The 118,875-nt window shown below is 40.5% G+C and overlaps 1 protein-coding gene across 1 annotated transcript; it reads left to right on the forward strand.

The window, feature by feature from the left end:
* The first annotated feature begins 5,289 nt into the window (after positions 1-5,289).
* Positions 5,290-118,088, forward strand: LOC132832330 (acidic amino acid decarboxylase GADL1-like). The gene is made up of 15 exons (XM_060850252.1): positions 5,290-5,375; positions 33,191-33,357; positions 34,455-34,581; positions 53,242-53,332; positions 57,646-57,752; positions 61,358-61,473; positions 70,960-71,039; positions 76,057-76,111; positions 77,909-78,025; positions 78,715-78,779; positions 81,230-81,311; positions 95,592-95,791; positions 98,650-98,701; positions 103,245-103,334; positions 117,828-118,088. The coding sequence occupies exons 1-15, from the start codon at positions 5,312-5,314 to the stop codon at positions 117,999-118,001; spliced, it is 1,587 nt and encodes a 528-aa protein (XP_060706235.1). The 5' UTR covers positions 5,290-5,311; the 3' UTR covers positions 118,002-118,088.
* Positions 118,089-118,875: the final 787 nt, after the last annotated feature.

The raw sequence follows: 118,875 nt of genomic DNA on the forward strand, positions 1-118,875 counted from the left end.
TCAGGATTTTAAAGCACTCTTTGCGGTCACCCCTCTGTGATAGAGCTGGAGACCCAACCTGATAATTATTTTCTGACATGTATGTCCATCCATGTCTGGTATCATCCATTTCAATTTTTTTTGTATCATCTCCTGTGTCTCGATATCTTTTTTAATATGGCAGCAAGAACTCTGTGCAAACCTCTAAATGTAGTCTAAGTAAGGCTCAATTCAAGTTTAGTATAACTGCCACACTTTTCAATTCTGTCCCAGTAGAAATAAAGCTGAATACTTGGATTGCATTTTTTATGGCCGAATCTGTGGTGCAACTTTCAGAAATTGTTGTATTTGTATTGTATCCTTTTACTTCTCTACATTACAACACTAGCTTACGGTCCTTTTATGTATATAGACACAGCGTACTTATATAATTATTTTCTGTTAGGCTTTCCACTAACTCCGACATATACACAGTGTATGGTTGTATTTTTAAACTAGGTTTTCTATTTTTTCTCATATACAGTCAAAGTGTGTTTGTTTGTCAATAATTTTTAACTAGCTTTAGTTTTCTTGTCTTTATACACAATGTGTGTATTGGTACTTTTGTACTAGGTTTAAAGTTTACTGAGACACAGCATGTGCTTATGTCGAGTCTTTTCCACCAGATTCCTATCTTTTCCTACAGATACACAGTATATGTGTTTGTGTGTGTGTTCCAGTATCTTTTCACTGTGCTTCTGTGGTTTTATATTTATAATAGATGTGTACTTCAGCATATTTTCACTTGTTTCATTTTTTCTTGTATTGGTACATAGAGTATAGAGTCATAGAGATGTACAGCATGGAAACAGACCCTTTGGTCCAACCCGTCCATGCTGACCAGATATCTCAACCCAATCTAGTCCCAGCTGCCAGCACCCGGCCCATATCCTTCCAAACCCTTCCTATTCATATACCCATCCAAATGCCTCTTAAATGTTGCAATTGTACCAGCCTCCACCACATCCTCTGGCAGCTCATTCTGTACACGTACCACCCTCTGTGTGAAAATGTTGCCCCTTAGGTCTCTTTTATATCTTTACCCTCTCACCCTAAACCTATGCCCTCTAGTTCTGGACTCCCCGATCCCAGGGAAAATACTTTGTCTATTTATCCGATCCATGCCCCTCATAAGTTTGTAAACCTCTATAAGGTCACCTCTCAGCCTCTGACACTCCTGGGAAACAGCCCCAGCCTGTTCAGCCTCTCCCTGTAGCTCAGATCCTCCAACCCTGGTAACATCCTTGTAAATCTTTTCTGAACCCTTTCAAGTTTCACAACATCTTTCTGATAGGAAGACCAGAATTGCGCGCAATATTCCAACAGTGGCCTAACCAATGTCCTGTACAGCCGCAACATGACCTCCCAACTCCTGTACTCAATACTCTGACCAATAAAGGAAAGCATACCAAATGCCTTCTTCACTATCCTATCTACCTGTGACTCCACTTTCAAGGAGCTATGAACCTGCACTCGAAGGTCTCTTTGCTCAGCAACACTCCCTAGGACCTTACCATTAAGTGTATAAGTCCTGCTTGGGGAAGATTTGCTTTCCCAAAATGCAGCACCTCGCATTTATCTGAATTAAACTCTATCTGTCACTTCTCAGCCCATTAGCCCATCTGGTCCAGATCCTGTTGTAATCTGAGGTAACCCTCTTCACTGTCCACTATACCTCCAATTTTGATGTCATCTGCAAACTTACTAACTGTATCTCTTATGCTCGCATCCAAATCATTTATGTATATGATAAAAAGTAGAGGGCCCAGCACCGATCCTTGTGGCAGTCCACTGGTCACAGGCTTCCAGTCTGAAAAACAACCCTCCACCACCACCCTCTGTCTTCTACCTTTGAGCCAGTCTGTATCCAAATGGCTTTTTGCCTAACTCTTTGTAATCTCCCTTCAGAGTCTCAACCTTTTCCCTTCCAATGTCGTTGGTTCCAATGTGGACAATGACCTCTTGCTGACCCCTCTCCCCCATGAGAACATTCTGCACCCTCTCTGCGACATCCTTGATGCTGGCACCAGGGAAACAACACACCATTCTGTTTTTTCTCTGCTGGCCTCAGAAACGCCTGTCTGTACCTCTGACTACAGACTCCCCTGACACAATTGATCTCTTGGAAACCGACGTATCGCTCATTGCTTTAGAGCCAGTCTCAATACCGGAAACTTGGCTGTTTGTGCTACATTCCCCAGAGAATTCATCACTCCCTACATTTTCCAAAACAGCATATCTGTTTGAAATGGGTTTATCCACAAAAGACTCCTGCCCTAGTTGCCGACTTCTCTCACCTTTTCTGGAGTTAACCCATCCAAGTGACTGTATCTGAGATTTTCCCTCAAGTCCTACAACTGCCATCCATCACATACTGTTTCTGTTGCAAATTCCTCATTGCTTCTATCTGTCTCTCCAACCCATCCACTCAATCTGATGAGATTCGCATCCAACAGCATTTATGGCAGATATAATCCCAGTAACCCTTAAACTCTCTTTAAACTCCCACATCTGACAAGAAGTACATATCATTGCAAAGGCCATTTTTGCTACTTCACAATCTACAGACCCAGAAAATAACGCTGTCTTATTCCTCTACAAACACTGCCCCAGGTTAAATTAATAGCTATGGCTTATATTTTAAGTTTAATCAAGAGACTTATCTCCAAAAACATATAATCAAGAAAGAATCCACTTTACTCACTACTGCAGCCTTTCTGTTTGACAGGCTTAAAACAACAATTAACTTATCTGATTCTGTGCTGTGAACTTCGCCCAACAGTTCCTCCAAGATTAGTTGTGAATTTCATTGCCAGACACATTCCGATGTCCAGCGATACACGAATTCAAACAGCAAAGGCGGGGTGTCTGTCTGTCTGTCTCTCCCCATGTGCTTCCTTTGTCTGCTCTTCTCTACTGCTGTTGATTTGACTTTTTTTTTCCAAAGTTCCAAAACAATGCAACAGCATATAAAACAGTAATTGCTGCTCCTGGAATTCAAGGAAATCACCTCCAACACCCAAAATACCTCAAAAAAAGGAGCAGCTCTTACTGCCAGAAATTTTTCCCATCCTCCATCTTGGATTACCCAGAATCCTCTTGTGCTGTAGAATCATGTAAGTCAGAAAGAGCCCATAAGAGCCCACTGAGTCCTTCTTGTCCCCATCCTTCCCTAATGTTCCACTAATTCTCTATTAACAATTCTCTTCACAATTCTCCCTTCAACCATTCATCCAAATTCTTTTGAATCTGCTTCAAACATGCTTTCATCAGCATGGTCCGGATCGTAAAAACGCATTGGGCAAAAAAAAGTCTGTTATAAAGCAGACGTTGACATCCCCCACTTCCACGCACCCCCCCCCCCTCTCAGTTGAGAACTAAAACTGAAATTCCCAAGGAGCAACACCTCACCCTATAATCTATAAAAGGTGTGTGAAAAGTGGTGTAACCTGCTTTTCAGAAATTTCTAGTGTTAAATTAAGTAAATCCCTGACACTCACTCTAAAATCAAACAAGTAAAAATTTATGTATCTAACTCTGACAGTGAACAAATTAACTAAGCTATTAACAAACTGAATATGTTCCTTCTAACTACTAACTATTCTAATGGTATGCTGTTCCAATGAATACAAGTCCCACACATTAAATTTAGTCTCTTGAAATTACAGCCAGGTTATGCGTCTTCTGGAATGTTCTGTGCCTTCTCTGTCGATTCTTCTGTCGGGAATGCCTTCTCCATTATTGGTACCATTGCTATATAAGTGGTGCTTTGACTGTGAGACCCACTAATTCTCTTTCGAGAACTGAGGGCTGTTAGCTTTAGCAGATGGCAGTTAGCTCTGGGGTGTTTGTCTAAATGCCCCCTTTTATACCCTTGATGACAAATCAATATTTCCTACAATAGGTTTAGTCTGATATTGTCAAAACCATCAGATTTAAATTTAATAGGTTTTTGGTACCCAAGTGCCTGGTTCAAATTGATTTAAATACAGAAGTTTATGTTGTGTTACTGCTTCTTGGTCTGCTAACTGTATGGCCTTCAATACAAATGTTTCCGTTTGGGCTCTCTATGTACTTGCATTTTAAATCTCTACACACATAAAAACACCATCTTTTAAAGGGACCACACAATGTTTTCCCTCCTAGCATTTTACAATTTTACAAACACCAAATCGTAACTTCTTGTCTCCCAATCGACAATTAGTCTACACAACTTCACAACAGATTTCACGTCTCTTAAATGGGGCATCATATCCACAACACAAATGGAACTTCACAAAGACAACATTGCATAAAAGCTGAAAGGATTACAAATCCTTAAAGCTTATTGGGATATATAAAAAAAAGGCCAAGAACAGATCATTCTGTTCCTTGTACCTATTCCATATTCAATTTAACCTGAATAATTGTTGTTTCATGTCAGATCTTCTATAATCTTTGTTTCATATCCTGTGATACAAAACCTAACAATTGCAATCTTACAAATATAAATTGTTAAACTAATTTAATGCTTTTCTACTAGATTCTTTGTTTTTGCATGTAGATAAGTCTTAATACTTTTTTCAGAAGTTTAATGTGTTGATTTGTACAGTTATGATAGTTATGTGATTTCACGTATATATTTATTTTAGTAAGCCATAAGCATACTGTTTAGTTAATGCATATTCTTATGTACAGACACAGCTTGATCTCAGTACTGACTCACCTTTTATATATATTTGATTTGTGGATGATAAATATGGGTATGTTCCAGAACTGTGCAAGTAAACTTGTTCAGATTCATTTTTGTTTTATGTATATGTTTATATTTAGATATTTCTGTGCTAATCTTAGTTCTTTCCCATCAGCATTTAATATCCATTTATTTTATATGGTCAGAAGGTACCCAGTACTTTTCCACAGGGTTTATATATACTTATTCATACTTTATGTGCAACATATACGGATCAGTGTCTAGGCTTTGGTATTTTTCCACTGGGTTTATATATATATATTTGCATGTAATGTATACAGGCCTGTGTCTCGCATTCAGTATCTTTCCACTGGGTTTACATTGTGTTGTACACTCACATGTGCAGCTTTCAGTATTTTTCCACTGAGCTCCACAACTGCACTTCCCATTCTGACGTCAAGGGTGCTGTCAGCTTCCAGCCGGCAATTGAATTGTTTCCACGCCCATCTCCTGATGCTTTTCTATCTCGTCCCCCCCCCCCCCTCTCCCGATCAGTTATTTTGTTTTTGTATCTTGATCAAGTGACACGGACCAGGGGATCTCAACCTTCCAAAAGCAGCGATGGAAGAGACGAGCCGCAAAGCGGAGACAATGGACATCCTGGGACATAACGGTTCCAATGCGGGTAATGTTCATTTGTGATGCTGCAGCCTGTCTCTGTGTGTGTGTGTGTTACAGGTGTCAGTGCAACACCATGTGGGTTCAAAGGGGCTCCGTTCCTTTATTTTGCACCGTTTTGGGCGTTTTAATGCGCAACAGTGATTGTTTTGCACTGGCGATGAGCACTAACGGATATTTGGATAAAACACAAAAAAAGTGAGTTCCCATGAGAACTGCTTTGGAGTTCATTCCTAACGCAATTTTTCGTCCCGTTAACAAGTTTGGAATCAGCCCCAGAAAAATGAACAATAAATAATGCTCGCCTTTTGCGCGTGCAAAGAACAAGTGGTTTTTAAAGATGTGTTTGAATTTAGCCGCTCGAATTGGTTGGATCCCAGGATGAGTGATCCATTAGGGTCATCCCTGGCCAGAGGACTAGGAACTGCCCTCCTTAAGCCACAGCGCACCTTCTCCCCCCCTCCTGATCTCGGCTGATGCAGCACTGGAGGACACCTCCGGCCACTTGACCCACTCCCCTGGCCCTGTCTCCCACATTGCGGGCTTCTTCCTCCCACTTGTGCTGCTCTTTGACATCCGCTGTCATTTCCGTGTTGAGGGGAGAGGGAATGTGGCCAGGGGGTCCTGTTATACACACCACCTGAAAACGAGAGGATGCTGGAAACCTCTCCCTCCACCATACTCATGGTTCCCTCCTCCAGCCACCCCCACCCCCTACCTCCTCTAGCTGGTGGGAATCAGCCTAACTGGGCAAAATTTCCACTGCTACCACCAGAGAGCAATTTCGAATGACCAGAAGTGTCGCTGTCTCTATGGAAACCTGAGATGCAGGTGATGCAATGGGCCGGCAAGTTGCTGCAAATTGCTGCATGGAATTGTTATTGTTGTATTGCTGTGAATTAATCGGATTTATATCCAAGGCGTCTTCCTTTTTTTCAATATCAGAGAGAACACTAATCCTGAGCGGGCATCCTTAAGAGGATATGACATTTAATTCATTTTCGCAAAATCCTTAAAGAGACCCATAAGGAAAACGGCCTGTGTGTGTGTGTGTGTACATATTGGTTTGTGTTGTTTGCTTTCTCCTCTCTGAATTACTTTCCAGTCCATCTCGGATGTTCTCCAATTTCGCAGCAGGAGGCGTTTTCTTGCCTGTAAACCCCACCCCTCACTCCACACCACCTATCGTCAAAAAAAACAATTTGACTTTGCAGCTCCATTAGATTTGAGAATATTATTGCGGCACTATATCAAATTAAGTGACACAATGCAGCAAGGTCATCTCTGTGCTTTGAACTGTTGGATCTTAGGAAATTACAGAAAAATAGACATGGATCAAATTCGGAACGATAGTTTTTGGGTTCCTGTAGTTGTACATAATTAACTAATGTTGCTATCACTCATATTGCAAAGATTGGCTGTGCAGAATAGCCATCAGTTTGATCTAGAGTTGTTGTGCAAGGAGAGGATATAACTCGATTGAACACATATATCGAAAACATTAACATTGTTCAGAAGGACGCTGTCCTGCTGTGTAAAAGGAATCGGTGGACGTTTTCTGGGGAATACTGAAGAGCAGTGGTCGCACAAGCTGACAGGGCAGGAAGGGGGTATTCCGTCTGTTGTGTTTATGCGAAGGTATTTTGAGTTCATCCCACTTCCCCGATCTTTGCTCTGAGCCCTGCAGTTCTTGCCAATTTCAAGCTTTTGAAAACTGTGAGTGAACTTGCTTCCATCACCCTTTCAGCCAACAACATAACAATAGAAGCCCAGGATTCCAGGCTTTTTCACAAGCATCTGCTTGTAAATAAAAGAGAACTGTTTGTGGGGGAGATTGGGCTTTGAAAAATAATGTCCCAAAGATGGCAACTGTTGGAAGGGCATCACTGTGAGGCATTCATTCCAGTTGGGTCTTCTTGGGGCCACTGTAACCAAATGTCTGCACAATGGAGCATGCTGGTGGATTGACTTGATGGTAGCAGATTATTTTGGTGTCCCTACCAGGTTGCATTTCTGTTGTTAGTGTGTTGACCAAATGTGGACAGTAATGGTTGTTAAATGAAAAGCAAAACAAATGCTGCAAAAGCCAACTTAAGGAAAAGGTGCTTAAATGTTGGTAAAAATAGGGGAATGAAATTGAAGTGGTGGGAAACAATAATAACTAAAGCAAATTAAGATTAATGCAAATAAGTATAATGTGAGAAAATGTGAAGCCATTCATTTTGTAAGGGAGAACGAAAGGACAGTAGTATTTAAGTGGAGATAAACTGCATAAAACTGCAACATAAAAGGACTTGGGAATACGTCTGCAGCAGGTAATCAGGAAGGTGATGGAATATTGGCCCTTTTTTCAAGTAGGTTGAAATATGAGAGGAAGGAAATCAACTGCAACAATGAGACCATATCTGGAGTACTGTGAACAGTTCTCATCACCTTATTTAAGGAAAGATATTATTTCATTGGAGGCAATTCAGAGAAGGTTTACTAAGACGATCCCTGGTTTGGAAGGATTATCTTTTGAGCAAGGGATTATATTCCTTGCAATTTAGAAGAATGCAAAGTAATCTCCTTATGACATATAAGCTTCTGACGGGACAAGAGAGGATAAATGCTCAGAGGATGTTCCCCACATGAGAGAGGCTAGGCCAGATGGAATAATCTCAGAATAAAGGGGAGCCAATTTAAAACTAAATTGAGGATGATAGTCTGCTCTCAGAGTATTGAGAGTCTTTGGAACTCCTCGCCAGAGAGAGCTGTGGAAACAGAGTTGTTGTGTACATTTGAGGCTGAGATAGAGTTGTGATCAGTCGGGGGAATCAAGGATGATGGAGAAAATGCAGAAAAGTGGCTATGAGGAATGTGTTGGATCAGCCATGATCCTAATGAATGGGGATGCAAATTCGAGGGGCCAAACAGCCAACTTCTCTTCCAATTTCATGTGGACTTATGGTTTTAAAAGAATAATGCTATTTTTGTACCCTTCAACCTCTATGACTATCCCCTGACTCCTCAATTACCCCTTGATTATCCGACTATCTGTTGAACCCCATGACCAGACCCAACTAGCTCCAAACACCTGACCCCAACTATCCCCTAACTCCCTGATTATTCCCCACTAGCTGAATATCTCCTGCACCTCCCACTACCAGACTCGAAACAAATAACCTTCACCACCTGATTACCTCTTGACTCCCTCAACATACTGAATTCCCCAGACCTGACTATCTTGAACCTCTGATTATTCCCTGATACCCAACTACATCCCTGACACTCAATCACACCCACAACTTGCCTGACTACACCCCGGACCCCTGAATCTCTCTTGATTCATGGATTACCCTGACCCCTGACACCTTGACTTCTATCTGTCATCTAAACATCCTCCCCCCCCAGTAATTTCTTTACCTCCTTTGAACCTCCTGACTACCTAGCCCTAACCAGGGTTGACTCCCATCCCACCATCTGATACCCTCCCTCCAATCACCTCACTACTCACCATGCCAACCTGACCTGACTACACTCTACTACCAGACTAAAACTCCCACCTCCACCAGAGTTTGTTCCAGACCTAGCAAGGTAGGTCCAAGCCCCTCAGCTGCAATCCATTACAACTTGGCTGAATATTCAATCCCCTCACCTGCTTGCTAACTTAATGTCCTATCTATTGTGGTTCTTCGACAAAATGAGACTTCATCGTCACATCCTCCAGGAATATCTGACAAATCAGTCCCACCACCACCACCTCCCCACCTGTAATTGTATCACAAGGTATCAGTACTCTGGCTCTGGCATACAGTCATGGGGGAGTCATATAGCATGGAAACAGACTCTTCAGTTCAACCAGAACTCACCAAATATAATCCCTAACTAAACTAGTCCCACCTGGTTGCTCCTGTCCCATATCCTTCCAAATCTTCCCTGTTCATGTGCATCCTGCCATTCCTTGTCACCTCTCCTGACCCTTGCTTACTTTTTTGGCTACTGGCCCATCAAGTTCTGTTCTAAACATTTTTTATAACTATTAGCCTGTTTTAAATCCTGATTTAATTCAAGTGATTCTTCTTGATTCACTCCAACACTCTCAGGTTGTACTGCCCTCCTGAAGAGCTTCAGAAGTCTTTTGGTTCCCAGCCTTCTTGGTAATAGTGGCTGGCGTTCTAAAGCCTCTCCAGTCTCATTGGATTGTACCTTTCTATTTGGGGGAGATTGGGATTATACCTGTTGTTACAAGGCCCATGAAATGTTTGTGCAAGTTAACTTGGCATCTTTATACTCTTCCCCCGTGCTGTTTCATCTGCATGCTGGAATATAACTTATTTCTGGATGAAAAGCTTTTATTTTACCAATTAGCAAGGTTTATGAGCATTTGCTGTTTCAGGTAATGCTGGTTTTCACTCAAGATGCTTATAACAATGTTTATGATTCCTTTTGCTACAAACTCATGGTAGCTATTCTGGTCACAGTCATGTCTGAGCAGACACTAACTTCTAGACATTGGTTTTGCAGGTTGAGTATCTGTGCAACTTCAAAACCAGCAATTCTCCTTTACACGTCCTGTCTCCCAATACTAGAAGCACTTAGTTTCCCACTTGATTCGCATCTGGATTCCATCTTTTTGCAATTGTGGATGGTTTTACTTTCTCTGCCTGGTTTGGGATATTTACTACACCCATCTCTCTCTCCAGTCTCTGAGTTTCCTGACCCTGGCATCCCTGAAATCATAGGTCTTGGTTTTAACTTACGTTCATCAGCCAGAACGGCTGCCTGTCTGTCCCCTGCTACCCGGAGACCATTCCCTCCGTGACTCCCACATTAGGCCCACACCCCACACCAACCCACCCTCCAATCCTAGCACCTTCCTTGCCACGGCAAGAGATGTAAAACGTGCACCCACACCTCCTCCCACTTCACCTCCATCCCAAAGGATCCTTCCACATCCAGCAGAGATTTTCCTGCACGTCCAAATGCCTCATCTGCTGTGTCCGCTGCTCTCGATATGGTCTCCTCTACATTGGGGAGCTAGGATGCCAACTTGCAGAACATGTCAGAGAACATCTCCAGGACATGCACCAACTAACTCTACTGTCCTGTGGCCAACCAGTTCAACTCCACTTCCACTCTGCCAAGGACATGCAAGTCCTGGGCCTCTACCACCACCAAATCCAAGCTTGGAGGAAAAACACCCACCTTCCGCCTTGGGACCCTCCAACCACCTGGTATCAATGTCAACTTCACCAGTTTCTCCACCCCCACCTTATCCCAGATCCAACCCTCCAACTTGGCACTGCTCCTTTGAACTGCCCTGCCTGTCCATCATCCTTCCCACCTTTCCACTCCACCCTCCGCTCCAACCTATCACCATCAACACCCACCTTCATCTACCCATCACTTCCAAGCTACCTTAACCCCCCCAGCCCCACCCATCTCCAATTTATCTCCCAGCCCCCTTGCCTTCACCTCCTCTCCCCACGCTCCACTCCCATATTCCTGTTGAAGGGCTTATGCCCGAAACATCAACTCTCCTGCTACTTGGATGCTGCCTGATCTGCTGTGCTTTTCCAGCACTACACTTTTTGACTCTGATCTCCAGCATCTGCAGTCTTCACTTTCTCCCTGTGACGCTCTGTTCTTTTACATGCATTGAGTTGGAAATAGTATTGATTATATGAACTCCTTGAAAAGAATTACCTCACAAAGATTTATGTAGGTGGCCTTGATTTTCATACCTGCTGTCAAAAATGAGCTGCTTAAACCACTCAGATACTAACATGTCTAGTTTTATAACTCCAGCTGAAAGTAACACTGAACAAGTTAGTTTTTGATGAAATCTTTTTGATTTTGGTTATTGTGGTGCAAAATCACATGGGGCTGCCTGTATTCTTTAACATAAGCACACAAGTTTATTACAAAAAAGAAAAAAAGGAAACAAAGCTATATATTTATTAAAAAGTTTAGAAATATCTTAATATAAACTACATTACAAAGTTTCAGCCTGTTTCCCAACAATAACCTTGCAAGTTTTCAATCCCAGAGAAACATCACTCACATCTCAACTCCTTAATTTCTTACTTAATTGACTCTTTCCAGTTCTCTTTCTTGGACTATGGAGACTATTTTATGATTTTTTTCCCCATTCTGCTGGCCTAAAATCCCTTTCAGCTCTGGTCAAATGTCTTTTCAGTTTTGACAATTTGAATATTCTATACTAACTCTCAAAGGTTGGAGACATCTAAAACACTTGGGCTAGGGTGGCTGTTTTCCTAAACTGAAGTCAAACTAAACTATTGGCCATTAGTCTGTTTTCTCTGTCTGTCGTAAACTAAGCAGTTTAAACATTTCATCAATTAGCCACATGAGCATCATGTCAGGTACTTAATTGAAACATTTGCTTTCTTAGAAAATATGTATTTAGGTCACTTTTCCAAATTATTTTCTGATCTCTTAATAATAGTTACCTTCATTAAACTACACCCAAAATTCACTGTCTGTAGTTTAGAGATCCAAATTCCTGATTAATAATATTATATTATACTATTTTATTACACTGGTCAGGTAATTTCCTGAAGGTTGGGGGTTGTATTGTTGAACTTAAAGCTAAATCTGTTTAGTTAATGCCTCATATCCTTGGCAATGTCAACATTTGTAGAATCTCAAGTTCTTGGTGAATGGATGTTGATCTGAATCTCTCATGGGTGCTGGATTTCAGAATGTTGAGAAGAAAACAAGGAGGGAAAGAGAACGAGTCTTTCGGTCCCTGCTATTACAAACCCATGTTCTTTCTGTCTGCTAATCTGCCAAGTAACCTACTGCGGTATGGCTCATTTGTACATTCCCAAAATTGCACAATTCATTGCTTTTCCAAGTTGGATATTTGCAGGCAACTTTCATTTCTGATAAGTGCACCTTATGCACATGTAAATTAAAGCAGCCTTGCATGTCCTTAGATAATGTGCCAAGTTCGGTTAGGATGATTATGTTTATTCCACATTGGTTCCTGAACTTGCCTCAATCGGTAGTTAGGTAATCACTGCACCGTTTTAGGTTCTTTTTTTTCAAAACCCTTTTCATCCATGAAGGTCATGGGTATTAAAATCAGATAATGCAAATTGAAAATTGATCATCCATATTTTACCATTATTGTGTCAGGTTACAGCCATATTAAACATTAAAAATGTCACAAACAGGCATTGAAAACACTTGCTGAGACTTACGGAATGCTGGTCCTTACATTTAGCAGAATAGCATACAGGAGTGTAAAATACACATTAGACCATTCCTAGATTGGTGTGAGATGTTCTGGGCACCACATCCTGGGAAGAGTAGCAGACTTCTTCCACGAATATTGACTTGAGATATGTTTATTTCTTCTTTTCCATGAGGAGTTTATGTCTGTTTTTCAGATATATTTGAACAACTGATTTCTGTTTCATTATTGTAATGAAATGCCTCTTTCCTAAAGCATGGCATTCCTATACCATAAGCTACTGGTGCTTTTTAAACAACAGTAGTCAATCTTTGGATATTGATTTAGTGAGTGCTAATTTTAAAATCGGCTGTAACAGATGTGGAAATCTAACATTTCTTCCTTTCACTGGACAATTAGCTGGAGTACCTAATAAACTTTTAATGGTCGAATAAAAATGCCAAAACAGGATCAGAAAGAACATTAATTCTTCTGGCTTACAACATGGATACTTTAAATTATAGGTTGTTCTACATTTAAACTAAATACCAATTTTCAACACATTTTTAATGTAACAATTGGACAAGACATTAGCTATAACAATATCAACATCAACAGACAATAGACAGAAAATTGGAATGCAGATTTGATCCTCCGTACTCTATGGACTTCCTAATCCTAGCCTTGCTATTTGGGAAATAGACTGGCAATAGAATTTGCTCACTCTCTGTGTAATCTGACTCTTATATGAGGGGCCACTGAATAGCAGTTAGGAGCAGGCATCATACAATGATGTTGAATTTAACTGGTAATGTGCTCACCACAAGTTAATGTCAAGAAAGCAAATCCACAGAATAAAACTGGGGTGTTTCTGGTCTCTACTTCTACACCTCATGGTGGATTTCCCTACCAAGAATTTAGAAGTTTGCAGACAATACCGTGAGATTTATAGTGGTGCTATCAGACGGCTTCAATTTCCATGAATTTGCATAATGAGATAATGATTGAAACAAATAACTGAATTTAAAAATGACTCTTTTATAAATGCAACAAAAATGCAATTACTAGCAGTCTCGAAAAAAGATGAAAAATTCCAGAAATGCATAACAGATCAGTCAGCAACTGTAAACAAAACAAGATTGGTGTAGTATCAGAACTGCATTCAAAATGTTAAACCTACCTGTACTGTTTTGAGATGCCCACTGTCCTATTGTGCACTTTCTGTCTTGTTTGGTTCGCTTGTGTTTTTACACCTGGTTTGGGGTGTCAGATTGCTAGATAGTTTGCCCAGTCCTCCTTGATTTCATCAGCCATTTTTATTTTAGGTCTAATCTATATCTTCAATCCAAATCTATAGATGGTCAATAAACTGTGGCTTACTGTAGTATGATTCCATACTCTGAGAAAATCAATGAGCTAGTTATGCAGCATATTATTATTAATAAGAATATTACCATGAGTCAGTGCAAAACTTATTGCTTTGTCAGAATTAAAAGTTTCTGTATCAGGCTGTGCTGAGCACTACAGTCCAATGACTATTATTTGCACAGATCTGACCATTCACTGATTTCAATCGCTTCCTATTTCTCGCCATGGTGAACTGAAAAGCATTGGAATTGAAATAGTGTCTATACACTAGAGCCCTGTTGCAAAGCCAGTTACACTGCATTGGAATGAATAGGCAGAATATTTCCAGCAGATTAACGACATGGTGAATCAGTTGGGAAAACAGGCTGAGATTGGCAGAAATAGGATTCTTGAATCTGAGAATAAAAATATGGTTCATCAATCAATTTTTGAATGGCAAGGTGAGTATCTCAGTAGTGAGTGGCAAAAGACCTATTTGTATCCATTTCTATCCTATTTCTTATGCTAGGTTCATATTTCCATTCATTAGCATGCAATCATTACCTAATCTCACTTCACTGATGTGCAGTCTTCCATTCCCCCAGCTGATGGATAGAAACAAGATGATGACAATTCCCAACATGAACTCGGAGTAGATATCTGGTGAATCCAGCTTGCTGCTTGCTCCTCTGGACCTTCACCTTGGAAGCAGTCATCAGTATCTTAGAGTACACTCCATGGGCAGTGATCGTGCACACCCTCTGTCTATTGGCATCCTTTGGAGACACATGCCAACCCCAGTGCACATTCATGGCTTACCTCTGATCCACTGATAGTACTGGACTTCACTGCTACACTTTAGAGCACACTGACGCCTTTCATTGGAATGCTGTTACCCAGGGACAGGCACCAGTCTCATGCATTTGACCAGGGTGAGTCTCAGCCTCCTTGTTTGCTCTCTTTGTGCTCACTCACTTTGGATGCTCACAGGATCTCTGCCTTGCTTCACCTTTTTGTACTTTGCCCCTTTGGCCAGAGTTTAAATACTCAAAGTATTTCTGTCTTGCTTTGCTGTTTAGTGCGGACACAAAGACAAACATATGTTAAAAGTCAATGCATTACGTTATATGCTCAAGTCGTACTCCTTAATTACAATTTGGTGCAACAGTTTGGGAGCATTTAGCATGGACTTGTGGGTCAAGCAATTTTGGTGTATCCCATAAATTACCCAATAATGGCTCAGTTTGCTACTTTGCTGAGAATTGTACTGGTTTAAAATGTTTAATACATTAAAAATATTTATGAACACCTGTAATGAGTCTTTGCTTTCATGTTGGTCTGCCTGTTAGTTAATTCCATTCCCAATTTTGCACTGAAATTCATAATGAATCATAAAATAATATTTTACATTAAATAGGAAGCTCAAAAGAAACTTAAAAGGTAATTAAGACAGAACAGAAACTGTTTATTGAAAAGATCTCAACTTCCATACTTCAACGAAGAATGGGAAACTTGCCCTTTAATTTTCTTTACTATCTGCCCAGATCTCTTAATGCCAAGTCTGTATTGCAGACTATAATGGTTTGCTATGTGTATGTGGCATATCACCGAACAATTGTCCTCATTGCAAACAATGAAAGGGAGGAATTTAGATTCCAGTGGAGACAGTTGTTATGCCCCACTGCTGCTGACTGATACATCATTTGGCAGCCCACCCTCCGATACCTGGATGCTGAGCAGTGACATTGTACCAGGGGCTGTCTTAAATGATTCAGAGTGGGACATCTACTCAATCCAGGAGTTAATTTCATTTCCAGAAAGCTGCAGGTCAATCAATTTGGAATGGTCCCATCAATACCGAAATTGAGTAGTGGCTATGTACTGGATTGGAACTCATTTCCCTCTGGCATATATCTGGTGGAGAGTGTTTGTGAGGATAAAGGTGTTTTTCAACCTTGGAGAATTTTAAAATGACATGATCTGGATGAGAAATACATTGGATGTGTAGGACAGTCCAGCAGGAGAGGAAGACCATCATCATCCAAGGCAGGAGGAAGAAGATGAGGCATCCATCACCCCACAAGTCAGTTACAGGTGGTCTATTCTGGCAAAGGTTCACTCAGTGTGAAATGTTATACATAAAGCTCTGCAGGCTGCTCCACCCATCAGCCTGACCCACTGTGCCCCCTCATGTATTAAACACAACTTTTATCACACAGTTAATTATTGCACGATGACATTTTTTTTAAAGTTCCAAAGAAGAGTCATTGGTTTCTCAAAACATCAATTCTGTTTTGCTGTCCAGAAATGCTGCCAGATTTGCAGTGTTTCTCCCGTTCTGTCGGTTTTTAATTCGGATCTCCAGTATCTGCAATACTTTGTTCATTTAACTATTTTACATCTGCTCAAAGGGCTCTGTCAAAAATGCAGTGAAAACATAATCAGGATGATGATAATGAACAAGATGTGGAAGTGTTATTAATTATTACATTTTATGTAGCATTATTTTAAAAAAGGAATGCATTCTTTCAGTTTGTCACCTATTTTGAAAGGCACAAGATGCATCTTATTGTTAGTGCAACACAATCTCACCAAGGGTTCTGTCTTCTTTCTGTTAACACTTGAAATAAGTACCATCTTTTCTTAGGGAATTATTTGTGTTATAAAGTGGACATTGACCACTGCCCCCCCCCCCCCCCCCCCCACCCCCCCACCAGAGGCGGCATGGTGGCACAGTGGTTAGCACTGCTGCCTCACAGCGCCAGAGACCCGGGTTCAATTCCTGCCTCAGGCAACTGACTGTGTGGAGTTTGCACATTCTCCCCGTGTCTGCATGGGTTTCCTCCGGGTGCTCTGGCTTCCTCCCACAGTCCAAAGATGTGCAGTTTAGGTGAATTGGCCATGCTAAATTGCCTGTAGTGTTAGGTGAAGAGGTAAATGTAGGGGAGTTGGTATGGGTGGGTTGCGCTTCGGCAGGTCGGTGTGGACTTGTTGGGCCGAAGGGCCTGTTTCCACACTGTAAGTAATCTAATCTACCACTCTGAGAACTAAAACCGAAACACCCAAAGAGGAGTACCTCACCCTATAATCTGCAACTTCTAGTGGCTAAGTAAAATAAATTCCTGGTACTCACTATTTATTTATCTAACTCTAACAGTGAAAAAATTAACTAAACTATTAATAAACTGAATAAATCCATTCAAACTGCTAGGTATTCCTGAATAAAACAAGATTCTAATGGCATGCTGTTCCAATAAATATAAGTACTACTCATATACAAAAAAAAGAATTTAGTCTCTTCAAGCTGTAGGGAGAGGCTGAACAGGCTGGGGCTGTTTTCCTTAAGCGTCAGAGGCTGAGGGCTGACCTTATAGAGGTTTACAAAATTATGAGGGGCATGGATAGGATAAATAGACAAAATCTTTTCCTTGGGGTCGGGGAGTTCAGAACTAGAGGGCATTGGTTCAGAGTGACAGGGGAAAGATACAAAAGAGACCTAAGGGGCCACGTTTTCACACAGAAGGTCGTACGTGTATGGAATGAGCTGCCAGAGGAAGTGGTGGAGGCTGGTACAATTGCAACATTTCAAAGGCATTTGGATTGGTATATGAATAGGAAGGGTTTGGAGGGATATGGGCCGGGTGCTGGCAGGTCGGACGAGATTGGGTTGAGATATCTGGTCGGCATGGATGGATTGGACCGAAGGGTCTGTTTTCATGATGTACATCTCTATGACTCTAAGTTAAAGCCAGATTACATGTCTTCTGGAATGTTCTGTGACTTCTCCCATTGAGTCTTCTGTCGGGAATGCTTCTTCTAATTCCTCTGTCAGGAATGTCTTTTCCTCCAATTCTTTGTCATTGATACGATTATTATTAACATGATGCTTTCTCTAATATGTAGATGACTGTGAAAGCCAGTTTCTCTCTCGGGAGAGTTGGGGATTGTTAGCTTTGGTGGATGGCAGTTAGCTCTGGGGACTTTGTCCAACTGCCATCTTCTTTTATACCCTTGATTACATATCAATTTTTTTTTATATAGGATTGATCCTATGTTGTCAAAAGCATCAGATTTACATTTAATAGGTATTTGGTATCTAAGTTGAAAAATGTGTTGCTGGAAAAGCGCAGCAGGTCAGGCAGCATCAAAGGAGCAGGAGAATCGATGTTTCGGGCATAAGCCCTTGGGATCTAAGTGCCTAGTTCAAATTGATTGGTTAAATTCAAAACCTGTTGTCCATGTTAAAACTGTTGCTTGGCCTACTAACTGTACAACATTCAGTTCGGGCTGTCTCTGTGTACATACAAAGCCCCAGGCTGCTGCTCACAAACATACGTTTAAAATCTCTAAGCACTGAAAATACACCATCTTTTAAAGGGACCATGCAATGCTTTCCCCCAGCATTTAACGATTTTACAAACACCAAATTCTAATTTCCTGTTTCCTAATCTACAATTACTTCACCTAACTTTGCAACATTTGTTTGCAACGCAAGAAAACTTCCATTTCAATTGTATGAAAATTAAACTTAATTTATTTCTACTTCTATTCCACAAATCTTTCTTTGTGAATAAAGGAAGATAGAAATCTACTACAATGCCCTCTCTGTTTGAGCATTATTTTCATCTTGTATAGATGTCATCACTGACTAGTCAATTGTACTAAAAGGGGGCAAAGTGTTGGCTCAGTGGTTAGCATTGCTGCCTCATAGCACTAAAGACTTGGGTTTGATCCCATCCTTGGGTGACTGGCTGTGTGGAGTTTGTCCATTCTCCCTGTGACTGCGTGGGCTTCCTCTGGGTGCTCCAGTTTTCACCTACAGTCTAGTGATGTGCAGGTTAGGTGTATTGATGACGCTAAATTGCCCAAAGTGTCCATGGATGTGCAGGCTACGTGGATTACCCATAGGAAATGCAGGGTTACAGGGATGGGATGGGATGGGATGGGATGGGTCTGGGTAAGAAGCTGTTTGGAGGGTCAGCGTGAACTGCAACAGCCAAATGGCCTGCTGTAGAGATTCAATGAATATTTTCTTCCTGTAAAACTTAGGAGTTGCAATCTTGTACTTTTACCATGTCATTGTTTGTCCTTCTAAAAATATTTCTGCATATTATAGCATTTATCTTAGTGACCTTTCTCCCTTCTCCATGAAGAGTTTGTATATTCCATTACTGATTAGTTTGTTAATACATTAACCGTTATGCTTGGTTAATATAGGCTTGCTGATTCTTAGTATGTAATTTATGCTGCATGCTCAGCAATTTGCCTTGAAAGGTTATCCACTTGTCCTCTGTTGATCCTTAGTAGCTGAAAACTACTTTTCAATGAATTTATTTGCATCATTCCCTTCCTCCTTTGAACATGACATGCTGATTCCAGCCCTGACTTTTCAGAATGCCCAGTCCTATTTAAGCTAATGTCTATCATTGATTCTATAGTGAGTATTCTTCAAGGTCAACATGATCCTCATTTTCTGTGGGTGATATTCAATTTGGGTGAGGGTACAAAAATGGGTGATGGTGGATTAATTGCCCATTGAAGTCAATGGATAGGTAAATCAGGTGAGTGTACAATTGACAGCTAATCTGCTACCATCTTCCTTGTTCCTCCCTGCATCTGCTCTGGCTAGATCTGTTACAATTTTATACATTGCAAACAGGTCCCATCTCATTCTTCTGAACTCAAATGAATACAATCCCCCACAAACCAATTTCTTCTCAGAGTCCTGCATCCCTAGTACCAGCCCTAGTGAAACTCTGCTGCACGTCCTTGAAATTGAAATTTACCATCATGTTTTGATGTAACCAGCCTTTCCTATGTTTTATACTTTGAAAATAATACTATTTATTATGAAAACAGCCTTTATTATTTTAATGTTCAAACACAAAACTGGAATATTTGATATTTATAGCATTATAATGATTTGCAGGTTGATGGTTTCAGTTTTCTGAGAGCGAGACTTCATTGGGCTAAGCGCTGGGTCTGAATGTACCGAATTTCAAGTGTATTGGAACCTAGAGCCAAGTTAGATTATACAGTGCTTTGTGTTCAGATGTAACACAGTGATAGCAATATCCATGCAGTGGTGGACTGATGACTGTTAGGTCAACAATTACATAGGAAAATGGATGCTAGGAGCAGGACTACACCCTTGGCCTTTTGAGCCTGCTCTGCCACTTAATTTTATCATGGTTGATCCTCTATCCAAGTACCATATTCTTGCTTTCTCCCCATTACCTCTTGGTGCCTTTAAAATATAAAACATATTCAGTTAGTTGGCCTTTGTGGTGGAGAAATCTACAGGTTTAATAGCTTTTGAGTGAGGAAATGTGCCCCCAACTCAGTCCTAAATGGTCTATTCCATATCTTGAGACTATGTCCTCTGGTTCTAGACTCCCCGATCAGGGAAAACATTCTCCCCGCGTCTGGTCTGTTACAATTTTATACATTGCAAACAGATCCCATCTCATCCTTCTGAACTCTAGTGAATACAAGCCCTCTTGAATCAATCTATTCTCACAGGACAGTCCTGCATTCCCAGTACCAGCCTAGTGAAACTCTGCTGCACTCCCTTTGTAGAAAGTATATCCTTTCTTAGGTAAGGAGACCCAAACCTGCATACAGCACTCTAGGTGTGGTCTCCTATATAACTGCACTAAGACTTCCCAACTCTGAATATCAAATCCTCTTGCAATTAAGGCAATATACCATTTGTATAATTAATTGTTATTATTGACTTACAACATAATGTGGGGCTTGTTTTAGCTTGGAAGGAAGAAGAAAGATAAGAATGTTTTAACATAGCAAGTCGTTGCAACCTGAAATGCATTGCTTGAAGGATAATGGAACATGATTCAATAGTAACTTTCAAATGGAAACTGTGTATAGTTGTTGTGGAATTATTTTCAGGGTGCTTGCGAAAGAGCAAGGGTGTAAAACTAATTTGCATAGCTCTTTGAAGAGCTGACACAGGCAAGGCAAGTAGAATGGTTTCCTTCAAGGTTGTATCGTTGGTTGAAGAGTTCTACTGCAGAAAGGCTGCCATCATCATCAAAGACCCCTCTCACTCTACTGATACTCTCTTCCAACCTGTTCCATCAGGCAAAAGGTGCGGAAGCTGAAACGCACGTACCAACAGATTCAAGAACAGCTTCTTCTCTGCTGGTATTAGACTGTTCAATGGACCTCTCTAATTTCAAATCTAATGTTGATCTTGCTTTTATGCACCTCCTGTGCATTTATAACCTTGTATGTGTTGCTCTGTCTAAACACCCTGTACACTATGATCTGCCTGTACTGCACACAAGACAAAACTTTTCACTGTACTTATGTACAAATCAAATCAAAGACAGTTCTTTTGTTATCAACTTTATAAAGGAAGTTGCTAAGCCGCTGGTGAGGATACTTGCCCCCTCACTCTCCACGGGAGTTGCACCGGAGGATTGGAAGGAAGTGAATGTTGTTCCACTTTTCAAGAAGGGTAATAGGGAAATCCCTGGCAATTACAGACCAGTCAGTCTCACGTCTATGGTCAGCAAAGTTGTGGAAAGAATTCTGAGGGATAGGATTTATGACTATTTAGCAAAGCATAGTTTAATTAAAGGCAGTCAGCATGGCTTTGTGAGGGAAAGGTCATGCCTCACAAATCTTATTGAGTTCTTTGAGAAGGTGACAAGACAGGTCAATGATGGTCGAGCAGTGGATGTGGTGTGTATGGATTTCAGCAAGGCAATTGATAGGGTTCCCCATGGTAGGCTCATTCATAAAGTCAGGAAGTATGGGATACAGGGAGATTTGGCTGTCTGGATTCAGAATTGGCTGGCTGATAGAAGGCAGGGAGTGGTTGTAGATGGAAAGTATTCTGCCTGGAGGTCAGTGTTGAGTGGGGTCCTGCAGGGCTCTGTTCTTGGGTCTCTGCTCTTTGTAGTTTTTATAAATGACTTGGATGAACAGGTTGAGGGGTGGGTTAGTAAATTTGCAGATCACACAAAGGTTGGAGGTGTCATCGATAGTATAGAGGGCTACTGCAGGCTACAGCGCGACATAGACAGGATGCAGAGCTGGGCTGAGAAATGGCAGATGGAGTTCAACCTGGATAAAGTGATGCATTTTGGAAGGTCAAACTCGAATGCTGAATATAGGATTAAAGACAGGATTCTTGACAGTGTGGAGGAACAGTGGGATCTGGGTGTGCAAGTACATAGATCCCTCAAAGTTGGCACTCAACTGGATAGGGTTGTTAAGAAAACATATGGTGTTTTGGCTTTCATTAACAGGGGTATCGAGTTTAAGAGCTGTGAGGTTTTGCTGCAGTTCTACAAGTCCCTGGTGAGACCACACTTGGAATATTGTGTTCAGTTCTGGTTGCCCTACTATAGGAAAGATACAGAGGCTTTGGAGAGGGTGCAAAGGAGGTTTATTAGGATGCTGCCTGGACTGGAGGGCTTGCCTTATGAGGAAAGGTTGAATAAGCTCGGACTTTTCTCTCTGGAGAGAAGGAGGAAGAGAGGAGACCTGATCGAGGTGTACAAAATAATGAGAGGAATAGATAGAGTCAATAGCCAGAGACTTTTCCCAGAGTAGGATTGACTGGTGCGAGAAGTCATAGTTTGAAGATATTAGGAGGCAGGTATAAAGGAGACATCAGAGGTAGGTTCTTTACGTAGAGAGTTGTGAATGTATGGAATGCGTTGCCAGCGGTGGTGGTGGAAGCAGAGTCATTGGGGACATTTAAGTGACTGCTGCACATGCACATGGATAGCAGTGAGTTGAGGGGTGTGTAGGTTAAGTTACTATATTTTACATTAGGATTAAGTCTCGGCACAATATCATGGGCCTAAGGGCCTGTTCTGTGCTGTACTTCTCTATGTTCTATGTTCTATTAAGATTGCATGTGTTAGATTTTATCACATCTTGTCCATGAACAGGATTAAAGCAACGGTTAATGCAGAATTAGAGAATATTTGACTCACCCAAGGTGTCCTCCAAGGAGCAGGAGAATCAACGTTTTGGGCGTAAGCCCTTCTTCAGGAATGAGGCTGGTGTGCCAAGCGGGCTGAGATAAAAGGTAAAGGTGGGGGGAGTGGGGGTGGAATTTGGGGGAGGGGCGCTGGGAATACGACAGGTGGATAGGTATTCCCAGCACCCCTACCCAAATTCCCCCCCTCCCCTACCTTTTATCTCAGCCCACTTGGCACACCAGCCTCATTCCTGAAGAAGGGCTTGTGCCCAAAACGTCGATTCTCCTGCTCCTTGATGCTGTCTGGCCTGCTGTGTTTTTCCAGCAACATATTTTTCAGCTCTGATCTCCAGCATCTGCACTCCTCACTTTCTCCTCGCCCAAGGTATCCTACTGTTCCACTCAATGTAATCATCCAATTTCTTGCTGTGTGAATTCTGTCATTCTGATGACCACTTTTAGGAAGGAGAAAAATGGGGTGAGAGGGCATGCACAAAATTGCAGCAAGTGTAACCCTCGAGTATAAATACTTTACATATCACGTCAATCATCATTTGTCAACCCTTCTAAGAGTGAAATTTGTTTTCAAGCTTTGCTGAACAATGTAGAACTAGAATGTTGATAATTCTGGCTAAGAAAACTAAGTTAAAAACAGTGAAAATTATTAAAATCATTACCGACAGTAATGCTAAAATTAATCATCTTGCATAAGCGAAGCAGGTCATTGGTAAACTGAGGCTCACCCTACCGCTCCCTTTTAATGGTATTCTCAGGTTATTAGGATCAAAATGCCTTCATTTGTTGTTTGGGTAAATTTAATCTCCAAAGTATCATAACTAGAATTTTAAAAATCCTTTTTGAATCACAGCATTAGGCTCTTTACAATATAACTCATTTAATCTTATTTGTCAGGAATCATTATAGTACATAGGCTAAATCTGAATTAAAACTTCAAAGAGCTGGATGCACATTTAATTCAAGTCTCTCTCAAAAATGTGCTTAATTTACATTAGTGTTTAGTTTATTATCTTGCTCTTTTGATAATTTTAATGCCAATGCAACACATTTAATTCTGTTAGATACTTAATTGCATTTGTATTTGTGTGGCAGTCACTTGGTGACCTGACGTGGCAGTCTCCCAATCCTGCCCTGCCTTGCTCAGCCCAATGGTCACTCGGTAGCCTGGAATGGCAGTCTCCCGGTCCGGTGTGGCGGTCACACGGCGCCACCACCCAATGGTCTTTCAGCCTGGCATAGCCTCAGCATTGACCTGTCACCTCTAGATGAATTCATTATGGTCTCCCAGCCCTGGGGGCCTCAAGATGAAGCCTGGCATAATCTGGAGTCGACGCCTGTCACAGATTAGAGGCTAGATGCCAGTGTGGACTGGGTTAGAAGGACTGTTATTCTGAGCTTTTTACTTCTTTATTTTCTAATTTATTCCAATGATCTGTGTTATGGACTAGGCCAGACCACTCAACAGGCAGCCCCAGACCATAACTTTGCAATTTGTTTCAGTAAGTGTACAGTGAAAATGACTGAGTAAGTTAGCTAGGTTGACTACTAGATTTTAAGACAAACAAAACTTTATTCACAAAATTACACAACGAAACACAAAGAACAGAATAAAGAACCCTTATGGAACTCAGTCCATCCAAACTAGACTTAATTATGCTGTTCCGAATATACACAACAGTCCCAATAAGCAAACTCCCTTTAAACCCAGTATAAATGGTAGAAAGAGAGAGAGAGAGTTTTCACACAGCTCACTGTTGAACACCTTACCAGTTCAGGAGTGAACTAAACTGCTCAGCCAAGGAACAGCTTTTAGAAAAAAAGACACTAGCTTTGTGTTATCCCCCCCCCTTTTAAAAAAAGAGCCATCAATGCCATAAGATAGCTTCATGTTTAACCCATCAAAACCTGATTCGTAGTCTAAACACACATATATACTATATTAACTATAAAGATGCAAACATGCACAACCCCATGCAAATTCAGGCCGCGGTACACCCACCACCAAATGCCTCCGTGTCTCATTTGAGCCTTGATAATGCATCAGCAATCATGTTTTCACAACCTGCCAAATGCACAATTGTCAAATTGAATGGCTGCAACAATTGGCTGCATCTAAACAGTCTGGCATTTTTGTTCTTAAATTTTTTCACAAATGTCAATAGTTTGTAATCAGTGTATACGATTGTCTCAGATGCATTGCCATTAATATAAACGCTGAAATATTGTAATGTGAACACCAAGGTTAAGGTTTCTTTCTCCACCATTGACCATTTCTGTTGACGAATGTTTAACTTCCTGGAAAAATACCCCATGGGTCTTTCTATCCCTTCATCATCCTCCTTCAGGAGCACCACACCGACACCCACATCACTGGCATCGATAGCCACCTTGAAAGGCTTTGTGTAATCCGGTGTGGCTAACACTGGGGCAGTGGTTAACACAGTTTTCAGGCTGTCAAATGCCTTTTGACAGTCTGCTGTCCACTGAAACTTCTTGCCCTTTTTTAACAATTCAGTGAGTGGAACAGCCACGCTGCTAAAGTTCAGCATAAATGTTCGGTAAAATCTACACAATCCCAGGAACTGGAGAAATGCTTATTTCGTTGACGGTGAGGGCACTTCTTCAACCACTTTCGCTTTCACATCCCGTGGGGCCATTTGTCCAATAACATGACCCAGGAAGGTGACTTGGCCTTTGGCAAATTCACTTTTAGCTAGGTTTACCACCAAGCCTGCCTTCTGAAGTCGATCGAACAAGTCCGATAAATGCTGTAAATGTTCCTTCCATGAGTGACTAAAAATCACCAGGTCATCAATGTACACCACACAATTGGGTAATCCAGCAATGATCCTGTTAGTCAGTCTCTGAAATGTGGCTGGTATGACTTTGAACTGGTATAGTCCATTTGACATTATGAAAGCCGAAATTGCCTTTGCTCTCTCTGACAGAGGAACTTGCCAATAGCTTCTGAGCAAGTCCATCTTAGAAATGTAAGTTGCTTATCCCACTTTTTTGACACAGTCCTCCAATCATGGAATTGGATATGCATCAGTCTTTGTAACAGCGTTGACTTTGTGATAGTCCACCCATAACTGTTGGGTACCATCTGACTATGGGTGAGCTCCAGTCACTGTAACTCACTTCGATTATGCCATTTTGGAGCATGTGCTCTATCCCTTTCTCTGCCAACTTTAGAGGGTTGTGCCTGTAAGGATTTTGCTTAATTGGACCAGCATCTCCTTTATCTACATCATGCATAATTAGATTAGTACTTCCCAGTTTTTTTGTGCATATCTCCCCATGTGATAGTAATAACTCTTTCATTTTGATTTTCTTGTAGAAGGTAACTCAATAATTTATCCCAATTTTTGACAACTTCCTCATTGTCCAATTTGATTTGAGGAATGTCCATTTCAGAATTCTGTGAACTTGGCCCTTCCTTCTGTGCTGTAATCATTAACACCTCCTCCTCTTGCTTTCCTTCCCCGTCAAAATACCTTTTGAGCATATTCACATGACACACTCTGTGAGATTTCTTTCTGTCTGGAGTCCTTATCAAGTAGTTCACCTCACTCAATTTCTTTTCAATTTGGTAAGGTCCACTAAACCTTGCTTTTAAAGGCTCATCTGTTACTGGAAGTAACACCAATACCTTATCAGCAATCGCAAAATTGCAATTATGTGATTTCTTATTCTCTTCCTGTTTCATTGTGTGCTGTGATACTTTTAAGTGCTGTCTAGCCAACTCTCCGGCTCTATTTAATCATTCTCTAAAATTTGACACAGAGTCCAAATGGGTGGTCTCTAAATTCTGACTTATTAATTTCTCCTTGATCAATTTTACTGGTCCTCTTACTTCATGCCCAAAAGTTAATTCAAATGGAACGAATTTGGTTGATTCATTCGGTGCATCTCTGATTGCAAAAGTACAAACAAAACTCCCTTATCCCAATCATCTGGATAATCCTGACCATGAACCCTCAACATGGTCTTCAGTGTTTGATCCCATCTTTCTAGTGCTCTCTGCAATTCTGGATGGTATACAATAGATTTGAATGACTTTATTCCCGAGTTATCCATAACCTCCTTAAATAGTTTGGATGTGAAGCTTGATCCTTGATCTGACTGGATCTGTATTGGTCATTTGTATCTAGTAAAAGATTTAAATAATTCTTCTAGCTGTGATGTTGCATCATGGGATTGCCTCTGGAAATCTAGTTGACACAATCATGATTGTCAATAAATACTTATTCCCACTTTTTGTTTAAGGTAAGGGAGCTTTGCAATCAATCAAGACTCTTGTGAAAGGCTCCTCAAATGCTGGAATAGGTATTAAAAGTACAGGTTTTATTACTGCCTGTCGTTTTCCGATTAGCTGACATGTATGACTTATCTGACAAAATTCAACTACACCCTGTGTAGTCCAGGCCAGTAAAAATGTACTTTTACTATTTTAGCCTATGTTTTCCTCACCCCTAAATGACCTCCAAGTAGTAGCTCATGCACCATTTGCTGCACCTCCTTTCTATACCCTACTGGCAAAACAATCTGATGAATCTCTGCCCATTTCTCATCTACTTGAATGTATGATCATCTCCATTTCCTCATTAACATGTTATTTGTTAAGTAATAACACAGGAATGCATTCACTTTCTTTATCTGTAAATGCCTTTTGATATAACTGTTTTAAGTTCTCATCTTTCTGCTGTAGTTCAATCATCTTAGCAGACCTAAAGATACTGGCACGTTTATTTATTTGCTCCTTCTCTGTTCCACTTATCTAATCAAAAAAAGTCTTGGATAACACTATGTCAGTTTCCTTATTTGTGCCTATTGATCTCTCCTGCTTTAACTTGCGCCTCTGTGATCTTGTAATCACACAATCTGAGAAAATTCTTGAATAAACATTCTCCATTTCTTCAGTTGCCTGCGTTTCCACTGGCTTTTCAACTAGAGTAGGCAGCACTCCTACCAGTGAATCAGCGATATCATTTGCAAGGACAAATTGTATTCCTGGAGCTGAGAGTTTGTCCAGCGCACCGACAAATTCTCCACTCTTCTCTGGACTCTCTAGCCTCACTTTACATAGTTGAGCACTTTTTGTCTCACCATGACTACCTTTTCTGGCAGTAGTCCCTCAGGAATACATATCTCCTCATCCTTCAACATGACAGACTGAGAGGATCATGTGTCCCTTAATATTGTAACCTCCTTACCAATGACTTCTGGTCTATGTGAAGAAACTTTACCCTTGCATGTATATTTTTTAAGCACTTCCTCCTTAATCAGCTGATTATCTTGTACACTCTGAGGCAGTTGTCTAATTTCCCTTGTGCTATTTGTTACAAGTCCAACAAAACTTCCAGACTTGTCTGGTTTTCCTACATCTGCCTTTCTCCTAGCCCACCAACACTGTGATTTTGTGCGGCCCACTTTATTACAATGAAAACACTGGAGCTTTTTATGTTCTTTGTCCCCCTCAAGGGTTTATTTTTTGGTAAGTTCTCCTTATAATCTTCGCTGAGATCTACCATTCCCTTTCCACATGAGGATTTCCTTTTGCCCCAGTTTCTATCCCTCATGGACTGAAATTGATTCTGGAAGCCAAACTGTGTTTTATGGACCAGCTCATAATCATCAGCTACTTCAGCTGCTAACCTTGCTGTTTTAACTTTCTGCTCTTCCACATGAGTTTTGCACTACATCCTCACTGAGCCTACCCTCAACCTTTATCTCCAGCCTTTTAAGCTGACTTTACTTTTTAAGTGTCAGTTTTGAAGTTCAAAATCTCTGTCTTTTTCTTTCTCTGCTCTCTCTTTACCCTTCTCTTCTGCTTTTAATCGTAAATCAAACTGTTTTATTTCTGCTGCCCTTTCCTTCTCTCTTGCCTCTAACTCAAGCTGCCTCATTTGCAATTGAATTCTTGTCATCTCTATAGATTCTGATGGTTTCTCCAGCAAGTTTAAATGCTGAGCTACTGCTGTAATTATCTCTCCTTTCCTTTCAGAGACAGGCAGTTCCAATTCCAGCTTCTCTGCTAATTCCTGCACCTTGGTCTTATTCAGCTTTTGCAAAACTTCCAAAGTCACCACATCCACTTCCAGAAAAATTCTGGCGACTGAAGACCCATTATTATCCCAAGCTTGGTCTACCCAACCAAATCAACACTCGAAATAAAGACACTAGCACCTACCACTCGCTGTTTAAAATCCCGCAAAGAGCCCCCAGACTGTTATGGACTAGGCAAGACCACTCAAACTGTTCTTAAGCAGACAGCCCAGACCATAACTTTGCAATTTGTTTCATTAAGTATACAGTGAAAATTACCCAGAGTGAGGTAGCGAGTTGACTACTAGATTTTAAGACAGACAAAAAAGTATTCACAAAATTACACAATGAAACACAAAGAACAGAATAAAGAACCCCAACAGAACTCAGTCAATCCAAACTAGATTTAATTATGCTGTTCCGAATATACACCACAGTTCCAATAAGCCAACTTCCTTTAAAACCCAGCAAAAATGTATCATGTGTTTACAGGTTGAAGTTGAAGGGCAGGAAGAGAGAGAGAGAGTTTCTACATAGCTCACTGTTGACCTCCTTACCAGTTCAGGACTGAACTAAACTGCTCAGTTCAGCTAGAGAGCTGACCAGTCCACTTTCTTTATACAGGTCACTTCTAAAACATGACCTCTTTGGCCGGTAGTCTCATCAGTTTATATATAAACAAAACTCCTCTCAAAATCCTTTTCATCTCTGTACCAAGCCAGACTGATTGGAGCCTAGCCTGGTTTATTACCCCTCTAAAGAAAATCAAGGACAGAGAATCCTTGAGTCAAGGAACAGCTTTTAGAAAAAAAAAGGACTAGCTTTGTGACATCTGTAATGCTGGATTTTTAATTTTTTTTATTTTTCTCTTTTTTTACTTTAAGAATTTATACTGAAGAATCTGTACCTAGTTTCCCTTGTTTCTAAGGTGGTGTGTAAGTGGTGACTTGTAAACCTTTCACTGTACTCATCGGTATGTGTGACAGTAAAGTTGATTCAGTTCAATATTCAAGTACCGTGTACTTGAAAGAAAAACAACTTGTTTCAGGGAGTCTATTGTATCCTTCAATCCCTCCACAGCCTTATTCCTTTTCTCAAAACATATTCAAGTTTTTGTTTTATATGCTAGCTGGTAAGGTCTCAGCAAATTTAATCTTCACCTGGACAAAAGTTTATCCTTTTTCATCCCCAAAGATTCTTGTTATTTTCCTTAATTCTTCTTTTTTGAAGTTGTCTGTTTATTTGTCTTTCTCTTTTTTTTGTTTCTGCCCTTATTAAAACAGATGCTGTCAGGTTTCTTGATACAGATAACCTCACCTGTGAGGCATTTAGTACATTTAAGCCAAGTCTCCATTTTGAATTAGAGCACTACTTATTCCTGTATACAAAGCCATGCTAATAATCCTTTTGAAACAAATGATCTCATCCAGTGAGAGGCAACAATTACCTCTGTTTGAATTCACACTGCTTCACCTGGCGAGGCATTAAAGAAAAGGTATGAAATGCGATCTTTAAACCTCATTGCACAGGTGAAGATTTCTTTGTGTCACAGGCACATGTGAAAATTACAGCAATGATTTTTAAAGCCACTTGTGTCACTAGGTTTGTACAATATTTGTAACAAATATTCCAGCTCTCTTTCATTTGAACTCTATTCTCCTTTGCTTAGAGTTGGGTTACACACACACACACACACACACACACACACACACACACTAAAATACACACAGATTCAATTCAGAGAGTCCCTACAGTGCAGAAGCAGGCCATTTGGCCCATCGAGTTCACCCTGACCCTCCACAGAGTTATCCCACCCAGAGCCACCTCCCTACCCTATCCCTCTAACCCTTCAATGCCCATGACTAATCCACCGAGTCTGCATATTCCTGGATGATATGGATAATGATCTTGGCTAATCCACCTATCCTGCACATCTTTGGATTGTAGGAGGAAACCAGAGCACCTGGAGGGAACCCATGCAAACACAGGGAGAATATGCAAACTCCACACCGACAATGACCTGAGGCTGGAATCAAAGCCGAGTCCCTGGCTATTGTGCCACTGCGCCACCCCAATCATTTATCAAAATGTGATAGTCATATTATATTTGATATAGGTTATATTGAAGTAATGTAATATTTCTTACAAATCTTCTGGTGACATCTTTTCTACTTTTGCTATATTGTTGTGATGTGACAGATATTGGGAAAAATTTAGTTGAGAACCAATCAGATTTTAGACTTGTTAGGTTGGAATTTAAATTACCTGAGTCTCTGCTGGTGTGGAAGGTGCTGTAGGAGATACAGGTAAGAAGGTGGGAAATCTAAAAAAAACATTTCTGCCGTATGTTGTGAAATTATTAACTGTATAGCAAGCACAGTTTTCTACCCAATCCCTACTTTTTTTTAGAAATGCTTTCTTGTTAGATGCAGTTATCATCACATGTGCCCTCTGAGACAGTTACAAAACACAGAAACAGATTGTAATACTATGCCTGAGTTAAAGGGCTATGGCAAAGTTCTAATGATAATTAGGGTCTTACCCCACTTTTTTTCTGCTGGGAACAGTCTGTTAATGAAATCCCATCCATTATGTTCATGTGGGCTCTTACTAGCTAATTTCTTAGTAGTTTTCCTTATGTTTAGAATTGTTTCCCTCCACCATTCATAATAAAATCAATCATATAAGACACATTTTAGATCAAGTTCTCAGTTCAGAAGCATTATAAGTTCAGTCATTTAAACTCATTAACACATATAATTAGTACTTTCTGTATAAAATGTAGTCTAGAATTAAGGATGTGTATTTATTAGTCACCACATGATGAAATTTCTGAGAGGACAGAATAGAGGACATTTTTTTCCAGACAGAGAGGCAGGGCAAATAGTCACCTAACTCAGTCCCTCACACTATAGGGGTTCATTCTTGATTATAATTACATGAAAATGTGTAGTGATTGGAATGAGAATCAGGTGGATCTTATTGACCATGCGATCCTTGATTGGAGTTGTTAACCTGAGCAGTTAGGGAGCCCTGGCTGATAGATATAAACAGGAGATTCAGAGACCCTTCTCATTCTAGGGTCTGGCTCTAAGCTGGCTAATCAGAGTTTATGTACTGTGCACGTGTAAATAAAGCTTGACTTAGTAATGGGATACCAGCTTCTGTAAAGTTATTTCAACAGACTTGCATTGAACTATTCTATTGATTTACTCTATGCGGTATAGAGTCATAGAGATGTACTGCATGGAAACAGACCCTTCGGTCCAACCCGTCCATGCCGACCACATATCCCAACCCAATCCATTCCCATCTGCCAGCACCCGGCCCATATCCCTCCAAACCCTTCTTATTCATATACCCATCCAAATGCCTCTTAAATGTTGCAATTGTACTAGGCTCTACCACATCCTCTGGCAACTCATTCCATACACGTACCACCTTCTGCATGAAAAAGTTGCCCCTTAGGTCTCTTTTATATCTTTCCCCTCTCATCCTAAATCTATGCCCTCTAGTTCTGAACTCCCCAACCCCAGGGAAAAAAACTTTGTCTGTTTACCCTATCCATGCCCCTCATAATTTTGTAAACCTGTATAAGGTCAGCCCTCAGCCTCTGACGCTTCAGGGAAAGCAGCCCCAACCTATTCAGCCTCTCCCTATAGCTCAAATCCTCCAACACTGGCAACATCCTTGTAAATCTTTTCTGAACCCTTTCAAGTTTCATAGCATCTTTTTGATAGGAAAGAGACCAGAATTGCATGCAATATTCCAACAGTGGCCTAACCAATGTCCTGTACAGCAGCAACATGACCTCCCAACTCCTGTACTCAATACTCTGACCAATAAGCATACCAAACGCCTTCTTCACTATCCTGTCTACCTGCGACTCCACTTTCAAGTAGATTAGAATCTGGAGGCTGAAAGTAAGTCAGAAGGTAGAAAGAGGAAGATGAACAACAAGCTAGAATCATCGCAGTTTCAAAATGTATTAGGAAAGGTGTTCCAGCTTTAATTTCTTCCAATAAGATCATGAGAAAGTAAAATGTTTCTCTTGTCAAAAAGTGAGTTTTTTGGCATTACTCGTAGTATTAGCTACAATAGCTGGTATTTGTTCAATTTGGGGGGGGAGGAAATGTAGAACAGGAAGGTTCTATTGATAACACTTTTATATTTGAATGATATTCAGAGACTAAGTGGTCACTTGTATGATCCAATTGTCCTGCTGTCGTCTTGGGCACTAAAACTACCTTGTTATTTTTCAATGCAGATGAATTGACCAATGACCGCTATCCTAAAAAGGGGGCAATCCTGGTGGATGGTGTGGTCTTGAATGGGCCTCTTCTGGATGCAAAAGCAGGAGAGAAGTTTGTTGAGGAGGCATTCCCAATCATCATGGAAGATGCCATAAAGAAAGCAACTGATGTCAATGAAAAGGTACAAACTCAAAGTAATAATCAGTCATGCAGTATAACAACAATGTTAAAACACTTTGGCAAATGCGAATCTCTGACTGTTGAGCACCAGCTTTACAGGATTTTTCACAAAACCTGTCATTCTCTATTGACATTTGTACTCTGGTAATGATACCTACAAGCAATTTTTTTTATCTTAAACTAAAGTGATCTTGAAATAATTTGTGATGTATTGGATTTCTGATCTTGATCTTAATGTTGAATAACAACGTAGAATCACCTTTTAGATATCTGGCTGATACCACATCCTAATGGGAGAAGGATGCAAGACTTAGTTATTTTCTATAGTTATTTGTCAAATTATCTTAATCTTGAGAAGTGGATGAAAGGGGTTTCTCAACATCTTTCCTTCAATCAATTTTCTGCTTTTAATCATAGCTTGAGAAATTGTTGTTGAAGTTTATGATTAGTAGTTGTTGCATTGAATACATTATAAATAGGTGAAGAGGGCACTCAGTATGCCTTCCCCATAATGTTATAACTTATTACTGTAATGCAGCTCTTCCTTAAAGCTTTTACCTGCAGTATAACAACAAAGCTAAAAAAAAAAGTTTATTTTTAAATCAGGGTTTCTACTTCCGGAATTTTCAGGCCAATCCACATGCAACAACCTGCTCTGAAAACTCTGTCCAATTTCTGCAGCTGTGTCAAATTCCAACAGAACAGCTGAGAATCCACAGCATTCTGAAATAATCAACAACATTCCAATCAAAACAACCCATAGCATTCTAAAAACAAAATTAATTCGTACCATCAGATAACATTAAACCAACATTCTGAGCTTTGCATTTCCTAACTTCTCCAACTGTACAGTGAGAAGCTCTTGTTAAAATGAAAATGCCTATGGTTTCCTGTTTACCTGTAAATAATAATGCAACTATTATTTTAAAGAGATGGAATGATTTTAAATGGCATATTTCAGCAGTGTGTTCTGAAAGATTATTCATGCAGTAAGTTACTAGATTTTCATTTCATGCTTAAGTTGAAAAGAACTCTTTCAACTTGTCACTTGACATTTCCATGCGTTTACATTGTCCCTAATTTTGAATATACTTTAAGGTCTGTGAATGGCAGCCTCCAGAAGAGCTTATGAAACTTCTCGACCTGGAATTGAGGGATACAGGAGAACCTCATCATCAGCTGCTCCAATATTGTCGTGATGTTATCAAGTATAGTGTGAAAACAGGTAGGATCATGCTCAGTATGGCAACTTCATATTTAAAGCCCCATATTAGGCCAGAGAACTGTATACTTTCTCCGTCTAGATTGTGCTATCTAGATGAAGGGTAGGTCTTCGGCAGCCAGTCACTGACATTGTATTTGGGATTACAAATCTTCTAGTTTCCTTTACTGAAATTTAGCATTAATCTTCAGGTCCATATGAGATTTGTGTGACTGCCCTTTACACCAAGGCAACATTTAACCTCATGTAGTATCAAGAAGCACAATTAAAATTGAGTCAGTGGGATCCTGGGGAAAAAAATCTCCACTGTTTGGAGTTATACTCAGTACAATGGTAGATACGTATGGTTGAAGGCCAGTGATTTTAATCCTAGGGCATTGCTAGGGTAGTGCCCTAGTCCCCAGAAGCTTCATTAATGATCTTCTCTCCATCAAAAGACAGGAAGTAGGGAAGTTCATGGTCATTTGCACTGTGTTCAGCATCACACACAGGAATCAGGAAGGCCAAAAATTGAACAGAAGATAAAACAATAACAAAGAATCATTCAGAGGGATATAGGGCAAATGCATACAAATGGGCCTGGGTTATTTAGGATATCTGGTTGGCATGCACAAGTTGGATCGAAGGGTTTGTGTCCATGCTGTACTACAATGACTGACTTTTTCAGCAAAGTCAAGGCATCATTCAGGCTTGGGCTAATAAGTGGCAAGTAATATTGGCATCATACAAGTACCAGGTAGTGATCATTTCCAACAAGGAAGAAGCTAACCATCTCTTCTTGACATTCAATGGCATGACCATCAACATCCTTGGGCTTATTATTGACCAGTAACTTGACTCGACTAGCCATATAAATGCTTTAAATACAACAGGTTCAGCACAAGGAATTATGAGCCATATACCTCACTTCCTGACTCCCATAATCTATCCGCCATCTATATAATTTTGGAGTGTGATGGAACGCAATCCACATGCTTGGATATGTGCAATTGCAAACTCAAGATGTTTGAGTCCAGGAGGAGTAGCTGCTTGATTGGTACTTCAGCCTCCACCATAAACATTTACTGGCTCCAACATCACACAGTGACAACAATGTGTACCATCTGCAAAATGCACTGCAACAACTCGTCAAAGCTCCTTTGAAAGCACCTTCCAACATTGAGTATCTTGAGTCTGAAATGTACTACCTGGAGGTATAGTGGGGCAGAGGTAATTGAGGCACTTAGGAGGGCATTTGAAGATTGTTTCTGTTCAAACAATGAGGAAAGATTTGTTGCAAAGGTAAATGGCATGAAGTCATCATCCTCATTGGAGAGCTGATGCAGACATTATGGGCCAAATTGCCTCCTTCTGAGCTGTAACACTCTGTAATTCTATGAAGAATAAGGGCAGCAGGGACACTATCACTCTCCAAATCATGCCATTTTGACTTGGAGCTATATCACTATTGCTTCATTATTGCTTTGCGAAAACCTGAAAATCCCTTCCAAATAGCATCATGTATATATCTGCACAAAATAGACTACAGCTCAAGAAACCCACTCATCCCACAAAAAGAAATTGAGAAATCTGACAGAAAAACTACAAGTCATTAAAAATGGAGGTTTATAAAAGTTAATGTATTAATTAATAATAATAAAGAATTCATTTAATGTCTGACCAGAATTGGCAAGTCTAGATTAGTGCAGTCCATTCTTCACAGCAGACAATTCAAAGGGGCTTTAATAGCTTTGAAACCAGAAAATGCTTCTTGGAAGTCGTTGAAAAGCTCAAATCTTTGGTAACATCTTCCTCTTGCTGATTAGATCTATTATTAAATGCATTTCTCATTAATTTACAGGCATAATTTAGTCTTTGGTGCTGAGTTAACTGACTGCACTGGCATCAGGAAAGAACAAATTAGCCATGGGTGAGGTGGAACATAGAACATAGAACATAGAAAAAAACAGCACAGTACAGGCCCTTCGGCCCTCGATGTTGCGCTGATCCAAGCCCACCTAACCTACACTAGCCCACTTTCCTCCATATGCCTATCCAATGCCCGTTTAAATGCTCATAAAGAGGGAGAGTCCACCACTGTTACTGGCAGGGCAATCCATGAACTCACGACTCGCTGAGTAAAGAATCTACCCCTAACATCTGTCCTATACCTACCACCCCTTAATTTAAAGCTAGCCCCCTCGTAATATCTGACTTCATAAGTGGAAAAAGGTTCTCATGGTCAACCCTATCTAAACCCCTAATCATCTTGTACACCTCTATCAAGTCACCCCTAAACCTTCTTTTCTCCAATGAAAACAGCCCCAAGTGCCTCAGCCTTTCCTCATACGATCTTCCTACCATACCAGGCAACATCCTGGTAAACCTCCTCTGCACCCGTTCCAGTGCCTCCACATCCTTCCTATTGTATGGCGACCAAAACTGCACACAATACTCCAGATGCAGCTGCACCAGAGTCCTATACAACTGCAACATGACCTCAGGACTCCGGAACTCAATTCCTCTAGCAATAAAAGCCAGTACGCCATATGCCTTCTTCACAGCACTATTTACCTGGGTGGCAACTTTCAGAGATCTGTGTACATGGACACCAAGATCCCTCTGCTCATCCACACTACCAAGTATCCGACCATTAGCCCAGTACTCCACCTTCTTGTTACTCTTACCAAAGTGAATCACTTCACACTTAGCGACATTGAACTCCATTTGCCACCTTTCTGCCCAGCTCTGCAGCTTATCTATATCCCGCTGTAACCTGCCACATCCTTCCTCACTGTCAACAACTCCACCGACTTTCGTATCATCCGCAAACTTGCTCACCCAACCTTCTAGCCCCTCCTCCAGGTCATTTACAAAAATGACGAACAGCAATGGTCCCAAAACAGATCCTTGCGGAACACTGCTGGTAACTGCACTCCAAGATGAACCTTTACCATCAACTACTACCCTCTGTCTTCTTCCAGCCAGCCAGTTCCTAATCCAAACTTCCAACTCGCCCTCAATGCCATACCTCCGTATTTTTTGCAGTAGCCTACCATGGGGAACTTTATCAAACGCCTTACTAAAATCCATATACACCACATCTACCGCTTTACCCTCGTCCACCTCTTAGTCACCTTCTCAAAGAATTCAATAGGTTTGTGAGGCACGACCTGCCCTTCACAAAACAATGCTGACTATCCTTGATCACATTATTCCTATCCAGATGTTCATAAATCCTATCCCTTACAATTCTCTCTAAGACGTTGCCCACAACAGAGGTAAGATTCACTGGCCTTTAGTTACTAGGGTTATCCCTACTCCCCTTCTTGAGCAAGGGAACCACATTTGCTATCCTCCAGTCTTCTGGCACTATTCCTGTAGACAACGAGGACATAAAAATCAAGGCCAATGGCTCTGCAATCTCCTCCCTTGCTTCCCAGAGAATCCTAGGATAAATGCCCTCAGGCCCAGGGGACTTATCTACATTCACCCTTTCCAGAATTTCCAACACCTCTTCCCTACATATCTCAAAGCCATGAACAACACCTCATTTCTACCCAGACATTTTATAGTGTCTAGGACTCAAAATTGAGTTCCACAATTTCAAAGTTTGACCTTTGCACTTCATTTTTCTTCATCTTCCCCTGGCCTTGTTAAGTTTGTATCATGTTGACTTTTCTCTTAGCAGGGTGGACACATCTTTGCTTTTCCACAACTAACATTTGTATATGCATTGCTTCTTCATCACTGTTACCACTGCTTTTGTCTTTTGTTCTGGGCACTTCGTCAATCTATTCCACTTGAACCTCCTCCCCCTCAACAGTGTAAGATCAACATTTTCCAACACAGTTCTGAAGAAGAGCCACATTGTGGTTCTGAAGAAGAGCCACAAAGTGCTAACTATGTTTGACTCTCCATAGATGCTGCCAGATCTGCTGAGATTTTCTAGCATTTTCTGCTTTTATTTGGGATAAAATATGGTTGTCTGGTTACTGATGGTTTGACACTGTCTTTATTGAAAAAAATACTTCATGCTGCTAAAACCTGATAGAACAAAAATTCAAACATTAAGTGCAGAAAGTACATTCTGAAAATGAAAAATAAGTCACCTGTGAAGCTGCTGTTTCAATATTGATCTTCCAATGTTTCTCGAGCTGCTACTGAGTCACTTATTCACTGTAAGTATTACGAGGTTTGTTCAGTTGTGGATTTAGAAGAAAATGGTTAAAGACAAGTGACAAAATCCTGAAACACTAATGAGCCCCTAGGTGTCCTAATAACTCTAACTGAGAAACATCATCAGATGGTTGGTTCCCAAGTGTAGAAAGGTTAATTTAAACATTAATTTGGAGTTTTAAAAAATCTGGCTGCTTGATTCAAAGACATTCATGAAGTAATGCCAGTTTATATTTAGGAAAGGAATCTGGAAATTGTTGGAACCACAGAGGTTATAGGGTTTGTGGAACTACAGACATACAGTTGAGTAAAACTTGTTGAGATTGGCATAACCACACTGTAGTAATGTTAAAGCATTTTAATACATTACCCTAAAGGATAGAAGCTCTTCTGTACTCTCAATGCCCCCTCTTGCTGTTTTCATTGGTCAGGGAGAAACTGACAATATACTAAGTACAGCTGAAAAATATAATCTATTTGAGCATTAACTGCCTTAAGGGGTGGTGTGGCAGTTACGTGGTATAGTGGTAGTGCCCCTACCACTGGACTGGGAGGCTCGGGTTCAAGTTCCATTTCCACCTAGTCCAGAGTTGAGTAAGAACAAGTCTGAATAGGGTGATTAGAAACATAGTTTAAATAAAAAGAACTGCCTAAAAGTGGCCCTCTTGTGGCACAGTGGTAGTGTCTGTATCCCTGAGCTAGGAGACCCGAGTTCTAGTCTGACCTGCTCCGGAGATGTGTAATGAAAATAGATTAGAAAATAAAAGGAATTTTAAAATTATCTGCCTCTTAGGGGACCCTCTAGTTGCACAGTAGTAGTATCCCTACCCTTGCACAGATTGATTAAAAACAAACGAACTGCTTGTAAGGAGCTCTTGTGACACCGGGGTGGTATCCCATACCTGAAGGGTAGACCAGAAGGCCTGGGTTCAAGTGCCGCCTATTCCAGAGGTGTATAATGGTTAACATCTCTGAACAGATTGATTAGAAAATATCTCAACCTCCTGTAACAGATGACAAAGGGTGGTCAAGGTTGATATAGTGCAAGTGGGACATATTGAATACCTCTCCTCAATATATAGGGATATAATACGATGTTGCTGCATGCACATACCCTTAACAAACAAAAGTAAAGGGCAAGAATTTGTCACAATGTGACAAACAGTTTTCCCCTGATTGTAAAACTTGGGAATCTTCAGGTCAGTCTCTTCCATGCGTGACTAATCAACCAAAGATGTTATAGAGTCGTAGAGATATATTGGAGAAAGTGAGAACTGCAGATACTGGATATCAGGGTTGAGACTGTGGTGCTGGAAAAGCACAGCAGGTCAAACACCATCCAAGGAGCAGAAGAAGTCCTGATGAAGGGCTAATGCCCACAACATTGATTCTCTGTTCCTCAGATGCTGCCTGACCTGCTGTGCTTTTCCAGCATCACACTCTTGACTCACAGAGATATACATCATGGAAACAGACCCTTTGCTCCGTCTCGTCCATGCCGACCAGATAAATGAATCTAGTCCCATTTGCCAGCACTTGGGCCAAATCCCTCCAAACCCTTCCTATTCATATACCCATCCAAATGCCTTTCAAATGCTGCAATTGTACCAGCCTCCGCCACTTCCTCTGGCAGCCCATACACGTACTCTGTGTGAAAAAGTTGCCCCTTACGTCTCTTTTAAATCATTCCCCTTTCACCCTAAACCCATGCCCTCTAGTTCTCGACTCCCACACCTCAGGGAAAAGACTTTGTCCATTTATCCTATCCATGCCCCTTGTGATTTTATAAACCTCTATAAGGTCACCTCTCAGCCTCCAATACTCCAGGGAAAACAGCCTCAGACTATTCAGTCTCCCACTATAGCTCAAACCTTCCAACCCTGGCAACATACTTATAAATCTTTTCTGAACCCTTTCAAGTTTCATAACATCTTTATGATAGCACAGAGACCAGAATTGCCCACAACATTTCAAAAGTGGCCTAACCAAAGTCCTGTACAGCCACAACATAACTTCCCAACTCCTATACTCAATGCTCTGACCAATAAAAAAAAGAAAAACAAATGTCTTCTTCACTATCCTATCTACCTGTGACTCCACTTCCAAAAAACTATGAACCTGCACTCCAAGATCTCTTTGTTCAACAACATTCTCCAGGACCTTACCATTAAGTATATAAATCCTGCTCTGATTTCCCTTTCCAAAATGCAACACTTCACATTTATCTAAATTATACTTCATCTGCCACTTCTCAGCCCATTGGCCCATCTGATCCCATTGTAATCTGACATAATCTTCTTCGCTGTCCACTACACCTCCAATTTTGGTGTCATCTGCAAATGTACTAACTATACCTCTTATGCTCACATCCAAATCATTTGTATAAATGATGAAAAGTAGTGGATCCAGCACTGATCCTTGTGGCACTCCACTGGTCACAAGCCTCCAGTCTAAAAAACAACCCTCCATCATCACCCTCTGTCTTCTACCTTTGAGAAAGTTCTATATCCAAATGGCTAGTTCTCTCTGTATTCCATGAGATCTAACCTTGCTAGCCAGTCTCCCATGGGGAACCTTGTCGAATACCTTATTGAAGTCCATATAGATTACATTCACTGCTCTGCTCTTATCAATCCTCTTTGTTACTTCTTCAAAAAACTCAATCGCATTAGTGATTTCCTGTGCACAACACCATGTTGACTATCTCTAATCAGTCCTTGCCTATCCAAATACATGCAAATTCTGTCCATCAGGATTCCCTCCAATAACTTGCCCACCAACAATGTCAGGCTCACCGGTCTTTAAGTCTCTGGCTTTTTCTTAATACCTTTTTAAAGTAATGGCACCACATTAGCTAATCTCCAGTCTACCTGTGAGTATCGATGATACATATATCTCAGCAAAGGCTCAGCAATCACTTCCCTAGCTTCTCACAGCATTCTAGGGTACACCTGATCAGATCCTGGGAACGTATCCATCTTTATACGTTTCAAGACGTGCAGCACCACCACCTCTGTAATATGGACATTTTTCAAGATGTCACCATCTTTTCCCCACATTCTATATCTTCCATGTCCTTCTGCCCAGTAAACACTGATGCAAAATGCATGTTTAATATCCCCCCATCTCTTGTGGTTCTGCTCATTGGTTGACTTGCTGATCTTGAGGGATGCTATTCTCTTCCTAGTTACCATTTTGTCCTTAACCAATTTATAAAATCCCCCGGATTCTCCTTAACCATATTTGCCAAAACTATTTCCTGTCAATCTTCTTGCCCTCCTGATTGCCCTCATAAGTCTACCCCTAGTGCCTTTGTACTCTTCTAAGGATTCACTCAATTTCTGTTGTCTGTACCTGACATATGCTTACTTCTTTTTCTTGACCAAAACCTCAATTTCTCTAGTCATCCAGCATTCCCTACACCTACCAGCCTTGCCTTTCACCCTAACAGGAACATACTGTCTCTGGACTCTCATTAATTCAAATTTGAAGGCTTCCCATTTTTGAGCTGTCAGTTTATCTGCAAACATCTGCAACCATTCAACTTTTGAAAGTTCATGTCAAAATTGGCCTTCCTGCAATTTAACGTTTAGATCCTGTATGTCCTTTAGCATCACTACTTTAAAACTAATAGAATTATGGTCACTGGCCCCAAAGTGCTCCCCCACTGACATGTCAGTCACCTGTCCAGCCTTATTTCCCAAAGGTAGGTCAGGTTTGCACCTTCTCTAAAAGGTACATCCACTTACTGAATCAAAAAAAAATGTTCTTGTATGCACTTAACAAATTCCTCTCTATCTAAACCCTTAACATTATGGCAGTCCCAGTCTATGTTTGGGAAGTTAAAACCCCCTACCATAACTACCTATTATTCTTACAGATAACTGAGATCTCCTTATAAATTTGTTTCTCAATTTCCTGCTGACTACTGGGGAGTCTTTAGTGCAATTCCAATAAGTTAGTCATCCTTTTCTTATTTCTTGTTTGTGATGAAATGGGGTAAACCCCTCTGCTAATTTAAAACAGTAACACAGAAAAGATTCACCCGAGGATGTAATCTGTTAAAATTCGAGAGGCAAAGAACTATCCCAAAAGTCACTATTATAAGTAAAAATGAACAACTTTATTTTTTTAAAGTCTAACAGACAATAATCAACTATTTACAATTCCTTTCTCTAAACCTATCTTATACCTCCCCCTCTACAATACTGGTCTGATAAACCCCCCAATTAAGATTTACAAAAAAATCAAATTTTAAAACCATCCAGCTGTTGAATCTTCTCTTTGTATATTCCTCTGTAGATTTGCTCTCCATGTCAATGTTTTTATCTTTGCAAACTCCTTTTCCATCAGGTACCTCTCAGAGAGGTCTGACGAGCAGCCGATATCTGTTGTCTTTTGTCAGTTCTCTTTATTGTTCTTTGCCGCTCTGGTTAACTGTTCAAAATGTCTGATATTTACACCTAAAACATTGAATTGTTTCATTGGTTTTAATATTGTCAAAATACTAAATTCAACCTTGATTGGAGTCTGGCATCTTGGGACATAATTTAAACTGATTGGCCGAATTCAAATTTGTTTTTGCATCCGAGCAACCCAGCTAATCTAGCTGTTTGACCAAATGTTACATTGTTACCTTTTTCAGAACACTTTGTGCAGTGTCAGGTAGTTCTACTAGCTTTTTAACTCTCCTAAAGGTACTGTACCCTTACATCTTCATAACATCTCCACACTTAAGAAACAAAGAATGATCTTCATGAAAAACTGGCTCCTTTTTTTTCTATTCTTTACACATATTACCATAAAATACAGATAACTTTAATCTAAGTTCACCTTAACTTCTTCCCATATGTATAAACCCCTCTGCTAATTTAAACCAGCTTTAAAATCTGATTGAAGATTTGTAGCTCGGGTATCTGTTGTTGTGGTTCTGCTCGCCGAGCTGGAAGTTTTTGCTGCAAACGTTTCGTTCCCTGGCTAGGGAACATCATCAGTGCTGTTGGAGCCTCGTGTGAAGCGCTGCTTTGATGTTTCTTCCGGTATTTGTATTGGTTTGTTCTTGCCGCTTCCGGGTGTCAGTTTCAGCTGCAGTGATTTGTATGTGGGGTCCAGGTCGATGTGTCTGTTGATGGATGTTCTTGCCGTTTCCGGGTGTCAGTTTCAGCTGTAGTGGTTTGTATATGGTGTCCAGGTCAATGTGTCTGTTGATGGAGTTTGGGGATGAATGCCATGCTTCTAGGAATTCTCTGGCTGTTCTCTGTCTGGCTTGTCCTATGATGGTGGTGTTTTCCCAGTCAAATTCATGTTGCTGGTTGTCTGAGTGTATGGCTACTAGAGATAGCTGGTCGTGTCGTTTTGTGGCTAGCTGATGTTCATGGATGCGGATTGTTAGCTGTCTTCCTGTTTGTCCTATATAGTGTTTTGTGCAGTCCTTGCATGGTATTTTGTAAACTACGTTAGTTTGGCTCATGCTGGGTATTGGGTCCTTTGTTCTAGTGAGTTGTTGTCTGAGCGTGGATGTTGGCTTGTGTGCTGTTATGAGTCCTAAGGGTCGCAGTAGTCTGGCTGTCAGTTCTGAGACGCTCCTGACGTATGGTAGAGTGGCTAGTCCTTTTGGTTGTGGTATGTCCTCGTTCCTCGGTCTATCTCTTAGGCATCTGGTGATAAAGTTGCGTGGGTATCTGTTTTTGGCGAATACCTTGTATAGATGTTCCTCTTCCTCTTTTCGCAGTTCTGGTGTACTGCAGTGTGTTGTGGCCCTTTTGAATAGTGTCCTGATGCAGCTTCATTTGTGTGTGTTGGGGTGGTTACTTTCATAGTTTAAGACTTGGTCTGTGTGTGTTGGTTTCCTGTGTACCCTTGTGGTGAATTCTCCGTTGGGTGTTCTCTCTACTAACACGTCTAGGAATGGGAGTTGGCTATCCTTTTCCTCTTCTCGTGTGAATCGGATTCCTGTGAGTGTGGCATTGATGATTCGGTGTGTTTTTTCTATATCTGTGTTTTTGATGATTACAAAGGTGTCATCAACATATCTGATCCAGAGTTTGGGTTGGATTTGTGGTATGGCTGTATGTTCTAACCTTTGCATACCTGCCTCTGCTATGAGTCCCGAGATTGGTGATCCCATGGGTGTTCCGTTGATTTGTTCGTATATCTGATTGTTGAATGTAAAGTGTGTGGTGAGGCACAGGTCCAGTAGTTTAAGTATGCCGTCCTTGTTGATAGGTTCGGCCTCCTGTGTTCTGTTATGTATGTCCAGTAGGTTGGCTATTGTTTCTCTGGCTAGGGTTTTGTCAATTGAAGTGAACAGTGCCGTCACGTCGAATGATACCATGGTTTCTTCTTTGTCTATGTGTGTATTCCTGATGATGTCCAAGAATTCCTGTGTTGATTGTATGGAGTGTTTGGATCTGCTGACTAGGTGTTTCAGTTTTTGTTGTAGTTCTTTGGCCAGTTTGTATGCTGGTGTCCCTGGTAGTGATACTATGGGATACCATCAACAGACACATTGACCTGGACACCATATACAAACCACTACAGCTGAAACTGACACCCGGAAACGGCAAGAACATCCATCAACAGACACATCGACCTGGACCCCACATACAAATCACTGCAGCTGAAACTGACACCCGGAAGCGGCAAGAACAAACCAATACAAATACCGGAAGAAACATCAAAGCAGCGCTTCACACGAGGCTCCAACAGCACTGATGATGTTCCCTAGCCAGGGAACGAAACGTTTGCAGCAAAAACTTCCAGCTCGGCAAGCAGAACCACAACAATTTAAACCAGCAACACAGAAAAGATTCAGCCTGTGCTGTAATCTGTTAAAATTCGAGAGGCAAAGTACTATGATGAAAAACAAACATGATGAACACAGAAACATCTTTTATGTTGTGTCTGCTTCAGTTTTGCCATCATCAAATGTTGGCCTGCTGATACTGAAGACAATGTTAGACTTGGTTTTGATGCTAACTTTGAAGCACAAAACTGTAAAAATCTTTAAAATATGTGACAGAAATGCAATTATATTATTGTGCATGATGCTATTGTTCTGTGCCCAACCAATCAAGCAAAACGTCATTGAGTCATAGTACTGCTGAAAACCATTCAGCCCACTCTGCACATTCTGGCTGTTATGAACAAGTTTCTCATTGATCACATTTTTCGTTTGTCTCCTCATAAAACTTGACGTGTTGTTGTAGTCAGCATTCTGCTTTTACAAATCTTTCAGAGCTTGGTTATTATCAAGATTAAAAGTGCAAACAATGAGGAAGTTACTCATTAGGAAGCAAAATATACCCTTTTTGTACTGACCTGAATTTCAAAAATTAGTTTGATGTAGTATTAGTGTCTGCATAGGCTTCCTTTCATGTTCTATGTCTGGTAGGAGTTCGTTCTCATTCAGTTCAGTTGGTGATTATTTTTCCCTCAAGGTTACAAGGGAACATAGTTGCAGGCTATCAGTGATGTTGTTCAACATATACTACTGTCATATTGGAAGGACAAGTCTGTTTGCATATCTGAAAGAAAAGAAATGTGCTTTACACCAGCTTTATTAACCCTTTGGGATCTGTTCTCCTGCCAGATAATAAAAAGAAAAATCAGAGCAGTGTAGTGGTCTTGCTAGTTCATTGACCTTCACATCAGAGGGTTTTACTTGTTTCATCAACGGATAAGGCTACAAACTGAGAAGCTAGGATAAGGGTAGGAAAATCAGTGGGGTTGAATCACTTCTCTGGATAGAAATTATCCTACTGTTTACTTTTGGGATGTAGCTTACAGTACTTAAGGCTTTAGGAAAATCCCAAAGCCTTTTGCTTTAGCAAATAGGGTTAAGGAAAATCCCAAAGTCTTTTATTCGTATATAAGGAGCAAGAGGGTAAGTAGAGAAAGGGTTAGCCCACTAAAGGACAAAGGAGAAAAGTTATGTGTGTAGTTAGAGAAAATGAGTGAGATTCTTAATGCGTACTTTGCATTGGTATTCACTGAGGAGAGGGATATGATGGATGTTGAGGTTAGGGATGGATATTTGATTACTCTAGGTCAAGTCAGCGTATGGAGGGAGGAAGTGTTGGGTATTCTAAAAGGCATTAAGGTGGATAAGCCCCTAGGTTTGGATGGGATCTATTCAGGTTACTGAGGGAAGGGGGAGAGGAAATAGCTGGGACCTTAATAAATATCTTTGCAGCATCCTTGAACATGGGTGAGGTCCCGGAGGACTGGAAAATGTTGACCCTTTGTTTAAAAAGGGTAGCAGGGATGATCCAGGTAATTATAGACTGATGAGCCTGATGTCAGTGGTAGGGAATGTTATGACATGGGGTAAACCCTTCGGCTAATTTAAACTAGCAACACAGAAAAGATTCGCCCGGTGCTGTAATCTGTTAAAATGCGAGAGGCACAGAACTATTCCAAATGTCTCTATTTAATGTAAAAATTAACAACTTTATTCTTTTAGTCTCACAGAGAACATGAACTATCAACTATTTACAATTCCTTTCTCTTAAACCGATCTTTTACCTCCCACTCAATAATACTAGTCTGATAAAGAATCCTGATTATGATTTACGAAAAAATAATCACATTTCAAAACCAGTCTGCTCTGTAGGTTTTGCTCTGTAGATTCTCTCCAGGTTGGTTTTGATGTTTTGCTATGCAAACTCCTTCCCCAGACGGGTAACTCTCAGAGAGCTCTTAAACTAGCAGCCTACATCTGTTGGTCTTTTAGCAGTTCGCTCTCAACTGTTCAAAACTGTCTGGGTTTATACCCCAAAACATTGGATTGTTTCATTGGTTTTAATATTATCAAAATACTGAATTCAAATTTGATTGGATTTTGGTATTATGGGCCATAATTTAAACTGGCCGAATTTGAATTTGTTTTTTGTCTTATGGCAACCCAGCTATTCTAGTTGTGTCAACCATGTGTTACATTGTTACCTTGTTCAGAACACTTTGTGCTGTGTCAGGCAGTTTTGCTAGCTTTTCAACTCTCATAATGGTACAGTACCTCTACACCTTCATAACTGGAAGCTGCTTGAGAAGATACTGAGAGATAGGATCTATTTACATTTGGAAGAAAATGAGTTTATCAGTGATAGGCAATGTGGTTTTGTGCAGGGAAAGTCAAGTCTTACCAACTTAATGGAATTCTTTGTGGAAGTGACAAAGTTGATTGATGAGGGAAGGGCTGTAGATGTCATATACGTGGACTTCAGTAAGGCATTTGATAAGGTTCTGGGCTGATGGAGAAAGTGAAGTGGCATGGGGTCCAGGGTGTACTAGCTAGATGGATAGAGAACTGGCTGGGCAACAGGAGACAGAGAATATTAGTGGAAGGGAGTTTCTCAAAATGGAGACCTGTGACCAGTGGTGTTCCACAGGGATCCGTGTTGGGACCATTGTTATTTGTGATATACGTAAATGATTTGGAGGAAGGTATAGGTGGTCTGATTAGCAAGTTTGCAGATGACACTAATATTGGTGGAGTAGCAGATAGTGAAAGAGACTGTCAGAGAATGCAGCAGAATATAGATAGATTGGAGAGTTGAGCAGAGAAATGGCAGATGGAGTTCAATCCGAGCAAATGCGAGGTGATGCATTTTGGAAGATCTAATTCAACAGCAAATGGTATATAGTAAATGGAAACTCCCTGGGGAATATTGATGGACAGAGAGATCTGGGTGTTCACGTCCATTGTACCCTGAAGGTATGGGTATTTCCTTCATCGGACGGGGAATTGAGTACAAGAGCTAGTGGGTCATGTTACAGTTGTATAGGACTTTGCCTTCGCCCACATTTGGAATACTGCGTACACTTCTGGTCGCCACATTACCAAGGATGTGGATACTTTGGAGAAGGTGCAGAGGAGGTTCACCAGGATGTTGCCTGGTATGGAGGACCTTAGCTATGAAGAGAGGTTGAGTAGATTAGGATTATTTTTATTAGAAAGATGGAGGTTGAGGGAGGACCTGATTGAGGCCTACAAAATGATGAGAAGTATAGTTAGGGTCGATTGCAAGAGGCTTTTTCCCAGAATGGGGGGGGCTCAATTACTAGAGATCACGAGTTCAAGGTGAGAAGGGAAAGGCTCTTTACGCAGAGGGTGGTGGGTGCCTGGAATGCGTTACAGCAAAGCTGGTAGAGGAGGGCACTATAGCATCATCTAAGATGTATCTAGACAGATACATTAATGGGCAGGAAGCAGAGGGATACAATCCTGAGAAAATAGGCAACAGTTTTAGGTAGTGGATCTGGTTTGGGACAGGCTTGGAGGGACAAAGGGCCTGTTCCTGTGCTGTAATTTTCTTTGTTCTTTGTTCTTTGTACACTGAAGGCAGAGGCCCAAGAGGATTACACCTGTTTTCTTGGTTAGTTTATTTGCAGGTACCAAGATCTACAGACAAGGGTGAAAATAAAATACCTGACTGAAAGGTTAATGATGCCAATGAACTGTGGGCCTTGAAAGCAAGTTATGCCATGCCCTTTTGTAGCAATTTTAAACAACTGGGTTAGAAACTCTATCAGAACATTGGAGAGAAATCTCTCATGCAGAAACACTGAAATATTTATCACAGTGACAGAAATTTGCAGCAGTGCAAGTTATTTGACCTATGATGCATGCACCAAAAATAAGCTTAATCCCTCTTCCCTTCTCTTTTCTACCTTTGTATTTATATGCCACATTAAAGGCATATTGAAGTAATTTTTAAATGTATGAAGTTCTATTTATCATCCTTCCTTTCAGACAGGCGACTGCAGATCCCCATGAAGCTCTGAGTGAAAGCGCTGCCACATGAACCCTCTCTAACCCTTTTTTTAAAACACTAATCTGTGTCTCCTCTTATGAACTCCTCAACGAAATTGAACAGGGCCTGCCTATCCCCTCTCTTTATCTCTTATTAATGTCATGCACTTTAATTAGATATCCCCTCAAACTCCTCCATTCCAAAGAAAACAATGCATACTTATCCAATTTTTGGTCATAATTAAAACCCTCCAGTCCAAGAAATATCTTGGGGGAACACACACACTACTCTAGCTGTGACCTGACCAGTTTTTTGGACAATTCCAGCATAATCTCCCAACTCTTATAGTCAGTGCTTCAGCTAATACTGGCCCAGTTTCAAATTATTTGGGTAATAAATGCTTGTTTTACTGTGTGCTGATGATGTTTTGTATATTTACTCCTGTGAATTCTTTCCCCTAGTTTCTAGAATTATTACTTTTCCCTAAGATGCAGTTCCACAAAAAACAGTGTGATATTGAACACATGGTCATAAGGATGTACAACATGGAAACAGACCCTTCAGTCTAACAATGCTTGGAGGAAGAATGCCTCATTTTCCGCCTTGGGACCATCCAACTCCAGGGCATCAATGTGGATTTCACCAGTTTCCTCATTTCCCCTCCCCCGACCTGATCCCAGTTCCAACCTCATGAGCACAGCCCTCATGACCTGTCCTACTTGTCCTTCTTCCTTCCCACCCATCCGCTCCACCCTCCCATCTGACCTATCACCATAACCGCCACATCCATCCACTTATCGCACTCTCAGCCCATCCCCTCCCATTTATCCCTCCACCCACTACGCTGCCAACCTTATTCCCAATGAACGGCTTTTGCCCAAAACTTTGACTCTTCTACTCCTCGGACCTGCTGTGCTTTTCCAGCACCACACTCTCACCTCTAATCCCCAGCATCTGCAGTCCTCACTTTCGCCTTCACTCTAACTCATCCATGTCAGCCAGATATCCTAAATTAATCCTAAATTTGCCAGCATTTGGCCTATATCCCTCTAAACCCTTCCTGTTCATATACCCATCTAGATGTGTTTTAAAAGTTGTAATTGTACCAGCTTCCACCACTTCCTCTGACAGTTCGTTCCACACATGCACCACCCTGTACATGAAAAAGCTGCCCCTTAGGGCCCTTTTAAATCTTTCCCCTCTCACCTTAAACCTATATGCTCTAGTTTTTGACTCCCCAACTTTGAGGAAAAGACCTTGACTATCCATACCCCTCATGATGTTATAAACATCCGTAAGGTCACCCCTCAGCCCCTGAAGCTGTATTCAGCCTCTCCCTATAACTTAAACCCTCCAACCCTGGCTACATCTTTTCTGAACCCTTTCAAGTTTCATCACATCTTTCCTATAGCAGGGAAACCAGAATTGGACTCAGTATTCCAAAAATGGCCTAACTAATGTTCTGTACAGCCATGACATAACCTCCCAGCCCCAATACTCAATGCACTGATCAATAAAGCCAAGCAGCTTTCCAATTTTGAATTAACAAATTATCTTAAACTAATCCAGGCAATTTCCTGGAGCTAACCTGTTCACATTGCCAAGTGAATTTACTGCAATCCATCCATGTATTAATTTTTTATTAATACTGATTGTATGGTTGACAAAGGAAAGGAAATAGGACTATGTCTTTTCCCATGGCAAATTTTTCCAAAAATGTCTATTTGCACAACCTGTTTTAAAAACAAAAATTCCATTTAAGGATTGCCAATTGACTTGAGTGCTGTTGAGCAAGCACAAAATCCAATCCAAGATATCCAGAACTTGTTCAACATCCTTGAACTCTGTCGTGAGATGAAGACAGGCTTAGCTGATGTGATCCTATCGTGAAGTTGCTAGCTAGCACTTATGGGACTCGGCACATCAAGGAAAATGGCTTGGAAAACAATGGAGAGCTATCAGCCCATTTATTAGGAGCAGACCATGGAAAATTGGGAAATGGAAAGGGAAAGCCATGGAAGCACCTGTATCTGGACTGTGGACTGTTGCTGAGTACAGTCATGGAAAGCCAGCAGGTTTAGGAGTGCTTTACAGCAATTACCATCAATAATTCCCACATGTTCATGTACTCTTCTTACATTACGCATGAGATGTGACAGCAGCCATCTGTTGTCCTGGGAATGAGTGGCATGATGTTATCTTCTTACCAATGTTTACTGAAGAAAGGAAAAGACAAAAATAGACCCAGTCTTGCAGTCCATGCTCAACATTTGAATAATTTCTTATTTGCTGCGACTGAAATGTTAAGGGATTTTGTGTTAAGTGGCAGATTCTAGTTGATCAATTTTCCATTTAATATACATATTTCCTATTTGTACTCTTATCCCTTTTGCCTCATGGGAGTGGAACCCCACTACATGATAATAACAATGTCCCATCCATCATTCATTTACACGTCCAACTCCAGTTGTATTTAATTTGATTCTAGAGTTTGTTTCTGCTAATTTAGCATGTTTGTTCAGATTTTACTTGTTAAATTAAATTTACTTTTATTAATTTGAAACCATGACCTCTAGTTCTCAGAGTTTGGCTTAGTTCCTAGTTTCAGTTCTTTAGTATTGTCAGCAGTCACCAATCTTTCTAAACTGATAAACCCAAGTCTCTTAAATCATTTTTCATAGTTTAAGGCAGGATTATGTATGATAATTTAAGATGTATCGCCGCTGCCTTCTAAATAATCATTTGCGTTGGGCAATAAATGCTGGTTCTATCCGGCAATGTTCACATGACATTTTTAAAAATCCGACTTTTTCATGAATTCATGAAAAATATTAGACTTGTATTGGGTCTGGTTTTGTTTTGTTCTGTGTGCATGTTACAAGTTTGGGTTCATAAAACAGTGAAACAACATAACCATATTGTTAGGGAAGATAATACTTAGCAAATATCAAGCTGGAATGAAAACCACCAATTGTGAATTTCCAAAGAAGGTAAAAGTCAAAACTGGGCAACCTGTAACAGTTGCTTATTAAAGGAAAAATTAAGAGGAGCCAAAATACTCAATATTTGTAAAGTTTTTTGGACAACATTTTAAAAACTCACTGGCTGAAAATCAAAGCTCTGAAATTCAACTTTGTGATAGCGAAAATGTAAAAAATTACAAACTTTGCAAGAAAATGATCGAACCTACAGGCTATACAGTACCATTTGTAAACTGTCCTAAAACATTTTTTCATCAGAGAATTGTACCTCTCTGAGAAGTTTCAGACTTAAATTCATATTTTTCTGACAACTGCTCTGAGGTATTTAGTAATAAGAAGAGATCCTAGCACACTCTATAGACATTCAGATGCAAATCTACGCAAGTCAAAACTTTCAGTAAGTCCACATGTATGTCACTAAATAGCATTGGATTAAAATATCTGAAAATAATTCTTATAATATTTTGTGCTTCTTTAGGAATGCTAAGTGTCTATGTGTTCGTAATTCAGCTCCCTTTTTGCTCAATAACAATATTAGAGGCAATGTAATGAAAATAGCTTTTCTTTCTGTCTTTATGACATAGTGTGCTGTCAAGAGGATGCAATCTCAAGCAAGCTCAAAGCTGGTTCTTCTGTCTTTAGAGTAGTTAGAACGTCTGTATTTAAAGTAACCTGCTCTTCTTCTGATCATAATCAACAGCAAAAGGGAGAAAGAGCCATTAGATCTAAATCCTTGAGCAAAATTATTTGACTTGTTTTGTTTTTTGCAGGCCATCCAAGATTCTATAACCAGCTGTATGCTGGGATGGATCATTATTCTCTTGTAGCCCGTTTTATCACAGAAGCCCTCAATCCTAGCATGTAAGTAGTTTTCAGAATACTTCTCTTGCATAGTCAATTACAATGAATATGGTCCTTTTATAGTTCCAGTTTTATTTTGCCTTTTATTTTGGTTCCCCAAATTACGCAGTAACAACAAGGATGTTGAATATCAGGTTATCTTTGATTTCCACTTGACAGCTGGATTATGCTTAAGGATTTTGTGTTGAGCATTCTATTTATTTCTGTTTTCTTTGGTCCAGAGGTTGCTTGGACATCCAGATATCTTGTATCAAACATGCAATTTTCTTTTTGTTTTGCTATTTCTACATAATTTTAAATGTATGGATCCATTTTTAGGTAATATTAACCTACTGTGCAGGTTGAGAGACTTACCACATCCAGTAAATCATTGGTTTTATACCCTACCCTATATTTCATATTGACTACGATAGAAAGTAAAATTGGGCAGAGTGTAAAACCAACATTGCGGCCTTTCCTGTCAGTTTCTCAACAAATGAGATAGATTTAAATTGTGCCCATAATTTGTACCCACAGTTGAGGTAAAAATTGCCTCCAGCAAGTCAAAAAGAATAATGGATGCTGCTAGCTAATTAGAGAGGTTGCACAAAGTCCCAATATAAATCCCACCATTAGTACAAAATGAAATACTTGTCAATAAGTATCAAGTGTAATGTTCAGCCATTCAGTGGGAGCTATAACACTTCATACTTTGTGCATTATCAACAAAAAGTGTGACAGATGTGTAATTTTTGCATCAATAGTTAGAATTCCTTGAGCCAATGTTATAGACTGATGGTGCATACACAATATCCTCTGCTCAGATTAGTGCATATATATTTTTGTCTTCTGATTGGAATGCTTCCCAAAATATCAACAGTATTGCAGAGGTTTCCAGTTCCACTTGAATACATTAACCAGCATCTAATAATAGAAAGTTTGTCCTCTTGCACAGTCAGCATTTCAAATACACTTTTTTCATTCAACCCATTGAGCACTTGTTGAATGATAAACTAGCAGGGGAGATCTTTGGTACGATCCCTTGTTAAAATTTGTGGCTTCAGGAGTAGATCGGAGGCTGGGAATTCAGCAGTGAGTAATTTTCCCCCTAACTCCCTAGTGCCTCTCCACCAACTACAAGGCACATGTCAGGAATATGATGGTACATTTTCCACTTATTTGGGTGACTGTAGACCCAACAACACTCAAGAAGCTTGACATCATCTTGGACAGAGTAGCCCACTTGACTGGTACATGGTCTGCTGTGTTCACCATTCACACCCTCTGTGACCAATGCAAAGTTGCAGCAGTGGATACTGTCTACAGAATTAACTGCAGCAACTCACTAATGCTTCTTTAATTGCACTCTCTAGACCTGCAATCTCTACCATTTAGATGGATAAGCGGCAATGGATACATGGGAACATTGGCACCTACAAGTTCCTCTCCACTGTGTCTCTCTTCCTCTCTCTCGCTCGCTCTCTCTCTCTCTCTCTCTCTCTCTCTCTCCCTCTCCCTCTCCCCGTCTCTCTTTCTCTTCCCCACTCTCACCGTCTCTCTCTCTCTCTCTCTTCCCCCGCCCCCCACCTTCTCTCTCTCTCTCTCTGACACAAACCGTGTCCTTCTCTCTCTCTACCCCCCTCTCCCTCTCCCTCTCTCTCTCTCTCTCTCTCTCTGTGTCTCTCTCTCTCCCTCTCACTGTGTCTCTGACTTGGAGCTATATTGTTGTTCCTTCACTGTTACTGGGTCAAAATCCTGGAATTGCCTTTCTAACAACACTATGAGTGTCCTTACACCCCACGCAAGTAGGCACCAGCACCTTACTTGAGAGCAGGCAACAAATGCTGGCCTAGCCCAACTATGCCAGGATGCCCATATCCTGTTAATGAATATGAAAACTGAAATGCTGGGAGTGTTCAAAGACATAGGAATATATTTATTGTTCAAGAGTAGCATGTATCACAAAAGCAGTTGAGCTGGAAATTGAGGATGCATGGTTCTAGTGTGAAGTTGTAAAAGGTAGTGTGTGGCAAAACCATGATTCCCTAGTCTGCCTCATTAACAATCTTTAGCAATAATGAGTACCATTGAGGTTTTCTATGCTGATACCTCTGGTCTGACGATTGTTGCTTAACTTTCTGTGATCTGCATTGTGTACGAAGAAGCTTGAATGATGCAGATTGGTTCCAATCTTCTATCTCATATGACAAGCAGCCATTGCAAACAACATTATTAACCGTCTGTGGGTTTCCCAAATGTCCCAATTTGAGTAAATTCCATTGATACATGAATGTGTTTCATTGTTTAGAAAACAGTGAACAGTCCCACAGAGATGGCTACTATAATCATGTGTTTGGACTTAATCATAACATCCTCAAATCTTTGCTGAAGTCAGTGTCACACAGATAATCAACACTCAGCAACCTCCTGATGATCTGGAATGCTAAGTGCTGTATTACTATCTGCCAAAAAGAACATTATCTCCATGAAAAAGAACCCTTGGACAGTAGAATTGCCAATTACATCCTTTTGATAAGGTACATTGAGAGGAAAGTTTAGAGGGATATGAGCCAAATGCAAGTAAATGGCAGTAGTTCAGTTTCGATAACATGGTCGCTTGGATGGGTTGGCTGAAGGGCCTATTTCCATGCTCTAAGACTCTATATGTTAAGGATTTACTGCTTAACCCCATAGACAAGGCCCCAAAGGAATTCCAATTCGCTAGCTACAACTTTGGACTTTTGGACTCTAACTTGAAAGCAGGGACTGTATTATGTATTTAGGGGTTTAATAATTGAATAAATTGTCTACTTGTTTCAGTTCTGTATGTCCTTTGCCTGGAGATATCGTGCACTAATGTTGAGAAATTTCCCCCAGATCTAAGAGTGCAGGAAATATACCATATTTCTGGTTTAACTTTACTGTGGTGCTGTTATGTTTTCATGAGCAGGAAGTGTAGGGGAAATATATCCTCATTACGTTTTTTAAAAAAGGAGAAAAAACAATTTGCTTACAGACTTTTGAGGGAAAATCAGGAGAGTGATTAGCTTTAAAACCTGTAAGCTGTTTGTAACATCAGACTATTTGAGAGGGAGCAGTAAATGGAGGAAGACATTGAATCTGACTCTGTCCTAATGGATGTTTTGACTTAAATTGAACAGGGCTGGGAAACACTGGGCCCAGAATTTTCCACAACAAGCAAATACTATTATAACCCCCGGAGTTCAGATTAGATGAGATTCCCTACAGTATGGAAACAGGCCCTTCGGCCCAACCAGTCCACACCAACCCTCCAAAGAGTAACCCACCCAGACCCATTTCTCTCTGACTAATGCACCTAACACTAAAGGGCAATTTAGCATGGCCAATTCACCTGACATGCACATCTTTGGACTGTGGAAGGAAACCAGAGTACCCAGAGAAAACCCACACAGACATGGGGAGAAAGTGCAAACTCCACACAGACAGACACTGAGGCTGCAATTGAACCTGGGACCCTGGTGCTGTGAGGCAGCAGTGCTAACCACTGAGCCACTGCACCGTGTGTCCGCCAGCCCAATGCAATATGAGAGACAAACTCATTCCCTCCAAAACGCCTTTGGTAAATTTAGTTCAGTCAACAATCACTTTGTTATTGGTTAGTCCTCAGAGGGTGAGTTTATGTAAATATTGTTTTTAGGGCTCCTATTCTTTTTCCCGGCCTCAGCTTGTATGAAATAAATCCAGAAAGTACTGGAAATACTCAGCAGGTCAAACAGTATCTGCAGTCAGGGAAAAAAAAACAAGTTTAATATTTCAGGTCTATGACTTTTCATCAGACCTTGAGTTTGGTGAAAGATTCCCACATGGAGATGACTGTACTCCTGATCTTGGAAACTAAATCTTTTCTAGATCTCTTTCTATAGATTTATCCAATGTATGCATCGATATTAGAAGTCACTCTTTTTCCATTCATGTATCCATTTATCACAAGGACAGTAGCGAGGTAAAGACCAGATTTACATCTTTACAATTAACTGATCTTAATTTTTGGTTGTTACACCAATCAGTGACAGGAGCTGCAGAAATCAGTTGAAACCAATTCATCTGGGAATGTTGCTGTATTAGCAGTAGGTCCCATTGCAGGGGTTTATTTCTGACCTTGCTTCTTGCTTTTATATGTGAGTGGGATCCAGTGTGAGTCCATTGGTTTTAAATTTGCTGATGATGTAATGTCTGTATTTACAATGATTGGTTTTGATTGGCAACAAATTGTGAAAGATGCTGTAGAAATGAAAGCTTTTCCTTTCTTTTAAAGTTGTGTTTTCTCTCCCTATTTATTCTCTTCACTAAAGCTACACTTATGAGGTTGCACCAGTCTTTGTTCTCATGGAGGACGTAGTTTTAAAGAAGATGCGGGAGCTTATAGGCTGGACAGAAGGAGATGGTATCTTCAGTCCTGGTGAGAAACAAATCATTTCAGTATTTTAATTGACTGAAATAAGTTCCCTGCCATTAATCTTTCCACTACCTACAGTGATTGTTTGTTTTGATTTGCAGTCTTTAAAGTAGACAGCAATTTTACTTGTTGTGCATATTGTTTATTACACATGCAGAGAAGGCTGCTATTCAGCTTATTGTGACTGTGCTGGCTTTTTGCATGAGTTTATCTTTACAATAGTAAGATTTTACTCTGAAATTTCAAGCATCCAAATTGTTTTATTCATTCATGGAATGAGGGCATTGAGGGCAAGGACAATATTTATTGCTTATCCCAGAGGCAGTTTAAGAGTTCCATCACTATGGATCTGAAGTCACATATAAGCCAAACCAGGTAAGGATGGCTGTTTCCTTCTCTGAAGGTTTTTCCACTAATCCACAACCGTTTTATGTTCATCATGAGAATTTTATTTCCATATTTTTAAAAAAAATCATATTTCACCATCTGCCTTGGCAAGATTTGAACCATGGGTCCCTAGATTAATAGTCCAGAGATAATACTAGGAGGCCACCATTACTCCCTAATAGAGGTCATGTAATAGCTTTTAAAGCTGTTGAATAAGTTGAGCAGCCACAGGAGAGTTGGAAGAAAAAATTGGCTGAGTAGTTGAGAAGGCAATAATGCAATAAAATAATAAGTTATAATTATTTTAATCAATCTGTTTGGACATATTAAGACATGCCTCCAGGGCAGATGGGACTGAAACTCAGACTGTCTGGCCAGCAGGTAGGGACACTACCACTGTGCCATATGAGCCTTTACTAGGAACTTACATGATAGGATAGGAAGCCCTAAATCCAATGATACAGAACAGGCAGATCTGTAAGTTGAGTATATGGAACATAAAATTGTAAAGATATTCCTAATTAAGTGAATGGTCAGAGTTATGACAAATTGATTACAATGTAGGTAAATATGAAGCCATCTACTTTGGACCTAAACATGATAGAACAGGATAATCTCTAAATTATACAGTTATGGATGAATTATAAGAGTATGAAGAAAACAAATCTTAGCCAACATCTTGAATCAAATCATCCTCAATCAAAGAAGCTATTGATATTTTAATCAGTTGTGAATATAAAGATAAACAACAAATAGCAATTTAGCTTTAAATTGATGTCAGTTTGTGCCTGCTATCACCTGACAAATTTGTGGCTTTAGGAAACCAGGTTCAAGGCTAAATGCTCAATCTGTTTGTCAAATGTAGCACAGTTGATTAAAATCTCCTATTCCTAAAGGATTTCGATCAGCCCATGTATGAGAATTCGTTCCAAAACTTCAAACAAATCACTTTATTGACCATAATATATTGAGGAATCTGCCTTTATCTTCTGCCATGTTTCCAGTCTGCTTGCTCTGGTGTTGTGGTTAGCTATCTTCCTACTTCTGACTATTGCTTGGATTCTTGTCTGCAAATCAGGTGCATGAGGTCAAGATGATTCCTGGCTCCATGAGCTTGACTTTTAGATGGCTGTCTGGACATAAAATTTTTGGTTTATGAATGTTGTGCTCAAAGTCAGGGTGGGCAAACCTGGAAGTGGTGAGGTGAATGCCAGGTGTGGAGTTTGCTGGGAGGAAAGTCTGCCTCAGGTCTCCAGTCCTGTCCAAACTTTAAAAGAAAATGAAAAATAACAACACTCAAACCTCAAAACCACACACTGAACACATACTAGCCATGCCCAATCTATGCCAACTCATGACATTGCATACCCTAAATCTAACACATAATCCTTCATAGCCTCCATGCCAATCTATACCCCTGCACCCACCCCATTCCCTTCATTCTAACCTAAGTACTTATATTCAATCCCCCCAATGCCCCTCATATCCTTCATGCCGACCTATATCTTTGTACTCAATACCACGACCCTTTATAGTTCTTGTGCCAACAGTGTCAACTGGTTCTAACCCATACTGTCTACCATCCTTTGCTCTTACAACCATCATGCAAATTCACTCCATACCATGGAGCCAATTTGAATAAATAAAGCTTTTAGTATCTATTATGGAACCCAGTATATTTTTCTTAAAAATACTTTGCTATTGACAAAAACCCATTAATTATATGGAAATCCATGCAAATATCTCTTTTTATTCTTTATTCATTCATGGGATGTGGATTTTGCTGGCAACACTAGCATTTGTTGTTCAACTAAGTGGCTTATTAGACCATTTTAGTGAGTAGGTAAAAGGTAACCACAATTCTGTGGGTTTGGAGTATCGTTTAGGCTAGACCAGGTAAAAGTGGCAGATTAATTTCAGTGGGGAATTTATCTATTTCGACAGTTTCCTTGTTCCACGGATCTTATCTACATTTCACATAGGTGTATGTCCACTCTTAAATCATTATTGACATGTGACAGTGCAGAAACAGGCCATTCGACCATCAAGACTGCATGGACCCTTCAAAGAGCATTACACCCAGGCTCACTCTATCCCTTAAATCCCACATGGGTCTTTACCATGGTAACCCACCAAACATGCACATTCCTGGACACTACAGGGCAATTTTTAGTTTGGTAAGTCCACCTGACTTGCACATCTTTGGGAGGAAACCCACATAGACACTGGGACAACTGCAAATTCCACACAGACAGTTGACAAGGCAGGAAGTGAACCCAGGTCCTATAGAGATCTACAGCACAGAAAAGGGCTCTTTGACGCATTGAGTCTGCGTCAGTCAAAGGCAACTGTCTAACTATTCTAATCCTATTTTCTAGTACTTGGCCCATAGCCTTGTATGCTTTGGCATCATAAGAGTACATCGAAATACATCTTAATCATTATGACGGTTTCTGCCTCAATTATCTACCGTAAGGCAGCAGGCTAAGAAGAGAAGGATATAGTGATTTGGAATCTTAGAGTGAAAAGTTGGTGTTGATGCCAGAAAGATAAAGACCCAAAAGTGATTGTTTAAGCTGAGTACATTGAAGCTAAAGTGTATAGAAACTCTAGGAAGAAGCTAGTTCCACTATAACAACTGAATCCCAAGTGACTTGAACCTATCAAGGTGTTAGATACAGAGATGCCTGATGTGACTATTATACAAGTGGTGTTTTGTTTATTATATCTGAAGAGGTATTTTGAGAACTATATTATACAAAGCTTTTTTTGATTCTCTTCAATTTATAAGCAAATGTTTTAGGCCTGATGGGATTATACTTTCACTGTGTGAAACAGTGATTGACAAAGGTAGTTCAGCATCACCATCCTGAGGACAATGGGCAATTAATGCTAGTTTAACAATCAATTCTCAGTCCTATGAATGATTTATTTTTAAATGCTGCTATTTGTAAAGAGTGTCTCGTTTGAAATTTAGATTGTATAGTTACACAGCTGTTTTTGATATGAAGAACTGTAATAGTGGTTAGCAATGGTTAGTTCAGTTGGCTGCATAGCTGGACTGTATTGCTGAGTGATACTAATGGCTTGGGTTCAATGCCTATACCAGCCGTGATAGTATGCTGTATCCATGTCTTGCTACACTGTTAATGTAGAGTTATTTTTCCACTATATAATTTTCCAGTTAAATAATGATTTTTCTTCTATTTTATCCTAAACAGGGGGCTCTGTTTCTAATATGTATGCTGTCAATCTCGCTCGGTACAAGTGCTGTCCAGACTTAAAGGAGACTGGACTTTCAGGTTCACCTCCTTTGGCAATGTTTACATCTGAGGAGGTAGGTTGGACACATTCGAATCCCATTTAAGTTGCTTGTAGTTAGAGATTTTGATGGAATATGTTGGCCTCTGTATTCTAGGAAGATTGGAGGCACTTAACTGTAGTCTATTGAAAAAGAAGTGCATAAAGTATGAGTTCACATTCTTTGGTGGATGAAGGTTTAGAAGTCACAGAGTCATAGAGGTCTACAGCACAGAAAAGGGCTCTTTGACGCATTGAGTCCCTGTCAGTCAGAGGCAACAGTCTTACTTTTCTAATCCTATTTTCTAGCACTTGGTCCATAGCTTTTTACGCCTTGGCATCATAAGTGTACATCTAAATACATCTTAATCGTTATGAGGGTTTCTGCCTGCAGGCAGTGAGCTTCAGATTCTCACCACCTTCTGGGTGAAAAGATCTTCTCTCACATCTCCTCTAAACTTCCTGCCCTTTTCTTTAAATCTATGCTCCACGGTCATTGATCCCTCTGTCAAGGGAGAGTTTATTCCTGACTACCCAGTCTATGCATCTCAGTCATGTTCCCCTCAGTTTCTTGTCCTTTAAGGAAAACCACTCCAGTCTATCTATTGTCTGTCTTCATAACTAAAACACTCCAGCTTGGGCAACCTACTGGTAAATCTCCTCTGTGCCCTCTCCAATGCAATCATAACTGTCCTATAATGTGGATTCCAGAACTGTGCACAGTTAATTAACTGTGGCCTAACCAACCTTTTATACAGTTGAAGTGTGACCTCCCGGCTCTTAAATTCTATATCTCGGATAAAACAGACAAATAGCTTATATGCCATCTTAACCACTTTATCTATCTGTCCTGCAACCTTATGGACCCCGTAGAGATGCACATCTGTGTCCGTCTGATCCACAGGATCCTACCATTCATCTTGTATTCATATGCCTTCTTTGTCCTGCCCAAGTGCATCACTTCTCATTTTTTTGAATTGAATTCCATTTTCCCCATTTGATCAGCCTGCCTATATCCTCTTCTACTCTAAGACTATTCTCCTCAGTAATTACTATCTTATCAATTTCGTATCATCAGCAAACCTACAGATCAACTCTCCCCCATACAAGTCTAAATATATGTATATTTTATATATATATATCACAAACAGCTAGGCCCAGCACTGCACCCTGCAGGGCCCTACTGGACACAGCCTTTCAGTCACAAAAACACCCCTCAACATCTGCTCCTGAAACTTCTAGGTCCAACTTGCCAAATTTCTTTAGTGAAGGTAACACCCTATGGGATCTATCAGTTTCCCATGTAGGACCTTACCAAAAGCATTGCTAAAGTCCTAAGTAGACCACGTCAAATGCATTGCCCTCACCTACATACTTAGTAATCTCTTCAAAAAATTTGACCTCACCTTAAGAAAACCACATTGACATTTCTTGAATAATCCCCGCCTCTCCAAATGCAGATTTTTTGCTTTTAATAGTTTCTGTACCAGAGGTTTGAATGACAATCCGATAGTTTCCAGGTTTTTCCCTTCTTGGCTGTCCTCCAGTCCTCTGGAAAGTCTCCTTGGCCAGAGAGGAATTGAAAATTATTGCCCGCACTGGTGCTATTTCCTTCCTTGCCTCACTCATTATCTACTTTCAATCCTGCCAGACTGTTCAGAATCTCTCCTCTCTCTATGTTAATTTCTTTAAATATATCATCATCCTTCTCTGTACACCAACAGTATCCCAATTGTCAATCAACAGCAAAATAAGGTCTTTATTTAGAATCCGACCTACACATACAAATTACCATTGTGATTGTTAATGAGCCCTACTCTTTCCCTAATCGTCCCTCTTGTGTAGGGCTTCTTACAGACTGGCTTTAAAAAATCGCTTTTGGATACATTTTAAGAATTCTGCTTCCTCTAAATCTTTCACATTATGATTGACCCAATCCCAATTAATATTTGCGAAGTTGAAATTCCTTACTATATTATCTGCTGTTGTATTTAGAGTCATAGAGTCATAGAAACGTACAGCATGGAAACAGACCCTTTGGTCCAACCAATCCATGCTGACCAGATATCCCAACCCAATCTAGTCCCACCTGCCAGCACCCAGCCCATATCCCTCCAAACCCTACCTATTCCTATACCCATCCAAATGCCTTTTAAATGTTACAATTGTACCAGCCTCCACCATTTCCTCTGGTGGCTCATTCCATACAAGTACCACCCTCTGCGGGAAAAAGTTGTTCCTTAGGTCTCTTTTATATCTTGCCCATCTCACCTTAAACCTATGCCCTCTAGTTCTGGGCTCCCTGATCCTGGAGAAAAGACCTTGTCTATTTATCCTATCCATGCCCCTCATTATTTTGTAAACCTCTATAAGGTCACCCCTCAGCCTCCGACGCTCCAGGGAAAACAACCCCAGCCTGTTCAACCTCTCCCTATAGCTCAAATCCTCCAACCCTGGCAATATCCTTGTAAATCTTTTCTGAACCCTTTCAAGTTTCACAACATCTTTCCGATAGGAAGGAGACCAGAATTGCATACAATATTCCAACAGTGGCCTAACCAATCTCCTGTACAGACGCAACATGACCTCCCAACTCCTGTACTCAATACTCTGACCAATAAAGGAAAGCATACCAAATGCCTTCTTCACTATCCTATCTACCTGCGACTCCACTTTCAAGGATCTATGAACCTGCACTCCAAGGTCTTTTTGTTCAGCAACACTCCCTAGGACCTTACCATTAAGTGTATAAGTCTTGCTAAGATTTGCTTTCCCAAAATGCAGCACTTCGCATTTATTTGAATTAAACTCCACCTGCCACTTCTCAGCCCATTGGCCCATCTGATCAAGATCCTGTTGTAATCTGAGGTAACCCTCTTCGCTGTCCACTACACCTCCAATTTTGATGTCATCTGCAAACTCACTAACTATACCTCTTATGCTCGCATCCAAATCATTTATGTAAATGACAAAAAGTAAAGAACCCAGCACCGATCCTTGTGGCACTCCACTGGTCACATGCCTCCATTCTGAAAAACACCTCTCCAGCTCCATCCTCAGTCTTCTACCTTTGAGCCAGTTCTGTATCCAAATGGCTAGTTCTCCCTGTATTCCATGAAATCTAACCTTTCTAATCGGTCTCCCATGGGGAAACCTTGTTGAACGCCTTACTGAAGTCCATATAGATCACATCTACCACTCTGCCCTCATCAATCCTCTTTGTTACTTCCTCAAAAAACTCAAGCAAGTTTGTGTGACATGATTTCCCATGTACAAAGTCATGTTGACAATCCCTAATCAGTCCTTGCCTATCCAAATACATGTACATCCTGTCCCTCAGGATTCCCTCCAACAACGTGCTCCGAGGTCAGGCTCACTGGTCTACAGTTCCCTGGCTTGTCCTTACTACCCTTCTTATACAGTGGCACCACGTTAGCCAACCTCCAGTTTTCCGGCACTTTACCTGTGACTATCGATGATACAAATATCTCAGCAAGAGGCCCAGCAATCACTTCTCTAGCTTCCCACAGAGGGAATACACCTGATCAGGTCTTCAGAATGTATCCACTTTTTCCTGTTTCAAGACATCCAGCACTTCCTTCTCTGTAATCTGGACATTTTGCAAGATGTCACTATCTATTTCCCGACAGTCTATATCATCCATATCCTTTTCCACAGTAAATACTGATGCAAAATATTCATTTAGAATCTCCCTCATTTTCTGTGGCTCCACACAAAAGCCGCCTTGCTGATCTTTGAGGGGCCCTATTCTCTCCCTAGTTACCCTTTTGTCGTTGATATATTTGTAAAAACTCTTTGGATTCTCCTTAATTCTATTTGCCAGAGCTATCTCATGTCCCCTTTTTGCCCTCCTGATTTCCCTCTTAAGTATACTCCTACTGCCTTTATACTCTTCTAAGGATTCACTCAATCTATCCTGACTATACCTTACGTATGTTTCTTTCTTTTTCTTAACCAAACCCTCAATTTCTTTAGTAATCCAGCATTCCCTAAACCTGCAAGCCTTTCCTTTCACCCGAACAGGAATATACTTTCTCTGGATTCTTGTTATCTCATTTCTGAAGGCTTCTCATTTTCCAGCCGTCCCTTTACCTTTGAACATCTGCCCCCAATCAGCTTTCGAAAGTTCTTGCCTAATATCATCAAAATTGGCCTTTTTTCCAATTTAGAACTTCAACTTTTAGATCTGGTCTATCCTTTTCCATCATTATTTTAAATCTAATAGAATTATGGTCGCTGGCCCCAAAGTGCTCCCCCACTGACATCTCAGTCACCTGCCCTGCCTTATTTCCCAAGAGCAGGTCAAGTTTTGCCCCTTCTCTTGTAGGTACATCCACATACTGAGTCAGAAAATTGTCTTGTGCACACTTCACAAATTCCTCTCCAGTCCCAGTCTATGTATGGAAAGTTAAAATCCCCTACCATAACCACCCTATTATTCTTACAGATAGCTGAGATCTCCTTACAAGTTTATTTCTCAATGTCCCTCTGACTATTAGGGGGTCTATAATACAATCCCAATAAGGTTATCATCCCTTTCTTATTTCTCAGGTCCATGCAAATTTCCGGGAATATCCTCCCTCAGCACAGCTGTAATACTATCCCTTCTCAAAAATGCCACTCCCCCTCCTCTCTTGCCTCCCTTTCTATCCCTCCTGTAGCATTTGTATCCTGGAACATTAAGCTGCCAGTCCTGCCCATCCCTGAGCCATATTTCTGTAGTTGCTATGATATCCCAGTTCCATGTTCCTAACCATGCCCTGAGTTCATCAGCCTTCCCTGTTAGGCCCCTTGCATTGAAATAAATCCAGTTTAATTTATTAGTCCTACCTTGTCCCTGCCTGACCTGACTGACTCGCTTCTGTTCTCAACTGTACCCGTCTCAGATCTCTTTCCTCACTATCTCCCTGGGTCACACCCCGCCCCCCCACCTCACCTCCCCCCACCCACCTTACTAGGTTAAATCCTCCCAAGCAGCTCTCGCAGATTTCCCTGCCAGTAGATGAGTCCTCTTCCAATTTAGGTGCAATCCATCCTTCTTGTACAGGTCACTTCTACCCCAAAAGAGATTCCAATGATCCAAAAATGTGAATCCTTCTCCCATACACCAGCTCCTCAGCCATGCACTCATCTGCTCTATCCTCCTTTTCCTGCCCTCACTAGCTTGTAACCCCAGAAGTATTCCAGATATTACTACTCTTGAGGACCTCCTTTTTAAATTTCTTCCTAACTCCCTGTAATCTCCCTTCAGAATCTCAACCTTTTCCCTTCCTATGTCTTTGGTTGCAATGTGGACAATGACCTCTTGCTGGCTCGTCTCCCCTGTGAGAACATTCTGCACCCTCTCTGAGACACCCTTGATCCTGGCACTAGGGAAGCAACACACCATTCTGATTTTTCGCGGCTGGCCACAGAAACATCTGTCTGTTAGGAGACTACAGAATCCCTTAACACAATTGATCTCTTGGAATCTGACGTACCCCTCGTTGCATTGGAGCCATTCTCAATACCAGAAATTTGGCTGTTTGTGCTACGTTTCCCTGTGAATCCATCACCCTCTACATTTTCCAAAACAGCATACTTGTTTGAAATGGGTACATCCACAAAAGACTCCTACACTAGGTGCCTACCTCTCTTACCTTTTCTGGAGTTAGCCCATCTATGTGATTGTATCTGAGACATTCCCCCCTTCCTATAACTGCCATCCATCACATACTGTTGCTGTTGAAAATTCCTCATTGCTTCTAACTATCTCTCCAACCGATCCTTTCGATCTAATAAGATTCGCAGCCAACAGCATTTATGGCAGATATAATCCGCAGTAACCCTTAAACTCTCTTTAAACTCCCACATCTGACAAGAAGTACAGTCTAGTAAAGGCCATTTTTGCTCCTTCACAATATACACACCCAGAAATGAACACCGACTTATTCCTTTACAAACACTGCCTCAGGTTAAATGAATAGTTATGACTTATATTTTAAGTTTAATCAAGAGATACATCTCCAAAAAACATATAATCAAGGAAAAACCCACTCTACTCACTATTACAGATTCTCTGTAGGTCACACTTCAAAACAACGATTAACTTAGCTGATTCTGTGCTGTGAACTTCACCGAACAGTTTCTCCAAGATTAGTTGTGAATTTCACTGTTTGTTAATTTTTCCAGATGCACTCCGATGTCCAACGAAACACGAATTCAAACAGCAACAGCAGTAACTGTGCAGATTCTCTCTCTCTCTCTCTCTCTCCTGCAATGACCTCACCATGTGCTTCCTTTGTCTGTTCTTTTCCCTTTTAAAACTGCTGTTGTTTTGACGTTTTTTTTCCAAAATTCCAAAACAATGAAAAGGCATATAAAACAGTAATTGCTGCTCCTGGAATTCGAGGAAATCACCTCCAACACCTAAAATAGTTCAAAAAAGGAGCAACTGTTACAGCCAGAAATTTTTCCCATCCTCCATCTTGGATTACTCAAAATCCTATTTCTCTCAGAATATTAGGGGACCTCTTGTGCACTCCCAGCAATCTGTTTGCTCCACTTTGGTCTTCAAGATCTACCTATGTAGCTTCATTTGAGGAGCCTTCTAAGGTGTCATCCCTGCTTTCTGCTGTAATTGATTTTGTGATCAACATTGCAACACTCCTCCACTTTTACCTCTTCCCCTGTCTCACCTGAAGACCCTATATCCTGGAATGTTGAGCTGCCAATCCCCCCCTCAATCAGGTTTCAGTGATAGCAATTACAACATACCTGGATGTTATAATTTTGGACCCTCAACCCACCACTCTTTAGTCAGACTCCTTGCATTCAAGTAAATACCATCCAATGTTGTTAAACCTTCTCGTGCCTTAACTGGCCTGCACTTTTTATGCCTCATTCACTTCTTTGCTGTCTTTTAATTTTCGCTGTTCATCTCCACTGCTGAACCTTCTCTCAACCCATTTGCTGCCAGGTTAGTTTCAATTCTCCCTGGTAACACTAGCAAACCTTCCTGCAAGGATATTGGTCTCTTCCAGTTCAGCTGCAATCCACCATCCCAAAAATGATACAGTGTCCAAGAAATCTAAAGCTGTCCCTTTGCACCATTTCTCCAGCCATACGTTCTTCTGGACTGACCTCTTATTTCTATACTGTCCAGCATGTGGCACCAGAAGTAATCCCGAGATTACTACTTCTTGGGTCCTGCTTTTTAATCTAATTCTTAGCTCCCTAAATTCTGCTTTAAGACCTCATCCATTTTTTCACCTGTGCAAATACATAACACAATCTCTGTTTATTTGGCTTCCTTCTTCAGAATGTTCACCAGCCATTCCATAACATTCCAGAATCTACCAACAAGGGCTGCAACATACCATCCTAGAATCTGTTTTGTGGCTGCAGAAATGCCTATCTGTATCCCTCACAGTTGAATCTCCTAACACTCTCACCCTGCTGTTCTTCTCCTTCTCTCTTGTGCAGCAGACACTCCCATGGTGAAGTCGGCTGCCATTTCTTTTCCTACAGTTATCTCTCCCAACAATATCCAAAATAGTATATCTGCTAAAAAGTGATTGGGCAATGGGGGATATTTTTTACTAATTGCCTCCCTCTACTCAGCCTGGTGATCACCATGCTCTTGCTGCCTGTTCAGTCTTAACCAATGGTATGATCACTTCACTGAACGTGCAGTCTATGACACACTCAGCGTCATGGATGTTTCACAGTGAATTCGCCTGCAGCATCTCCAGCTCTGAAACACAGTGAGCCAGTAACTACAGCTGGATGTACAGTCGTTCTTGTACATGTGCTCACCAGGGCGTACTAAAGCCTCCATAATTTGCCACATAGCATGGAGGAATGCATCAAGGGTGTGAGCTCTGCTGTCGTAACTTCTTTTAAGCCCCTAACCCATGCCCTTTTAAAACAAAAATGTTAATTTTCATTATGTAAAAATATTAGTAACTCACTTCACTTATGCTAATTGTACTTACTACCCTACTTTGCTAACTAATAATACTTTGTATATTGAGCCTAACTTTCACTTATTCATGTTCTTCTTAGCTAATCCCAAATTCCAAAAATACATTTTTATAATCATGAGCCAATTAAACCAAAGTGAATCTGAATGAGGAACATGGAATATTAGGAACAGAAATAGTTTATTCAGTGTTTCCAGCCTGTTTTCACTATTTGATTAGATCATGGCTAATTCTCAACTCCATTTATCTGTTTTAGCTCTATTTCATTTGATACACTTAACAAAAATCTTATTGATCTCATAGTTGAAAGCTTCCAAGCACAAAAGGAAAAAAGACAGGGAATCAATATGGAAGTGCTTTTGTGCCTGACAACAGCACAGGAAATTATTTAGTCTTCATCATGAAAGAGCAATTGTTCATAAATGCTGAGATAACTTTGCCATTCAGTGAAAGTGTCCCAGGCTTTAATGTATTAAAAACATAGGAGGAAAGTACATTTTTATTGAGAAACAAATGTAAAGGACTATAGTCCCAGAAGTATCCAACTTAGAATCAGATAAACTTACAGCTTAGAAGGAGGCCATTCAGTCCATCATGACTGCATTGGTTATCTGAAAGAGTTAGCCTCATTCTATTCGCCTTTCTGTATTCGTCTATTTAAATGTTTCTTCTTCAAATAATTATCCACTTCTTTTTAAAAATCTATTATGGACTTTGCATCATTATTTCTGGTAACACATTACATCTCCTAACAGCTCGTTGTACAAAAAAACAAATCTGCTAATCTGTTCCTTCATCTTAATTTGGGCCCTTGCCTTACCAATTTATAGAAATAGACTTAATTCCTAATTTGCTATATGAAACAATTTTGCAATTTTGAAAATCCATCTTGGGCCTTCTGAAAACCTTTGTTGTAATTAAAACGATGCCAGATTTTCAGTCACATCTCATAACTAAAAGATATCATTTCTTGTATCATCTGAGTGAATTACTGCTGTATTATTTCCGTGTCCTTGATTGCAAAAAGGAGTTTGGAGGACAAGGTTAATCAAGAGGTACTTAGATTTTAACAGCCTGAAGTTTATGGGAGGTCAGGAAGACAGAGAGAGATCAGAAGTTTCACAGTTCTGAGATGCTTGTAAAGATTTTAAGATAAACAGATTGAGACCTTTTCCATGATTTAGTTACAGTTTTTTCCCCTGCATCCCACCTTTACTCCACCTGCTATGCAAACCAAAACCTGGTTTTCTTCTTGAACTCAGCTTGTTATCCTGTGTACAGTGCTCTTCCTGGTTGTATATTTGTAGATACTGTTCTTGTAGAATCCATTATAGAGATGGGAAACATTATAAATACACATGCTTGCACCCACAACATTTTCTTCAGATTTCCAACATTTTTAAAGAAAATCACACAGAAATATTATTTCAGTTTTTTTTAAAAAACTGTTCAGTTCTGGCTCTTAAAAGTTGGACTGTGAAGCAATATGACAACCCAGATTGATCAAAATTATTTAAGCTGTCTTTTCTTTTCCATAGAGTCACTACTCTGTGAAAAAAGCTGCTGCCTTCCTTGGAATTGGCACTCGAAACGTCTACATGGTGAAAGCTGACAAAAGGTCGGACGAATTATGTTTAAACTGAAACAATGGTTGGGCTAATTACAGTTAATGTTGCCTGGCATTCTGGGTCTGCCCCTTACCATTAAGACCAGTGTATGCAAATAGGTTTCCTGGTTAAACATGGTTACTCAAACATCAACAATACATTTCATCAGATGAAAAATCTTCACAATGTCTTACTCAACACTTGTTTGTAAATGAAATGTTGCTTCTTGTTTGCTGTTTAAACAGGAATTAGCAGATGAAAGATGACCAAGGTACATTTTCAATTTGGTATGGGATGCATATGGATGCAGTTCTGTCCAGTTTATTCTTATTAGATTTTTGTAACAGTTTGATGGAACTGAATGGCTTGCTAGGCCATTTCAGAGAGCAACTAAGAGTCATACACATTGCTGTGGGTTCGAGTAACGTAGAGACTAAACCATGTAAGGTTAGCAGATTTTATTCATTGAAGGATCAGCTGGGTTTTTGCAATAATCTAATTTCATGGCCACCTTTATTGATATTAGTTCACCTACCAACTTGGTTGTATGGTAAAACAATAATGGAAGTGTTAATTACCCATGACAATCAATATTTGTTGCTATTTCTATTTCTAGGTAGTCAGTGTACAAAAACCTCATGTAAAAGGGGAAGAAAGCCCCTTTGAAGAGATCTAGGGACTATAGGTCCAAAGACCTTGATCCTCCCAGACATAGCACAGTTAACATATGCTTTTGTCAAATGAGTGAATGTATACTTAGCCCAGGCACAGCCATACTCAGCTGTCAGCCCTGGCTCTGTGGAACCACTCTTCTTTCTGTGTCAAAGGTTAATACATTCAAATACCACTCCACACTGCGTAGTCCACTTTGATACTACCAACAGAATAATGGAGATGCTATGACTCTAACAGGAAGCGTGCACTGGTAAATCAAGCTCCACGATTCTGCACATATAAATGTTTTATTTAGTCACCAAAGTAGTCACTTTCCCTTTTGTCCTACTATCCATAAAAAAACCCAACAGGTAAACTGGTAAGCAACTAAGCTACAATACAGGATTAAACTTTGTCCCCTTACGTCCAAATACACACATTTACAAAACAAGCAGGACGATTCAGCTATTCAGAGTAATGTGGTTTAAATAAAATGAAAAAGAGAAAACAACACAATGGGACAAGAGTCCCAACTCAAAGGATAAAATGAACACACTTCTCATTGTCCAACTGATTTTCTGCCAGTGGGTTGAAATGCTGACAATTTTGGAATCAACAAAACTTCAAACCTGACTTGAATTCAGTGGAGAGTCAGTTGGAAATTCTGACATTTGATTTTATCAGGCTACCCAGAATATTTCACCAAGACAGAGAAATCCTTGTAGTTGGTTCTACTGAATTTTCAGAAGAGATGCCTTTCTCCACATGACCCAATTAGCTATACTGAAACAGCAGCAACTCCAGTCCAAAGACTGTTCTTAAGCCAGCTTTAGCTTAGGACCTCCTCTAAAACAATTTGTCCAAAAGTTCTAGTAATAAAGCCAATCTCTTATCTCTGTTGCAAGCTTTACTTGCTTTCTCCTCATAAAGTCATTTAACTAGTTGTAGGTGAATACACTTTAACTTTTGACTTTTCAGACCCAACAAGTCACATGGCAAATCTTCTGCAACTCAGAAATTGTCCAAATGCTTCATTCACAGTTATTTCTAAGGAATATCTGTTTCAAACAGAGACATTAAACCTGTTTCCTCTTGCACGTGAACATAAATCCTGTGATAGGATTTTGAATAAGGGTGTGAGTTCTAGGACTAGGTCTAGCTTTTAACAAATATTACTGGTACAGTTGATTCAATCATCATCAATCATCACCTCATTGCTGTTTGTGTTACTTTGCAGTGCTAAAATTGGCCGACACACTCCCTTTTTATTATAATAGAACAAAAGGTTACTGAAATTACATAATTTAGAACACCTGGGAGGAAAACAGTCAATAATAAACTATTAGTTGCTGCCTTCAATATCTTGAGTTCATTTCAAAATGCCTCTTATACTCCTCTCATGTCTCTCTTGGCTGCTCACCTAATTTTCATGACAGTGTTTAACACAGATTCTGAGCAAAAATGTTGAAACTTATTTTATTAAACGGTTGCTATTTGGAAACATATATTGGCAACAAAAATCTGAAATTAGAAGACAACAGATATCAATATCCTGCTTGCTTTCTTGATTTTCAGTGGCAGTGGACTTGCATCATGCAATAATTTATGACTAATGGAATATTTTTTATTTTTATTTTTATTCTGATGTATAAAAATCTGCCATATGATTTAATTATTCTAATCAATCTAGAAAAATATAAAATGGAATGATTGATAGTTCTGTTTGGTCCCTATGGTTTATCATCCTGCTCTTACAGATGCCAGCTATTTTTGCACATATTGAATATTGATATGCATCAGGTACAAATGATTTCATGTGAACAAAGTTATTTGTGGTGAGACTATTACCTGACAAAAACAGCAGCTCCAGTAATCCCTACTGGCCTTTGTTTATGCCTCTTAGCGCAGGTGTGCAGCTCTCAGATTCAGTCACATGAGACATGAAAGCCACTTTTATTTCCATTACTTATTCAAGCACAACCATTTCTGACTAACACTTTGGTCAAATTGAGTGCACTGACAAGCTGTGTGACAGCTATTGCATCAGTTCATGAGCAAAAGAAAAGATTTTTCTTAATGATTGTGGTTGAAATTTTACTTGACCTGTACAAAAATACAACAGAAGATGAAAGCTGTCTCCTCAATTTTGTTTGAAGAGAAAAAAGATCTCCCTACATGTTTGGTCTTTGCTAATTTTAGAGGCAGAGTATGTGCAGTTTGAATGCATGTGGATTGAAAATTATTCAGGTTGAATTACAGGCTTATTTAGATGGTAAATGAATCCAACGCCTTAAGGTAACACTGCCGCACAATTAAACCTCTTGTCCCACATGTTTGCAAAAACAAAATACACACCCAAAGTCCACAATTCTTGCTTTTTCTGTCATATGGAGAAGTGTTTTTTTTATTCCAGTGTCCTGGTGTACTTTTTAGCAAATTGATGAGCTCTTGCTATGTTAAGTCATGCAAATACAAAAAAATTCAAAATGGAAACAATCAAGTTGTAAAAGAGATTGGCTGTGTAAGAGAAAGTTACTTTTACCATTTAGGTAAATGATTGGTTTCGCTGCTAGATTTTCTTTTGAGATGATTTAGAAACGTTTATACAGCAGAGGCTTCTTAATGGAGACACAGCAGCATAGGAAAATGTCCATTTGCAAAGCAACACCTCATATTTTGAATGCATAAAGAAGTCTTTGCGAACTGTATGAGAACGTAAATGCTTTTTAATGGACTTGTAGTTAAAAAGCAATCTGTTCATATGCATATGCTCATATGGACTGGGTGTAAGTTTGCTCGCTGAGCTGTAAGGTTTGTTTTCGTCACTATACTAGATAACATCATCAGTGAGCATCCAGTAAACACTGGTGGTAAGGCCCACTTTTTATTTGTGTTTAGGTTGTTGACATCATTTCCTGTGATGTAATTTCCTATGGTGATGTCATTTTTTTTCCTCAGGGGTGGGTAAATAGGATACAAGTCAATGTGATTGTTGATAGTGTTCTAGTTGGAATGTTATACTTCTAGGAATTCTCACGCATGTCTCTGTTTGGCTTGTCCTAGGATGGATGTGTTGTCCCAGTCGAAGTGGTATCCTTCCTCATCTGTATGTAAAGATACTGGTGAGAGTGGGTCATGTCTTTTTGTGGCTAGTTGATGTTCATGTATCCTGGTGGCTTTCCATCCGGAACTCTATCAACAAACACATTGACTTAGATCCCATTTACCACCCCCTGAGAAAAAGAAAAGGAAATTACATCACCCCAGGAAATGATGTCATAACCCAAGGAAACCTCAACACAAAAAAAAGCAGGCCATACCACCAGTGCTTCACCGGAGGCTCACAGATTATGTTACCTAATATGGTGACAAAATGTCTGAAAACAAACGTTCCAGTGCAGCGAGCAAATTTACATCCAGAACCTCAACCTGAGCTACAAATCTTCTCAAAATTCACTGACATGGACTAATTTTGCCATTGCCTGAGATCAAGAGCTGAGAGTGTGGTGCTGGAAAAGCACAGCAGGTCAGGCAGCATCTGAGGAACAGGACAATCGACATTTCGGGTAAATGCCCTTCATCAGGAGCTACTGCTTGTGATCTCTATCAACCCTGTAAGCCTTCCAAAGTCTTGTCCTGTAAGCTATTTTCAATAGGGACCTGCTTCCTCTATTGATTTCAATGTTTAGTCTTTGCATTAATAACTCAAAATTCACAATTTGCTTCAAGCAATAATGCCCTTATTGATTGTTAATTCTTACCCATGCAGTACAATCATACTTCAGATATGAGTGTCAATACTCACCCTTTGCCCTAATTGCTTGGTTTCCCTGAGGTCCAGACAGACAGTAGTGATCTGTCCACCTTTTGCTGTGCTCTTCTTAACTGAACAAGCTATCGCCTTCCTTCATGAACTGTGCTGAAATGGGTCACTGCTTCCCACTGTGCCCATACACATTTTCTGATTGCCACTATCAGGAAAGCTAGGCCAATCTGTGGTGGTCCATTTTCAGTGATTGTGATGGTCTATGACTGGTCCATTTTGGCACACACTCTGGAACAGAAAGGTCCTAGTATCCGTTGGCCACTTCTTTCTGAACCTGTTTACATTCATGGAAACTGGGCTATTCTAGTTGATGTTCAAATACACTTCCTGTTTTTTCCAACTAGTTTGTTTAAAAACTGGGAAAAGAGCGGAGCCTTTTTACCCATCTCTCTGTACTCTCACTAACCCGCACACATTGTTTGTTTGAGGGCTCTTGTGGCACACTGATGGTATTGCTTCCTTTGGACCAGAAAGTCCAGGTTCACCTCCTACCTGCTTCAGAGATGTGCCTGAACAGGTTGATTGAAACTATTCTTTGTTTTTTCCAGAGGGAAGATGATTCCAGAAGAGCTGGAGAAAGACATCCAAAAAGCCAAGAAAGAAGTAAGATATTTAATGATTTAACAGAAATTGAGCTTATGCTTGTAAGGTGCTAAATGTTTCTTTTTGAACAGGAGATTTGTATACATGGATAATTTAACGATCATGGGGCAGGGATTCATTATTCCATGGGCATCAGGTCATTGCAAACATGAAGGGAAATTAAAATTATATACGGACGACACAACATTTGTCTGCACTAAAGCTGTGGTTTACATCTAGCTAAAAAAATCCTTTGTCTGATCATTTTCCCCATGATGCATCCTTCTTCCAATATCATCCTTTTCCAAGGACAGTCCGTATATCTCCTCCAATCATACTGTTTAGTGTCCTCCCTCACTGTTGCGAACTGCTGCTGGAATACTATCAGCCATTTTTATCCCTTAATTTAAGGAAATATATCATTTCTTTGAGGCAGTTAAGTGAAGGTTCACTAGGATGATCCCTGATATGGAAGGTTTGTTTTATGAACAAAGATTATACATGTTGGGGCTCTACGCCCTGGAATTTAGGAGAATGAGAGGTGATCTTCAGGAAAAATATAGAATTATTAAGGGGCTTGACAGGGTAAGTGCTGTGAGGATGTTTCCCCTCATGGGAGAGTCTAGGATCAGAGGGTATGGTCTCGGATTGAAGGAGCACCAATTGAAGGCTGAGATGAGGAGGAGTTTCTTCTCTGAGGGTCGTGAATCTTTGGAACTCTTTGCCACAGAGAGCTGTGGGAGCAGAGTACTTGTGTATATTTAAGGCTGAGATAGGTAGGTTTTTGATCAGTAGAGAATCGAGTTATGAGGAAGGGGTAAGAAAGTGAACATGAGGAATGTTGGATCAGCCATAATCCTATTGAATGGCAGAGCAGGTTTTGAGGGGTTGATTGGCCTACTCCTGATCCTATTCCTTGTGGTCTTACAGTGTTATGATCTCAGCACAATCATTCCAGCTGCCCTGCTCAAGCCACTCCCTCACCTCAAGGGAATAAATAGCCTAGTCCTGATAATATGCTCCTGTTACAATCATGAAACATCTATGAAAAGGATCGACTAGGATCTTACTCTTCAGCCTTGATCACTGCAAAATAATTTTGGATCTGTAATGATATGAATGAGCAATTTCTAATGCCTCTATGCACCAAACATTGAAATTATGGCTATGAGACAGAGGAAGTCTGATTGGCCAGACAGGAAGATTTTGTCCAGTAGCTTTGTTGGTAAAATGTCTGCCATTAAAAAAAATCTGAGGGAAAATAAAGAGATGTTTTTGTGCATTAAGGTGTTATGATCTGGAAAGTACTATCAGAAAGGTAGTAGAAGCAAATTCAGTGTTATTCAGAACTGAAAAGAATTGTGAAAAAGGAAAAAAATAAACACTTCTGGGAATGTGCAGGATAGGTCTATTAAAAAACCGAGCATTGGCATGAGTGCACAATCATTGCTGCACTTGGCTGCACATGAAGAACCAATGTAGTTCAAATGAAATTCATTATACAAAAAGCGTTTCTGAGGCACTGTGAAGAATTTTTGGACCTGATGTTCTGCAAGAGTTCTCCTATTGTTCCCAACACAGTGCTGATGGGGAGCAGTGATATTCCTAGGAAAATGGCAGAGGTTCTTGTATAACATGGTAACATTTGATCTTTGCTTGTCTACTTCCAGAGTCACAGTGGGAAAGCAATGGAGAACCCTGGTGGAATTTATAGGCCATTTGAAAGCACCATGTAAATGCAAGGCTTTCTTTTCTCCTTGGGTTACCACAGATAACATGTCAAATGAATGTTTTTATTTCTATGTGGTCACTCCACAGGGGGCTTTGCCTTTTATAGTCGTTGCCACTGCAGGAACCACAGTTCTGGGAGCATTTGACCCTTTAAGTGAGATTGCAGACATTTGTGAAGCACATGGGATCTGGTTCCACGTTGATGTGAGTATCCAATGCATTTGCATTGATGTTTAGGAGATCGATAATCATAATATATGTTGTTTCCTTTTTTTTTGCAAGGATGATACAGATGTGCCATTTTCCCTTTTGTTACTTCTTTTGTATTAAATAATATGTGAGACTTCGGGAAAGAACATTGGATTTTTGCAAACATTAAAAGCAGTATTCGTTTTTTAGTTTTTGGTGGTATGAAAAATAAATGATTAATGTTCTTCATCCAAAATGGAGAGAATGACCTTTATGGTCCAGCTTTTTCCAACCCTTACGTGCCTATGAAATTGGACTGCATCTCATTCAATTCCTACAAAATGAATTTATGAAGAATTGTAATACCAGCTGCTTTCAGTTGCATACTTTTTTATTGTCTGAAAGCCTGACCAGCGTTGAAAATACAATGTCTTATGGCCTACAAGGTACATCTATCTTGGAAAATCTATTGCAGTGAAAATATCTGGAACATCCATATGTTCTCAAGTGTTAAAATTCTCAACAAAGGAATCTATTTAATAAGAATGTATGAGTCAATGGATGGTTTCTTTAACATTAGAATGTGTATGTACTCAGAACTCATGAAAATACAGATTCATGGCAGTGAGAACAAGGTTATAACCTCTTGATCTCTTATAATGTTGTAATGTTATAATGTGCTGTGTATCATTGGTTTTCTCCAGGCATCGTGGGGCGGTGGTGCATTGATATCCAAAAAACATCGTTCTCTTCTGAATGGTATCCACAGGTAAATGCAACTTGGACATTCAGCCAGTACTGACGTTTATAAGTGAACTCTTTAATACATGAGTTGCATGAGTTTTTGAATGCTTTAACTTTTAATCACCCTTCCTCTTAAATCCTTCCACCCCATCCTCTCTCTCTCTCTCTCTCTCTCTCACTCACACCTCCCTCCCCACCCTCCTCCCTCTCTCACACTCTCACACACATTTCAGTAGTAATTCTATGATGGTACACTGCTTTTGAGCTTTTGGAATTGAGGTGATTGGACATTACAAAATCTGATTGGCCCATTGGATGCAAGATGGCTCAGTGGTTAACACAGCTGCCTTACAGTGCCAGGGACTCCGGTTCAAATCCACCCTTGGGTGACTGTGCAAAGTTTGCACATTCTCCCCATGTCTGCATGGTTTCCTCTGGGTGCTACGGTTTCCTCTGACAGTCTGAAGAAGTGTAGGATAGGTGGATTGGCTATGTTAAATTGTCCATGGTGTTTGGGAATGTACAGGGAGAAAATGAGGTCTGTGGATGCTGGAGATCACAGTCGAGAGTGTGTTGCTGAAAGGCACAGCAGGTCAGGCAGCATCCGAGGAGCAGGAGAATCGACATTTCGGGCCAGAACCCTTCATTCTTGATGAAGGGCTCCGGCCCGAAACATCGATTCTCCTGCTTCTCGGATGCTGCCTGACCTGCTGTGTCTTTCCAGCAACACACTCTTGACTCTAGGGATGTACAGGCTAGGTGGATTGGCTATGGGAAATGCTGGGTGATGGTGTGGGTCTGGCTGGGATGCTCCTTGAAAGGTTGGAGTGGACTGGATAGGTCAAATGGCCACCTTTCACACTGTAGGGATTTGATTCTATTCCATACAAGATATTAAATGAGACTTGTGTATATACTTGCTATGTTTTCATTTCAATACATTGTGGAGTATTAGAAATATTTGATGTTGGGATTTCATAATCTACCTGAGTCTGACTTCTTTCCACTTATCTCTACATTCAAGAGGATTTTGTTGTGGAATGGGCAATGAAGGGGTAGGCTATTGTCAGGAGAATCACACATTATGACAGGTCACTGGATTAATTTCAGGGATGAGAGGCTTTCCTAAAGTAAGAGATTGAACTGAATGAGCCTACACTCTCTGGAACTTACAAGAATGAAAGGTAATCTTGTTGAAACATATTCTTTGAAGTATTATTAGGGTACATTCTGAAAGACTTTCTACTGGCTGGTGGGTCTAGGAGGAGGGCTCCTGTTCTCAAGTTAAGTGGTTGCCCATTTAAGGCTAAAGTTAAAGTCTTTAGCACTCTTTAACTGAAAGGGAATGTGCATTATCCATTTTTGAGTAAATATAAGATTGAGACCGATTGGTTTTCGAACAAGGAAGTAATCAAGAGAACTGAGGACAGAGCAAGAAAGAGGTGTTTGTTAGAATGCCCATCAGAATCTCAGTGACAGCTGCACAGGTTCAAGGGTTTCTTTTTATCTCATGTGCAGAGTGATTTCTTTAAACCCCAATTTGTTTGCACACAAAATACTCTCTGCATTATTTAGAGAGGCCAACTCATGTGTGACCCGTGTGGGAACTTCTGGGTTGCTGAGGGGTAATGAACTTTGGGAGAACATTGGCCATATAGCCTACCCTGCACCTATTACTCGCTTCGCTCATTCATTCAATACACAGGACGTGAGTGTCATTGCCCGGGTCACCATTGTTGCTTATCCCTGGTTGTCCTTCAGAAGGTTGTGGTGAGCTGCCTTCTTCAATCACTGCAGTCTACAGGTTGCAGATCCACCATTAGGGACGGCATTGCAGAATTTTGAACCAGTGACAGTGAAGCAACAGTGATATGTTTCCAAGTGAGGGTGGTGAGTGGCATGGAGGGGAACTTGCAGTTGGTGTATTCCCATATATCTGCTGCCTTTGTCTTTCCAGATGGTAGTGGTCATAGGTTTGGAACATGCTGTCTGAGAGCTGTCTTGATGAATATCTGCAGTACATCTTGAAGTGTTGGTGGTAATGGGACTGCATCTTCGCAAATATGGTGCCAGTGAAGCTAACTGCTTTGTCCTGGATGGCATCGTTATTTCTAAGTGTTGCACTTTCTGTGCTACAATTATTCTATGATTCTACTTTGTGATGCACTTGTTTATTTCCTCTCATCTCTACTAATTTCATTGGCCTGCCCTCATCTCTCAATGTTATGTTCCATTGCAACTGTTCCACCTAAACACGACTGGTGAGTTGCTGTATGGCTTTAAGACCTTTTGTGTTATCTACCTTTGACAAAACTCACTTTAAACAAGTCTTTAAGTCCTTATTTCCTACACCCTGTCCTGACAAAACTGTTTGATAATGAGGTAGCTCCTCCATCTCTTCACAGTGGTTCTGGCACACCGTTCTGATTGTTTCACCTATTTGAATGGTATGCTTTGTTTATTTTTCATCTTTAGAGCTGACTCTGTGGCCTGGAACCCACACAAGATGTTAATGGCCGGTATCCAGTGCTGTGCTTTTCTTCTGAAGGACAACACCGTGAGTATTCATTACCACTTCCAGACAATCAAACACTGAGGCTGATGGAAAGGACTTGCAACTCAATCTAGCCCAAAGGAAATTTTAATAAGCTGGCACACTCCTCTACTTGTTGAATCCTTTGGGTGAAAGCTTTTGTTTTGCCTATGACTCGTGCAAGGGTTTATGACTGTTCTTATTTATTTTCACATACTTGTGTAGTGATCATTTTAAGGATTTGATTGCTGGGACCCACAGGAATTATAATTCAATTAGTTTTACAAAATGTCAGCATTCAGGGTATTCCCACTGGAACCAATCAAGTATGCCCTGTATACATGAAGCCAGAAACAGAAAACAACATTGACTTGTTTGTGCACTGGGCCTGGCCTTGTAACAGCCCAGTTCCCTGCAGTTCGGCATTGGTCAAATGGTGTATTCATAATTTAATTCCCAACTGTGGAAAATATTTACAGATAAATTCTGGAAGTTGGACAAGTTACTGATTGCATTTAAACAGTTCAACAAATCACAGAACCTAATCTTGGATCAGTCTTGAATTCTCCTGCTTCAACTACACACCAGTCCTATGAAATATTGGAACGTTTTACTCTCGATTTGCTGACTGTGCATCCTCATATTAGCTGCATACAAGTTCCATTGCACATCGGGCTTTGACAAATCAAGACCTTATTATACACCTCTTGTAAATAGAGGTCACCTGTTGGATAATACCTGCTCCTGGTCAGGTATTCAACACTGCATGCTGCAGATATAGTCTTGCTTGGTTATGGTGACCCCCTCAAACTGTTCGAAGTCCACTGATCCTCACTGCTTGTGCTTATACAGTGACGAATAGCTATATAATATAAAATAAATTTAAAATTAACTTGTCTCGCTGACCATTTTACTGATGGCTTATTACAAAGCCATTTGACTTGCGTTTAGTCGATGTCATTTAAGTTCAAGTGGATGGTTGAACCTTTTTTGTAATGAAAGATTGCATATATAATTCGAAATAAGAAGGTGGCTAGGATTCACTCAAATTATATGCATATTATCTGGATTTAAATTGTGATGTTATTTCTATAGACATTCACCTTGTTATTTAATAATGGCTGAATGAAATTTTAATCATTAAACCTGATATTAACTTAACTAAGCAGTGAGGAGAGTGAATTTAGCCAGGCTCTGGGCAAAATCCTAAAAGACTGAAAAACAGCCAAAGTAATACCTTTATTTTTGTGAAGAGAAGGAGACAATAAACAGGTAACTATAGGGCAGTCAGCTTTACATCTGTCATTTGGAAATTGTTGAAGCTGTAAAGAATAAAAGCAGAACATTTTGGAACCAGAATATAATCAAGTACTGTCAACATGGCTTCATGAATGAGAAATCATGCCTGACAATTTTAATACACTTCTTTGAGGAGGCAGTAAGCAGGGTAGATAAAGGAAAGACTGTAAACATAATTTTTTGGATTACTAAAATGCATTAATTAAATATTACACATAAGACTACTAATGTTGGTTGTAGTACATTAGCATTGATACTGTTTGGTTAACTAATAGAAGACAGAGTTAGGATAAAGGGATGCTTTTTGAGATGGCAACCTGTAATGAGTGAAGTGCTGTAGGGATCAGTGCTGGAACAACTGCTATTTTCAATATACATTAATGACTTAGATAATAATCTGTGACCAATTTGGGATCCATACCTAAGGAAGGATATGCTGGTCTTTGAGGGGGTCCAAAGGATGTTTACAAGAATGATCCCGAGGATGGAGAGCTTGTTCTATAGGGAACAGTTGAAGACTGTGGGGGGGGGGGGGGGGAATCTAATTGAACCTTACCGAACACAAAGAGGCCTTCTGAGAATAGGAGAGTCTAGAACCTGAAGGTACAACCACAGAGTGAAGGGACGACTCTTTAGAACTGTGGTGAAGAATTTCTTCAGCAGAGGCTGGTTAATCTGTGGAACTCATTGCCACACAGGGCTGTGAATGCCAAGTCATTGACTGTATTTAAGTGATAGGTAGGTTCCTGATTGGTAAGGGGATCGAAGATTATGGAGAGTAGGCAGGAGAATGGAGTTGACAAACACGTTAGCCATGATTGAATAGTAGAGCATTCTCAATGGGCCAAATGGCCTAATTTTGCTCCTATATCTTATGGTCTTATCGATGGAGAGAATGTGGTGTTGAGGTAGTGTTAAGTGAATGTGCTATTGCCAAATTTGCAGATGATGCAAAAATAGGTTCGAAGGCAAGTGGTGAGGATGACACAAAAAGAATGCAGAGGTATGAAGACAGATTGTGAGTGGCAAAATGAAAATTGCTTTAGGAAAGTTTGATGTTGTACACTTTGTCAGGAAGAATAGAGAAGCTGAAGAAACACTGCAGAAGAGACAACTTGGAGGAATCTGGGGTTCCTTGTTCATGAAACACAAAAAAAATTAGCATCCAAGTTCAGTAGGTAATAGGAAGGCAAATGGAATTTTGGCTTTTATTTCAAAGGAAATAGAGTATAAAAATAAAATTATAAAAATAAAACTGGTCAGACAACAGCTAAAATATGTTGAACAGTTTTGGTTCTCTTATTCCACACACTGGCATTGGAAGAAATCCAGAGAAGATTGACTAGGCAGATGCCAAGTATGGAGGAGAAAGTGAGGACTGCAGATGCTGGAGATCAGAGCTGAAAATGTATTGCTGGAAAAGTACAGCAGGTCAGACAGCATCCAAGGAGCAGGAGAATCGACGTTTCGGGTATAAGCCCTTCTTCAGGAATGAGGAAAGTGTGTCCAGTAGGCTAAGTTAAAAGGTAGGGAGGAGGGACTTGGGGGAGGGGTGTTGGAAATGCAATAGGTGGAAGGAGGTCAAGGTGAGGGTGATAGGCTGGAGTGGGGGTGGGGCCGGAGAGGTCAGGAAGAAGATTGCAGGTTAAGAAATCCCTGAGTTTGAGGGATTTGACTGAGACAAGGTGGGGGGAAGGGAAATGAGGAAACTGGAGACATCTGAGTTCATCCCTTGTGGTTGGAAGGTTCCTAGGCGGAAGATGAGGCACTCTTCCTCCAGCCGTCGTGTTGCTATGGTCTGGCGATGGAGGAGTCCAAGGACCTGCATGTCCTTGGTGGAGTGGGAGGGTGAGTTGAAGTGTTGAGCCACGGGGTGGTTGGGTTGGTTGGTCAGAGTGTCCCAGAGGTGTTCTCTGAAATGTTCCGCAAGTAGGCAGCCTGTCTCCCCAATATAGAGGAGGCCACATCGGGTGCAGCGGATGTAGTAAATGATGTGTGTGGAGGTGCAGGTGAATTTATGGCGGCCACAGCTACCTAGACTACACCTCCTCCCACCCTGCTCCCTGTAAAAATGCCATCTCATATTCCCAATTCCTTCATCTCCGCCACATCTGCTCCCAGGCGGACCAGTTCCAATACTGTACAACGCAGATGGCCTCTTTCTTCAAAGACCACAATTGCCCCCCAGATGTGATCGACAATGCCCTCCACCGCATATCCTCCACTTCCCGCTCCTCCGCCCTTGAGCCCCGCCCCTCCAATCGCCATCAGGACAGAACCCCACTGGTCCTCACCTACCACCCCACCAACCTCCAGATACATCGTATCATCCGTCGTGATTTCCGCAACCTCCAAACGGACCCCACCACCAGAGATATATTTCCCTCCCCTCCCCTATCAACGTTCTGAAAAGACCACTCCCTCCGTGACTCCCTCATCAGGTCTACACCCTTCATCAACCCAACGTCCACTCCCAGCATCTTCCCCTGCAACCGCAAGAAATGCAAAACTTGCGCCCACACCTCCCCCCCTTACTTCCCTCTAAGGCCCCAAGGGATCTTTCCATATCCACCACAAATTCACCTGCACCTCCACACATATCATTTACTGCATCCGCTGCACCCGATGTGGCCTCCTCTATACTGGGGAGACAGGCCGCCTACTTGTGGAACATTTCAGAGAACACCTCTATTGCCAGATCATAGCAACACGGCGGCTGGAGGAAGAGCGCCTCATCTTCTGCCTAGGAACCCTCCAACCACAAGGGATGAACTCAGATTTCTCCAGTTTCCTCATTTCCCCTCCCCCCACCTTGTCTCAGTCAAATCTCTTGAACTCAGCACCACCTTCCTAACCTGCAATCTTCTTCCTGAACTCTCCGCCCCCACCCCCACTCCAGCCTATCACCCTCAACTTGACCCCCTTCCACCTATCGCATTTCCAACGCCCCTCTCCCAAGTCCCTCCTCCCTACCTTTTATCTTAGCCTGCTGGACACACTTTCCTCATTCCTGAAGAAGGGCTCATGCCCGAAACGTCAATTCTCCTGCTCCTTGGATGCTGCCTGACATACTGCGCTTTTCCAGCAACACATTTTCAGCCAAGTATGGAGGGACTACTTTATGAGGAGAAGCTGAGTAGGTTGCACCTGTATTCATTGGAATTTAGAAGGACGAAAAGATATCGTATCAAAACATCCTTGGGGGACTTGGCAGAGTAGATGTGTAAAAGTTGTTTCCCCTTGTGGGAGACCCTAGGACCAGAGGCACCCATTTAAGACACAGATGAGAAGAAATTTCTTCTGAGAGTAGTAAATCCGTAGAATTCTTTCTTCGTAGGGCTAAAGAGGCTCGGCCATTAAATATATTCAAGGTTGAGATTGACAGATTCCTAATCAGGAAGGATTTATGTCAGAGTTACTTTAGATATATAAAGGGCAAAAGAGAGGCAAAAATGGACATTAGGCTGCTGGGAAAAGACTCTGGAGAGATAGTAGTGAGGAACAAGGAAATGACTGAGGAACTGAATAATTACTTTGATTCACTCTTCACAGTGGAAGACTCGAGTAATATCTCAAAAGTTCAAGAGAGTGAGGGGGCAGAGCTGAGTATGGTGGCCATTAGCAAGGAGAAGGTGCTAGAAAAACTGAATGGCCTGAAGGTGGATAAATAACCTGGACTTGATGGACTACACCCCAGAATTCTAAGTGAGATAGCTGAAGACATAGTGGAGGCATTGGTGATCTTTGAGGAAATGTTAGAATCAGAGAGGATCCCAGAGAACTGGAAAATCACTAATGTGACACCCCTGTTCAAAAAGAGAGTAAGGCAAATGAAGGAAAATCACAGATCAATTAGCCCAATCTTCATCGTGGATAAGATCCTGAATCCATTGTGAAGGATGAGACTTCTGAATACTTGGACGTGTATGGTAAAATCGGGCAAAGTCAGCGTGGGTTCATCAAGGGGAGGTCATGCCTGACAAATCTGCGAGAATTATTTGAGGAAGTAACAAGTAGGTTAGACCAAGGAGAGCCAATGGATGTTACCTACCTGGACTTCAAGAAGGCCTTTGACAAGGTATTGCACAGGCTGCTGAGAAAGGTAAGGGCCATGGTGTTAGAAGCAAGGTGTTAGTGTGGATAGAAGCTTGGCTGTCTGGTAGAAAGCAGAGAGTGGGGTTAAAATGGTCTTTCTCAGAATGGCAGCCAATGACTTGTAGTGTTCGCAAAGCTCAGTGTTGGGACCACAACTTTTCACGTTATACATTAATGATCTAGATGAAGGAACTGAGGGCATTCTGGCTAAGTTTGGAGACAATACAAAGACGGGTAGAGGGAAAGGTAGCATCAAGGAGATAGGTTAGGCGAGTGGGCAAAGAAGTGGCAGATAGAGTACAACATGGGAAAATGTAAGATCATCCACTTTGGTAGGAAGAATAGAGGCATGGATTATTTTCTAAATGGGGAAAAAATTCAGAAGCCTGAAGTGCAAAGAGACTTGGGAGTTCTAGTCTAGGATTCCCTCAAGGTGAACTTGCAGGCTGAGCCAGTAATTAGGAAGGCAAATGCAATGATGGCATTTAGTTTGAGACGACTTGAATATTAAAGCAGGGATGTACTTCTGAGGCTCTATGAGGCTCTGGCCAGATCAGATTTGGAGTATTATGTGCAGTTTTGAGCTCCATATCTCAGGAAGGATGGACTGGCTCTGGAGCATGTTCAGAGGTGGTTCATAAGAATGGTCCCAGGAATGAAAAGCTTAACGTATGAGGAATGTTTGAGACCTCTGGGTCTATACATGATGGAGTTTAGAAGGATGAAGTGAGATCTAATTGAAACACTGAATGGCCTGGTGTGGGGAAGATATTTCCATTGCTAGGAGAGACTAGGACCTGAGGGTACAACCTTAGAGTAAAGTAAACCTTTTAGAACAGAGATAAGGAGAAACATCGTCAGCCCGAGATTGGTGAATCTGTGGAATTCATTGCCACAGAAGGCTGTGGAGGCCAAGTCATTGAATATATTTAAGACTGAGATAGGTTCTTGAGTATCAAGGGGACCCAAGGGTTACAGGGAGAAAAAGGTCGAGAAACTTATCAGCCATGATTGAATGGCATAGCCGACTCACTGGACAGAATGGCCTAACAAATGCTCCTAGGTCTTATGGTCTTTTGGACTTCAGAATTATGGGGATAAGGCAGTAAAGTGAAGTTGAGGATTATCAGATTAGCCATGATCTCATTGAACAGCAGAGCAGACTTGATGGACCGAAGAACTCACTTCTTCTGCAACATCTTATTGTCCTATGGTTTTCCTTGATCAACTTTAATTTCTTGTAATGAAGGACAAAAATAGTAATGTTCTAAAAGCACCTAATTCATTAAAATAACATTAACCCATTAACAGAAGTGCTGTTTATGTACATCAATTGTTCCATTAAATGAGGAATGTTAATCTTGAAACTCAGGGCTAGTTTTCCATTTTCTTAACCCTTTATCTACCTTAAACAATTTATGATGCAGAACATGCTGGATGCAGATCGAAGCTCTGCTTATTCTGACCAACATTTCCCTAACTGCAATCTCGGAAGACCAATCTCTCCTGTCCTTGTGTAACATATTTACTTCCACCTCAGTAATCATTATCCTTTGCAATTTCTTATCATTTAAGAGCAGGTTTGTGTTTTGAACTTAACACCTTCTAGGATTTTCTACTTATTCCTTTGAGTAAAAAATGAGGTCTGCAGATGCTGGAGATCACAGCTGCAAATGTGTTGCTGGTCAAAGCACAGCAGGTTAGGCAGCATCTCAGGAATAGAGAATTCGACGTTTCGAGCATAAGCCCTTCATCAGGAATAAGAGAGAGAGAGCCAAGCAGGCTGAGATAAAAGGTAGGGAGGAGGGACTAGGGGGAGGGGCGATGGAGGTGGGATAGGTGGAAGGAGGTCAAGGTGAGGGTGATATTCAGATTTCTCCAGCTTCCTCATTTCCCCTCCCCCCACCTTGTCTCAGTCGGTTCCCTCAACTCAGCACCGCCCTCCTAACCTGCAATCCTCTTCCTGACCTCTCTGCCCCCACCCCACTCTGGCCTATCACCCTCACCTTGACCTCCTTCCACCTATCCCACCTCCATCGCCCCTCCCCCTAGTCCCTCCTCCCTACCTTTTATCTCAGCCAGCTTGGCTCTCTCTCTCTTATTCCTGATGAAGGGCTTATGCTCGAAACGTCGAATTCTCTATTCCTGAGATGCTGCCTAACCTGCTGTGCTTTGACCAGCAACACATTTGCAGCTACTTATTCCTTTGAAAAGCCACAGCAGCCAGTCTGCCTTGGGTTTAACTGTAGCTGTTGGTGAGTACATTTCCAGGAAATGCTTGTTATTTTACAGAGCCGTCTCATCTTCAAATCCAGGAACTGGAACCAAGGCTAAGAAGCTGTCAATTTCAGTTACAAATAAACTCTTCTATTAAATGAACATTCATCATTTACATTTGTCACAGTGCTATGAATTTGTACTTTAAGAATTGAAGACTGCACTTCAGAAATAATTATCAGGATAATGAATCTAAATTTGTTTGGGATGGATGCTGAATTGCTGGAATGGAATAATGGAAGTGATTGCAGGTGTCAGCAACATTTGCAATAGTTAACCTCCCGTTGAAAATAAGAGTAGAATTAAAAGTCCAAGTGCTTAAAGAATAAATTAGCATCACAACACATTTCTGTTGAGTATCACACTCAACCCTATTTGCTAATTTACTGGAGATATTATTCTGCAGACTTTCAAGCCACTTGCCCTTGAAAGACCATAAGAGCCAACTCTTTTGGGAAGAATGGAAGGGCTGTCAAAATGAATTTTATATCATCAGTTACATTCTTATTCACTGTGCATTTCGAAGTATGGACCTCATACCCTTTTTTGTTAAATGGGCTGGGGAATCGCTTTCAACAGTTTGAGTCATAGTCAAAGAGTTATAGAGATGCACAGCACGAAACATACTCATCGGTCCGACTCGTCCATGCTGACCAGATATCCCAACCCAATCCAGTCCCACCTTCCAGCGCATTGATAAATATATGGTATCTTATTAACATCCACCATAATGGAAATTCCACAGGACAATTGCGAGGGATATCCATCATAGCGGTTGTTTCTTCCCTGTGACGGAAATCCAAAGAGTGCAGCAAACTTCACCAATTTATTATTTGCAATATAGTTACTCATGCCAACTCCTTTCTGATTCCAGAGCAATTTGATAGACTATTGCTCCAGATCCAGTGTTCTGATTGCATATTGATCTCAATGAATCATCCTGTGCTATTCCACAGAGGACCATAGTGATAGAACATAGAAAAATACAGCGCAGTACAGGCCCTTCGGCCCTCGATGTTGCACTGATCCAAGCCCACCTAACCTACATTAACCCACTTTCCTCCATATGCCTATCCAATGCCCGTTTAAATGCCCATAAAGAGGGAGAGTCCACCACTGTTACTGGCAGGGCATTCCATGAACTGACGAATCGCTGAGTAAAGAATCTACCCCTAACATCAGTCCTATACCTACAACCCCCTAATTTAAAGCTATGCCCCCTCATAATATCTGACTCCATACGTGGAAAAAGGTTCTCATGGTCAACCCTATCTAAACCCCTAATCATCTTGTACACCTCTATCAAGTCACCCCTAAACCTTCTTTTCTCCAATGAAAACAGCCCCAAGTGCCTCAGCCTTTCCTCATACGATCTTCCTACCATACCAGGCAACATCCTGGTAAACCTCCTTTGCACCCGTTCCAGTGCCTCCACATCCTTCCTGTAGTATGGCGACCAAAACTGCACACAATACTCCAGATGCGGCCGCACCAGAATCTTATACAACTGCAACATCAAAATTAAAGAATCCAGAAGACTATACAGGAATATTGCTTTGGGATTAAAACATAGTCCAGTCAAATTGCTGTCCTCATGTACAGCCAATTAATATATGGTTAGACATAGCATGCAGTTTTTAAGGTACAAAATTGTTTTGATGAAAGTTGTGTGGATGAACTGGTATTTCTCGAGATTTATTTGAAGGGAACTTCTGATTTTTGAGGGCTACCTTTTGGTTTTCAGGGACTCTTTCTCATTCTTACCCTCATTTATTATGTGATATAGTCAGGTTGTAACTTTATCTTCTCTAGTTATGTGAAACTTCTCTTTTAGGGTTTGCATCTTTAGAGAGATAACACAAAAGATTCTGTATAGTATTAAATTGTTTAACTTGGAATTTATAAATAAGATGATCTTGTTAAGTATGGGAAAATATATTTGTAATAATTAATTTCCAAAATGAAAATTCTAACTAACTGCCACAAAGTAACTTATTGGGAATGTGTCTCATCTTTGCAGTTCCTTTTAAAAATGGGTTACAATAATTTTTTCTCTTTGGCAACTTTTTGAGTTTGTCCCGCCCATTTCATTTTTCTCCCTTCTGTTTACAGTGAGTGCTGACAAACATGGCAGGATACTGACTTCCAAAGCTCCCACTGTGCAACCGGAAATTCCCATTTTTTTCTCCAATCTAATGCATCTTTTTGCATTATAATCTGTGCTTTAACAAGATATAGATTGGAACACCTTACTGCGCAAGCACCCTGGTCATGTTAAAGACACCTGCCACTTTTTAGATATGGTTAACTCACTAATTGTACTCTCCCCATTCCTGATGGCATGCATTTTAGAATTAGAATGGAAACTCGATTTTATTGTCATGTGTATTCCTGTACAGTGAGAAGGGTACAAAGTCACTATTCTCTGGTGTCATCTTGGTTACAAAATCAGGAATTAATTAAAATAGAAACAATTTTAAAAAGCACCAAAAAGTAAAAAGGTATTCAGATCTTAAAGTCTTACCTAATGATGAATTATCAACATGCAGTGGGAACGAATGGCAAAAATAGTTCTAAAGATGAAGGTATCACTTTCTAAAGCTCTAAACTTGAAATAAATCAAATATGTCTGAACCATAGAAGATTGAACTGTACAACATATAAATGGGCATTTCGGCCCATGATGTTGTACTAAACATGATGCCGAATTAAACTAATCCCTTCTGCCTGCCTTTGGTCCATATCCCTCCATGCCTTGCATATTGCATGTGCTTATCTAAAAGTCTCTTAAATGCCCCTAACACATCTGCCTCCAGAACCACTCCTGAGTGCACTCCACACTCTTGCCATTCTGTGTATAAAAAAAACTTGTCCATCACATATTCTTTGAATATTCTCCCTGTCACCTTAAATGCATGCCCCCCAGTATTAAACATTTCAACTCTGGGAAAAAGATTCTGACCATCAACCCTATCTATGCATCCCACAATTTTATAGACTTCTCTCAAGTCTTCCCTCAGCGCCTGTTGCTCCAGAGAAAACAGCTTGAGTTTTTCTAGCTTCTCCATATGGTTCATACACTCTAACCCAGGTAGCGTCCTGGTTAACCACTTTATTTGATCTGATCTATCAAATCTAATATTTAAATGCAATTATGTTTAAAACTGGAATTGTATCCACCAGTAAATACTGGTGGATTGATCAACAGTAATGTTGATGAAATTCCACCACACTTCGCTGGCAATATACCAGATAGATGATAAATTGGCTAGGATTCAGTCTAACCTCAAATTGACCAGGTGGTCTTTTGAGGAAATATCCTCTATCTATCCTTTACAAAGGCATTCGAGGAAAGCATTCCAACAGTCAAAAACACTGAAGCAAAGGAGATTTGGGGTATTTCTTTATCCCGACTTTCTGATTTCTTCAGTTGGAAATTCCAGTTGTACACAATGTAACTGAAGACTTAAGATTAAGCACCATTTGGTGAAACTTGAGAGAAGTTGTGGCAAAGGTAAAGATGAGGATTATCTTTACACATTCGTCAAGCCATATTGTCGCAGCCATAAAATCTGGGTTTTCTACATCTATGTGGGATAGTTACAAAAGTACCCAAGGTTCTCATTGACGCCCAGAGAATTTACATTGATTGAATCTGTAATTCTCAGCCAATACTCTGTAAGAAACTTTGCACTAAATATCTATACATGGGCCTGCATAAATTAATTTGAACAAAACATTAAGTGATATTACTTAAAGGATCACTTATGATAAATACATTTCTGTAAAAAAAAACATTTCTTTCTAAATTTGCACCTGTAATTTACTTTCATCCATTAGTTTCTTGTGTCTTGCACCATTTTCTGACCTGATTAATGGATCTTTATTCATCAGGTGAATGTTCATCATATCCTGTGGTCTGCATTATAATTTCAGATTTCCCCTCCACCTTCTCATAAGCAAGGACCTAGCTGCTTTACTATACTTTGCTCTTTGACATAATGAATCAGAAATTTGATGGATGGGTCATTTTGGAAAGAGGTGACTAATTCATGTACAAAATAACATTGGTAGTTTTTAATATTATAACAGATTTTAGCAAATAGTTAAAATAGAGGAATGTGTTTTTTTTCTATTGCATTTTGCAATGGACATTGAGAGTACAATAATATGGAAACAGACAGAGGTATGCTGGCTGTCCAAAAATTATAGCATCTTATGACACAGTCAGAGGACCAAACTGCCTGTGCCAATTCTTTGGGATGGTTAACAATTAGTACCTGATCCCCTTACTCTTTTTCCATGAGCCTACATTCTTTTTTCACTTTGATTATGTATCCGATTGTTCACATCTTGCTTCAAAATATTGTTTCCTTATTCATTCACTTTAATAATTGACTTTAATTAAGTCAATTCCCATTGTAAGCAGAGGCTGAATTAAGGCAAGTTCTCCAATCAGTTTACATAACATACACAAAAAGGTTGTGATAAAAATTCATTGGCATGATTGAAGTCAACATCACCATCATTGATTCACCAGGCAGTCTGTTGCTTGAACTGTTCACCAGTGCCCTCCATTTGATGTTGAAAATCTTCCTGACAGCCCTATTTTCAACAATGGCTATAGTCCCGCTCCACAGAGGGTCAAAAATCAGAGCCCTAATGAATGTCTCTGTAGATCAAGGTGTTAAAGTTATTTGAAAGCCAAGTTTAATTTGTGTGGATGCCCCACCGTTTCTCCACCTCGTCAGCCTGTGTCTGTTCCTATTGCTGCTGCTTCTTTCCCCCCTCTGGCGTTCTCAGTCCCAGCCTCTCCATCCAAAGCATGGGCCCAACTCGGGCACTGCAGCATCTGGCTTCAGATGAACATTGCTAACTAAGGCCCCCAACTACTTACTGCTAAATATTGCTTTAATCGTAATTGCCATTTTGAAAATAGTATCAAAGTTATTGTTTTTTCACCTGGGTTTGGGATCAACATGGAAGTGGAATCAGCCAGAATCTCTCCAATCATAAGTTCTCACTCCCCTGTTCTTGCTGCTCTTTCAATCATAGATTTTTTCTCTTGAGCAACAGCAATAGGTAGAGGGGAAATCTGTGATTGAATAGAAGAGAAAAATCTGTGATTGGACAAGTAGTTCCTACCATACTCACTGTATGGGCAAGTGGTGAGTAAAATGACTGACTTCCTCCCCTCTGTTCCCCCACTATTGATTTTACATGGGGTTTTGAGGCCACATTTGCCAATAGCCTCCCTAAATTTAGATGAACAGAGATATCCTAAATAAAAGTAATCTTTGTTTCTGAATGGAAAACGTAGCACAGGCATAGTCAAATAGGGATCGTCTTTAGGAATACATATTAATTATTTTTGTCAAATATTGATCTATGAAAACTATATGGACTCTTCTGGCAATCGGAAGTCAATATGAAATTTGGTCTTCAGATGAAATGCAAGACAGCAATGTCCTTCAGTCCTACATTTCAATTATCTTTATATATATCCGTGTGCCCATTGATAACAGACATTGCCTATATGTGTTTGTTATGCTATCAGGAACACTCCCTAAGCCACATGTTGAAAATTTGACACAGGCACTTACCATTATAAATGTTAACGAGAATATTTTTATAATGTATTGTTGACAGAAAGTGTGCATAAATGCACCATTTTCATTATTGTATTTGAATTGTATAAGAGATACAATAATTGTAATATCTGATCTCAGGATTTACCTAAATTAATATATAAACTCTTCCATTTTATACCATGTGTCATAACACACACACACACACACACACACACCAAATAACTTCCTATGTACACATCCAATACATAGTATGATCTGTTACATCAAGGTCGCCATTCTGATGATCATCTCTGGAACCATCACTCTGAGACTCGTCAGCACTGGTAAAATAAAATGTTCCTGCTTTTTCCCTATCGAGTGCCCACTAGCTCACACAGGGAATGCATTGATGCAGAATAAGAGTCTGTTTACACTTTGCCTAATAGTGTAATTATTAAGCACTAAATTAAGCTTTGCAACAGAGTTGTATGCTTTCTTTGATATTTTCCCCAGTATCCATATCTCCCTAGCTGACATTGTCATTTGGTTTTAGGAGGTACTTTGTTGGATAGAGTTGAATATGGAATTGAGATTACTCCATTTAATTTCAAAGGAACTTCACACTCAGCAGGAGGAAGAGGCTTTCATCCTATTGGATTTTATTTGAACTTTATTTTTGCTTTATTCTCTCATGTGATTTGGGCTTCACTGGCAAGGCCAGTATTTGTTGCACATCCCTATTTGCTCTTGGACGAAGTGGCTTGCTAGGCCATTTCAGAGAGTGTTTGAGAGTAAACCACATTACTGTGGATCTGGAGTCACATGAGCCAAGCCAGATAAAGGTGGCACATTTCCTTCTCGTAAGGAAATTAGTAAATCAGCTGGGTTTCAACAATAAGTTGGTGATTTTGTGGCATCATTACTGAAACTTGTTTTGTGTTGAGTATCATGAGCAACTAAAAATCTTTTGTAATAGTGAAAAGCTTTGAGTATTTACAAGAGTATTCATATTTTCAATAATCACATCAATATTTCATATATTTATTAATCTTTGACTTCTCAGGGTTTAATTGACAGATGCCACTGTGGACAGGCTAGGTACCTCTTCCAGCAGGATAAGTTCTACAATGTTGATTATGATAAAGGTGACAAGTCGATTCAGTGCAGCCGGAGGGCCGATGCTTTCAAATTCTGGTTGACATGGAAGGCTGTTGGATCAAGTGGACTGGAGGAGAGAGTCAACCGGGCTTTTGCATCTGCCAGGTAAGACACTAACCAGGAGTAGTTGAACCTTCAAAGTGACATGTTTGACTGAAAGTGAATAACATTGCAGAGTCCTGTACATTCTGTGCCTGGACTGTATTGGCCCATGGTGACTGTGGCAACTTAGTTTAGACATAGGGTGTATTGGAGTGAGGGGTACATAAGCTGAGCCCAGTACAATCTAGTTCTGTACTCGTAATTGCACTGAGTGTATCTATTGAATCTATTCATAAATAAATGAACTAAAATCTAATGCATATAGGCTGACACCTCCTCTTAAATTATTTAATGCAGGAGGAGGTCAGTTAGCTTATTGTATTTTTTACAGTTCTTTCAAAGAACGAATATAATTAGTTGAACTTCCCCGATCTTCTGCAATACCTTGAAAATCTTTTACTTTTCAAGTATTTAACCAATTCCCTTTAGAAAATCATTATTGAATGTTCTACCTCCCTTCATTTAAGTCGGATGTTCTGGAAATCTCAACTAGCATACAGTTAAAATCTAGTGACTAATGTCAACCACAAGCCTTTATGGTTGATCTGTTTCGTGATTAGTTTCTAGGAGTTGATGTTACGTACAAACGACCAATCTTATTCTACTTATTCTCAAAACCTAACCTGGCAAGTCATTTTCCAGTTATAATTGAGATATCATTTTGGTAATTATTCCATGTAATTAGCACACTTACTTTGTGAAGAATTTACAGCACATAAATAGACCATTTGGCTGAATCTCTTATAATCATAACTTCTTTAAAGATGCATTCTCAATGCCCCTAGGCCAATTACAGGGTGACTTGGGCGAATATATGGACGAGGCAGCTTCTTCCCAATCTCTGCAAAGTTGATTGTTCAGAAAGGAAAGTAAATAGTTAACTGCAATCAGAATAACTTTCAATAGAATTGAGCCAAACCGTTGGAAATGAATTAGTCAACAGATCCTTTCAACCTGTCCCATGCAGTTGAAATACCTATGCACCATGATAGAGAGACTTCCTACTCACCTGCAATATCTTGTGAGAAAATCCGATAAATACCCAAGCCAATTATGGGGACAACATTACTAATTCCTCATCATAGGATTTGAGCTATAAGGAGAGGCTGAACAGGCTGGGGCTGTTTTCCCTGGAGCATTGGAGGCTGAGGGGTGACCTCATAGAGGTTTACAAAATTATGAGGGGCATGGATAGGGTAAATAGGCAAAGTCTTTTCCCTGGGGTTGGGGAGTCCAGAACTAGATGGCATAGGTTTAGGGTGAGAGGGGAAAGATATAAAAGAGACCTAAGGGGCAACATTTTCACACAGAGGGTGGTATGTGTATGGAATGTGCTGCCAGAGGAAGTGGTGATGCTGATACAAATGCAACATTTAAGAGGCATCTGAAGGGTATATGAATAGGAAGTGTTTGGAGGGATATGGGCCAGGTGCTGGCAGGTGGGACTAGATTGGGTTGGGATATCTGGTCAATGTGGACGGGTTGGACCGAAGGTTCTGTTTCCATGCTGTACATCTCTATGACTCTATATCATTCAAGATCATATATGTTCTATCACTCTGATAAGAATGGAGGTGAAATAATTATCTAGTATTTCCACCATTTATTGTTGCCAGTAGTATAATACAATCTATTCCCTATTGGTCCTATTCCTGGGAATTTTTGATTGATGGAGTCTTAAATCATGGTTGCAAATCTAGCTCCTGATAAATGACAGTAGGATATACGCTCGACAAGTGGTAGTTGTGAGCTATGACAGAACTCACAGTTCAGATACCAACAGGAACAGGTTTTGATTTTATCAGCATTGACTAAGGCCTTGGAAGTAGTGGAGGAAGCGCATCATTTGATTTCAAGTGGTGTAGATAAGGTATCCATTTCACATTGGCGTGGGCACGATAACTAACCTAGTGGTACATACTTCACCTTTGAACTGAGGAAAACTGTGGATTCAAACCTCCACTAACCTCACTAACCTCCAGAATCTTGTACATAAAAGACCCATAGTTCACTATGTTGCACTGTTGGAATGCTGTCCTTTGGATAAATTGCCTGTCCTCCATGATGGATCTAAAAGATTACAATGCTCTATTTCAAACAAGAACAGGGAGATCTCCTTGATGTCTGGACTTGGCCAACACCTAAACAGCTATAAAGAACAGATAATAGATTTTGTGACATTCATGTTGTGCATAAATTGTACTGACATTACAGCAATGACTACATTTCGAGAATGAACTTAGTGATGTCCTGTGGCTGTGAATGAGTTGTATAACAACCAGTTCTTTCAATTTTAATAACAGGTTAGTTCTTCTCACAACTAGTCATTGTGATATGTGATAGTTGGATGCCATCCTCCTGCTTCAGACTAGGTTTGGCAGATCCTTACTGCTGTTCTGGTCGCTGTAGTCACTTGTTCATATTGCTTCCAGGGCAGTTTAAAAGGACCCTGCAAGACACTATTCCATAGGTTGGTACAGAAGTAAATTATTTGTTTTATTCATTCATTAAATGTTGGTCTGATCATTCACATTTCTAGGAATTTATGGATACTGACCGTATTGTTAGGAAGGAATTTCCAAATTCTTGACCTAGAAATGGTAAAGGAGCAGCAATTATTGTTCCAACTCAGGATGTGTCTTACCAACTTGGAAAAGAACAGACAGACTGCCTGGACTTCTTGTAAAGTCTTGCCCAGTGAATTTATGATAATTCATTGATTATTCTAATCAGAAGCAGAATTAGATTCTTCTTTTCAACTTTACTGCAATGGACAGTTTTAGACAGTTTTGCAAGTGGAAATATGTTGATGATTATAAAGAAATCTTCCTCAGCAAAACAGTATTTGTTTCTAATTATAGATATTTGGCTGATGAAATTAAGAAGAGGAAAGAATTCCGACTGCTTATGGAGGTAAGCATTTTATGCAAATCTTTTTCAATCCCTGTAAGATGAATAGTTTGTTGCTATATTTAGGAAGTAACTAAATTACAAGTTCTAATCTTGAACAGAGACAATAACCACAAAACTGATGCTAAGATGACTAGTATTCATTGAATTTTGTTTTAGCATCACCTACTCTAGGGCAATTAGGAATGGTCAATGACTGCTGACCTCACCAAGCCCACTCACATCTTACAGAATAATTTAAAAATATAAATTCTTGAATAACAATAAGTAAATGCTGTAACTTGTACTGAGAACTGAGTACACAGTTCGGACCACAGAGTGCCCTGGGAGGTCTCTCACATTGATTCTTCTTCCTGCTGTCTCTCCAGCTGATTAAACATGCAGACTTTTCTGTGCAAACATTTAAGGTTCTGGGGGGTTTCCTATTTTTGACTATGAAATCTCTCTGTCAACATTATTTTTTGTTGCTGTTTCCAAAGTCATAACCTTAGATTTAATTCGAATATGTAACAGTGTACTGTGAGAATCTCTGGCAGTAGAGTCTCACCTAGGAATGGAACCATAATCTGACCTACCAGGAATGTGTGACAATACCTGGTAACTGTATTGATATCATACAGCAATTATCACAAAATCACTACAGTGTGGAAGCAGGCTATTTGGCCCATCGAGTTCGCACTGACTCTCCGAAGAGCATCCCACCCAGACCCATCCCCCTACCCTGTAACCCTACACTCCACATGGCTAACCCAACTAACCTGCACATTTATGAGCAATTTAGCATGGCCAATCCACCTAATCTGTGCCTTCTTAGACTGTGGGAAGAAACCCAAGCAGTCACGGGGAGAGTGTGTAAACTCCACACAGACAGTCGCCCGAGGATGGAATTGAAAGCAGGTCCCTGGCGCTGTGAGGCAGCAGTGTTAACCACTGAGACACTATGGTGCTAATATAAATGATAGTATGTGATAATATAACATATAAGGGAGGAAAGACAACATTATTAAGAGGAAAGAAAGCACTTTGTGTATATCAGAAGAAAAGAAGGAATGCAGCCTCATTATAACATAAACGTTAACCCAAATTGGTCTGTCTATGATCCAAACGTAACTCAAAATTAATCTGTCTATGACAAATCTCCAAAATGATAACACAACACTTGGCATACACATTACCCAAGTTTCCAAACAGCTTTACATGAGATGAAGCTCAGGTCAGTCTCTCTGCAGTGGTTAACTGTTCAACACTTAAAACAGCAGTAAATACTGGAAGCATTGTGCCTTTAATCTAAATTTATGACACCATGTCAGCCTTTCAATGCTTCTGTTCTCAAAGCAAAATGTCTCAACAAAACATGAATCTTATCTCTCTCAGATGTAGCCAAACCTGCGTGGTTTGCAGAACACTGGTTGTGTACCAACATCGTTATGTCTCTCTCACTGTCCATCAATTCACCTCTTTTTCATTTACCACCCACATAAAGCTACTCATTGTCCCATCATTTTGTTCAAGAGGTACCAAGGTCAATATAGTCAGGACACTTCCTTTTTTTAAACAATAGTTAAGCAATTTCGGTAAAAAAAAATACAAAGAGAAAATGCTCTTCAGTCAAAACAACAGGTGAGGTAGATCTTCTTGGTTATGTGGCCAAATTCTATGGTTCGAAATATTACTGTTGCTTATGCAATTGATTTATTTTCTTAAGCAAAGGAATCATAGGTTTAAATCAATGTTTTCAAGATAGGAATTCTGTAGATCAAAACAAAGGATTGTGGATGCTGGAGATCTGAAACAAAACCAGAAATAGCTGGCGAAACTCAGTAAGTCTAGCAGCATCTGAGGTAAGAATGAGCATTTCCAGCCCAGGGACCCTTCATCACTGATTGAAGCAAGGTAAAACTGGTACTTATGCTGAGGATGAGGTTGGATGGGAAATGGGAGGAGTTGGGCTCCTGCAGTGAAGAGTTCTCTGGGATTCAGCAATGAGTTCAAAAACTTTTAGAGTTCTAGTCCATCTACGTTTTTATACCCACCTCAGATCCAGTCCTGTTGTGAAATGGGTTGCTTTCAGCACAGCCAACCTATTTTCACCCACTCACAGACTTATTATCACATTACATGGTTTGCTTAAAATTAGGGAAGTAGATTTAGGACTGAATTGAGAAGGAACTTCTTCACCCAGAGGGTGTGAATCCTTGGAATTCCATGCCCAGAGAAGTAGTTGAGTCTTCCTCATTGAATGTTTCTAAAGCTAAGATAGATAATCCTTTGAATAATAAAGGAATTAAGGCTTCTGGTGAGAGGGTGGGTAAGTGGAGCTGAGGCCACAAAAAGATCAGCATGATCTTATTGAATGGCGGAGTGGGCTCGAGGGACCAGATAGCCTACTCCTGCTCCTATTTTTTTAATGATCTTGCATTCTTTCAGCACATATTTCCCATATTCTCTACTGTCCTCAACGCTCATTATGACTTACACAGCCCCCCTTCTTCCTGGCCTGCCATCCACAACCCTGTCATTTACCCATCCCTTTCATATCTGCCCCTCTCTGGGCTCCATCTCCACCTATCTGTTTACCTTTCCTTCCCTGTCTTCAGCATAGATACCAGTTTTCCCCAGCTGCTATCCCCTCCTGCTGAAGAGTCAGCAGACTCGAAATGTCAACTCTGTTTTCTTCCCACAGATGCTGCCACACCTGCTGAGTTTTGCCAGCAATTTCTGTTTTGTTGGGAATTCTGTTTGCTTAAGGTTTACTTATAGATCAAAATTAAACAAAAATGAGATTTTAAAAAAAGTAAAATCAGTGATTTCACCAGATGGCCTCCTTCTTAAAAGACCACAATTTCCCCATCACCACTCCCTTACCACCTGAGGCCTGGAGGTAAAAACACCTCATCTTCTGTCTCAGAACCCTCCAAACACATGGCATTAATTTGAATTTCACCAGTTTCCCTATTTCCCCTCCCTCCACCTTACCCCAGTTCCAACCTTCCAACTTGGCTGCCTTCATGACCTGTCTACCTGTTCATCTTCCTTCCCACCTATCCGCTCCACCCTCCTCTCCGACCTATCACCATTACCCCCACCCCCATCTATCTATTGCACTCTCAGATATCTTCCTCCCAGCCCCACCTCCCTCCCATTTATCTTTCAGCCCCCTTGGCTCACAGCTTCTTTCCCAGTGAAGGGCTTTTGCCTGAAACTTCAATTGTCCTGCTCCTCGGACACTGCCTGACCTGCTGTGTTTTTCCAGCACCACACTCTCGCCTCTAATCTCCAGCACCTGCAGTTCTCACTTTTACCGAGAAATATTTCAGCCCACCCATTCCTTGCCTCTATTTATGCATTATTCTAGTCTTCTTTCATGTTTTCTCACAGTGGTTCAATGGTTAGTACTGCTGCGTCAAAGTGCCAGGGACTCAGGCAACTGTGAGGAGTTTGCACATTCTCTCCCTGTGTCTGGTGCGTTTCCTCTGGGAGCTCAAGTTTCCCCCTACAGTCCAAAGATATGGATTGGCCATGCTAAATTGCGCACAGTTTCCAGGGATGTACAGTCAAAGTGGATTAGCCATGGAGAAAGAAAGGTTACAGGGATAGGGTAGGATGGTGGGTGTTGGTAGGATGCTCTTTGGAGGGTCAGTTTGGATTTGATGGGCTGAATAGTCTACTCCACACTGTCTGGATTCTATGATCCTATATGCATAAACTTTGATTCTCTCTTGGTTCATTAGTTTACTCAGTAGAGCTGCATTTAAAGAGAAGTCAATTGTCTCAACTGCTCCTTGTTGTGAATCCTTCAGAAATTGGACATAGATATGATCAACTTTGGGAGAAAAGTCATTTGGGGATATTAAAGAAAATGGTGTTTTAATTTGACCACATTCTTGTGTATTAGTCACCAAAATATTAGATCTAGGGAAAAAAACTAACTTGCTGGAATAGGCAATATACACTGAAACATCCAGGAATATGCCAAACAAGATGGCTACCCAAACAAAATCTTTGAGTATAAAGTGTGGACTGCAGATGCTGGAGATCAGAGCTGAAATGTGTTGCTGGTTAAAGCGCAGCAGGTCAGGCAGCATCCAAGGAACAGGAAATTCGACGTTTCGGGCCAGAGCCCTTCATCAGTCATTCCTAATGAAGGGCTCTGGCCCGAAACGTCGCATTTCCTGTTCCTTGGATGCTGCCTGGCCTGCTGCGCTTTAACCAGCAACACATTTTCAGCTACCCAAACAAAATAGCAACTTGAAAGGGACTGTCTATTATACAGCATGTCCAATTTTCCTTCCTCTGACTGTATAATGGGCAGTGAATCCATTTTATACTGTTGTCAACCAAAGTTAAAATGCCCTCTGAAAAAGTCAAAGGAATAACCTTGCCTCTTCATCGACTGTCACAGAAGTGTACCTTAGTCTGAAATTTCAAAGCTGAATGTCTTTCTTTCAAGATGGTTCTGAAACCGCAAGTATCATGTACCCAATTATTAGTGGATTCGTTGTGACATGCAACTAATAATTCTATCCACACCTTCTTGTATTCCTAGCCGGAGTACACAAATGTCTGCTTTTGGTACATCCCACTCAGCCTTAGGAATGTGCCCGAGGATCAGGATTTCTGGAAGAAGCTTCACCTGGTGAGTACCTATGTACTGAAAGGTGTGTGTTGTACTTAGTGAGACTTAAAGCTTCTTTTTATATGTTTTCAATCCTATCATCTGAGGTTGCTATCTCACATGAGACTGAACAGTTGAGGGGCTGGTTGTATCAGAATAATTGATCAGCAAAGCTGATGTTTGGTTTGTTTGCATAGAGGGATATATATTAAATCAGTTCACAACTTGTTGAGAAGTGACGGCATGTAACATTGTCATGGTGCACTGGTAATTGAGAATGTGACTTTCGGTAAAGGGCTATTTTTTGCACAGGGAGAATCAGGATAATCTACTGGGTCAAGATTAGAGTGGTGCTGGAAAAGCACAGCAGGTCACGCAGCATTAAAGGAGCAGGAAAAATCGATGTTTCGGGCAAAAGCCCTTCATCAGGAATTTTCCTGCTCCTCGGATGCTGCCTGACCTGCTGAGCTTTTCCAGCACCACTCTAACCTTGACTCTGATCTCCAGTATCTGCAGTATCCATTTCTACCTATAACCTACTGGGGCCAGTTTGGACATTGAGTGGTAGTGTGAATCAGATCAGCTTCCTGTTATACAACTTCTGTTTTTCATTTCAGTTGACATGGATGGGAATAATAGAAACAGACCCTTCAGTCCAACTTGTCCATGCCAACCAGATATCCTAAATTCATCTAGTCCCATTTGCCAGCATTTGGCCCATTTCCCTCTAAAATCTTCCCATTCGTCTACCCTTCCAGATGCCTTTGAAAACATGAAAATTAATCCAGATATATGATGTGTACTGCGCCAATATTGTGCACTTTACACAACCACTCCAAATCGAAATTATCTGTTTTCTTTTGAGTGCTTTCTATGATTGTTTTCCCTCTGTTGGAAGTTTAACTACTCAGATGTTCCCAATTTGTTGTCTGCTCCTGTCATTGTAGCCAATAGTGATCAAAAATGAAAGCAGCTAAACATGATTAAACTTAGCATTTCCCGTCTTCCAAGAATCTTCAGTCTCCAGGTTATGAGCAGTACTGATGAAAAAAAAATCATGAAATTGTATTACTTTTATTGTTAATCTTTTGGAACACTTTTGCTTCTTGAAATAATTGGAGATAGTGAAGGAAAAGGACTGACTGGGTGGAATTGTTGGAGACAGGTTGCTATTGATGTAATCTCCAAGAATACCTCCAGCCAGAGATGATGATGAGATAAGGCACTAAGTTGGCCATAGCTGGCAAAATAATCAATAAAACAGCATGATGCATACAGCCAGCTGGAATTTTACCAGCATTCTAAGGATGGGCTGGGAGGAGGGTGACCATACAATGACCATACAAGGTGGTAGTTGGCAAGGGGGCAGAGCAGTGGTGTGGTGAGAGAATGGAGAGACTGCCAATCACCTTCCTGCCACCATATTAGCAGCATGGAGGACTAATGGCTCTCTGACTCAGAGCCAAGCCAAGTCAATGAAGATTCACATCTCACTTCACTAGCATTATATTAGTGGAGTGTAGGTCTTCTGCTGTTCATGGGGACTACCTGGCCAATGGGTAGGCTCAGGCTGGGCACTATTCGAACCTGGCATTGTGTATCTGCAGATAGTCCTTATGGCAGCAATGGCTGTGATTCCTGGCCTAGCAGGAAGAGAGACTGGACAGGTTAGCACTATGTTTAACGGAATTCAGACATAATGAAGAGAGATTTTATAGAAACCTCTAAAATTCTAACAGTACTAGACAAGGTAAATGTAGGAAGAATGTTGCCGATGACAAGGGGTAGTTCAGAACTAGGGGTCACTGTCTAAGGATACAGTGTCGACTATTTAAGACTGAGAGTACGAGAAATGTCTTCACCCAGAGAGTTGTGAGCCAGGGGAAAACACATTGCCATAGAAAATGGTTAAAACCAAAACACTGCATGTTTTCATGAAGAAATTAGATAACATAGTTCTTAAGGCTAAAGGACTCAAAGAAAGTGGGAACAGTATACCGAGTTGGGTGATCAGACATGACCATGTTGAATGAAGGAGCAAGCTCGAAGGGCTGAATGGCCTATTGCTGCTCCTATTTTCAATGTTTCTATGTATCTGCAGCTACATAACTGCTGACCTCATGAATACTCATCTTCCAACCGGCACCCTATTTCTGATGCCAGTCTCACCTGTCTGGTCACACCAGACCCCCACTCTTGTTGTGAGGATGTGGTCCATTGCTGCATCTTCGCAGCTGGGTGCAGTCCCCGCAATGGCCTATACTGGCAGAGTTGGGACTGCTAAGCTGCTGGACCTTAATTGACTGACAGCTTTTGGAGATGAACCCTTCCATTAAAGGGGCACCGGTTAGTTGTTGGATGTGACAACAATACAGAAGGCTGTCATAAATTGCTGAGCTGATGTTGCTTACTTCCCCACCCTGCTGAAATTCTGTCTGGTGGTTCAAGGCTCAAGTTGCCTTGAATAAATTCAAAGCATTTTGTGCTCACCCTATGTGCAAACATTTGCCACCATCTCTGTCACATGAGCCATTAGCCTCTCTTTCCAATGGATATACAATTTGAGTTAAGGTTCAAATTGTAGATAAATATATTTAAATGAAGAAAGACTGTGGAACGTGTTAGTACAGAGGGAGCTAGGTGTCCTGGTGCATGAGTAATATGGAGCTATGCATGTTCACCAAGTGTTTGGGATCGCAAATGAAATGTTATAGTTTATTGCAAGAGGAATGGAATATAAATGTTGGAAAGTTTTTCTGCTGTTGTCCTGGGTGGTGTTGAGACCCCATTTGTAGTTGTTTTGGTCTCCTTATTTAGAAAAAAGATACAATAGCTTTAGGAGTAATTCGGAGAAGTTCACTCTGCTTATTCCTGGTATGAAGGGATTACTTAATGAAGAGGGAGCCTTATTCCTTTCAAACTTAGAAGAAAGTGTGATCTTATCAAAACCTATAAGATCTTGAAGGAACTAGATACCCTGGAAATCAGGATGACATTTCCTAGGGGAAATAATTTAAGATTAAGCTGTTTACATTTTGAGGAAAAGTGTTTTTTTCCATGGAGGATTGGGGAGGGTGGGGCTTTTAATTTGTTCAGGGCTTTGGTAGGTAAAGGAGTCCAGGGTTATGGGATGCAGATAGGAAAGTGGAACTGACACCACAAGCAGCTAAGCCATGATCTTATTTAAAGGTAGAGTACCTTGATGGGCCAGACAGCCCACACCAGCTTCTCAGTCTTATGTTCCTAAAAGTCCTCGATAAAGTAAATTGAGGCCGGCAAATCCATAGCTCTATTACATTTATAAAGACATGCAGAACTTATGACAAATTCAGAGTTAGGCTCACTATGACCTTTACTGTAAATCTTAGCTCAAGTTGATCTCCCAGCCTTTTAGCACTTTGCATTTTTATCGATTAGACCCTGGAGTGTGACCAATGATTTTCACATGACCCCTTTCCAATTTACTTTGCCTCCTGTTATTTATTTGAACTAGACCTGCTGATGTCAATTTAGCACCTACTAATAGAGTTAGACCTGCTAGAGACCATCAGCAGCTTGTGGGATCCTCTGATGCCAATAGTACTGTTGATTCAGGTTATTAGATGCACAGTGGTGTCCTGTGATGGAGTACAATGTATTCACTTTCAGCTGCACTCCACTAACTGAATTCATGGCACGGTAACCAATGGATGTTTTTAACAAAGTTCAGCCAATTCATTTATAATAAATAGAACTGACGAAGTACAGCAAATGAATTGTTCTCCTTTTCTGTGTTTCTCTGGTTCTCTCATTAACTGCAGAGTAAATATTTCTTTCCGTGTCATTTTCAGAGAAAGTGTTTACTTATCATCACTTGTTGACTCATAACTAATGACTTATGGTTGTCAATGAAAAGTCCTTTTCTTCAGAAGTGTTCAGTTATTCTTGGCTCATTTGGTCATACGCTTGTCTGATTTAGAAGTTTAGGGGTTAAAGGCACACTCAGACCGAAATGCCTATTGGCTGAAAATCACAGGTGGGTAGACAACTTACAGTGAAATGTTGGCATTGAATTGCCAGGCCAAGAGCAAGCCTACCCTCAGCCATAATGATTAGATTACTTACCTGGAGGAAACAGGCCCTTCGGTCCAACAAGTCCACACCGACCCCGCCAAAGCGCAACTCACCCAGACCCCTTCACCTAACACCACGGGCAATTTATCCTGGCCAATTCACCTAACCCGCACATTTTTGGACTGTGGGAGGAAACCGGAGCACCCGGAGGAAACCCACGCAGACACGGGAGAATGTGCAAACTCCACACAGTCAGTCGCCTGAGGCGGGAATTGAACCCGGGTCTCTGGCACTGTGAGGCAACCGGGCTAAATTGGTGCAAAGTGAGACTTTCACCCCCCCCCCCCCAACAAATCACCACTCACTCTCACGCGTGTATGGAACACACAAGCACACACAATTCCATTGCTAAGGAAAAGAGAATCAATCCTTATGATATGGTGACTTAGTGAAACACAAACAGAAGGTGGAAGGTTGACAGGAAGGTTGAAAATATCCCAGAATCTTTAAGAGGATTGGAGGACTTCCTTATATGTCTGCAGTCACCCTGTTTTATGGCTTTTAGTTGGTTTACAGGTATATAATGAAGATAGCTGCTCCCTTCACTTTTCAAATGAAGAGCATCCTGATCATCTGGCCCTAGTGCTGTACTATGACAGATTGACCTACGCCAGCAGATGGTGCTAATCAACCTCTTTTGCCACAAAATCAACTTTTCAACAAATGTTTTTGGTAAATTTTGTTCAGAGAGGGGAAGAGGCAAAGAAGCCATGACTGTAACATTTGTCACAATGGCATCAAGCATGTGAGATGCAATAATGCTTTTTAATCTTCTGTGTTCCACAACTGTATCCAAAATTCTACTGCCTACATTTGAAAGCACACCAAATCCCGTTCTTTCACCAGTCTTGCACTTTCTGACCTATACTAGCACCCAGCTTGTCAGTTTCTCAATTCGAAACCTCTCTTTCTTGTTTTCAGTTCCTGCCTTGGTCTTGCTCCTACCTATCTCTGCAATCTCCTCCGGTTCCACAGCCCTCCAAAATACTTGCACAAGTCCAATATGGCCTTTTTGTGCTTCCCTGATTTTTATCACACTGCTGTGAGCTGCTTTTTCAGCTGCCTAGGGCTAAGATCGGAATTATCTTTCCATACCCCTTCATCTTTATATCTCTCTCTACTGCATTAAGACACTCCTTAAACTTACCTAGGTGATCATCTTCCGCCTGGGATGGAGGAAGAGCACCCCATCTTCCGCCTGGGAACCCTCCAACCACAGGGGATGAACTCAGATTTCTCCAGTTTCCTCATTTTCCCTCCCCCCACCTTGTCTCGGTCGAATCCCTTGAACTCAGCACCGCCTTCCTAACCTGCAATTTTCTTCCTGACCTCTCCACCCCCACCCCACTCCGGCCTATCACCCTCACCTTGACCTCCTTCCACCTATCACATCTCCATCGCCCCTCCCCCAAGTCCCTCCTCCCTACCTTTTATCTTAGCCTGCTGGACACACTTTCCTCATTCCTGATGAAGGGCTTATGCCGGAAATATCGAATTTCCTGTTCCTTAGATGCTGCCTGACCTGCTGCGCTTTTTCAGCAACACATTTTCAGTGTAGATGACCATCTCCCCATATATGTGGATCAATGTCACGCTGTACCTGATAACATTCTTGTGAACTGCCTTGGGACACTTTCTTATGTCAAGGATGCTATACAAATGCAAGTTAAATGTTACTGCAAGCTACATCATTATGCTAAGGTATTTGCCAAACACTTTGTGGATAGGAACACTATTTCTTTTATAACTTGGAAAAATATAGGGTTGCAATACTATAAACATAAAGAAATAACTTTAACACTGATATTGAAAAACATCAGAGTGGGACAAAATTGGTAGTCAGTTGAATTCAGTTAAAAACATTTGTAATCCTATATACAACAGTGACTCTAATGCAAGAAATAATTTTGAGCTGTAGAGTATGTTGGAAATGACAAGGAACATAAAAGCAAACTATAAGAGCTTTTATAAGGTTGTAAAAAGAAGATTCCCACAGAAAAATGTAGGTTCCTCACAGTATGAAACTGGCAAGTTGGTAATAGAGAACTATAACTTTGACAAGGAAATGACACATCAATTAAAAAATTACCTTATTTTTGTAGTCATAGAAGACACAAATAATTTTCCAGGAATGCTAGGGAAGCAATGATCTGTTGGGATGGAGAAATTGAAGAAAATTAGTACAGGTACACAATCCTTTATCCAAAATTCCAAAATCCAAAGTTAATTTGTGAAGTGTTTTTCTGCATAACAAGATTGTTTGGCGTGTGAACAGGTGACCCAACTTCATACCCATTCGACCCATGTCACTCAGATGTGATGTGGCAGCATTGGCAGGCATCAATTGGCAGGCATCAATTGTGTCTCAGCGCTGGTAGTAGTCACATGTGGGTCTGCAGTTCGGAAAGATATTTTTCATTTCACTGTGAAAATGTCATTTATTCTGAATTCTGAAAAATTCCAAAATCCGAAAAACAACTGGCCCCAAGGATTTCAGATAAAGGATTGTGTACCTATATTAGTAAAAACAGTGCTAAATAAATTAATGGAACTGAAAATTGATCTACAGCCCAGTATACAAAAGGAGGTGGTCTTGGAAATAGTAGATGCACTGTTCTCATCTTTCAAAATTCAGTAGATTCTTGAGCAGATGACAAATGTAACCTTACTATTTAAAACAAAACTGGGAATTACAGACTGATAACCCTAACAACAGTAGTAAGAAAATGCTGGAGGCTGTTATAAAGAATATGATAACAGGGACACTTTGTGTAATACCATTGGTATTTTCTAAGTCAACATGGATATATGAAACGGAAGTCACGATTGACAAACATTCTGGAGTTTGAGGATGTAACTAGTTGAACATTTGGCAGAAAACCAATGGGTGTAGTGCATTTAAATTTCCAGAAAGCTTTTGATAAAGTCCAAGTGAGAGATGAGTGAACAATTCAAAAACACGGGATTAGGGTTTAGTATACTGGCATGGATTGAGAACTGGTTTGCAGATAATTGGAAACAGAGCAGGAATAAATGGCTTGTTTTTAGAGTGGAATATGTTTGTGAGAGGGGTGCTGAATAAGTGCTTGGTCCCCACTTATTCACAATTAAAACCATGGATTTGGATGAGTGAATCAAAACTAAGTGGGGTTGTGAGTGGTGAGAAGGATGTAAAAAGGCTTCAAGACAATTTAAACAAGTTGAGTGAGTGGGCATGGCAGATGTAGTATAAACAGGGTAAGCATGACGGTCTCCACTTAAGTAGGGAGACCAGATTGGCAGCTCATTATTAAAGTGTGATAGATTGGAAAATATGGATGTATGAAGGGACTTGGGTATTCTTGTACATTGGTCGCTAAAAGCAAGCATGCAGCTGCAGCAAACAGTCAGGAAGACATGAGTTTTGAGAAGATTTGTAGCTCAGGTTGAGGTTCCGAATGGAGGATTGCTCGCTGAGCTGGAAGGTTCATTTTCAGGAAGACAATTGGTACTTCAGCTGCCATTGCAAGAGGGTTTGAGCAATAAACTAAGAAACCTTACTGCAGCTTTACAGGGCCTTGGTGAGACCACACCTAGTGTTTTGCATGCAGTTTTAATATCCTTATTTGAGAAAAGATGTACTTCCCATAGAGAGAGTGCAGTGGAGTTTCTCCAAACTGATTCCCGGGATTGCACGTCTGACAAAGGATTTGGTCGACTGGGCCAGTGTTGTTTGGAGTTTAGAAGAATGAGAGGAAATCTTATTGAAACATATAAAATTACACACAGATACAGGGATGATGTTTTCCCTGGTAAAGGGGTCCAAAACTCAGGAAACTTGATAGGACATTTTGAACTGAGATGAGAAGCAATTCCTTCACTCAGAGGTTGGTGAACCTGTGGAATACTCTGTAGAGGTCAAGTCAGAATATATTTGAGAGAAATAGACTTCTAACGTGGCTAAAGATGACAAGTGAGCATATGGCATTGAGATAAAGGATCAGCTACGATCAATGAGCCAAATAGCATACTTCTGCTCCTATTATCTATGTACCTCCTGAACTAGGATAGGCACTACACAAATATCTGTTCTCTTTGTCTCTTCTGGAACTGCTGACAGAGCAGTTAGTCAGTTCTTTTGCCATTAACTTGGGAAAATGTAGGAAATTTTAGCCTGTATTTACTATGCATCCATTCTAGACCTCCTGCCACAAAGTTGATTGGGTAATATTGAGCAAAAGTGGGAGGGGGGTTAAATAAATCCTCTGAGAAAGCAAACTAAAGCTTTACAGTGGTTTCCCAAAATGCTTTTGATCTGTTCCACTGAAATAAGCAAGTGCCAATTTGAGTTAATAACAGTCTTTTCTCATAAAGCTTAATAGGGATTTAGCAACAAAAAAAGGTTATGGAGCGTTCAATGTCCAGTGATTAACTTGAACTTTAAAATCCCATACTTAGGACTTGAAAGGCATGTTATATACTCAGGAATGTGGTGTTTAAACAAGAGTCAGCAGTGGGACACTGTGAAATATATTTGTGTACCCAGTTTGCAGGTAGTGTCTTATACTTGCCACATATACATATACCTGTAACAGCACATAAGAGAAATATACATTGATTCAAGAGTTTATTTCAAGTGAGAGTTGTTCAATTCCTGTTACAATTTTTAGGCTAAGACATGTCAGCACGGTGATTCAGTGATTAGCACTGATCTCCAGCAGCTGCAGTCCTCACTTTCTCCTAGTTGATTTCAACCCTACTGCGAAGCCTCTTCCAAGAATGCCTACTTTGAAGATGTTCTCCTCCTCTCTCTACAAGGATCTCAGTGAGTCTCTGCCTATTGCATTCCCAGCTACCACTCCCCCACCCAGCCCCTACCCCTCCCATTTATCTCTCAGCCCCCTGGCCCACAAGCATCATTCCTGATGAAGAGCTTATACCCAAAATGTCAATTCCCCTCCTTCTCGGATGCTGCCAGCTGTACTTTTCCAGCGTCACACTCTCGACTGCTGCCTCACAGTATCAGGGACCTTGTTTGATTTCAGCCTTGGGTGATTGTCTGTGTGGTTTGCACATTGTCCTCATGCCTGTATGGGTAATCCTCCCAGTGCTTTGATTTCCTCCCATAGTCCAAAGATTAGGAACATGCTAAATTGCCTGTAGTGTCCAGGGATATGCAGGCTAGGTGAATTAAGCAAGTGAAGTGCAGGGAGAAAGGGATAGGGTAGGGCCATGGGTCCGGGTGGGATGCTGTTTGGAGGGTCAGTGTGGACTTAATGGGCTGAATGGCCCGCTTCCACACTGCAGGGATTCTATAGTAGGCCATTTAGCTCCTCAGACGTATTCAGTGAGTTTATGGCTGATTATTGCTAACCTCAAATGCCCCATATCCTTTAATACTTTTTCTTCAGAATCTTTTTTGAAGGATAAATATTGACAAGAAGTTCAGAAAAAAATTTGCCTTTCAACTTTCTTCACTTAGACCCATCGCTGCACCTCAAAGGGTTGACAGTTCCTTTGTTTCATCTAAAGCCAGCAGCTCTACTAGTGCAGCTCTCACGCGGATCACTGCACTGGAGTCAAGTGCCCAACTCCTTAAGACCCAGAGATGCAAATACCCTTGACTGCACCAAAATTGAAACTTTCTTTATAAAACTACATTTTTAAGTAGTGAAGACTTCCTGAGTTATGATGTGGTGCCACCTTTCAAGAAGGCCTGACATTTTCTGTCAGATGGAAACCCTGAGGTGCATTTGGTCAACAAGAAGAATGCTCCTCATTACTCAGTCAAAATCCTAGGATACACTGCCCACCACAGCATCATTCGTGTTTGCTGTGCCAAATGGACTGCAACAGCTTAAGAAGGCAGCTCACCATCACGTGCTCATTGCCAAGTAGGGATAGGAACTGAATGCTGGCCCACCCAGAAACTCCCCCCCACCCCCCAACCCCCCAACACACACACACACACACACACACACACACACACTAAATAAATGAAATACTAATTGGCCTCTAATTAGTCCCATTGCTTATCCATTGTTTGTTCAGTTTCTTTCTCTATTTGCAAATGTATTTATTGAAGAGGATATACTATCAGTAACAGGAGCTCCAAATATTATCATCAATTCATTTTTCCAACAACTTACAGCACAAACTAATTGGTATTGAAGGGTCAGGAACAGCATCTTACTTGGTGTATGCACCAAAAACGACACCCTAAGCAAATTCTGAGCCAACATTTATTACTCCCTTCTGTCAGCATTTACATGTCAGCAATGTACATACTCAACATATCTCAAACTTCAAAGAGTGACCAAACAAAATACTGGTCAGCAGCAGGGAAACAGCCACAGTTATTCATAAAAAAAAACCCCAAAGAAGTGTGGATGTTGGAAATTGGGGGAAAAAATTGCTGGAAATTCAGGTCTGGCAGCATCTGAGGAGAGTGACTTTTCGGGTCCACTGAGCGTTCAGAATCGATTTTACAAGGGGGCATCCGAAATGTCCATCTTCCTCCTCAACCGAGGAGTCCCCATCAGCGTGATTGACAGGGCCCTTAGTCATCTGACCCATCTCCCAAACTTTGGCCCTCACCCCTTCGCTTCCCTCCCACAACAGCGGTAGGAGCACCCTGGTGCACCACAGTTACTCATAATCTTATGCAGGTCGTTCTGTTATAAAGCGTGTTTCGTTAATGCAAATTCACTGTCACATGATTGACTGATTGGGGAGCTATTTCTACAGTGCGAACTTTTAAAATGTGTGTTGGCTGTAATGCGATTACATTGCCAACACTTTAAAACTGTTTCTAAAGCAGGAGTTTTCTATAATACGGGATTGCATAAGGATGCAACGATCACGTGATAGAAGAACTGACTGTTGTGTCTGACAGATCTATGATACATGCAGATGCTTGCATATGTATGATTACCAACACATATTGCAAACCTCAGCACGTTATTTAGTTCTGGGAGCTATCCATTCTCCCTTGAGGCTGTTGGTATTGAAACAGCAGAGCCATCAACAGTGCAGATTTAGCAGCTCTCACTTGTATCTGAATTTCTTCACATAAATGGAAAATGACTTTACTCCACAAATTGTCACACAACATTCTTAGCTGGTAAACTAGATTTAAAAAAAAAACTGCTTGCTCATATTTATTGTATACACCTGTTGGAAGGCTTTAAATCAGAAATAACCTTAATTCCCATTTGACAGTTTTATGTGTCGGTAATATTTACTTTTGGTAGGTTCCCATTATAAGTAAGATATCATGTAGATTGGAATCTATTATTAAAACTTAGTGTTAGACTTTGCAAACTCCTTAACTTGACAGGCCTCAGGCTTTCTTGTGATTAATCCCACTGCTCTGAAATGCCATCTGCTTCTGAGGAGCCGTGATAACACTGCTGAGAGCTGCAATAGGCCTGCATATTGAGGAGCTTATTAATTAACTCTTAACCTGATTGGCATATAATTAGTTGAATGTTCTCAGTGGTCAGTGGGTTGATTAGTTGATATCTAATACACTCTACCCCAGATGTGGGCCCTGATTTACATTCCTGTGTTGGATGTAAAGGGTTGGGAGAAATCCCGACTCCACCCATCTGACCTTTTAAGATACTGCGCGCATTTCCAACTTTCAGTTGTGTGGATGGCAAGATGAATTGGAAGTTGAGCAGTGCAACATGGGAAGTACTTAAAAGGGCGCCAGTTCCCAAGGTAGGCTGGAATAATGCTTGCCTTGGGGCTCCAGTACTGTGTTCAAAGTTTAAAACCTCTGATGTATGAATACACATTTTGACACATCTTGCCAGGGATCTTTGATTCTTATTCCAACATGTTCTAGGACCATATCTGCAGGGTATCCCACCTTCTTAAAGGGGTTCTCAAGGTTATCCTCCAAAAGAAATGCTGTGAGAACAGATATGCACTAATCTCCACGTCCCTGGTTCCAGGCACCAGAGCTTCCATGATCAGATTTGAGTACAGACAATTAATCAATTAAAGATGCTGCCTCAAGAAACCATGTATGCACAAACTATGGACCATGTCCCATCCTGCTTCCATTAAAATGAGAGTGCCAGCTTTGGGGCATGGATCTTGCAATTGCTGATGTCCACGGGCATTTTTGCCAAGGCAGAGACGTTCTTCATCATGGTAACAAGTGAGGCTCCAGTCTCAAAAAGCAAACCATGGCTCAAGTTATTTCCTATAGACATCATTTTAGGCTTTAAAAGATGTAATTCACAGCAATTTAACAGTCCTTTCACATTTACTGGCATAACATAAATATTATAAAGTCTGCTTGTACTTATCAGACCAGTGCTGTTTTATTAAACTTCAACCTGACCCAATTATGAGGAGTCATATTTAAGTTTTGGTTTAAGTAAAGAATCCTGAAAGAATTTCTAAACAATGTTAACGAATTGTTTGGGTGATTTTGTTAACAATGAGCTAAAGTATCTTGACCTTAAGAGTAAAATCCACATAACAATTATAACACCTGCTGTTGTTATACAACTTTTGGGATATTGCAAAATCAGCAATCCAAATTAACCCAGATGTGACATTAATACAGGATCAGCGATGGATGTTATTGCGAGCTCCCAAACATGTTCTGGAACTTGTCAACTGTTGGGCTTCATCGTGTATTCTCATTGAAAAATTCAATTTTCATCAGAATTTAACACTAAAAATATAGTGTTGCAATTTTTGAAAAGATTTTTTATATAATGTCTAATGTGTGTTCAGACAGTCAGTTACAAATGTGGAATGTTGACTATAGAGTCACCTTTTACATGATAAAAGGGCAAATGAGTATTAATGCTGAAGTAGTCCTGGGTACTTTGCATATGGTGAATGTAAATGTTTAGGTTTGAGCTGTGCATTGAGAATCCTAACAGTTTACTTGGAGTGTTGCAAATTTGCATTTTAAAAAGTGAGATGGATAAAAGTGGAAAGCTAATTACTGGAAGTGCTTAAGCATTCTTAAATGTAATACTACCAAATTAATATACAATACATGAAGAACCCTGTGATTCACTTTCAATCATGCTGTGTTCCACTTCTGTTATAATTTCATTGCAGCACTTGCACGATAATTTCCACATACTATTAATCAAATCCCACCCATATACTCTGTTCCAGATGGCCATACCAAATGCAATTAATCACACTCCATCCATATCCACCTCCCTCATAACAAGACCATGTATAATCAATGAAATTCCATCCATATATTTTGTCCCTGCTGTCCATACACATATTGCAGACATCACTGTGGTGTCAACTGGGCTATCACTTACTCTCAAAACTGCATAGAGGTGTCGCCTAGTTTAAATAACTGCTGTAATATTAGTATGCAATATAAAGAGCAAGATGTTAATGCTTGACAATGCGTGCAAGTAGCTTTCTTGTCCAAATGTTTTATCTGCATATAGTGTAAGACTGTGGAGCAAATTCCAGATCAGTTATGTGATGGAAAGAATTTGGAGCCTCGATCATCACTGTCATGCTCCATGTAAAAGTGCATGTTGTCACATCAACTCAGACTCCTTGGAGGGCTGGTTGACTGGACAGCCAATGTGGCTCAAATTACTGTAGGGTTTAATCTGGGTGGAGTCTGGAGCTATACATTGCCCTCTGTTTGGTGGAGATTGCAGTGCTACAGGTAGATCTTGTCTTTGGACAGAACTCAAGACTATTACAATATTGTTTAATCTTTGAACAGCACAGTAACATCACATCAGAACTTGAATGTTCCTGAGGGAAATAGTATGTTAATCTTTTGATTTGGTTCATTTTCCCGTGCATGTTCAGCAATTGTGAAGAGCTGCAAGTAACTACTGGGAAAAAAGATTTGCACAAACTGTTGGTAGCATCTCTGCTTTGGATAAATGGCAAATAATCAATAATAAATCTAGTAGGGAAATCAGAGGAATGCTGTTCCTCCAGAGTGTGGTTAGAACGTGGAACTCAGTGCCAGAGGGATGTGTTGAGGATACATTTCATGAGAAATGAGATACATGTATGAAGGAGAAAGGAATTGAGGAATTGTTGTTAGGATGAAATGAAATAAGGTTGGAGGAGACTTCCCTGTAGCATGATAAAGTTGGGGTAAATGGCCAATTTTGGTGCTGGAGATTCTGTGTAAAATGATGGAAAGTCGTCTCCTCATATTTATTGCATTCCTGTATTTTTGCTCACTTCCAAATATATAACTTGATATTGAAGATAATTTTATATCCGAGGAATGCTAATCCCTTATGATCATGCATCTTGATGCTACTTACCAATTGAACCCAGAAAAAAGGATTAATGCTTCCCATTTCCAAAAGATATAGAGTAAAAAGATAGGAAGGTATCAAATTTATTGTCTGGCATTCTTATTGAACTTATTTTCTTTTAATGTTGCAGGTTGCACCAGTAATCAAGGAAAGGATGATGAAGAAAGGCAGTATGATGGTGGGTTACCAACCTCATCGTGACAAAGTCAACTTCTTCCGTCAAATCATCATTAGTCCCCAGGTCAGCCGTGAGGATATGGACTTTATTCTCAATGAAATTGACTGCCTGGGGAAGGATTTATAATTTGGATTTAAAGGGTAGATGATAAGTTATGTTTACAATTACATTACTGGAAAGAGTTTGAAGTTATTCAAAGTTTAGATTAGAAAACCGGGCAAAATTGACTTGTATTCATTTTAGCATGAGCAAGATTAACTTTGAAGTAGATTTCACCCTTCAGTACCTGAAAACTTGCTTATTTTATAGAACAAGTGATGAAGCTTAGTGGAATCTGACAAAAATGGTTATGACTTATATTTGTATTCAGTTGTTGTTGTTTAATGTTATCGTATAAACGTCCATGCAGAAATGTTGGTGTACATCTTTGGAACCCACGTGTACGTGAATTTCAAAAGAAAACCTGAGTACTGATGAATTTACCTACAATTTACTAAATTGCCTCCTTTAATTGTTTTGTTTCTGGAGCTATATGTCCTAAAACAGTGAAAATTGATTTACAAAGCGAGAATGAGGCCTCAGCTACAAGGCTTCACATATCAACATACATCTTCCATTGCCCTTGACACTTCAATTCTGACCAATGGGTCAAGCTCCAATTTAAAATGGTGCTTACCTTTTGTTTGCTTTTCTGTGTACCTTTTTGAAGTGAAATTTCCATCCCACCTCTATGACTTGGCAATGGAATAAATGCAGTTATGGGCCCAAGAAAGCACAGTCAATTTTATTCATCTTCCCAACCCTAGAAATTTTCAAGGTGATGATAGGGTCAGGAAAATGCAGGCAAGCAACTGTAAACATACTTGGGAGGACTCTACAACTAAATCAAAATATACATTATCTTATTTTATGAGAAAAACCAGGCCATAAGGCAGCAGTAAGAAGCTGCAAATCAGGAAAAGATGTCACCAATATTAGGAGCATAGGGAAAAATAAGCTA

Source organism: Hemiscyllium ocellatum, chromosome 34 (genome assembly GCF_020745735.1).
Source record: "Hemiscyllium ocellatum isolate sHemOce1 chromosome 34, sHemOce1.pat.X.cur, whole genome shotgun sequence".
Lineage (NCBI taxonomy): Eukaryota > Metazoa > Chordata > Chondrichthyes > Orectolobiformes > Hemiscylliidae > Hemiscyllium > Hemiscyllium ocellatum.

What these genes read in the sequence shown, in the direction of transcription:
- LOC132832330 (XM_060850252.1), top strand. Translation starts at nt 5,312, where the DNA reads ATGGAAGAGACGAGCCGCAAAGCGGAGACAATGGACATCCTGGGACAT. An exon ending in CAAGTATAGTGTGAAAACAG is followed by an intron (nt 34,582 to 53,241) that starts GTAGGATCATGC and finishes TGTTTTTTGCAG; the next exon opens with GCCATCCAAGATTCTATAAC. An exon ending in AATTCCGACTGCTTATGGAG is followed by an intron (nt 98,702 to 103,244) that starts GTAAGCATTTTA and finishes TTGTATTCCTAG; the next exon opens with CCGGAGTACACAAATGTCTG.